General features: G+C 42.6%; 4 protein-coding genes across 12 annotated transcripts; 2 read left to right on the top strand and 2 right to left on the bottom strand.

Moving 5' to 3' along the window:
* Nucleotides 1–16,850: 16,850 nt before the first annotated feature.
* On the bottom strand, nt 16,851–23,372 carry LOC139557421 (transcription factor E2F1-like). Of its 4 annotated transcripts, none has more exons than XM_071372211.1 (8): nt 23,258–23,372; nt 21,905–22,257; nt 21,629–21,731; nt 21,290–21,509; nt 20,945–21,097; nt 20,716–20,830; nt 20,329–20,560; nt 16,851–18,244 (listed from the first exon to the last, which is right to left on the bottom strand). In XM_071372211.1, exons 2-8 carry the CDS (start codon nt 22,148–22,150, stop codon nt 17,979–17,981), a joined length of 1,335 nt encoding a protein of 444 aa, XP_071228312.1. In that variant the 5' UTR covers nt 22,151–22,257; nt 23,258–23,372; the 3' UTR covers nt 16,851–17,978. The 4 variants fall into 4 exon arrangements, with proteins under 4 accessions (XP_071228312.1, XP_071228311.1, XP_071228314.1 ...); XM_071372210.1 differs by having other exon boundaries at nt 23,116–23,355; XM_071372213.1 differs by having other exon boundaries at nt 21,905–21,995; nt 23,258–23,343.
* Nucleotides 23,373–23,762: 390 nt separating this feature from the next.
* On the top strand, nt 23,763–32,232 carry LOC139557420 (zinc finger protein 341-like). 4 transcript variants are annotated; one of them, XM_071372206.1, is made up of 15 exons: nt 23,763–23,845; nt 24,308–24,418; nt 26,189–26,379; nt 26,625–26,774; nt 27,022–27,237; nt 27,380–27,563; nt 27,700–27,790; nt 27,911–28,128; nt 28,287–28,495; nt 28,715–28,923; nt 29,088–29,184; nt 29,265–29,397; nt 29,490–29,601; nt 29,775–29,845; nt 29,992–32,232. In XM_071372206.1, the coding sequence occupies exons 1-15, from the start codon at nt 23,815–23,817 to the stop codon at nt 30,339–30,341; spliced, it is 2,373 nt and encodes a 790-aa protein (XP_071228307.1). In that variant the 5' UTR covers nt 23,763–23,814; the 3' UTR covers nt 30,342–32,232. The 4 variants fall into 4 exon arrangements, with proteins under 4 accessions (XP_071228307.1, XP_071228306.1, XP_071228309.1 ...); XM_071372205.1 differs by having other exon boundaries at nt 27,697–27,790; XM_071372208.1 differs by having other exon boundaries at nt 23,817–23,963.
* A 1,890-nt stretch (nt 32,233–34,122) lies between these two features.
* On the bottom strand, nt 34,123–49,320 carry LOC139557419 (E3 ubiquitin-protein ligase Itchy-like). 2 transcript variants are annotated; one of them, XM_071372203.1, is made up of 24 exons: nt 49,175–49,320; nt 43,471–43,547; nt 42,987–43,128; nt 42,331–42,455; nt 41,177–41,314; nt 40,991–41,036; nt 40,723–40,913; nt 40,323–40,536; nt 39,903–39,998; nt 39,525–39,708; nt 38,964–39,033; nt 38,796–38,880; nt 38,441–38,569; nt 37,713–37,785; nt 37,453–37,524; nt 37,286–37,374; nt 36,902–37,061; nt 36,649–36,782; nt 36,351–36,491; nt 36,126–36,246; nt 35,902–36,006; nt 35,683–35,779; nt 35,472–35,544; nt 34,123–35,381 (listed from the first exon to the last, which is right to left on the bottom strand). In XM_071372203.1, exons 2-24 carry the CDS (start codon nt 43,538–43,540, stop codon nt 35,282–35,284), a joined length of 2,655 nt encoding a protein of 884 aa, XP_071228304.1. In that variant the 5' UTR covers nt 43,541–43,547; nt 49,175–49,320; the 3' UTR covers nt 34,123–35,281. The 2 variants fall into 2 exon arrangements, with proteins under 2 accessions (XP_071228304.1, XP_071228305.1); XM_071372204.1 differs by lacking the exon at nt 49,175–49,320 and adding an exon at nt 48,100–48,122.
* Nucleotides 49,321–64,905: 15,585 nt separating this feature from the next.
* LOC139557418 (calcitonin gene-related peptide type 1 receptor-like) lies at nt 64,906–93,322 on the top strand. 2 transcript variants are annotated; one of them, XM_071372200.1, is made up of 13 exons: nt 64,906–65,044; nt 81,364–81,418; nt 81,515–81,656; nt 86,922–87,029; nt 87,153–87,265; nt 87,427–87,518; nt 89,023–89,149; nt 89,317–89,470; nt 91,560–91,620; nt 91,808–91,874; nt 91,977–92,195; nt 92,321–92,362; nt 92,534–93,322. In XM_071372200.1, exons 2-13 carry the CDS (start codon nt 81,368–81,370, stop codon nt 92,795–92,797), a joined length of 1,440 nt encoding a protein of 479 aa, XP_071228301.1. In that variant the 5' UTR covers nt 64,906–65,044; nt 81,364–81,367; the 3' UTR covers nt 92,798–93,322. The 2 variants fall into 2 exon arrangements, with proteins under 2 accessions (XP_071228301.1, XP_071228302.1); XM_071372201.1 differs by lacking the exons at nt 64,906–65,044; nt 81,515–81,656.
* The last annotated feature ends 25,618 nt before the right edge of the window (nt 93,323–118,940 follow it).

The raw sequence follows: 118,940 nt of genomic DNA, 5'->3' as shown, positions 1-118,940 counted from the left end.
TTAACGGGTGACGACGGATGGGTCGCTACTAGATTCATTATCACAGTCATTAAAGTCTGATTACTCACATTTCTCAATCAGGGGGTGGGAGCTAGGGTTGCTAGGGGACTATTATTACCACCAATGCAATAGCTTGAATAATTTCCCTCTGAATTCCCCATTATATGTCCATATTTGCAATAGGTGACATAATTTGGCAGTGGAACTCTGTAAAGGCTTCATTGAACTGTTCTCTGGAAAGATAGGGCATACTTCAAAATCATACACGATATAGACTACAGAATAATGAAAAGTAAAGAGAAATCAGTCTTTTTTATCCCAAACTATGAAACCTAGCACCCTCTCTGCTTGTCCATAAGAGTTAGTGGACTGACACTTTACTTTGCAGCTTCGTCATTGTTCAGTTTAATACATCTACTTTATATCTGCTCTCTCACTTTGTTTCCCCCACTCCTCTGTGAAGTTCAGAAACTTTACCTCTCAACTCAAATCTCAGTGTGAAGCTCTTAGAAATGGCAGAAGAAGGGAGAGAAGAAGCTGTTAAAGGTCCAATGCAGCCATTTTTATCTCAATATCAAATCATTTCTGGGTAACATTTAAGTACCTTACTGTGATTGTTTTCAATTCAAATGGTCAAAAAGAAACAAAAATAGCCTGTTAGCAAATAGCAATTTCTCAAGTAAGAATTTTGTTAGAACGGTCTGTGAGTGGTCTTAATGGAGGGGAAAACTAGCTGTTATTGCCAGAGAGGTTTGGAACTCTCTTTCTTGTTGGTCTATTAACTCATTTATCGCCTGGTGTTGTCACCAGGCAGGCCAAAACTTCATCCCACCAAAACAGGCTAAAATTTCAGGCGGTCTTTTTAAACAGCTCTTACACTAAAAGGGCATTATCATAATTTCCCCAATTTCACAGGGAAATGCCGTTTTTGACTGCACTATGCCTTTAATAATTTATGGTTGCCTCAGCTTTTCAAACACTGGAGTGGTCCCACTCCCCGGTTTCCCCCTGACATTTAATTTGTCTGAAAATCAGCAACCGTGCAGTCTGATTATCGCACACATCTGCCAATATGACTGCGTGTGAAAGCTCCACGGCACCAGAAGAGAGAGTTCGCAAGGATGTTCAAAACATCAGCCTTCCCCCACCATTTCTGTTACACCTAGCCTAGGTTATAGACCTATCAAATTGACTTCAGCGAAAATCATGCTTATTATTTTCTATGCCACAGCAGAACATTTGTCAAAACAATGTTGACATTAGAAAGAATTTGAAATATGACACCTTGCCATATTCACACAGAAGGGATACAAAGGCAAACACACACAGAGACAAGAAGGTGACATTAATTTTGAGACTTCAATACTGCCATCTAGTGACGACTCAAGATCATAACAGGTAGGACTACTCCACGGTACACACACCTCAAGTCCTATAAGCTGATCCATACCCCTGGTCCTTATAGGCTTGTTTAAGAGCACTTTCAAAATGCACAATGCACTCATCCTCTATAGCAACATTCCAGTGAGTTCTTCCTGCTGGAGGGGTGAGAAGACCTATAGTACCAGTCAAAAATTTGGACACACCTACTCATTCCAGTTTTTTCCCCCGTTTTTTTCTAGAGATTGTAGAATAATAGTGAAGACATCAAAACTATGAAATAACACATATGGAATCATGTAGTAACCCAACAAGTGTTAAACAAATCAAAATATATTGTATATTTGAAATTATGTGTGTAAATCCATGATAACAATGAAGTATAAATTGAGGGACAATCAAGGCGGAGCAACATGGTTGTGGACGGAATTGCAGAATCTCCACGTGAGACCTGGACAGAGACAGGACAAAGTGAGGGAAATGATCTCTGAGAAATTGAAGATGGACCACAGGAAGATTGAGGTGGAGCGCGGCCACAGGACTGGAAAACCCCCCACCGGCCCAGGTGATAGGCCCAGGCCGATAGTGGACGTTCCTTACATTCAAGGACAAGGTAGCTGTTCTGGAAAGAGCCAAGAACTTGAGAGGAACATATATCTTCTTCAACAAGGACTATCCTGAAGCTGTGCGCCAGAAGAGGAAAGAACTGATCCCAGCCATGAAAGCTGCCAGTGTGCGTGGGGGCATTGCTTACATCCGCTATGACAGGATCATTGTCCACCCTCCCTCTCAGAAGCCTGGAAGGGATGAGAGAGCCAAGGCTATGGGCTCGTAGCTTCAACCTCACAGCACACACACACCAAGTGATTAATGGACTGGTGTATGTATATTATTTTCTCTTGCTTTATTTTCTATTTTCAGTATTATGTCTATCTCTGATAATCTACCCAGGAAAGGGCTGAAAATAGCCAATATTAATATACAGTATGTAGCCTTAGAAATAAGGTTAATGAAATCAATAACTTGCTAACATCAGATAACATTCATATATTAGCCATTTCTGAGATTCACTTAGGTCATTCATTTGATGATACAGCAGTAGCAATACAAGGATAGAACATCTATAGAAGAGACAGAAATGCTTATGGGGGAGGTGTTGCTGTATATATTTAGAGCCATATCCCTGTAATGCTTAGAGAAGATCTTATGTCAAGTGTTAATGAAGTGTTGTGGTTGCAGGTTCACTTGGCACATCTACAGCCTTTTCTTTTGGGGTGTTGATATAGGCCACCAAGTGCTAACAGTCAGTATCTAAATAATATGTGTGAAATGCTTGATAGTGTATGTGATGTAAACAGAGAGGTCTACTTTAAATATATAATAAGAAGATTGTGGGAGCTATACTGTTAGATTTCAGCGCAGCCTTTGATAATATTGACCATAACCTGTTGTTGAAAAACATACGTGTTATGGCTTTTAAAACTCTGCCATATCATGGATTCAGAGCTATCTATCTAATAGAACTAAAATGGTTTTCTTTAATGGAAGCTTCTGTAATGTCAAACCATGTAAAGTGTGGTGTACCGCAGGGCAGCTCTCTAGGCCCTCTACTCTTTTCTATTTTTACCAAGCTGCCCACTCAAGAAAAAGCTTCACACTGTAACCAGTGCCTGCAACATGGTTCAGGTTATCAGTCAACCTATCATGGTAGTTACAAACAGCACAGGAATGAAATCATCAACATGTATTGATCTCATCTTTACTAATGTTGCAGAAATTTGCTTGAAAGCAGTATCCAGATCCATCAGATGAAGTGATCACAATATAGCAGCCATATCTAGGAAAACCAAAGTTCCAAAGGCTGGGCCTAATATAGTGTATAAGAGGTCATACAAGAAGTTGCGTAGTGATTCCTATGTTGTTGATGTAAATCATTTTTGTTGGTCTGTGGTGTGTAATGAAGAGCAAACACTTAACATTTTTATGAAATTGCTTATTCCAGTTACTAATAAGCATGCTGCTATTAAGAAATTGACTGTACAAACGGTTAAATTCCTGTGGCTTGATGAGGAATTGAAAAATGGTGTGGTTGAGAGGGATGAGTCAAAAGGAATGGCAAATAAGTCTGGCTGCACAGGTAATGTATTGCAAATTGAGAAATCATGTGACTAAACTGAATAAAAAGAAGAAGAAACTACACTATGAAACAAAGATACATGACAAAGAATGATAGTAAAATGCTTTGAATAACCTTAAATGACATTTTGGGGAAAAAAGCAAACTCAGCTCCACCATTCATTGAATCAGATGGCTCATTCATCACAAAACCAACTCATATTGCCAACTACTTGAATGATTTTTTTATTGGCAAGATTAGCAAACTTAGGCATGATATGCCAGCAACAAACGCTGACACTACACATCCAAGTATATCTGAATATATTAGAGAAAGACAAGCACTGTCATTTTGAATTCCGTAAAGTATATCACTGGGGCCAAACTTCCTGCCATCCAGGACATCTATACCAGGCAGTGTCAGAAGAAGGCCCTAAAAATTGCCAAAGACTCTAGCCACCGTAGTCATAGACTGTTCTCTCTGCTACCGCACGGCAAGCAGTACCAGAGAGCCAAGTATAGATCCAAAAGGCTTCTTAAAAGTTTCTTCCCCCAAGCCGTAACTCATGAACAACTTTTCAAATGGCTACTCGGACTATTTGCATTGATTAAAACTGCATTGTTGGTTAAGGGCTTGTATGTAAGCATTTCACGGTAAGGTCTACATCTGCTGTATTCTGTGCATGTGACAAATAAGATTTGATTTGAGATTGACTTCATCACTACTTGTATTTATGAGAGGTATTGACATGTTGAATGCACAAGCTGTCTGTTGGCGCATAGCTCGGACACACATGCATACCCCACAAGACATGGCACAAGAGGTCTCTTCACAGTCCCCAAGTCCAGCACAGACTATTGGGGGGGGGGGGGGGGGGTGCACAGTACTACATAGAGCCATGACTGGACTCTATTCCACATCAAGTAACTAATGCAAGCAGTAAAATCTGATTTAAAAAACAGATAAAAATACACCTTATGGAACAGCGGGACTATGAAGCCACACGATAACATATGCACTATACACACGTACACATGGATTTTGTACTGTAGATATGTGGTAGTGGTGGAGTAGGGGCCTTGAGGGCACACAGTGTGTTGTGAATTCTGTGAATCTATTGTAATGTTTTTAAAATTGTATAAAATGCCTTAATTTTGCTGGACCCCAGTAAGAGTAGCTGCTGTCTTGGCAGCAGCTAATGGGGATCCATAATAAATACAAATGACCTGCTACTGGCATTAAACAAAACATGTGTGGCCATGTATGCTGATGATTCAACCATATAAGCATCAGCAACCACAGCTAATGAAGTCACTGAAACCCTTAAAAAAGTTGGTCTGTTTTGGAATGGGTGGCCAGTAATAAACTCGTCCTGAACATCTCTAAAACTAAGAGCATTGTATTTGGTACAAATCTTTCCCTAAGTTCTAGACCTCAACTAAATCTAGTAATGATTGGTGTGGCTGTTGAACAAGTTGAGGAGACTAAATTACTTGACGTTACCTTAGAATATAAACTGTCATTGTCAAAACATATTGATTCAATGATTGTAAAGACGGGGAGAGGTCTGGCCGTAATAAATAGCCGCTCTGCTTTTTTGACACCATACTCCAAAAAGCAAGTTCTGCAGGCTCTAGTTTTTTCTTATCTTGATTATTGTCCTGTCGTGTGGTCGAATGCTGCAAGGAAAGACCTAGTTAAGCTGCAGCTGGCCCAGAACAAAGCGGCACGTCTTGCTCTTCATTGTAATCAGAGGGCTGATATTCAGTGCATTCGGAAAGTATTCAGACCCCTTGACTTTTTCCACATTTTGTTACGTTACTGTCTTATTCTAAAATCGATTAAATATTTTTTTTCCCTCATCAATCTACACACAATCCCCCATAATTACAAAGCACATCTTTTCAAATGTATTACAAATAAAAAACTTAAATATCACATTTACGTTAGTATTCAGACCCTTTACTCAGTACTTTGTTGAAGCACCTTTGAAAGCGATTACAGCCTCGAGTCTTCTTGGGTATGACGCTACAAGCTTGGCACACCTGTATTCGTCAGGTTGGATGGGGAGCGTCGCTGCACAGCTATTGTCAGGTCTCTCCAGAGATGTTTGATTGGGTTCAAGTCCGAGCTCTGGCTGGGCCACTCAAGGATATTCAGAGACTTTTACACCAATGCCACTCCTGTGTTGTCTTGGTTGTGTGTTTAGGGTCGTTGTACTGTTGGAAGGTGAACCTTCGCCCCAGTCTGAGGTCCTGAGCACTCTGGAGCAAGGATCGCTCTGTAATTTGCTCTGTTCATCTTTCCCTTAATCCTTACTAGTCTCCCAATCCCTGCCTCTGAAAAACATCTCCACAGCATGATGCTGCCACCACCATGATTCACCGCAGGGATGGTATTGGCCAGGTGATGAGTGGTGCTTGGTTTCCTCCAGATGTGACGCTAGGCATTCAGTCCAAAGAGTTCAATCTTGGTTTCATCAGACTAGAAAATCTTGTTTCTCATGGTCTAAGAGTCTTTAGGTGCCTTTTGGCAAACTCCAAGAGGGCTGTCATGTGCCTTTTACTGAGGAGTGGCTTCTATCTGGCCACTCTACCATAAAGGCTTGATTGGTGGAGTGCTGCAGAGATGGTTGTCCTGGAAGGTGCTCCCATCTCCACAGAGGAACTCTGGAGCTCTGTCAGAGTGACCATTGGGTTCTTGGTCACCTCCCTGACCAAGACCCTTCACCCCCGATTGCTTAGTTTGGCCGGGTGGCCAGCTCTAGGAAGAGTCTTGGTGGTTCCAAACTTCTTCCATTTAAGAATGATGGAGACCACTGTTTTCGGTGCTGCAGACATTTTTTGCTCCCTTCCCCAGATCTGTGCCTCAGCACAATCCTATCTCAGAGCTCCACGAACAATTCCTTCGACCTCATGGCTTGGTTTTTGCTCTGAAATGCACTGTCAACGGTGGGACCTTATATAGACAGGTGTGTGCCTTTCCAAATAATGTCCAACCAATTGAATTTACCACAAGTGGACTGAAATCAAGTTGTAGAAACATCTCAAGGATGATCAATGGAAACAGGATGCACCTGAGCTCAATTTCGTGTCTCATAGCAAATGGCCTGAATACTTATGTAAATAAGGTATTTCTGTTTACACTTTGTCATTATGGGGTATTATGTGTAGATTGCTGAGGAATTTTTTTCATTCAATCCATTTTAGAATAAGGTTGTAATGTAAAAAAATAGGAAAAATTCAAGGGGTCTGAATACTTTCCGAAGGCACTGTAAATAATATGCATGTCAGTCTCTGTTGGCAAAGAGTTGAGAGAGTGACTTCTTCACTTCTTCTTTTTGTAAGAAACATTAATGTGTTGAAAATCCACAATGGTTTGCATAGTCAACTTATACACAGCTCTGACACACACACTTACCCCACCAGACATGCCACCAGGGGTCTTTTCACAGTCCCCAAGTCCAGAAGAAATTCAAGAAAATGTACAGTGTTTTATAGAGTCATTATTGCATGGAACTAGGTTCCATCTTATATTGCCCAAATAAACAGCAAAACTGCTTTCAAAAAACAAATAAGGCAACACCTCACGGCCCGATGCCTCTCCCCTATTTGACCTAGATAGTTTGTGTGTATGTATTGATATGTAGGCTACATGTGCCTTTAAAAATGTTTTTATGTAGTTCTGTCCTTGAGCTGTTCTTGTCTAATAATGTTTTGTATTATGTCATGTTTTGTGTGGAACCCAGGAAGAGTAGTTGCTGCTTTTGCAACAGCTAATAGTTCTCTCAATAAAATAACAAATAACAAACAGCTACTTGAAACGGTACCTGAGGAAGTCCCACAGCATCATCAAGGACCCCACACACCCCAGCCACAAGCTGTTTACTCCCTTTCCGTCAGGCAGACGGTATCGGAGCAGGAGACAGGTTTCTACAGTGCCTTGCAAAAGTATTCACCCCCTTGGCATTTTTCATATTTTGTTGCATTACAACCTGTAATTTAAATTGATTTTAATTTGGATTTCATGTAATGGACATACACAAAATAGTCCAAATTGGTTCAAAAAATTATTTAAAAAATTAAAAACAGAAAAGTGGTGTGTGCATATGTATTCACCCCCTTTGCTATGAAGCCCCTAACTAAGATCTGGTGCAACCAATTACCTTCAGAAGTCACAATTAGTTAAATAAAGTCCACCTGTGTGCAATCTAAGTGTCACATGATCTGTCACATGATCTCAGTATATATATACAGCTGTATATAAAAGGCCACAGAGTCTGCAACACCACCAAGCAAGTGGCACCATGAAGACAAAGGACCTCGCCAAACAGGTCAGGGACAAAGTTATGGTGAAGTACAGATCAGGGTTGGGTTATAAAAAAATATCAGAAACTTTGAACATCCCACGGAGCACCATTAAATCCGTTATTAAAAAAATGGAAAGAATATGGTACCACAACAAACCTGCCAAGAGAGGGCCGCCGACCAAAACTCATGGACCAGACGAGGGCATTAATCAGAGAGGCCAAAGAAAACCCTGAAGCTCCTGTTTTTCCATCAGCAGGGACTAGGACTGGTCAGAATTGAAGTAATGATCGATGGCGTTAAATAAAGGGAAATCCTTGAGGGAAACCTGTTTCGGTCTTCAAGAGATTTGAGACTGGGAGGGAGGTTCACCTTCCAGCAGGACAATGACCCTAAGCATACTGCTAAAGCAACACTTGAGTGGTTAAAGGGGAAACATTTAAATGTCTTGGAATGGCCTAGTCAACGCCCAGACCTCAATCCAATTGAGAATCTGTGGTATGACTTAAAGATTTCTGTACACCAGCGGAACCCATCCAACTTGAAGGAGCTGGAGCAGTTTTGCCTTGAAGAATGGGCAAAAATCCCAGTGGCTAGATGTGCCAATCTTATAGAGACATACACCAAGAGACTTGCAGCTGTAATTGCTGCAAAAGGTGGCTCTACAAAGTATTGACTTTGGGGGGGTGAATAGTTATGGTCTTTTTTTGTTGTCTTGTTTCACAATAAAAAAGATATTTTGCATCTTCAAAGGCATGTTGTGTAAATCAAATTGATACAACCCCCCCAAAAAATCTATTTTAATTCTAGGTTGTAAGGCAACAAAATAGGCAAAATGCAAAGGGGTGAATCCTTTCGCAAGCCACTGTATCTACAAGCCACCTGACTGCTTAACACTCTAACTGGACTTCCCACCAATTTACTATTGCTAATACTGCACAATTTAAACACTTGCCCCTGAATACCCCCTTCCCTGGTACTTGTAAATATTGGACTATAAATGGTGCCTTCATGTATTATATACTGATGCTAAAATGTCTATATTCTACTAAGCCATGTTTGTTTTCTTAACTTTTATTTCCAATTGTTGCATTGTCGAGAAGGAACCTGTAAGCATTTCGTTGGACAGTACAAACCATGTGTATCCTATACATATATCTAATAAAACTTCAATGTTGTCATTTAAAAATTGGGACAGCACTATATCTGAGAGCTAAACTTCACTGTAAATGTTGTTCATTCTATCATGTCCCATGTTTATTCATGTGCCTCTTATCTCTGTAAAACGTTTCCCTCACACTGTCTGTCGAGGAAACACTCCCTACCAGTGAGTGGTATGATAGCCCCTTATCATCCAATAGGAGTTCATCATACTACAGTCACTGGACAACACAATGTCTGTCAGAGGGATACATGTACTAATGGAGGACATACACTCCCATTAATCAACAAAGAGCTGAATTAACATACAAAACCCTGTCAAGAGGTATATAACAATAATGCCATGCTCGCTCCACATTGCATTGATTGATTATTTCACAATGCATTCAGGGAAGAAGGCGGGACTTGCTTGATTTTTATGAAACGTAGACAAAACATTTTCAATATGTTGACAAATCTTTCTTGAAACAAATCAATAATAGGAATAACACATTTTAACATTAACTTAGCAAAAGCAAAGTGAAGACATTACACACACTCACATCCTTCGGTGTGCTCAGGAGAAAGCAATCATGCTTTATGCAGAAACAGAGACTTTGTGGAAGTTTTTGATGGCTGTGGAACTGTTGTTGTAAACCAGGCTTGCCTGCAACAGTTTTGTGCCAGTTGTTTTGTGCCAGTGGGGGGTGAAATATTTTTTTTTTCTGCATGGTCTGTCCTGGTTGCACTAGGTACACCTTAAGAGGAGAAAAATATTTGTAGAGAATGGCTGGAGTAAATAATGTCAAAATAATGTCAATACAATGCCTGTATTAAGTTAATCTAGGATGTCACTATAAGATCCATGAATGCCCCTATTCCTTCTACTGTTGCTAAAACCATATACAGTATATAAAACACAGGAATATACTGTGTATATAGCGTTTGTATGTTATTGTTTCATCTTATTGTCTGAGTCAGGCATTATACAACCTGTGTGACCTTTTTAGTTTGAGGTCAAAGTCTTATGATGCAACCACATGCATTAGTTCCATGAAACTGACAACCAAACGCATACCTGGTGACATACCAATACTACGTTTCTACAATACTTCCTCAAGAACAGGTGTTTTCGTTGTCATTAAAACAGAGAAAGTGTTAAACTTAGAATATGTTCCATAGAGACAGAGTACTTTGTCAGAATACTTTAGAATATAATCAGTTTCTAGGTCTTCTTCACGATCACTTACTTTGTCTGGTCTTTGCCCTCGATCAATCCTGAGCCTTCCACTGTCAGCACAGCACCGCTCAAAGGATTAGCGAAACCATCAGTGAAAGAAACCAGGCCACTGTGCTCCTTCTTCAGCTGAATGTTACCTCCACCGATGACCTGTGGAATAAAAGCACTTCAGAAACTGGGACTCTGCCTTGGAGGTACGTCAGTTAAAGACTAGATAAGTTGTTAGAGAGCATACTATAGAGATCTGTGTTGGGATGATGTTTAACTCTTCTGACACTGGGACTCGCTCTTTGGTCCGCTCATCCTTTATGACCATCGCCAAGTTAAGCAAACCCTCACCCACAAGCATGTTCTCATACTCAGAGTGTGGGATCTGGTGATGAACTGTCAGAACCGGAAGAAACACAGTAACAACGTAAACACAGTAGTAATGAAAAGAACAACAAACTATTTTATTATGGGAGACTACTGGATTTGGTGTCGAGCATAGAGGGTGTCTAAATTAAAACAGATGAAATATTTTTTCTTAAATCAGGATTGGAATGATTTTAGTAGGCTATTTAAAATTGTTGGTGTTGAGTTAGGGTATGACGACTGCCATACCCAATTGAAACCCCTGGTTGTGACTTGTTACCTGCACATGTGCCATATGAAACTGCTTGTGTGCCTCCCAGAACAGTTCCGTGGGCTGCCATTGTATTCTTTTGTTTGAGCATTGAGATTTTCTTTCAGAACCTTGGGGTCTTTCGCCCTGTTGGTGACAGTGACGCACAAGCAGTGGTGGAAAAAGTACCCAATTGTCATACTTGAGTAAAAGTAAAGATACCTTAATATAAAGTTACTCAAGTGAAAGTGAAAGTCACCCAGTAAAATACTACTTGAGTAAAAGTCTAAAAGTATTTGGTTCTAAATATACTTAAGTATCAAAAGTAAATGTAATTGCTCAAATATACTTAAGCATCAAATGGTAAAAGTATGAATCATTTCAAGCAACATTTTCTTGTTTTGTAAACGCATGGATAGTCAGGGACACACTCCAACACTCAGACATAATTTACAAACGATGCATGTGTTTAGTGAGTCAGCCAGATCAGAAGCAGTAGGAATGACCACGTGTTCTCTTGATAAGTGCCTGAATTGGACCATTTCACTTTTGGGTGTCAAGGTACTTTTGGGAGTCAAGAAAAATGTATGGAGGAAAAAGTACATCATTTTCTTTAGGAATGGAGTGAAGTAAAAGTACACCACTGTACACCACTGTGCACAAGTAAATGTTCTCCCCCAACCTTGCCGCTGTCTCAATCTTCAAGGAAACCTACAAACTCTGAACTGTCGCTACGGAGAGAAATGGACAGAGGATGAGGTGTGATAAACAACAAAATACATAATGAAAAACTAAAACCAAAATGTTTCACTTTTACAGGTACGTTGCATGGGTAACTGAAAAAAGTATACGGTAAGTATGTCAGACTTTTATATCTTGACAGCAGAATAATTTTTGTATAGTTGTGATTTAGTTGTATGGTATTTCCTGATGTTAGCACTGTCTTACTTTCAGTACACTTGTAAGCACAGGTGAGGCTCTGAGGTCTCTCCGAGTCCACGTTCTTAGTGAGAACCGACCCTCTGTTTGTACACACTCGTCCCCAACACCATTCCTCACTATCACCATGACAATGTCCACATTGACCGAAGCATAGATGAATGGAGTATTGTACAAAAAGTCATAACATCGCTTTCTGAGGCCTTTCACTGGACACGGACTACAGCTGAATATTCCTGTAGATGTTGCCGATGTTATCATTCTATTCACTTGAAGAATTGTATGATCATAGGCTATCTATTGAAAGGGCAAACATTTGACGATCAGATATTTCAGACAATCAAAGGTCAAAATGAGATTAAAACAGCATAGTCTTAATTAGCTTTCAATCTGTCATCTTCATGATTTAATTAACAGAAAGTGATTATCAAATAGTATAAGGTATTTGACCTGGATCCAAATACCTGCCAACCGCCAAAACCTTGGCACAGGTTAGTTTGGCGACGAGTATGAACGAGAACCAACGAGAACGTACAGGTCGCAGTGGTGGGTAGTGTATGAGGCTTTGGTGACAAAACGGATGGCACTGTGATAGACTGCATCCAATTTGTTGAGTAGAGTGTTGGAGGCTATTTTATAGTTGACAACAACTATAGTAAACAACCTCCCCTAACCTCTCAAGGATGCTGCAGGGCCCCACCCAGTGACTGTCCAACTTGGGGCATCTGCCTTTCTTTCTCAGAGGATTATAGACCCAGACCAGCTCCCCAGCCACAAAGTGCCTTCCCCGGGTGTGCACGTCATAGTTCCTTTTCTGCCTCACACCTGCATTCACCAGCTGCTCTCTGGCGAAGGTGTGGGCTGTCTCCAGGCGGTCCTGGAGTCTCCGGGCATACTCTGGCCCTGGGGGAACAGGAGGGCTATCCAGGGGCCGACCAAACGCCATCTCCGCAGTGGTGCGGATCTCTCTCCCCAGCATGAGGAGGGCAGGCGTGCAGGAGGTGGAGTCTTGGACAGCGGAGCGGCATGCCATGAGGACCATAGGCAGGTGCTTGTCTCAGTCACGCTGGTGTTTGGCCGGGATTGACAGCCAGCTGCTGTCCAAGCGTTTTGTTGAAGCGCTCCACAAGGCCATCACTTTGAGGATGGAGAGGAGTAGTGCGGGTCTTGTGCATACCCAGCCTCTCACACATGGTGGCGAACAGACGGGACTCAAAGTTTCTGCCTTGGTCGCTGTGAATGGACTCCACAAGGCAGGCTGCCTTATATACAGGAGGAAGAGGAGACAAACAGAGAGAGGTAACAGTTGTTCCCAAACTTGGTGCTGTATGTGATGAGCATGTTGTTGGCTTGGCACAAACATTACACCTTAGAAGTCAAGCCGCTCAACAATGGAGAATCCACCAATACATGACATATACACTGACTGCACAAACCATTCGGAACACTGGCTCATTCCATGATATAGAGAAACCAGGTGAATCCAGGTGAAAGCTATGATCCCTTTTTGATGTCACTTGTTAAATCCACTTCAATCAGTGTAGATAAAGACGAGGAGACAGGTTAAGGAAGGATTTTTAAGCCTTGAGACAATTGGGACACGGATTGTGTATGTGTGCCATTCAGAGGGTGAATGGGTAAGACAAAATATTTAAGTGCGGGGTATGGTAGTAGGTGCCAGGCGCACCGGTTTGAGTGTGTCAAGAACAGGAATGGTGCTGCCTTTTTCACACTCAACAGTTTCCCGTGTGTGTCAAGAATGGTCCACCACCCAAAGGACATCCAGGCAACTTGACACAACTGTGGGAAGCATTGGACTCAACATGGACTCAACATTGGACTCAACATGGGCCAGCATCCCTTTGGAACGCTTTTGACACCTTGTAGTCCATGTTGACATGGACTTGAGACCATGCCCGACAAATTTAGGCTGTGCAACTCAAGGGAGTGCAACTTAAATTAGGAAGCTGTTCCTAATGTTTTGTACACTCAGTGAAGTAAAAGAACACATTAAAACTCAGTGACATTTCAATTATTTATGTCTTGAACCAGGGATTGAGATTAAATTCTGAAAGGCACTTGCCGATCAGGCAAATCGGGAGTATTTTTTTGCTTGCCTGATTTTAATGATAATTTACTCAAAAATGTAAATTAGTTATGTACACGCAGAAGTGCCATATATTGCCATATACAGTGAGGTCCAGAATTATTGGCACCCTTGATAAAGATGAGCAGAAAAGACTGTATAAAATAATACAAATACTGAGATACAAGAGATTTTGTTTAACAAGTAATATTTTTTTCTCTCAAAAAGAGGGGTAAAAATGATTGCCACCTATTTTCAATACCTTTCAATAACTCACCTTGAGAGAATAACTGCACTGAGCCTTTTTCTAAAAATGTATACATTTAGAGAACACATTTGGAAGGATCTTACACCATTCCTCAATGCAGAATCTTTCCAGATCCTTGATATCCTTCGTCTGCTCTTATGGACTTCCCACTTCAATTCAAACCACAGGTTTTCAATGGGGTTCGAGTCTGGAGACTGAGATGACCATTGCAAGAGGTTGATTTTGTGGTAAAAAAAACATGTTTTTGTGGATTTTGATGTGTTCTTGGGGTTATCATATTGCTGGAAGATCCACTTGCGGCGAAGTTTCAGACTCCTGGCAGAAGCTACCAGAATTTTGGATAAAATGTCCTGGTACAGGGTAAAGTTAATGATGTTTGTTGACCTTAAGGGCCCCATGACCAATGGAAGGAAATTAAGCTTCCACTGGTCCTGGGGCCCTGGATCTTCCACCAAAACAATAACCCAAGCCTAAAATTATCCGCTGCAATTGTTGCAACCCCTATTACTAGCCTGTTCAACCTCTCTTTCGTATCATCTGAGATCCCTAAAGATTGGAAAGCTGCCGCGGTCGTCCCCTTCTTCATAGGGGGAGACACTCTAGACCCAAACTGTTACAGATCCATATTTATCCTGCCCTGCCTTTCTAAAATCTTCGAAAGCCAAGTTAACAAACAGATCACCAACCATTTTGAATCCCACCATACCTTCTCCGCTACGCAATCTGGTTTCCGAGCTGCTCATGGGTGCACGTCAGCCACGCTCAAGGTCCGAATCGATATCATAACCGCCATCGATAAGACAGTATTGTGCAGCCGTCTTCATCGACCTGGCAAAGGCTTTCGACTCTGTCAATCACCACATTCTTATCGGCAGACTCAATAGCCTTGGTTTCTCAAATGACTGCCTCGCCTGGTTCACCAACTACTTCTCAGACAGAGTTCAGTGTGTCAAATCGGAGGGCCTGTTGTCCGGACCTCTGGCAGTCTCTGGGGGTGCCACAGGGTTCAATTCTCGGGCCGACTCTTTTCTCTGTATATATCAATGATGTCGCTCTTGCTGCTGGTGATTCTCTGATCCACCTCTACGCAGATGACACCATTCTGTATACTTCTGGCCCCTCTTTGGACACTGTGTTAACAAACCTCCAAACAAGCTTCAATGCCAAACAACACTCCTTCCGTGGCCTCCAACTGCTCTTAAATGCTAGTAAAACTAAATGCATGCTCTTCAACCGATCGCTGCCCGCCCGACCAGCATCACTACTCTGGACGGTTCTGACTTAGAATATTTGGACAACTACAAATACCTAGGTGTCTGGTTAGACTGTAAACTCTCCTTCCAGACTCACATTAAGCATATCCAATCCAAAATTAAATCTAGAATCGGCTTCCTATTTCGCAACAAAGCCTCCACCTATGCTGCTAAACATATCCTCGTAAAACTGACTATCCTACCGATCCTTGACTTCGTAATTTAAAAAATAGCCTCCAACACTCTACTCAGCAAATTGGATGTAGTCTATCACAGTGCCATCCATTTTATCACCAAAGCCCCATATACTACCCAACACTGCGACCTGTATGCTCTCGTTGGCTGGCCCTCGCTTCATATTCGTCACCAAACCCACTGGCTCCAGTTCATCTATAAGTCTTTGCTAGGTAAAGCCCCGTCTTATCTCAGCTCACTGGTCACCATAGCAACCCCCACCCGTATATTTCACTGGTCATCCCCAAAGGCTGCCTTTCCTTCCAGTTCTCTGCTGCCAATGACTGGAACAAATTGCAAAAATCAGTGAAGCTGGAGACATATCTCCCTCATTAACTTGAAGCATCAGCTGTCAGAGCAGATTGCCGATCACTGCACCTGTACACAGCCCATCTGTAAATAGCCCACCCAACTACCTCAACCCCATTTGTTATTTATTTTTGCTCTTTTGCACCCCATCATCTGCACATCTATCACTCCAGTGTTAATGCCAAATTGTAATTATTTTGCCACTATGGCCTATTTATTGCCTTACCTTCCTAATCTTACTACATTTGCACACACTGTATATATATTTTTCTATTGTGTTATTGACCTTACGTTTGTTCATCCCATGTGTAACTCAGTGTTGTTTGTGTCACACTGCTTTCCTTTATCTTGGCCAGGTCACAGTTGTAAATGAGAACTTGTTCTCAACTGCCCTACCTGGTTAAATAAAGAATATATATATATATATATATTTTAAAATCCTGCCTGTCATCTACAGGGGAGGAATCAGACAGTTCAGTATTGGAATTCTTTGTATTTTGTTTGTAAAAATATACGCAGGTTCAACTTGCCCGACAGTCATACATTGTCTGTCTTTCACTTAAACAACGGGATGGAACTAGAAATATCTGTTTTACGCTAATGGAACTCTTTGCAGTTTGTTTTCACTTTATTTTTTATCATCAACTACCCCATATAGCAATGTTTTTATTCTTCAAAAAACAAATTTGATACAAAAGACATGCTTGATAAACCACTCGGATTGGTACAAGTAATTATTTGTGAATTTGTGAAAAAAAAATGTTTTTGTAATTGTTGTTATAAAACAAAGCGCTGAACAATGTGAAATTGACTGCAGAGTTAAATTCCCTTAAGCATTTTTAACACAGTGGCTGAATTCTCAAGTACAGTAGCCTGACAGCCCCAAATAGTAGTAATCCACAATTTGCTGTTAAGAAATGCAAATCTAACACTTTCATTCAAACACCTCAATTAGACACAGAATAACACTTGAATTGAATCCATCCAACATTTATTTTTTATTTTTTATAAGGCACTGCATAAGACCTGCAGAAAACGAGCTGTGATAAGGTTCATGATAATGACAAACTGTGATATAATGTATGACTAACAATCAACCAAATGTAAGGCCTAGTAAAACAATATATTCAAACTGTAGACCAATATGGACAGGTTTTAAAAGAGATCATATTTTCTTATTGGTAATTAGATTACCAAACAGATCTCATCAATGTTAAAAGGAAAGGTTTGCCCATTTTGAATGTAAGCGTTTTTGTGCATCTCAAGATTGAAAAGACAATAGCTTAGATAAACATGAAAGGACCCCGGGAATCGATAGAACATCGCTCAGAGATGCACAAAAACGATATAACATTCAAAACGGGTGAATCATTCCTTTAAGGTACTGGTTCTCAATCCTGGTCCTGGGGACCCAAAGGGGTACACATTTTATTTTTGCCCTAGCACTACACACCTGATTCAAATGATCAACTCATCAAAAGGCTTTGATGATTTGAATCAGGTGTGTAGTGCTAGGGCAAAAACAAAAATGTGTACCCCTTTGGGTCCCCAGGACCAGGATTGAGAACCACTGCTTTAAGGCATGACATCCCAACCCCCATCCCAAACTTCATCTATAAAAGGTCTCTTAACCTACATAGGCTATATCCTGCCATTACCATTGGCCAACATACTGTAAGACTTCTTAAAATGCATCTGAAACCCAACTCTTAGCAGAAAAGTCTGACTCTTCCTTACACCTGAGACTATGGCAAAAATGCCTACTTAATATAACAAATTCAGTATTAGCTTCCAAGCTGATAAGTCCATTTCCCACAAGTACACCTTCTCAAGCCACTTAAGGGGGAAAAAAACAAAAAAAACATTATTGGTACAAAAACATTATCTGTATAGAAATAAATTAAATAGCCATCTAAAGCTAACCTCTTTTGCTAGACGACTTAAGTGCCATTACTGTCTGTGCTGTACATGGTCCATTACTGTCTGTGCTGTACATGGTCCATTACTGTCTGTGCTGTACAATTCTGTATTTTAGCCACATGGGAATACTTTTCTGAGAGGGGAAATGGGTGTGTATTGGGTGTTTCCATAGAGATACAACCTCATTCTTGTTCTGTGGGTGTTTCTCTCCACCCCAACTCTAGTGGGGTGAAGTCTCCAAAGTCAGAGTCAAACAGTTCAGTGATGCCCTCATGCTCCTCTAGACCAAAGTGGTAGCTGTGGCTTTGTGGCGGGGACAGGTTGATGAACCCATCCAGTGGGTTACCAAGGCCCTCCACACTGAGGAAGTCAGAGGATGACAAGGGTGAAAGGTCAAATTCTGGCAGCACTCCCAAGTTGGGGAACGGGTCACATTCCAGGACTGCTCCTGTAAAAAATAAATAAATGGAAATGCAGTTTTAGTGACCACGGCAAATAGCCATTTAGGAATGTTAAAGAGCGACTGAACGCACCGATTCTGTATGGGTTTCTCTGTTGCTCATTACGAAAAACAAGATTTCAGTCTTTGGGGGTGTGGTTCGATGTGGCAGTTACTAATGTTTGTCCCCCATGAGACACCATAGGAAGCCAGGATCACGTCCTCAAAATAGTCAGAATGAATCGACAGCGCATTCGGAAAGTATTCAGATACCTTGACTTTTTCCACATTTTGTTACAGCCCTATTCTAAAGTTGATTCAATAGTCACCCCCCCTCAAATCTACAGAAAATACCCCATAAAGACTAAACAAAATGTATTAAAAAATAAAACAGGAAAATCACATTTACATAAGTATTCAGACACTTTACTCAGTTCTTTGTTGAAGCACCTTTGGCAGAGATTACAGCCTTGAGTCTTCTTGGGTATGACGCTACAAGCTTGGCACACCTGTATTTGGGGAGTTTCTCCCATTCTTCTCTGCAGATCCTCTCAAGCTCTGTCAGGTTGGATAGGGAGCGTCGCTGCACAGCTATTTTCAGGGCTCTCCAAAGATGTTCGATCGGGTTCAAGTACAGGCTCTGGCTGGACCACTCAAGGACATTCAGAGACTTGCCCCGAAGCCACTCCTGTGTCATCTTGGCTGTGTGCTTAGGGTCGTGGTCCTGTTGGAAGGTGAACCTTTGCCCCGGTCTAAGGTCCTGAGCACTCTGGAACGGGTTGTCATCAAGGATCTCTCTGTACTTTGCTCTGTTCATCTTTCCCTCGATCCCAACTAGTCTCCCAGCATCTGCCGCTGAAAAACATCGCCACACCATGATGCTGCCACCACCATGCTTCACCGTAGGGATCGTGTCAGGTTTCTTCCAGACGTGACGCTTGGCATTCAGGCCAAATAGTTTAATCTTGGTTTCATCAGACCAGAGAATCTTGTTTCTCATGGTCTGAGAGTACTTTAGGTGCCTTTTGGCAAACTCCAAGCGGGCCGTCATGTGCCTTTTACTGAAGAGTGGCTTCTGTCTGGCCACTCTACCAGAAAGGCCTGATTGGTGGAGTGCTACAGAGATGGTTGTCCATCTGAAAGGTTGTCCTATCTCCACAGAGGAATTCTGGGGCTCTGTCAGAGTGACCATTGGGTTCTTGGTCACCTCCCTGACCAAGGCCCTTTTCCCCCGATTGCTCAGTTTTGCTGGGCGGCCAGCTCTAGGAAGAGTCATTTAATAATGATGGAGGCCACTGTTCTTGGGAACCTTCAATGCTGCAGATGTTTTTTGGTAACCTTTCCCCAGAATTGTGAGTCGACACAATCCTGTCTCTGAGCTCTACGAACAATTCCTTCAACCTCATGGCTTGGTTTTTGCTCTGACATGCACTGTCAACTGTGGGATCATAGACAGGTGTGTGCCTTTCCAAGTCATGTCCAATCAATTGAATTTACCACAGGTGAACTCCAATCAAGTTGTAGAAACATCTCATGGATGATCAATGGAAACAGAATGCAACTGAGCTCAATTTTGAGTCTCATAGCAAAGGTCTGAATGCTTATGTAAATAAGGTATTTCAGTTTATCATTTTTTATACATTTGCAAAAATGTCTAAAATCCTGTTTTTGCTTTGTCATTTTGGGGCATTGATGAGGGGGAAAGAAATCATATGACATTTTAGGAATGGTAACGGGAAATAGGCTGTAACGTAACAAAATGCACTGTAAGACAACTCAAGAAATCTGTAATTAACTGACATTATTGCATAGGTTTTGGTCGGGCAATTTAAATCTACCTAAGGTGTTTGGTGCAGTATTTCTCAAGTAAAAAAATGTGTGACGTGTTGTCTTATGTAAACAAAGTACAATACGCTACGCTGCTGGGTAGTCTGTCTCACCTTGTGTTTCTGACCAATATTGATTCCCATAAGCTGTTTTCTATCAGATAGGTTGTTTATTGCCTTCAGTTGTGCTTTAATGGATTTCTTGGAAGAAATCCCTGACATTCTTGAACCTATCAGGGTGACAGTGTGACACTGAGAGCAGCTTACCCGCTTCACGAAACAATGGCAGTGGAGAGGAGTTCTGTTGGGACGCAGCTGTTGACGATGTCATTTCCTGTGTGGAACTGCACTGTGGTTGTTCTGCAGGCTGGGGCATTATCTGGTATGTGGCTTTAGAAGGGCTGATGCCTGTCACTGGGCTGCAGACACCAGAAATGTCCTCTGGACACAGGAAGACATCAATGGGACCCTGGGTGCTCTTCAGGGAGACCTGATAGCCCTGCCAGAAGACAACAAAGGAATAATTTATTGAAACAGAGAGGATACAATTCAATAGTTGTGGTTGGTATGTAAACCACATTAGCTGGAATACAGTATTTGGTCCAGAAGAGAGTCTTGAGCAAGCGTCCATTGGTCTATTATCCTCCCACATACCTCACTGGGCTCTGAGACTTGCATCTGGGTCTCTGGAGGGGCTCTGATGACCATCACCAGCTGGTCAGGAGAGTCAAAAGACTTCCGTAGATCCTGGCACATCAAATAACCCAGCGTGCAATTATGTTAAAGAAAAAATACTGACCTATAATGCATATTCAAATACATACAGTAGATACAAAAAGCACAGACACACAAACAGAAAGACAGACAAGACACAAAAGGATATTTCTTGTTCTGGGTATCCTCAGTGAGGAGTCTGAGCTGGAGGTTACACTTGGTAATGAGCTCATCCAGTTTCTCCTCCGCCTGTGTCAAATCAGAGACCTCTTTCTGTAGGTCCTGGTAACGGGAAACAGATGCTCCATCAATGCGGTTCCCCCTGTGACAAACAGAATGTTAGGATAATGTTTTTTTTTAGCTAATACACATATCCTGTGGAATCACTGATGATGGTGTATTGTATGTATTGAATAATATCTGTAGAGGCCTGCACAATAAGGATTGTAAGCCAGAAAGGCCAGAACACACTTTTGATATTGTCATACTGTACAGTACGTGAGTCCAGACTTACAGCCATTGTATGTTGTTCTTTGATTTCTTGGAGATGAGCTGGATACCCTCCAAAACATTGGTGATGTCATAGATGCGTCTCTTCTGCACTTCCAGGACCTGTGAGGCCCAGTTGAGGTCCACCACCCCGTCAGGAGACTGGGCTAGCAGGTCCAAGAAGCGCTTGGTGGTCAGGTTCAAAGATGTGTCATAGCGAGACTTCTCTGTCGAAGGCTTTGGAACTGATAGCGGGACACAATAATGAAAAAACTTGTATTTATTGTCTTTGGCCAAAATTATAATAGTTACAACTGAATTTAAATGAATAGTTATATTCGAATTGTGAACAGGGGGTCTGTACCTCTGGGTGGTGCTGGTGTGGACGTTGGGGCCCTCCCAAGAGAAGGTGGGCGAGAGGTGCTGACATACTGGTGATCACTGTCCAAGTCCAGCTTCCTCTTCACCTGAAACAAGTTATGGGGGGGGGGGGGAAACAAAGGTCAAAAGTTAGTGTGGATGCTACAGATCATTCTTTCTCACACAGACACACTTTCTGTAGTCATTGTACAGGGATAACTTCACATCACATTCCCACCCCGGCCAACACCCATATCAAAATGGTCAGTTAGCTACCTACCGGAGGTCGTCCCAGAGTTGGCCGTCGCTGGTCCTGGACCACATCCGCAGGGCCTTGGGGGGTAGCGAACAGGAGGATCTCTCCAGTGTTGCTGGGGACAACTGAGTTTAAGCCCACATTGCTGGGGGTGGAAATTATGACTATCTGGTGGTTCTCTGATAGGTCAATACTCCCAGCATTCAAAAGAGACTCAAAGTCTGCCAAAAGATCCTCCGACGTCTGACCTGATATGAGTGCCTCTGACATGGCACACACAACCGGGGTGCTCTAGTCCCCTAAATTGTCTTTTGTGGCAGAATTCAAGTCCAATGGCTTGATATGCTACTATCAGCACCTTCTGACACAAGTCATCTCTAATTTGGGAGAATAATAGTGCAAACGTATTAGAAGAGTTGGTTTACAAATACTGAGGTTAAGCATGTCTAATATTAACATTAGCTTACTGACAGTCAAGCTTCAACAACTAAAACTCACAAAATCAAAAATGCATGGTAATGCTTCCTCACAATTAGCCAGCTATAAAATAACCTTAGAGACAGTTGTTGCGCTTTCGGACAGCTGCAGTCTAGCAGACTGTAGTTACAGTCCGTAGCTATACAAGATAAATTGTTATATTGAATAATTTATCTATAGTTTACAAAAGTGAAATAAACATGCATCATTGTTAGCTAGCGTGCTAACTCGCTGCTAGCTTTTCTATGCAATCTATTGTTTTCATCTTTACAATGAGAGTGCGGTGAGGCCTGGCCACATCTATCAACTACTTTCCCTTTGTCAATTCGCTACCTAACGTTGGTTGACATCAAAAATAACGTTCGTTTGGTACAGTTTGTAAACACAACTCATCATTTGCTTACTGTGTTGCTAGCAAGCAGACTTCCTTGAATACTGCAACGACCTAGAAAAACTTAGCTACTCTAGTTAGCTACCTAGCTGGTATTGTTAGCCAAGAAAAGTGGTTGTGTTGGCTTCAGGGTTAGGATGGGACAGAAGACACAAGCCAATTCAGTTTCAGACTAAATGTACCAGCAACATATTAGCTACAAACAAATCAGGAACCTAAATAGTTTGTATTCTTCCTAACGCAATATTGCACTAACCTGAACTTTTAGTTCAGCTACCTTGGACGAATAACTGGATTTATTACGCATCCTTTCAAATGACAATTAGGGCACCTTAGAATGCTAGCTAGCTTGCTGCAGTAACGTTACCAGCCAACTCAGTTCTTCACCCTCTCGTTTGGTCAGCATACCCAGGAACCAATCCGACAAAACCGAAATAATGGCAAATATTCCCCCCCAAAAAATCTACATTATCCTATAAACAAATTATATGGATCATCTTGTTGATCACCTTGACTGAAATCCATCCATAAAAGTTATAATCTGAGCGCCAAACCGACTGTGTTATTGTTGTTATTGTTCCAGCTGATCAGAACAAGTGTTGAGGTTTACGCGCCAAATATTTTTGCCGCGAAACATGCACGTGCATGAAAATCACGATTTCAATTGGTTGGGCGAATGCACCCCTCAAACGTCAGAATTTCCCAGATTTGTCATTGGCTCCCGTGAAATGCCACTCTCTGTGATGCCACGCTTTTCATTGTTATGAATGGGAAAACATGTTTTTGGCTAATAAACTGTGGAAAAGTGTACCTTTGAATATGTCATGAGTGATTTGATTAGCTTATTCTTTGTTAACTATTTTGTGAGGCAAATCGAGAGTGGTGATGAATGAGTTAATGTCTGACTTGGGATCAGCCTTTCCTACCCAAATCCAAAACTCAAAATAACACAAAAACTGTTGAAACTGGCCCTGGACCAGCTGTTGAGCAGAGATAATCCGCCTACATAACGTTATCGGCTACGCAGTCGTATTCATCGAAAGCCTACACACAGAAGAACTACAAGATGGCGCAAGCTATATTTGAAGTCCTGGAAGGTATCGATACGTTGATCATATACGACGTTTTTAATTTAACAACATATGAATGTGTTGTAAGACAACGTTTTTTCGAAAAAGTTAGGTTATTTTGGGTTATCTAGGAGGTGTAATTATGGTAATGTAATATTGGTAAAGCACAATTTGTATTATAATAATCGATGCCAGAGAGCTAGCTAGTTATCATTTCGTTGAGTACATTTGGATAATTTTGCATGTGTTCTTGAAATGTGCTTATGGTAATGTATAGCTATTTCCTTTGTTTGGGGATTTTTTGAGAAGAGGGAGTATGTCGCATTGAAACAACAGCCACTTGCGCTAGCTACAACCCACGGAGCGGCTGCTTGTTGTCAAAATAGCAGTGGCGCACCAATCCTATTTTGATTTGTTCCTGTCGTACTATGGTATATCATCACCATGATCTGCACCGTTCTGACCTCCAGATCTATTATTCTCTTCTAGGGATGGACAACCAGACAGTCCTGGCTGTCCAGTCTCTGTTGGATGGCCAGGGAGGTGTCCCTGACCCAAACAACCAGAACATCTCAGGCTCATCTACCATTCAGGCAATGGGTGTGTACTTCCCTTTTATCCACAATTTTTTTTTCTCACTGCAATTTCTATTGTGTTGATCAGAGAACTAGGTACTACAGTAACTCAAAACAAGGATGCATTCTGTATCTCCACTGATTGCAGTTTAAATATGGAAGGGTTGATACAGTGCCTTCAGAAAGTATTCATACCCTTGATTCCACATTGTGTTGTGTTAAAGCTTAAATTCAAAATATATGTTTTGTCTCACTCATCTACACACAATACCCCATAATGACAAAGTGAAAACATGTTTTTAGAAAATGAAATACAGATCTAATTTTACATAAGTATTCAGATCCCTGAGTCAATACATTTGGCAGTGATTACAGCTGAGTCTTTCCGGGTAAGTCTTTAAGAGCTTTGCACACCTGGATTGTACAATATTTGCACATTATTCTTTTAAAAATTCTTCAAGCTCTGCCAAATTGGTTGCTAGACATCCATTTTCTATTCTTGCCATAGATTTTCAAGAAGATTTAAGTCAAAACTGTAACTAGGCTCCTCTGGAACATTTAGTGTCATCTCCAGTTTATAATTAGCCTTGTATTTTAGGTTATTGTCTACCAGTGTCTGTTGGAAAGTAAATTGAACCAGGTTTTCCTCTAGGATTTTGCCTGTGCTTAGCTCTTCTGTTTCTTTTTATCCTAAAAAAATCCCTAGTTCTTGCCGATAACAAGCATACATACCTATTACATGATGCAGCCACCACCATGAAAATATGGAGATTGGTACTCGTGTTGTGTTGGATTTGCCACAAACATAATGCTTTGTATTCAGGACAAAGTTAATTTCTTGGCCAAGTTTTTCCCAGTTTTACTTTAGTGCCCTATTGCAAACAGGATGCATGTCCCTCTCCTCGAACCAGGGACCCTCTGCACACATCAACAACAGCCACCCTCAAAGCATTGTTACCCATCGCTCCACAAAAGCCACGGCCCTTGCAGAGCAAGGGGAACAACTACTTCAAGGTCTCAGAGCGAGTGACGTCACCGATTGAAACGCTATTAGCGCGCACCACCGCTAACTAGATAGCCATTTCGCATCGGTTACATGTACACACTTCCATATTTTCACTCTGTCATTTAGGTTAGTATTGTGGAGTAACTACAATGTTGACCATTCCTCAGTTTTATCTTATTACAGCCATTAAACTCTGTAACTGTTTTATAGTCACCATTTGCCTCATGGTGAAATCCCTGAGCGGTTTCCTTTCTCTCCAGCAACTGAGTTAGGAAGGACACCTGCATCTTTGTAGTGACTGGTTGTATTGATACAACACCCAAAGTCAAATTAATAACTTCATCATGCTCAAAGGGATATTCAATGTCGGGTTTATTTTTTTTAATTTTTTTACACATCTACCAATAGGTGCGTTTCTTTGTGAGGCTTTGGCAAACCGCCCTGGTCTTTGTGGTTGAATCTGTGTTTGAAATGCACTGCTTGACTGAGGGACCTTACAGATAGTTGTATGTGTGGGGTACAGAGATACGGTAGTCATTCAAAAATCATGTTAAACAATATTATTGCACACAGTGAGTCCATGCAACTTGTTATGTGACTTGTTTAGCATATTTTTACTCCTGGACATAATTCCACTTTGACATTATGGGGTATAGTGTGTAGGCTAGTGTCTTAACATCTAAATTTAATACATTTTAAATTCAGGCTGTAATGCATCAAAATATGGAAAAAGTCAAGGGGTGTGAATACTTTCTGAAGGTACTGTATATTCCCAATTGTTCTTTACAGATGATGAAGATGTCTTTCTTTGTGGGAAGTGCAAGAAACAGTTCAACTCATTGCCTGCCTTTATGACCCACAAGCGAGAGCAGTGCCAGTCCAATGCCCCTTCCCTGTCTACAGTATCACTGGCATCTAGTAACGCCTACACCCCTGTGCCCTCCATTAGCTCTGTGCCACAGACCCCCGCCAACAGACAGGTGGGTACAGCACTACTGGCTTATGACGTACGGTTTTGATTGTTAGCTAAGATGTTTTGTTTTTTATTACTTAGTCTTTTCCCACAGCGGCACACCATGAGTCTGGCAAGAAACTAGTTACCTATCGCCTGTACTTACTGTATGGGCTGGGGAGTATCATAGCATGCTCCAGAACAATAATTCACTTGCAATGTAAATGCAATAATGCAGTCTTCCTTTTTTCTTTGTTTTGCTATCCACATCAGGTATCCACATACATCACAGTGCCTTCATCTCCTCTTACTCACACACTGGTCCAAGGCAATGTTTTAGTGAGCGATGATGTTCTGATGTCTGCCATCTCCGCCTTCACATCCATTGACCAACCCATGGCAGCAATGCAGCCACCTATTCAGGTAAGTTGTTTACATTCAATTAAGTATAGGGTTGCACAATTCCAGTAACTTTCCCAAGATTCCCTGGTTTTCCAGAAATCCCGTTTTGGAGGATTCTGGATTTCCTTGCTTATTGCCTAACTTGGGTGGGAAGCTTTCCGGAATTGTTAACGGAACTTTGCATCCTGAATTAAGCTATTTTTCTCAATAAGAAGTATATTCCTTTAGCCTTTATTCACTGCATATCGTGTTTACCTTTCCTTCTCAGAGTAACCTGAGTATGCACACAGGTGCATCCTACCTTCAGCACGATCAGCAATCCTCCCACTCTCTCCCACCCGGACAGTCTCAGCCTCTGTCCTCCCAGGTGCCGTCCAGTATCAGCAACTCAGTGGTCCAGGTCTACAGCACAATGCCTCAAATGTCTGGGAGTGGTAGTGCAGAGATTCACACCTTGGGCTTGCAGCTGTTCCAATCTGTACAGGTGAGCTTTAACTAATGCAATCTGTGATTTGCAGAGAATGAGGAGGATGACAAACTTGTACTCTGCAGTCTTTGGGCAACTTCCTAAAGAGTTTGGCTCAGTAGGTCACTAACACTATACATGTATTTTTTTCTGCCCACAGGTCCCAAGTCAGTGTGTGGAGAGCCAGTCATTCAACACTCCTCCAGTATACAGCCCTGGGAAGCAAGGCACCAAAACCAAAACCTGCAGCATCACTGCAAACCTAACTGGGCTTGAGGAGTTTGACAAAGTGATTATTCCTAAACGACCCAAAAATGGAAAGAAAGGCCAGGATGGAGCAGTGGGTATGATTTTGAAAACAAATGTCAATATACAGTACATATTGGTCTGACCCTAACAAATATATTTTTACATTGTTTCTCATCATTGGCTAAATAAAATAATGTTGTCCATTGTTAATATCCATTGGCTCTTCAGCAGAACAAATTAAAGGAAAGTCGCAGAAGCTGAAGTGCAATTTCTGTGACAAAGTCTTCTCCAAAAACTTTGATCTCCAGCAACATATCAGAAGGTGAGCTTAACAAACCAAATGTACCATTCAGCCCAAACAGAAAAGCAATATCCATATGCATTGAATCTACCCAGGATAAGAAAATCTGTTTTACATTTATAATCTTTGATGTCTCTACAGTCATACAGGGGAGAAGCCTTTCCAGTGCATTGTATGCGGCCGGGCCTTTGCCCAGAAGTCTAATGTGAAGAAGCACATGCAGACACACAAAGTGTGGCCCTCGGGCGTGGCCAGTACAGTGTCCAGACTGCCCATCACAGTCAAGGTGGTCCCACTGTGTGCAGAGGAGGTCATGGAGCAACAGGAGGAACAACAGCATGAGGAGGAGGAGCAGCCAGGTAACCATCTCACTGTGGAATCTTTATTTCTCTATAGGCCATTGAGACCTTTTGTGGATGACATAGTGGTAATAATAACCAAAATCAATGAAGTATGTCATAATGAATGTATTATTAAGGGCCTAAGTATGTATTATAAATGTAGATTGTGTGTTCAGAAGCCCCAGGTAAGCCTGAGGAGAGAGACTGTGACTCCCAGACTGATGTAGACAGCCTGGGTGATGGTGATGGCAAGCACAACGGCCAGCAGACTCAGACCAAGCAGATCATCCTGATCGACAGCTCTTACCAGTGCCAGTTCTGTGCTGGCAAGTTCAGCACCTACTTCCAGCTCAAATCTCACATGACTCAGCACAAAGGAGAGCAGGTGAGTCCACATGGCCAGAGGGAAGGATCTACCCAGAACAATAATGAAGCACAAGCATTATTAAGCACAGGGGGCAATCGGTGTTCATATTGTTTGGAAAACTTCTTTGTTCTCCTTTGAACAGGTATTCAAATAGAAATGTTATTGTGTCAGATGTCTTCCTTAAGAGCTCTGTCCTCACCACTCATCCTTCTAATGTTCCTTCCTGCTGTGTTTCAGGTATATAAGTGTGTGGTGAAGACCTGTTCCCAGACGTTCCAGAAGCTGGATCTGTTCCTGGAGCACACCCGGATGCACCAGGAGCAGCTCACCTACCGCTGCCACCTGTGTGGCAAGGTGTTCCCCTCGCTGTTTGAGCTGGGGGTGCATCAGTACTCCCACTGCTTCTGTCCCCAGCAGAACCCACGCAAGGAGACCACTTTCTATAGGTCAGCTTTACTATCTCCAGTCTCCTAATTAGGCCATACTAATGCTTACAAAGTTCAGTCAGTTTCTTTCTTTTCAGTGTGATCACTGCTTCCCTCTGTGTTTTATATGGCCTTTAGTTTGACCCCATGGTTACGGGTTTCACCAGTGTTTCTGTCACACTCAGGTGCATGAAATGCCAAAGCCGGTACTCCACGCAAGAGGCCTTGGAGCAGCATTTGTTAACCGCCTCACATAACTTCCCCTGCCCACATTGCCAAAAGGTATGCTCTAGAAAAAATGGATGTCACTCACTGCTATGTTAGAATTAAGTCACTCTAAATAATGCATTTATTTTTAACAGGTTTTTCCTTGTGAGAGGTATTTCCGGCGGCACCTGCCCACACATGGTATCGGAGGAAGGTTCAAATGTCAGATATGTACAAAGTTCTTCAAAACAGACCACTACCTCAAACTGCACACTCGTATCCACTCAGGTGAGGCATGCAGACACATTACCCCATGGTGCAAATAACTTTCACTTGATTCTCTCTGCTGTGCTTATGGCAACACTGTCATTTCATTGCAGGAGAAAAGCCATACCAATGTTCTGTTTGTGAGGCCATGTTCAACAGGAAGGACAAGGTGAAGAGGCACATGCTCATTCATGAGCCCTTTAAGAAATACAAATGTCCATTTAGGTAAGTGAGGTGTCTATTTTTCTAACAGATCATATGTGAGCCTATTTGGAAACCTGAGCCACAAAAGATTCGATAAAAACCTGGGGATACCTTCGACTTCAATCTTCGACGTCAATGTAACAGAAAGTTGCGTTTTTTATTGGTGTATTCAAAGCATTGTTTTGTGCTTTCAGGACACATGTTGGCTGCATTAAAGAGTTTAACAGACCAGACAAGCTGAAGGCACACATACTGTCTCATTCTGGTGAGTATTTCCTGTCTATTGTAGTAAATTATTAATACACCAGTCACAACTGTAAACATAATTTACCTTGTTGCAGCTCTTGACGGCCATTTAAAGTGATGATTCAAAACTATTTAGAGCCATACTTTTGTTTCTGTTGTCCCAAGGTATTAAGCCCTATAAATGTGGGTACTGCCAGAAAGCTTTCAGCAGAAGAGCCCACATGCTTGAGCACCAACGCTCCCACACAAACAACTATCGTTTCCGATGTGCCACCTGCAAAAAGGGCTTCACCCGACAGAAGTATTACAGAGACCACAAGTGCCCCATGGCAGGGGCTGCGGTGGACAAGGACAGGGCGGAGAAAAGAGTGACGAGGCAGGGACACGGAACAGAGGGGAACGAGGAGTCAGAGATGGAACAGAGCAGGGAAGAGGTGGATGAAAAGGAGGGCGATGAGGATGATGATGAAGAGGAGAGGATCGAGGACCCTCAGGCGGTCAGTTGTCCCAGTTGAGGATCTGTCGGCGGGAGGAGAGGCAGAGCTAGAGGAACACTTTGGAGACTGCTGAGTGAGACTGGCTGGTTACAGCAGAGCACCTATGTTCATAGAGACAGTGGATTGAGGCCTGAGTTAGCCTAGGTACCAGTCTGTTTAGCTAACATTCCACACCTTGTCTCCTTGTCAAATGCCAAAGTTTTGCATGACAGGAGTAGAATGATAGCTAAACAGACTGGTGCCAAGACTAGGCCTGAGTTATTCAAGCAGAATCTTGAAAAGATTGTCCTGAGACTACCTTTGCATATGGAAGGGATTTGAATCTCACTATATCCCTCCAATTAAATTAAAGGGGGTTCTATATTTGTTTTATATTAAAACGTTGAAGCTTGGCACTTTTTCTTTCAGTGATGATTGTTATTCAGAACAGTGAGTTAGTGTCTTCAGAAAGTATACACACCCCTTGACTTTTTCCATATTTTGTGTTACAGCTTGAGTTTAAAATTGTCAACAATTTTTTTGGGGGGGACTGGCCTACACACAATACCCCATGTTGTCAAAGTGGAATTTTTTAATTAAAGAAATATTTAAATGAAAAGCTAAAATGTCTTGAGTCAATAAGTATTCAACCCCTTTGTATGGCAAGTCTAAATAAGTTCAGGAGGAAAAATGTGCTTAAGTCAATTTCCATGGACTCACTGTGCAATAAGTGTTTAACATTATTTATTTTGTATGACTACCTCATCTCTTTACCCCACACATACAGATAATTGTAAGGTCGCTCAGTCGAGCAGTGAATTTCAATCACAGATTGAACCACAAAGACCAGGGAGGTTTGCCATTGCTTCGCAAAGAATGGCACCTATTGGTAGATGTGTAAAAAAAACAATGAATATCCCTTTGAACACGGTGAACTTATTAATTACACTTTGGATGGAGTATCAATCCACCCAGTCACTACAATGATACAGGCGTCCTTCCTAACTCTGCCGGAGAAGATGGAAACTGCTCAGGGATTTCACCAAGAGGCCAATGGTGACTTAAACAAAAAAATGTAATGGCTGTGATAGAAAACTGAGGATGGATCAACATTGTTGTTACTCCACAATACTAACCTATTGACAGTGAAAAGGAAGCCTGTACAGAATACAAATATTCCAAAACATGAACGCTTCTTGCAACAAGGCACTAAAGTAATACCGCAAAAAAAATGGCTGAGTAATTCATTTGTCTTGAATATAAAGTGGTATGTTTGGTGTAAATCCAATAAGATTACTGAGTATCACTCCATATTTTCAACCACAGTGGTGGCTGCATGTTATGTGGTAAATGCATGAAGGTGGTAAATTACCTTTTAATGGCGTCAGACCGAGGCTCTGCATCTGTCCTCGTGCTACTAGACCTTAGTGCTGCCTTTGATACCACCGATCACCACATTCTTTTGGAGAGATTGGAAACCCAAATTGGTCTACACGGACAAGTTCTGGCCTGGTTTAGATCTTATCTGTCGGAAAGATATCAGTTTGTCTCTGAATGGTTTGTCCTCTGACAAATCAACTGTACATTTCTGTGTTCAAGGTTCCGTTTTGGGACCACTATTGTTTTCACTATATATTTTACCTCTTGGGGATGTCATTCGAAAACATAATGTTAACTTTCACTGCTATGCGGATGACACACAGCTGTACATTTCAATGAAACATGGTGAAGCCCCAAAATTGCCCTCGCTAGAAGCCTGTGTTTCAGACATAAGGAAGTGGATGGCTGAAAACGTTCTACTTTTAAACTCGGACAAAACAGAGATGCTTGTTCTAGGTCCCAAGAAACGAAGAGATCTTCTGTTGAATCTGACAATTAATCTTGATGGTTGTAAAGTCGTCTCAAATAAAACTGAAGGACCTCGGCGTTACTCTGGACCCTGATCTCTCTTTTGACGAACATATCAAGACTGTTTCAAGGACAGCTTTTTTTCCATCTACGTAACATTGCAAAAACCAGACATTTTCTGTCCAAAAATGATGCAGAGAAATTGGTCCATGCTTTCGTTACTTCTAGGTTGGACTACTGCAATGCTCTACTTTCCGGCAACCCGGATAAAGCACTAAATAAACTTAAGTTAGTGCTAAATACGGCTACTAGAATCCTGACTAGAACCAAAAAATTTGATCATATTACTCCAGTGCTAGCCTCCCTACACTGGCTTCCTGTTAAGGCAAGGGCTGATTTCAAGGTTTTACTGTTAACCTACAAAGCGTTACATGGGCTTGCTCCTACCTATCTTTCCGAGTTGGTCCTGCCGTACATACCTACACGTACGCTACGGTCACAAGACGCAGGCCTCCTAATTGTCCCTAGAATTTCTAAGCAAAACAGCTGGAGGCAGGGCTTTCTCCTATAGATCTCCATTTTTATGGAATGGTCTGCCTACCCATGTGAGAGACACAGACTCGGTCTCAACTTTTAAGTCTTTACTGAAGACTCATCTCTTCAGTGGGTCATATGATTGAGTGTAGTCTGGCCCAGGAGTGTGAAGGTGAACGGAAAAGCTCTGGAGCAACGAACCGCCCTTGCTGTCTCTGCCTGGCCGGTTCCCCTCTCTCCACTGGGATTCTCTGCCTCTAACCCTACCCTATTGTTTATGAACATTTGAACATCTTGGCTATGTTCTGTTATAATCTCCACCCGGCACAGCCAGAAGAGGACTGGCCACCCCTCATAGCCTGGTTCCTCTCTAGGTTTCTTCCTAGGTTTTGGCCTTTCTAGGGAGTTTTTCCTAGCCACCTGCACCTGCATTGCTTGCTGTTTGGGGTTTTAGGCTGGGTTTCTGTACAGCACTTCGAGATATCAGCTGATGTACAAAGGGCTATATAAATACATTTGATTTGATTTATGTGTTTGCTTGTAAATAGTTAAGGACTGGGAAGTTTTTCAGGATTAAAAAGACAGAATGGAGCTTAGCACTGGCAAAATCCTAGAGGAAAACCTGGTTGTCTGCTTTCCAAGACACTGGAAGATGAATTCACCTTTCAGCAGGATAACCTAAAACACAAAGGCCAAATCTACACTTGAGTTGCTTACCAAGAAGACAGTGAATGTTGAGTGGCCGAGTTACAATTGACTTAAATCTACGGCAAGACCTGGAAATGGTTGTATAGCAATGATCAATAACCAATTTGACAGAGCTTGAAGTATGTTGAAAAGAATAATGGGCAAATGCTGCACAATCCATGTGTGAAAAGCTCTTAAAGACTTACCCAGAAAGACTCCGCTGTAATCACTGCTAAAGGTGCTTCTACAAAGTAATGACTCAGTGGTCTGAATACTTAGGTAATTTCGATTTTTCTGCATTTCATTTTTAATAAATTAGGAAAAATCTATAAAAACATGTTTTTACTTTCATGGGGTATTGTATGTAGATGGGTGAGAAAAACATTTGATCCATATTGAATTCAGGCTGTAACACAAAATGTGGTAAAGTCAAGGGCTATAAATACTTTCTGCAGGCACTGTATCTCATCCATTCGCAGATGTCAATTTTTTCACCTGCCGCATGTACAGTAAATCTATCGTGCAGATTCCTGACTTCCTTTGGAGGTACCAATTCTATTTTTGTATATAACATTCTATGAATGAATCTTAAGGCATGCACTCTATGTATAATACGCTGCATTTAGCTCAAATGAAAATATTCAAAATGGATAGCCATGATTTGAAGCCGTTTCACTCGTTTAACTAGATTGAAAACTAAACAGACGTCACTACCACAGTAACACCACAAAAGGAAAACACTAAACCCATAGAATTTGATATTTTTTTATATATTTTCTTTTACACAAATTCATAATGTACATATAAATCAAAACAGGGGGATTTTTTTTTTTCAAATGGCGTTTCACAATACACCCCTTATTACTAACGCCATTTTTATTTTACAAAATGAAATTAATTTGTTATTAACACAATTTACATGGTTTCATATACAGGGAGAGCAGTTTAAGTTGCATTAAGGATAAATCTGGAGACAAAAATAGGAGCTGACTTTTTATTTGCAATGCACCATAAATGATCATTATTTACACATCAACTTCCCTAGGATTTCCATTCAAAATCAACCCAGAAAAACAAACAAAATGTATTCTCACCGACGTTCCCATGCCTTTGCCACGGCCAGATAAACATCTCCCATTAATATAAAATGGATAAATCAGTTTGTTAAAAATCTCTTTTAAAAGCTACCTGTTTTAGTCTTCACAGGCACAACCTTAGCACACAACTTGGTTAAATCTCAAATCAGCCAAGACATCAAGGCAATATTCTGGACACAAACATTTCACACTTCCTATTCCCCAGAATACTTAAAGAGATTACATTTTATCATGTCACAATGCCCTATAAAACTAGGGTCATAGTAGAGCCACATCCATGTACCTTTATAAATGTAGGCGCCAATATTGTCCCGTGCAATATTTTATTGATTCACAGATAAATGCTAAGGAGCCTTGAACGGAAGAACTGTTCTATTTTAAAGCATGTGCAGTGCACCTTCTGGATCTGGCCATTGTCTTATCAGACAAGATTTTTTTATTTTATTTATTAAATTTTTTTTATGATGAAATTACAACATTTTCCTCAAAGTCAGTGTTGGGCTAGTCAGAAAGTGGTGGGACCGATGCTGCTGATAACCCTGTCCCATATATGATATGATGTTATTAAGGGTGAGTTTCCAGCATTAATACATGATGAGGGGAGGGGCACACATTCTATGAGACGGGAGCAGTTTACTCTTGTGGATCAATAACCACCTCTAATATGCTTCCAATATTTTAGAGCAAGGTCTCTCCCTTCAACAGCACGCACGCACAAACACGCTTACACAGACGCCAGTCTTCGAGAGGCTCCCTGGCTTAAACACTGACAAACGAAGACCACACTCCTGTGTCTATCGATCGGTTGCTAGATCACTCCTGCCCAAAGCCCTCAGTCTCTTCAATCGCAAACATCAATTTCTCCTTCAGCTGCTCATAGCTTTTGTAAGGAGGCAGATCCAATCGATTGAAGCTAGAAAAGGGGGAAAGAGGGGCAGGTTCTTTATCTGTCGAATGAAGCCTTTACTCTGTTTTAACCTTGACTCTTCCATACAGTACTCACCAGGTGTGACTTCTGGGCAGCCAGTTCTCCTTTCCCACCTTCTCAATGCAGAACTTCTGCGGGCCATTGCTCCCTACGAAACCAAATATGTAAGTCACTAACCCATCTATTTACAGGTAAAAAGGGAACAATGTTATGTTTCATTATCTTTTACCTCTGCAGATTGTATTTGTCATCCGCCCATGAGGGGAAGGAACAGCCTCAAACTTACCCAATAGGTCAGCAAAGCCTCCAACAGGAAGGCGACAGGTGCCTGTGACGAACTGGAGGAGCCTCATCCGCTTCTCGTTGTCCATCTCTTTGATGAGCTGGAAGGAAAGTACAGGAGGGTACAGCATGTCCAGGCATGTTCTTTCGCGCGTGATCTGAATGTAATGATACTGAGGAGATGTGGCATCTGACTGTAGCACAGGTGAGGAGTAACACTGACCTGCCAGAACCAGAGGACCTGCTTGCTGCTGCGTGCGTAGTGTCTGTAGATGGTGTTCCTCTGCCAGTCTGTCAGGTCGATCTCCTGCATCCCACACAGCATCACCTGCAGGAAGTGGACACGTCACAATTGGTTCAATGGAACATGCGTTGGAACAACTGATCTTTACCAGAGTGAATATTGGGAACCTGGTGTAAATAAGTAGGCCAAACTAAGACCCATACCTCCAGTTCTTTGGCGTCAAAGTACTGCAGGTACTGCTGTGGGAGGACCTCGTTGAAACCCTCAAAGAAGGCCTGGGTCTGCTCCTCCACACCTCTGGACAACCTCCACTCTGCTACAAGCCTGGGGGAGAAACGCAGACCATCAAGGCACCACACACCAGGACAGTAGTGAAAAGGGGTCAGAGGTACCAAGAGGGGAGAAGGCGGCCATACGCTGAGACCGACCTAATATACTCCCCCTTGTTCTCCTCAGTGACCAGGACCTCGCCACCGTCCGGCTTGAGCTCATGAGTGGTAATTTCACCCAGAATCTCTTTGTCCACAGAGAAGTACATCTCCAGGCCACACTCCTCGATGTCATTCTCCCTAAAGTACACAAAAAGATGACAAAGACATGTGTCAGCGACTTAATGAAAGAGTTGTTGTTTTCTGTGTTAAGAAAAATGGGACCAAAACATTGAACAAACATTAACATCCGTTACAACCAAAGTTAATATCAGTACAGCTTCCGCAGAAGACTCACTTAATCCAGATAAGAGAATTGTAGAATTCTGTGTCAATGGACTCAAGATCTTTCAGTGCCCATGGCTTGTTCAGCATGCGCTTGTAGAACGGCAGCGAGAAGCCTGTGTCAATGAACTTCCCATGAAAAAGAGCCTGGGAAAAGAGATCAGGAAGTTAACATCTAAAAATATAGAACTGCATCAGATCTTTGCACTTGCAAACAGATCACATTGCATTAGAAAAAGTTGAACTTAGTAACTCAAAATAGTTACCATAGCGATGAAGCGTCCAATGAATTTAAAGTATTTGAGGTGGTCAGGGTTGATGTATGAGGCAGGGTTGATCTGCAGGCAGTAGTTGTCCTTCCCAGCATATTCAAATAGGCAGTACATGGGGTTCAGCACCTCGTGAGACAGCAGGAAAAACCACTCCCTACAGAGGAAGAAATTGATAATCATCACAATACCTCTCTGCAAGCATCCAGCTAACACCATACTTTATAACGTGGTCAAATAACTGGTAGACAACCACTGATCTAGGATATTTTACAAGGCAATTCAAATAGCTGAAACTTTGACCAAAGGCAACTTCATCACTACAACGACATATTATTTATTGGAGTGCAATGACTGTACAAGAGCACATTAGAGCTTTACCTTGCCACCCCACCATAATCGAGGCCTTCTTCCCCAGGGAATATGATCCATAGTCTCCTGCGGAGGTCCTGCGCATTGAAGCTCATTATCTACAACAGAAAGAGTCAAATTAATATGGACAACATATGTCAGTGTCAGCATGATCATTTGGGAGGATGTTTACTCACTTGTTGGAACGAGTCCTCAAACAGGGTTTTGCGGGTGACAGTGATCTTGATGTGCTGAGGCATTGACAATTGCTGGACAAGAAGAAGAGGAAATCATAAGTGATTTTGAAGCATGTGACTTTTTTCAGAACGGGCCAACAGAAATAACAGGTCATCATTTTCATTTAATTGGGTCACTGTATTAGAATTCATGTGGTTCTGTTGATCATAAAAACAATGACAATGTTCAACCACTCAAACTCAGAAGGCATGACACCTACCTGGCACCAGAATCTGAAGTACTGGACTTTGGCTTTAAAGTCTCGAACGTAAGTAATCTGGGGCCCGTTTTCACTGTTTTATAGTAAGAGGGAAGGAACAAGGCACACATTGTCACACATCATGGCCAAAACACAAATCAGCCTTGTCAGATTACCTGGCTTTTACTATAGTTTATGAGAACTATCCAATAATGTCAAATCATAGACCCCAGACAGACAATGGTATGTGTTCACTACTCTCTTCAGAAATAACAAATGGCTAGATAATGACAATTATTTCAGCCAAAACATGCTACATGTGAGCAGACTGAAACAGCTAGAGGGGAAATATCAATAACCTCAGTACTGTGAAAGGCACCAAACAGGTAATTCCTGTTAGTTGGAGAATAGAGCTAAGCAAAGTCACTGCTGCACAGAGAGCAGTCATGTTGACAGTACACCATCATCCCTCAGGTGTGGCTCATTACAATACTAAAAGATACAGACAGTACAGTATCGGTTCAGCCCATTTTAGTCATCCTTATTTGACATTTGTAGAACACAAAGGGTTGTTATTAGTAGCAACACTTCCATCACCAGTCTAGTTTAGACCTAAAACAGTCTCAAACAGAACCGTGTTTGCTACATACAGCTTAGTTTTAGTCTAAAATATGGCCTCAAGAAAAATGGTTTAGTTAGAGTGGTAGCCCAATGCTTTTATATCAAGTGAATGGAATCTTGTGACGTACAGTGAGGATGTTCCAGTGCGAGGGTCGATGTATGTAGTGGCTCTCCTGTTATGGTCCACAAAGTATGGGATGCCGTCGACAGTGAACCTCATCTCCCAGCCCTCTGGAAGAGGCTTTTCATTCAGCAGCCTGAGAGAGAGGGAGAGCGAGAGAGAGAGTCTGTCATCACTAGGACCAAGAGTCAGACACAGATCTGCACAATGTCTGAATTAACACTTCAGTTCCAGCACATGGGCATGTGGAGAGTACTAGAACCAGGGGCTGAGCTAATCTTACCAGGATAGCCCCCACTGAGGTTAAAAGTAGCTGTTAGAATACATATCTGCACTAAGAGTAGCACAGATGAACTTCTCACCCCTGAGTGCGAGGGTCCTCCCACTGTGTAGTCCGTGTGGTGTGTTGGACAAAGTACACTCTCTCGTTGCTGTCAGTTCTTTTCTCTGAGGACGTAAATCAGTTCATGAAAAATTCTAGAAAACATTTAATTAATCTGTGCGATGTGAGGTAGTGAGTGAGATCTTACCCCATCCATGTGGCAGCGGGCCCAGGGGATCAAACTGCTTATTCTCAGTGGCTGGAACCTGGTCCTGGAGCTTCAGTGCACCAGAGAAAATAAGGAATAATATTTGAACAAAGTTTAAAAATTAAACTGTCAACTGATCAAGATTGGTCAAATATCACCAACTGAAAAAGGGGAAACTGTTTACAGCACAATATGTAAAGAATTAAGAGAAGCAGACAATCTGATAAGGCTGACACAAACACTAATAGATTGTCTGAACACTACAGCAAGGCCCAATTAATTACATTTCGCAGTTATAGGAAGATAATATGTCTGGCTTGCCAGCTAGCTCATTTGGCTAAAAAAAGCAAGGGGTGAGGTAGCATCCCCCTTTAGTTCTTTTGTTCCTAATAAACTTCCTGTAAATTACCCAATCCATTTGATGGCATTATCATTTCACAGTGCAAATAGCAGCTTGCCCCATTTATTAAAAATCTTCATCTGTTGAGTGTTTCACAACTGTTCAGTACTGTTATTGAAGGAACTGAGCACTTGATTTGACCAGTCAGAGTTCCCACTTACCCCATTCACTCCAAATATGAAGCGCTGGTTGAACTGCTGCATGGCACCCTGTAGCTGGTTGCGTTGGTGCTGCCACTGTTCATAGTTCCGTACCGTCTCCATAGTGGGCCGTTGCCAGGTGGTAGTTCTGGTGATGTGGTCTACAAAGTAGACCCTGCCCATGGGGTCCACTCGCCGCTCCCACCTACACACAGGGCAAAGAGGAACAGGGGAGACTGTATAAGAGCTTTGGCATTTACTATCCTCTAGTAACAAAGACACTATTCTCTGTGTTAGTATGGGGGTAGGAAAAATGCATTTGAATACTGCATGTAGAACATATATTGTAGTTTGAGTATCAGTTGAGTATGAAGACACAGGATATGTAAGGGGAGTTACCCAGAAGGTAGAGGCTCAGGCCGCTCCCACGTTGTCCTCTTTTCCACATGATCTACAAAATACAGCCTTCCGTTCTGATCCACCCTCTGCTCCCATCTTCACAGCAACACGCGATTCAAAGAAAATGTTAACACTTATAAAACAGTCTACCGGTTAAAAAAGCTAGAATCCAAATCACGTCAGGTAGTTTAGAGTTAAAGTATAAAAATGATGAGACTAAGTAAGCCTAGAGCAATAATAACAGGTAATTGCAGTTGGTAAGCAGTCGCAGCAGACATATTTCAAACAGCTCTCTTGCTCACATCTTCAGTTTAACAGAACATAACAGTCAGATGAACTCCTGAGAGTTGTATTGACACCACTAACTGACTGACTGAGTGTTACTGCCAGACCGATCAACATGGATGGCTTGACCCTTACCCAGGAAGCAGTGGGCCTGCAGCGACAGTGGGGACTCTGGGGGTGCCTGGGGCAACACTGGCTGCTTGTCTGGCTGCTATTGCTTGGCTCTGGTCGTGTGTAGGGGGTGGGGCATTGGGGTCTGCGGCTGGTACTGCAGGTGCAGGCATACGGACTGGGGTTTCTGAGCTGGGGCCATCGCTTCCTTCAGTTGGTATGGAACTATTAGAGGATGCTGCCAAAAACCATTGAATGAGAAAAAAGATTGAGTGAGTTTGAGAAAACGACACTAAATGGTTGTTTTCTGCCACATTATCTTACAAATGCACACAAAACGAAGCATAAAGCAAAATACCATGTCATAAAATCCCCAGGAGCATTAGTGTTGGTTTAAAATGGGCTAAGAGGTTGACCCACTCACCTGGAGAGGAGGTTGGTCTGCGTGGGGTGGGTGGTGGGGGTCGGGAGGGCCTGGGGGGCCGTAGAGGGTTCCCCTTGGAGCCCCCTGCTGACAGAGCGGGAGACCCTGTGCCGTTCACTGCGACCGCACGCCCAGTTGGGGAAGCTCTGTGCTCCAAACCATCCACAGAAGGAGAGCAGTCTCTACTCCGCCTGCCACAAGGTCAACTATTAACTCTGTCCATAAGCAAGACCATCATTACCACAGTAACCAGGAATAATAGGCTTACCTCACATCATGATCCCCGTTGTGTTGCGATTCCCCATTTGACGTACCTGAGATCAGAAACACAAACATAAAGTTGTGAACTGAACATACTGGAACTTATTTTCTGGGCAGGTTGGGAAAACCATAACTCTCTCCCATAAATCAATACAGATAACAGTGCGGATAACATTGCACAGAGCAGACGCACTTCGGCTGTTGGCCTCGGCAGCAGAGGCAAACATCTCTGGGTCGACTTGCATGCCGTCCAGACAGACAGACAGGTCCCCCACCACATCTGTCTGGTCTTTGTCTGCACTCAGCTGCAGGGTCTGCACCACCTCAGAGACTGAAGGAAAAACACCATGGAACAAAATCATTGGTTATCAGAGATGGGGGAAAGAATCTAGTTACAAATCGGGATATTATTTTTGACAAAATATCGTATTGTCAAGCTGAATATTATGTTTGCGCTAGTTGGCTGTATCTGCACCAAAACTATAGTATTTTTCCTTCATAGCTTGTTCATCTTCTTTTTAAATAGGGAGCCAATTTGTTTTCTGCACTTTCATTTCCATGACTGATGAAAACTTATTTTCTCATGGCTCCCTCTTGTCCCTCTGCAGCAGACATATATATGGTGAGCAATATGTTTGGAATATCGAGTTGCAATAAAATCACAATATCCAATCACAATACATATCATATCAGCACCTAAGTATCATGATAATGTCGTATCGTGAGGTCCCTGGCAATCCCCAGCACTATTGGTTATGTAATAAAAAGCCTCCTTCCACTCAGCTCCTTGTCTGTCAAAAGCCTTTATCAGCACTTTGAGTCATCCTGCCACTTTGCACCAGGATGATAACCTTGAGTTTGGGACACAAGAGGGACATTAAAGAACTGCTTGGAATATATACCACATAGGCTATGACCAATGATTATCTCTGTTGTCACCTTATGAAATATATATTCAACAAACTAGTGGAAAAAAGTAATGGAGAGATAATTCCCGTAAAAGGAATACAAGGAGAGTCAAACAAATATACAGCCATAAGAAACAGAGTAATTACCCTACTGCAAAACTAAGCGGTCATTGTTTACTGCTTTGTCAAAATAGGAGACTGGTGTGATATGTTCAATCTGGTTTGTCGTAAATGCATTTAGAAAATTGGCAGGGGACTGAATGAACTCTTTATGAAGGGGAAGTAATCTCATCTGCCTCTGATCTGTGACATCACACAGTCAAATCAGAGGGAGGTGCTTGTGGCTGTGTTATGTAAGAGAGAGAGCACAGACACAGTACAGGCCCTTATCACACAGCCAAGCAAGGTATGCATAACATGATACAAGGAAGGCACTCACTATTCATGTCGTTGGATTTGAGTGTTTCGCTGACCTCCAGAGTTGCCATTCCTAACAATACGTCCGACTTCAATGTCTGGTGACTCCATACCCGGAAGATGAGCTTGCTGAAAGGAGTGACAATTCTATTGCCGAGATAAAAGAAAAACATACAATGAAGATCACATTGGTTAATTCACTGGGAATATAGCATACATTTTAGGTGAGAGTTTATCAGACACGAAATAGTCAAAGATAATTATTTTCAAATATCTGAAGACAATACAAACAGCGTTAGCATGGAGACAAATAGAAGCAAGTATCCATGCCCACTATAACAGCTGCCTACTTAAACCCTGAATAGTTGCAGGAAAAGACAGTTATGGAAGCGCATCAGCTTACTCAACCATAGTATAACTGCTCTGAATTCTACACACCAAGACATACTGAAATTGGAGAGGGACTTTAAATTAAGAAGGGACTGCAGAGTAAGACTCCAGAGCTATATAAAGAAGGGATTGATTGTGTGGATGTGTTGGCACTTGGCACTACTAAATCATGAGTGGATCCTCAGTCAACCCTGTACACTTGCGAGAGAATTTGTACTCGTTAAATTAATAGGCGGCTGTTCCTTGTTCTCAACACTGACTGTCAACAATAACACGATGACAACTTACACTGTGAGCGGCTGCTTCCATTTGGGATTGTGGGTGTTGTTGCATTTTTCGGTCTTTTTGGACTGGCCGTCAACTGCAACTTCAACATATGGACTGGGGCCAAACCAGTTTTTCTTGTTCTCTTTCAGTTTTGCTGATAGCACTGAGGAGATGAAGAGTGTTGTGAATTAGGGCAGAGATAGAAGGAAAACTGTCTGTTAGAAGTTTGTTTGACAGCAGCTCAGTTAGTAGTCGCAGTGCTTGCAACGCCTGGGTAGTGGGTTCGATTTCGCCACCCATACATAAAAATGTATGCACACATGACTAAGTCGCTTTTGATAAAAGCATCTGCCAAATGACATATATTACTATATTATAGGGCACTTCGGGTCAATTCTGTTTTATGAACATCGCCCACACCCTGAGAGAGCATTTCCTATGTTTGGTATGGACTAAGCCCTTCAACACCCAAAATAAATGACAAGGATCAGGATTAAGAACCTACCCATAATTTGCAGTTGTGCCTTCATGGGGTAGCCATTCCCAGGGCCTGGTTTAGCAATGCTGGAGGCCATGACATACCTGCAACAAACACCACACTCAGTCAACCATTCAATGGCCCAACGCACATTCCATGCAATGCAAGTTCCAGCCTTTCTATCCTCTCTCTAGACATAATATTTGTGTTCACTGCATTGTGAGAGATGCTTTATGATATTACAGTGAGCTTATCTGATTGTAATGGAACAACAAAATATCATGGTCAGCATTCTGTTAGTTACACTATTACCACCCAGCAACTAACACAGACCTCTTTTGAATGGTAATGAAATGATATTGCTATTAGTTAAAAGGTGTAATACGGTTATGCTTGTACCTACCCTTCTCTGACTAGGCTAGTCTTCTCTATAAGTACATGGAAGTCGGCGTCAAACTTACCGAGCACAGATGTATAGTTATAAGATTCCTAAGAGTCATTTAGGTAATTCTACAGTAACAAAGTGACAGATTCAGATGTGTCACTTTAAAATGAATGTCAAACAAAAACAATTGCAAAGTTAAAGAAACCATACAACTCTATGCACAAGGACTACTTTGAAGAACATTGCAGATGCAAAGTTTGATAACAGAATGACGGTTTGTGCTGTTTGTGTCCTCATTCTATTACCCAACTTTGCATCTGCACTGTTCTTGAAGTGAATGTGGTTTTGTAAAAATCTCAGTGGAAATTGTTGAAGGTAGTCCTTATGCATAGTATGGTTTGTTTAACTTGGCAATCATTGGTTTGTTTGAAATGTATTTTAAAGTGAAAAAGTCCCAGTGTCCGTCTGTTACTGTGGAATTGCCCATTTACAAATAACTGTTCTCTGGAAAATGCCTCGAGTGTGATACCACCCCACAACTAACTTTCTAGGGAAAATCAAACTGGCGAAAGTAGCACCAGGAATCATAGGCTAGTCCTCATTCCTGGTTTGTGGTTACCTCACTGTGCATAATGTACACTACAGTGCATTCAGACCCCTTGGCTTTTTCCATATATTGCTACGTTACAGCCTTATTCTTAAAGTGAAAAAAATATTTTATTTCCTCTTCAATCTACACACAATACCCCATAATGACAAAGCAAAAACAGTTTTTTTGAAATTGTTGCAGATGAACTAAAATTAAAAACAGAAATACCTTATTTACATAAGTATTCAGACCCTTTGCTATGAGACTCGAAATTGAGCTCAGGTGCATCCTGTTTCCATTGATCATCCTTGAGATGTTTCTACAACTTGATTGGAGTCCACCTGTGGTAAATTCAATTGATTGGACATGATTTGGAAAGGCACACCTGTCAATATAGAAAGGTCCAGCTGTTGACAGGATTGTGTTGAGGCACAGATTTGGGGAAGGGTACCAAAACATTTCCGCAGCATTGAAGGTCCCCAAGAACACAGTGGCCTCCATCATTCTGAAATGGAAGAGGTTTGGAACCACCAAGACTCATCCTTGACCTGGCCGCTCCAGCCAAACTGAGCAATCGGGGGAGAAGGGCCTTGGTCAGGGAGGTGACCAAGAACTGTCCCTCTGACAGAGCTCTAGAGTTCCTCTGTGGAGATGGGAGAACCTTCCATCTCTGCAGCACTCCACCAATCAGTTCTTTAGGGTAGAGCGGCCGGACGGAAGCCACTCCACGGTAAAAGGCACATGACAGCCCTCTTGAAGTTTGCCAAAACAAACCAGGAGAAAACAAGATTCTCTGGTCTGATGAAACCAAGATTGAACTATTTGGCCTGAATACCTAGAGTCACGTCTGGAGGAAACCTGGCTCCATCCCTACGGTGAAGCATGGAGGCAGCATCATGCTGTGGGGATGTTTTCAGTGGCAGGGATTGGGAGACTAGTCACGATTGAGGGAAAGATGAACACTCCAGAGCGCTCAGGACAGTAGACCGGGGCAAAGGTTCACCTTCCAACAGGACAACGACCCTAAGTACACCGCCAAGACAATGCAGGAGTGGCTCTGGGACAAGTCTCTGAATGTCCTTGAGTGCCTGAGCCAGAGCCCAGACTTGAACACGATCCAACATCTCTGGAGAGACCTGAAAATAGCTGTGCAGTGACGCTCCTCATCCAACCTGACAGAGCTTGACAGGATCTGCAGAGAAGCATGGGAGAAACTCCCCAAATACAGGTGTGCCAATCTTGTAGCGTCATATCTAAAAAGACTTGGGGTGTAATTGCTGCCAAAGGTGCTTCAACAAAGTACTGAGTACTTATGTAAATGTTTTATTTCAAAATGTTGAAAAAGTCGAGGGGTCTGAATACTTTCCAAATGCACAGTACATGACCAAAAGAATGTGGACAGCTGCTCGAACATATCATTCCAAAATCATGGGCGATTAGACCTGGCTCGCAGTCGGCGTACCAATTCATCCCAAAGGTGTTTGGTGGGGTTGAGATCAAGGCTCTGTGCAGGCCATTCCAAGTTTTTCCACACCGATCTCAACAAACCATTTCTGTATGGAACTTGTGTTGTGTACAGGGGCATTGTCATGCTGAAACAGGAAAGGGCCTTCCCCAAACTGTTGCCACAAAGTTGGAAGCACAGAATAGTCTAGAATGTCATTGTATGCTTTAGCGTTAAGATTTCCCTTAATTGGAACTAAGGGGCCTAGCCCGAACCATGAAAAACAGCCCCAGACCATTATTCCTCATCCACCAAACTTTACAGTTGGCACTATGCATTGGGGCAGGTAGCATCCGCCAAACCCAGATTTGTCCATCGGACTGCCAGATGGTGAAGCGTGATTCATCACTCCAGAGAACGAGATTCCACTGCTCCAGAGTTTAATGGCGGCAAGCTTTACATCACTCCAGCCGGCGCTTGGCATTGCTCATGGTGATCTTAGGCTCACGTGCGGCTGCTCGGCCATGGAAACCCAATTCATAAAGCTCCTGACAAAACAGTTATTATGCTGACATTGCTTCCAGGGGCAGTTTGGAACTTGGTAGTGAGTGTTGTAAACGAGTACAGCCGATTTTTACGCGCATCATCACTCGCAGTTCCCGTTCTGTGAGCTTCTGTGGCCTAACACTTCGCGGCTGAGCCGATGTTGCTCGTGGACGTTTTCGCGTCACAATAACAGCACTTACAGTTGACCAGGGCAGAAATTTGACAAACCGATGAAAGGTGGCATCCTATGACGGTGCCACGTTGAAAGTCACTGAGCTCTTCAGTAAGGCCATTCTACTATCAATGTTTGTATATGGAGATTGCATGGCTGTGTGCTCGATTTTATACACCTGTCATGCAGCTGAAATAGCAGAATCCACTCATTTGAAGCAGTGTCTACATACACTATATTCCATAAAAGTATGTTCCTTGCCTTTCTCCCTTGTGCAAATGAGAGGAAAAAGCTCTTGACAAACAAACTTTGGCTGTACCCGGAGTTAATCATTTATTACTACTGATCCTGGGCCTACAGTGAGCGACTGCTTTGTGTGCCAGGTAACTCACTAGTCAGAAACTCATCAGCTACGACCAGGATCAGACTCACCATAAGCCAATGATTACCTCCCTCAGCTAAATATCAGATAATGCACAAATGAATAAAAAAGTGGAAACACAGCCTAGGCTATTAGAGTTGATTACAGGTGGTTGTGAATTTGGCTCTGGGAGGTGGTTGTGAATTTTGGAATGCCTGAATGCCTACACTACAGGATAGGCCTATTTGTAATGTTTCAACCTAGTCCTGCTTCAGGGCTAAAAGTAGGGTAGTGGATGGCAGTAGTCAAGTCAATAAACCATGAATCCTAATCAAGTATCAAGTCCCTAGGTTTGGAGTACGAGTCAGTCCTTTATACTCGAGTCACAAGTCCCTTGTCAGTGTTAAAAGCTGCAGTTCAACCATTTTTGCATCTACCCTATGTTACATTGTTACACAATGCAAGGCTAACTAGATAATACAGCTATGTAACATTTGCTTTTGTAGCTGGTATGTTGAATTATTCAAAAGAGAGATTTTCTAACAACAAGTCTTCTAAACTCCCATGGCTAGTTGCAGGGGGAAAGTTGGAAATTAGAAAATGCTCCTTAATTAAATTAAAATACATTTTTCTCCATGAAATAATCCGACAAGGTATACACCACCATCTAGTCTTGTTGGATTACTTCATGCAGCAAAAACATATTTAATAACAGAGCATAAATAAATTCCAACTTTCCCCCTAAAACTAGCCTTGGGAGTTTAGATACCGGTGACGTCCAAATCGAGAACGAATTAAGTATTTTCCAAGGTTAGACGAAAAGATCCTGATTAAAGGCTAAATAGCAGCTTAAGCAACTGTACACGACCTCAGGAAAGCTCTGCCGCTGAGGTTCTTATTGACAAGGCTAGTAGGCTACTACTATCTTTCCACATAAACTACTGTTTGGGTTAGGTTATGTCTTTGGGTTTAGCTAACGCACTACCAAGTTAATAGTTAACATAAGAACTGACAAAATCAACTATACTGTACACAAATATAATTGTCGGTTCCATGTTTCATGGGCTAAAATAAAAAAAATGTTTTAGAGAATTTGGCAGTACATCCAACTAGCCTCACAACCGCAGACCACTTGTAACCATGCCAGCCCAGGACCTACCGATATGGCTTCTTCACTTGCGGGATCGTCTGTCTGAGTATTTCTGTCTGTAATAAAAGCCCTTTTGTGGGGGGGAAAAACTCATTCTGATTGGCTGGGCTTAGATCGCCAGTGAGTGGGCCTATGCCCTCTCAGGCCCACCCATGGCCTCACCCCTGCCCAGTCATGTGAAATCCATAGATGGGGTCCTAATGAATTTATTTCAATTGAATGACTTCCATATATGAACTTTAACTCAGTAAAATCTTTGGAATTGTTGAATGTATATTGTTGTTCAGTATAATATACACACAGGCATGTTTTACTTGTTTTTAAAGTATTGGTTAGAGTGCAACATTCCAAGAAGAGCTTTGTTTCTTGAAGAATACAACTTATAAATGCCAAACAACTTCCTTACCAATCATTACCCACAATGCATTGTGAAAGGTTAGCTACATTTACCCAGCCCCACCCCTCAGTTCAAACAAATTGGAAGGGTGGGGTTGTTGAAATTATAGTATGCTTTATGAACACATGTGACTGGATGACAGCAAGAGAACCCCAACGTCATTTTACGCAATAACAATATGTCTGGAGAACATAAACATAGCTAACTATGATAGCATTTTGTTTGCCATCGCTAGGATTTGATGTTAACCATCAGTCGCATGACATTAGCAAAAGGCAAAGTGTAGGTATCTCCGACATGTTTGACAAGGAAGAAGGCTAACGCGTTTAGCCTAGTTAACTGAGTGGCTAAATTAGATGTAGTCTAACTCAAAACGAGTGAAATTACAACCTTGAAACTCCGCTATCTGCTAGCTAGCGAAATGTTATTTACGTTCTGCTCCGGGATACAGAGCTTGGATGCAATATTTGTGTTGTTTACGTGTTACATATCAGCTGGCAACTTATGAATAGTTATACCATTTATGAATGGGTTACTCACAACTAATCGTGACAACACAAGAGCACGAAATACAAAAAAATAAATTAAATAAAAAGCTGGCAGGTTAGCCTGTGTCGTGGCTGGCTGACCCAGTGTTTAGGCTAAATATTGTGGTTGAGGACTTTCCACCTCGGATGTTATGCTTACCCGAATCCAAGGGTAGAAGAAGTTCAAGACGTGACAGGCAACTTTCCTTAATATCCCGGTCTGTTTTGGTTCTTTTGCGGCTTCACTTCAAGAAATACACTTCCACCATATTCGTAATCGTCTCACGTGACGGAAACAAGGTGGTGCGCACGCATACTATTTCTGTGGTGTTTATCTGCGGTTGGCATCCAACTTTATGGTATATTACCGCCACCTACTGTACTGGAGTGTGGGCCAGAGACAGGGAGGAAGTAAATCCTACCTGCCAGTTCCGTTTTTCTTAAAAATGTTGAGACACTCTTAAAATGTTTTACTCCACATCCTTTCTCCTAAAGGCCTGTTTAGCTAGCACATCTACTTCCTCATTTCCTTTCACCCCCACATGGGCTGGAACCCAAGCAAAAACTTCTGGACACCCATCTGTCTCACCCGTGAATGAATTTGGAGTACCTCATATAGCTATATGAGCTAAGTGTTTGCATACTCATCAGCACAGTACATGAATCAAAGCATATATCTATTATGTTTGGCTTGACTTCCACCACTCATTACAAGGCCAACAGTACAGCCATCAGTTTTGCAATGCATACAGCCAGGTGGTCTGTAATACGTTTCCTTACTGCAAAACCACTTCCCTGTACAACAAAGGCGGACCCAGTGTGACATGTCCATGGATCTTTTGATCCATCTGTATATATGAGCATAAAATCCTGATATACAGTGCCTTCGGAAAGTATTCAGACCCCTTGACTTTTTCCACATTTGTTACGTTACAGCCGTATTCTAAAATGGATTAAAATCGATCTACACACAATACCCCATAATGATGAAGGGAAAACAGGTTTTTAGACATTTTTGCAAATGTATTAAAAAAATTATAACTGAAATACTTTATTTACATAAGTATTTAGACACTTTGCTATGAGTCTTGAAATTGAGCTACGGTGCATCCTGTTTCCATTGGTCATCCTTGAGATGTTTTCCATCTTGATTGGAGTCCACCTGTGGTAAATACAATTGATTGGACATGATTTGGAAAAGCAAACACCTGTCTATATAAGGTCCCACAGTTTATGTCAGAGCAAAAACCAAGCCATGAGGTTGAAGGAATTGTCTGTAGAGATCAGAGACAGGATTGTGTCAAGGCACAGATCTGGGGAAGGGTACCAAAAAGTGTCTGCAGCATTGAAGGTCCCCAAGAACACAGTGGCCTCCATTTTTCTTAAATGGAAGAAGTTTGAAACCACCAAGTCTTTTCCTAGAGCTGGCCGCCCCGGCCAAACTGAGCAATCGGGGAGAAGGGCCTTGGTCAAGGAGGTGACCAAGAACTTGATGGTCACTCAGACAGAGCTCTAGAGTTCCTCAGTGGAGATGGGAGAACCTTTCAGAAGGACAACCATCTATGTAGCACTCCAACAAATTAGGCCTTCATTGTAGAGTGGCCAGACGGAAGCCATTCCTCAGTAAAAGGCACATAACAGCCCGCTTGGTTTTTGCCAAAAAGGTAGCTAAAGACTCTCAGACCATGAGAAACAAGATTCTCTGGTCTGATGAAACCAAGATAGAACTCTTTGGCATGAATGCCAAGCGTCACGTCTGGAGGAAACCTGGCACCATCCCTATGGTGAATCATGGTGGTGGCAGCATCATGCAACTTGTCAGTATCTAGTCAAAGATGAACGGAGCAAAGTACAGAGAGATCCTTGATGAAAATCTGCTCCAGGTGACTCAGGACCTCAGACTGGGGCGAAGTTTCACCTTCCAACAGGACAACGACCCTAAGCACACAGCCAAGACAACGCAGGAGTAGCTTCTCTGAATGTCCTTGAGTGGCCCAGCCATAGAACGAACTTAAACCCGATCAAACATCTCTGGAGAGACCTGAAAAAAGATGTGCAGCGACGCTCCTCATCCAACCTGACAGAGATTGAGAGGATCTGCAGAGAAGAATGGGAGAAACTCCCCAAATCAAATTAAAATATGCCGACTACCTTACAATGAAATGCTTACTAACAAGCCCTAACCAACAAAGCAATTAAAAAAATACCTAAATACCTAAAAAAAAGTATAAGAAATAAAAAAGTTACGAATAATTAAAGAGCAGCAGTAAAATAACAATAGCGAGACTATATACAGGGGGTACCGATACAAAGTCAATGTGCAGGGGCACTTTTTAGTTGAAGTAATTGAGATCATCATTTAAAAGTAGAGCTTTTAAAGTGACTATGAATAGATAAGAGTAGCAGTGGTGTAAGCGGGGGGTAATGCAAATAGTCTGGGTAGCCATTTGATTAGATGTTCAGGAGTCTTATGGATTGGGGGTCGACGCTGTTTAGAAGCCTCTTGAACCTAGACTTGGCGCTCCGGTACCTCTTGCCATGCGGTAGCAGAGAGAACAGTCTATGACTAGGGTGGCTGGAGTCTTTGACAATTTTTAGGGCCTTCCTCTGGTGTTGGTACCTGCCTGGTATGGAGGTCCAGCATGGCAGGAAGCTTGGCCCCAGTGATGTACTGGGCCGTACGCACTACCCTCTGTAGTGCCTTGCGGTCAGAGGCCGAGCAGTTGCCATACCAGGCAGTGATGAAACCAGTCAGAATGCTCTCGATGGTGCAGCTGTAGAACCTTGTGAGGTTCTGAGGACCCAAATCTTTTCAGTCTCGTGCGGGGGAAAATGTTTTTTTGTGCCCTCTTCACGACTGTCTTGGTGTGCTTGGACCATATTAGTTTGTTGGTGATGTGGACACCAAGGAACTTGATGCTCTCAACCTGCTCCACTACAGCCCCGTCGTTGAGAATGGGGGCGTGCGCAGTCCTCTTTTTCCAGTAGTCCACGATCATCTCCTTTGTCTTGATCACGTTGAGGGAGAGGTTGTTGTCCTGGCACCACACGGCCAGAACTCTGACCTCCTACCTATAGGCTGTCTCCTCGTGTAAAGTGATCAGGCCTACGTTGTGTCATCGGCAAACTTAAAGGTGGTGTTGGAGTTGTGCCTGGCCGCACAGTCATGCGTGAACAGGGAGTACAAGAGGGGATTGAGCACGCACCCCTGAGGGGCCCCCATGTTGAGGATAATCGTGGCGGATGTGTTGGTACCTACCCTTACCACCTGGGGCGGCCATTCAGGAAGTCCAGGATCCAGTTGCAGAGGGATATGTTTAGTCCCAGGGTCCTTAGCTTATTGATGAGCTTTGAGGGCACTATGGTGCTGAATGCTGAGCTGTAGTCAATGAATAGCATTCTTACATACAGTTGAAGTCGGAAGTTTACACACACCTTAGCCAAACACATTCAAACTCAGTTTTTCACAATTCCTGACGTTAAATCCTAATAAAAATTCCCTGTTTTTTAGGTCAGTTAGCACTTTATTTTAAGAATGTGAAATGTCAGAATAACAGTAGAGTGAACGCTTGCCTTTAAATTGTTTAACTTGGGTCAAACGTTTCAGGTAGCCTTCCACAAGCTTCCCACAATAAGTTGGTGAATTTTGGCCCATTCTTCCTGACAGAGCTGGTGTAACTGAGTCAGGTTTGTAGGCCTCCTTGCTCACACACGCTTTTTCAGTTCTGCCTACACATTTTCTATGGGATTGAGGTCAAGGCTTTGTGATGGCCACTCCAATACCTTGACTTTGTTGTCCTTAATATATTTTCCCACGACTTTGGAAGTATGCTTGGGGTCATTGTCCATTTGGAAGAACCATATGCGACCAAGCTTTAAGTTCCTGACTGATGTCTTGAGATGTTGCTTCTATATATCCACAGAATTTCCCCCCCTCATGATGTCATCTATTTTGTGAAGTGCACCAGTCCCTCCTGCAGCAAAGCACTCCCACAACATGATGCTGCCACCCCCGTGTTTCACGGTTGGGATGGTGTTCTTCGGCTTGCATGCCTCCCCCTTTATCCTCCTAACATAACGATGGTCATTATGGCCAAACAGTTCTGTTTTTGTTTCATCAGACCAGAGGACATTTCTCAAAAAAGTACGATCTTTGTCCCCATGTGCAGTTGCAAACCGTAGTCTGGCTTTTTCATGGCAGTTTTGGAGCAGTGGCTTCTTCCTTGCTGAGCGGCCTTTCAGCTTGTGTCGATATAGGACTTGTTTTATTGTGGACATAGATACTTTTGTACCTGTTTCCTCCAGCATGTTCACACAGATTTTTGCTATTGCTCTGGGATTGATTTGCACTTTTCGCACCAAAGTACGTTCATCTCTAGGAGACAGAACGTGTCTCCTTCCTGAGCGGTATGACAGCTGTGTGATCCCATGGTGTTTATGCTTGCATACTATTGTTTGTACAGATGAACATGGTACCTTCAGGTGTTTGGAAATTGCTCCCAAGGGTGAACCAGACTTATGGAGGTCTACAATATTTTTTCTGTGGTCTTGGCTGATTTCTTTTGATTTACCCATGATGTCAAGCAAAGAGTTTGAACATAGGCCTTGAAATACATCCACAGGTACACCTCCAATTGACTAAAATTATGTTAATTAGCCTATCAGAAGCTTCTAAAGCCATGACATCATTTTCTGGAATTTTCCAAGCTGTTTAAAGGCACAGTCAACTTAGTCTATGTAAACTTTTGACCCACTGGAATTGTGATACAGTGAATCCAATTTGTAAGTCGCTCTGGATAAGAGCGTCTGCTAAATGACTTAAATGTAAATTATAAGTGAAATAATCTGTCTGTAAACAATTGTTGGAAAAATGACTTGTGTCATGCACAAAGTAGATGTCCTAACTGACATGCCAAAACTATAGTTAGTTACACAAGAAATGTGTGGAGTGTTTGAAAAACGAGTTTTAATGATACCAACCTAAGTGTATGTAAACTTCCGACTTCAACTGTAGGTGTTCCTTTGATCCAGGTGGGAAAGGGTGTTGTGAAGTGCAATAGAGATTGCATCATCTGTGGATCTGTTAGGGCGGTATGCAGATTGGAGTGGGTCTAGGGTTTCTGGGATAATGGTGTTGAAGTGTGCCATGACCAGACGTGAGTGCTACGGGTCAGTAGTCATTTAGGCAGGTTACCTTAGTGTTCTTGGGCACAGGGACTATGGTGGTCTGCTTGAAACATGTTGGTATTGCAGACTCAGACAGACAGAGGTTAAAAATGTCAGTGAAGTCACTTGCCAGTTGGTCAGCGCATGCTCGGAGTACACGTCTGGTAATCCGTCTGGCACTGCGGCCTTGTGAATTTTGACCTGTTTAAAGGTCTTACTCACATTGGCTGGGGAGAGCGTGACCACACAGTCGTCCAGAACAGCTGATTCTCTCATGCATGTTTCAGTGTTACTTGCCTCGAAGCGAGCATAGAAGTATTTTAGCTCGTCTGGTAGGCTTGTGTCACAGGGCAGCTCTTGGCTGTGCTTCCCTTTGTAGTCTATAATAGTTTGCAAGCCCTGCCACATCCAGCGAGAGTCGTAGCCGGTGGAGTACGATTCGATCTTAGTCCTGTTTTGATGCTTTGCCTGTTTGATGGTTCGTCGGAGGGCATGGCGGAATTTCTTATAAGCTTGCGGGTTAGAGTCCTGCTCCTTGAAAGAGTTATCTCTACCCATTAGCTCAGTGCAGATGTTGCCTGTAATACATGGCTTCTGGTTGGGGTATGTACGTACAGTCACTGTGGGGACGACGTCATCAATGTACTTATTGATGAAGCCAGTGACTGCCACCGGAAGAATCCCAGAACATATTCCAGTCTGTGCTAGCAAACCAGACCTGTAGCTTAGCATCTGCTTCATCTGATCACTTTTTTATTGACCGAGTCACTGGTGCTTCCCGCTGAAATTTTTGCTTGTAAGCAGGAATCAGGTGGATTACATTTTGGTCAGATTTGCCAAATGGAGGGCGAGGGAGAGCTTTGTACGCTTCTCTGTGTGGAGTAAAGGTGGTCTCAAGTTTTTTTCCCTCTGGTTGCACATTCTACATTCTGGTAGAAATGAGGTAAAACAGATTTAAGTTTCCCTGCATTAAAGTCCCCGGCTACTAGGAGCACCGTCTCCCGGTGAGCGTTTTCCTGTTTGCTTATGGCGGTATACAGCTCTTTGAGTGCGGTCTTTGTGCCAGGATTGGTCTGTGGTGGTATGTAGACAGCTACGAAAAATACAGATGAAAACTCTCGAGGTAGATAGTGTGGTCTACAGCTTATCATGAGATACTCTACCTCAGACGAACAAAACCTTGAGACTTCCTTAGATATCGTGCACCATCTGTTTACAAATATACATAGACCAACACCCCTTGACTTACCAGAGGCTGCTGTTCTATCCTGCCAATACAGTGTAAAACCTGCCAACTGTATGTTGTTCATGTCGTCGTTCAGCCACGACTCGGTGAAACATAAGATATTACCGTTTTTAATATCCCGTTGGTAGTTTAATCTTGCTCGAAGTTCATCGATTTTATTTTCCAATGATTGCATGTTTGCCAATAGAATTGGTACTCTAATTGGTACTCGCTCGCCTACGAATTCTCAGAAGGCAGCTCAACCTCCACCCCCTTTTTCTACGTCTTCTCTTCACACAAATGACGGAGAATTGGGCCTGTTCCCGTGAAAGCAGTATATCCTTCACGTCGGACTCGTCGGACTCGTTAAAGGAAAAAGCTTCTTCCAGTTCGTGGTTAATAATCGCTGTTCTGGTTTTTTTTCGGGCATAAGAGACGGTAGCAGCAACATTATGTACAAAATAAGTTACAAACAATGCAAAAACATTAACAAAATAAGTTGGTTAGGAGCACGTAAAACATTAGCCATCCTCTCCGGCGCCATTTCAGGTGAGCCAAGCTTGTAGCGTCATACTCCAAAAGTCTCAATGCTGTAATCACTGTCAAAGGTGCTTCAGAAAAGTACTGAGTAAAGGGTCTGAATAATGATGTAACACTTCAGTTTTTTATTTGTAATAAATTTGCAACATTTCTAAACCTGTTTTTGCTTTGTATTATGGGGTATTGTGTGTAGATTGAGGGGGGAAAACTATTTCATCAATTTTAGAGTAAGGCTTTAACTTAACATGTAGAAAAAGTCAAGGGGTCTGAATACTTTCCATATGTAATGTATGTAAAACATAAGTAATATTAATATATTGCCATATTACTTTTCTAAATGGGCACAGATGTTATCCACAAGTTTATCTGATTCTGGGGTAGTAGATAAAGGGCCTTGTTGCCAAAATCCGAAAGTATCCCTTGAAGACATCGGTTCGAATCTAATTAGTTTGTGCCATTACATTTTGAGAAAATGACCAAATAAGTATTTTTCACATGTCTCATTGACTTCTCAAACCCCAGCCTAGTCTGTTTGGTCTGTTTTGCAAGCGTTCCCGGAAGTTTCGTAATGTTGTTTCTTTGGGTTTAGAAACTGTGGTTTTAGCATGGGCAGTGCCATTGAGAGCTTCCAACATGCTTCTGCCATTATAAAGTTGTCAAAGTAGTCACCTGGTTTGGGATTCCTATGGGTTATAGCCTCAACAGTGCTAAGATTCTTCTTCTGTGGATATTTTATGGCGGTTGTCAACCAACTTTAAGGTGCATTACTACCACTTACTGGACTGGAGTGTGGACCAGTGACAGGAAAGGTCTGAATCCTACCCAAAATTCAAATACATAATGAAATAGTACATCCACTGAAGATATCCCCAGCAGTTCACTTCATCTAGGCTTTTCAACCCCATTTTTCCTTAAATCTATTAATAAATCGCTCCCTTTCCCTCCTAAATGTATATTGCTGGCACTAAAATAGAAATTGTTCCACTGTCTCCATCTCCTTCTGACAATGATCCCACCTCCCAGTCGAATGTTTTCCCACCAATTTCAATGTACTATTGAGCCTAGTGTGTCCCAGTCAGTCTCAGCCCTTCCTGCCCCCACCTTTTCCTGGATCTTATACAGATGTCTTTCCCTCCCTTTTCCACAACTCTTGCCATTTGGCTTCTGCTTTACTGATTGACAGTTCGATCTCAACATTAGAATGTTTAGGAGCCTGCTTCGCGAGAACATCCACCTCCTCATTCCCCTCTACTCCCATATGAGCTGGTATCGAGAGGAACATCACACATACCCCCATCTGTCTCACCATATACATGCACTGCAAAACCTCATACAATACATCTTGTCTGCTCCGAGACACAAATGAATTTAAGTTCCTCAGTGCTGCACAGGTAACAGAGAAGATGACTACCCTCTCTGGCCTCACCTCCTCCACCCACTCTGCAGCCAAGAGTATGGCCAGCAAATCCATTGTGTAAACAGATAAATCATCTGTTGCTCATTTTATCACTGTGACCTTAAACTCAGGAACACCAAAAGCTGCACCTGTCCTCCCTGTTTTAGGGTCCTTAGATCCATTTGTGAATATATTCAAGAAAGCATAGTACTGTGTTCTTAAATGGTCACTTACAACTGAATCTACTCCTTCCTCAACATCTCTTACCCTCTCAAGCAACCCTACATCTATCACTGGCTGAGGGAGCAACCAAGGTGGGATAGCAGGAAAAACCACAGAGGAGCTAAACTTCTTCCTTAACCTCTCGCCATGCCATTGCCTATCCACCCAAAACTGGTATTCAGATTTCGTTCATGTTCCCAGCACTCCATGAGTACCATTTTTGTGGGGTTGGGAAACCTTGTCTTTGTAGATTTTCCCAATGTGTCATGCTTAGTTGTTGTCTTTTTAACTTTAACAGCATCTCTCCCAACTCTACCTACAATGCTGTCACATACGCTATAATGGCACAGATATAAAGATGAGTGTAACGGTCTGGGTGTCGGGGGGTGTGAAGTCAGACGCAGGAACAGCAGAGAGTTCAATACGGTGCTTTTAATGCACAACCGGCAAACAAATGTCCACACGGAATTACTGGGTGTACCAAACAAATGTCCCATACACGGAGGACAAGACCCAGTCCAAAATACACTTGATGCATGAACCAACCAATACGTACATCTACTCCCGAAATCCAAAACTACAACTGAATAATCGCACAAAGAAGCGTACGGGCTGGCTGACTAATAAAGCCCAACTAATTAGAATCACCTAAACACAGGTGTAACAAATAAACACATAAGGAGGTGGAGGAAAAAGAGTCAGTGGCAGCTAGTAGGCCGGTGACGACGACCGCCGAGCGCCACACGAACGAGAAGGGGAGTCACCTTCGGTCGGAGTCGTGACAGTACCCCCCCTCTGACGCGCGGCTCCCGCAGCGCGCCGACACCGGCCTCGAGGTCGACCCGGAGGGCGAGGCGCAGGGCGATCCGGATGGAGGCGATGGAAATCCCTCAACATTGATGGATCCAAAATGTCCCCCACCGGTACCCAGCACCTCTCCTCCGGACCGTACCCCTCCCAGTCCACGAGGTACTGCAGGCCCCTCACCCGGCGTCTCGAGTCCAGAATGGCCCGTATCGTATACGCCGGGGACCCCTCGATGTCCAGAGGGGGAGGAGGGACCTCCGGCACCTCACCGTCCTGCAGGGGACCAGCTACCACCGGCCTGAGGAGAGACACATGAAACGAGGGGTTAATACGATAATAGGAAGGGAGTTGTAATCGATAACACACCTTGTTTATTCTCCTCAGGACTTTGAAGGGCCCTACACACTGCGGCCCCAGCTTCCGGCAGGGCAAGCGGAGGGGCAGGTTTCGGGTCGAGAGCCAGACCCTTTCCCCCGGTACAAACACGGGGGCCTCACTGCGGTGGCGGTCAGCGCTCCTCTTCTGCCTTCTAGTAGCTTGTTGGAGGGACTCCTGGACGGCCCTCCAGGTCTCCTGGGAGCGCTGTACCCACTCCTCCACCGCAGGAGCCTCGGTCTGGCTCGGATGCCATGGTGCCAGGACCGGCTGGTACCCCAACACACACTGAAAGGGGGACACGTTAGTAGAGGAGTGGCGTAGTGAGTTCTGGGCCATCTCGGCCCAGGGAATGTATCTCGCCCACTCCCCCGGCCGGTCCTGGCAATACGACCGCAGAAACCTACCCACCTCCTGGTTCACTCTTTCCACCTGCCCATTACTCTCGGGGTGATACCCGGAAGTCAGGCTGACCGAGACCCCCAGACGCTCCATGAACGCCCTCCATACTCGGGACATGAACTGGGGGCCCCGATCAGAAACGATGTCCTCCGGCACCCCGTAGTGCCGGAAGACGTGGGTGAATAAGGCCTCCGCAGTCTGTAGGGCTGTAGGGATACCGGGCAACGGGAGGAGACGGCAGGACTTAGAAAACCGATCCACAATCACCAGAACTGTAGTGTTTCCCTGAGACGGGGGAAGATCGGTCAGGAAGTCTACGGACAGATGAGACCATGGCCGTTGTGGAACGGGGAGGGGTTGCAACTTCCCTCTAGGAAGGTGCCTAGGAGCCTTACTCTGGGCGCATACCGAACAGGAGGAGACATAAACCCTAACGTCCCGAGCTAAGGTAGGCCACCAATACCTCCCCCGAAGGCTCCCCACTGTCCTCGCCACCCCAGGGTGACCCGAGGAGGGTAGGACGTGAGCCCACCGAATCAGTTGGTCCCGAACACCAAGCGGCACGTACTTCCGCCCCGCCGGACACTGAGGAGGCGCGGGTTCCGCCCTTGGCGCCCGCTCGATGTCCGAGTCCACCTCCCATACCACTGGCGCTATCAGCCTCGAGGCGGGGAGGATGGGAGTGGGTTCGGTGGACCTATCCTCCGTGTCGTAAAGGCGGGACAGTGCGTCAGCCTTTACGTTTTGGGAGCCTGGTCTATAGGATAACGTAAACCGGAACCGGGTGAAAAACATGGCCCACCTTGCCTGGCGTGGGTTCAGTCTCCTAGCTGCCCGAATATACTCCAGATTCTGGTGGTCGGTCCAGATGAGAAAGGGGTGCTTAGCCCCCTCAAGCCAGTGTCTCCACACCTTCAGAGCCCTGACCACCGCTAACAACTCCCGGTCCCCCACATCATAGTTACGCTCCGCTGGGCTGAGCTTCCTAGAGAAGAAAGCGCAGGGGCGGAGTTTGGGTGGCGTACCCGAGCGCTGTGATAGCACGGCACCCACCCCAGCCTCGGACGCGTCCACCTCCACTATGAATGCTAAAGAGGGGTCCGGATGCGCCAACACGGGTGCATCCGTGAACAGAGCCTTCAACCTGTTGAAAGCTCCGTCCGCCGCTGCTGACCACCGCAACCGCACCGGGCCCCCCTTTAGCAGTGAGGTAATGGGAGCCGCTACCTGGCCAAAACCCCGGATAAATCTCCGGTAGTAGTTGGCAAAACCCAAAAACCGCTGCACCTCTTTTACCGTGGTCGGAGTCGGCCAATTACGCACGGCCTTAATGCGGTCACTCTCCACCACCACCCCCAAGGTGGAAATGCGATAACCCAGGAAGGAGACGGCTCGTTTGGAGAACACACACTTCTCAGCCTTGACGTATAGGTCATGCTCCAGCAGTCTGCCAAGCACTTTGCGTACCAGAGATACATGCGCGGCGTGAGTAGCTGAGTAGATCAGAATGTCATCGATATACACAACCACCCCCTGCACGTGCAGGTCCCTGAGAATCTCGTCTACAAAGGATTTGAAAACGGCTGGAGCATTCTTTAACCCATACGGCATGACGCAGTACTCATAGTGGCCCGATGTGGTACTAAATGCGGTTTTCCACTCGTCTCCTTTCCGAATACGCACCAGACTGTACGCGCTCCTGAGGTCCAGTTTTGTAAAGAACTGCGCTCCGAGAAATGATTCCACCGCCGAAGCGATGAGAGGTAGTGGGTAACTAAACCCCACTGTGATGGCATTTAGACCTCTATAATCAATACACGGACGCAAACCTCCCTCCTTTTTCTTCACAAAAAAAAAACTCGAGGAGACGGGTGAGATGGAGGGCCGAATGTACCCCTGTCCCAGAGACTCCGCGACATATGTCTCCATAGCCAACGTCTCCTCTTGGGACAAAGGGTACACGTGACTCTTGGGAAGCGCAGCGTTTACCTGGAGATCTATCGCACAATCCCTTCCCGGTCGATGGGGTGGTAATTTCGTTGCTTTCTTTTTACAGAAAGCGATTGCCAAATCGGCATACTCGGGGGGAATGCACACCGTGGAACCCTGGTCTGGACTCTCCACCGACGTGGCACCGATGGAAACTCCCAGACACCTTCCAGAATATTCCTCTGACCACCCCTGGAGAACCCCCTGTCTCCACGAAATACTGGGATTGTGCCGGGCCAGCCAGGGAATCCCCAGCACCACTGGAAACGCAGGCGAATCAATAATATAGAGACTGATACGTTCCCTATGATTCCCCTGCGTCACCATGTCCAGGGGAACTGTGGCCTCCCTGACCACCCCTGACCCTAATGGCCGGCTATCTAGGGAGTGCACGGGAAAAGGAGAATCTATCGGCACAAGCGGGACGCCCAACTTACGGGTGAGTCCGCAATCCATAAAGTTCCCAGCTGCACCTGAATCGACTAGTGCCCTATGCTGGGAAGAGGGGAAAAATTTAAGGAAAAAAATCAAGACATGTGACCAACAGGGGGTTCTGGGTGAGTTTGGTGCTGACTCACCTGGGGTGATCGAGAAGTGTTCAGCCTGCCATCTCGACTGCCAGACGGACCCCCCCAGCACCGATCGGCCGTGTGTCCTCTCCGACCACAGTTGGTGCAGGGGGGGCCTCCTCCTCCGATACCCCTAGGCGCGGCCCCTCCCAACTCCATCGGGATGGGAGCCGGGGTGCTGGGTGGTGGAACGCACAGGACCCTCTCCGAACGCCCGCGGGCAGCCAGCAGATTGTCCAGTCGGATGGACATGTCAATTAGCTCATCAAGGGAAAGAGCGGTGTCCCGACACGCTAGCTCCCTGCTCCCTGCGGACGTCCTCCCGGAGACTACACCGGTAGTGGTCAATAAGGGCCCTGTCGTTCCACCCTGATCCCGCGGCCAAGGTCCGGAACTCCAGCGCGTAATCCTGTGCGCTCCTCTTCTCCTGCCTGAGATGGAATAGTCTTTCACCCGCCGCTCGGCCCTCTGGGGGGTGGTCAAACACGGCACGAAAACGGCGGGTAAACTCTGAGTAGTGCTCCTTCGCTGAGTCCGGGCCATTCCAGACTGCGTTGGCCCACTCCAGAGCACGACCCATTAGGCAGGAGACGAGGACACTCACCCTCTCCGCTCCCGAGGGAGTGGGGCGAACGGTGGCCAGGTATAGTTCCAGTTGGAGTAAGAACTCCTGACACCCCGCCGCCGCTCCATCATAATCCCTCGGGAGCATAAGACGGAGCGCGCTGGAGCCGGGGGATGGAGAGTCCTGAGGGGGGGGAGCCGAAGGTGGAGAGAGGAGCCCACTCCTCTCCCATCGGTCCATTCTCTCCATCACTTGGTCCATGGCTGATCCGATCCGATGGAGGACGGTGGTGTGGTGGAGAACCCGTTCCTCCATCGATGGGAGAGGGTTGGCTGCTGCTCCTGCTGACTCCATTTCAATAGGTGCGGGATTCTGTAACGGTCTGGGTGTCGGGGGGTGTGAAGTCAGACGCAGGAACAGCAGAGAGTTCAATACGGTGCTTTTAATGCACAACCGGCAAACAAATGTCCACACGGAATTACTGGGTGTACCAAACAAATGTCCCATACACGGAGGACAAAACCCAGTCCAAAATACACTTGATGTACGAACCAAACAATACGTACATCTACTCCCGAAATCCCAAACTACAACTGAATAATCCCGCACAAAGAAGCGTACTAATAAAGCCCAACTAATTAGAATCACCTAAACACAGGTGTAACAAATAAACACATAAGGAGGGGGAGGAAAAAGAGTCAGTGGCAGCTAGTAGGCCGGTGACGACGACCGCCGAGCGCCACCCGAACGAGAAGGGGAGTCACCTTCGGTCGGAGTCGTAACAATGAGTCCTATATCTATTTATATGTGTGATGGAGCCTGCCCCCACCGCTGGAAAAGGATACAGATAAAACATTATAGCTAAAAATGTAACACACTAGCTAGGTTTCCATCCAATTGGCGACAGATTTTCTTGCGAATATCCCCATAAAGAAAATATATGCATTTTCCCACCAGTGTTTCCACCAAACGGACTTGTTGCAGATAACAGTCAGTGCATGATGACATAGTGCACACAAAATGTCTTTTTTTCCCGCTTACATTTTCATGTTTCCATCTTATTTTCAACTCTACTGTAGTTTGTCACAAAAACTGCTGCTTTAAATAGCAAATGTGCCAACGGCTCTAGCCAACAGCTCGCAGATACAGTGCTGATAGGTTCTACATGATGAGATTATTATGGATAAAAGCTAGAATATTTTAATTTGTCAAAAGGCAGTCAAGCATCGATCATCATGTCACCAGAATAACACCCTCAATATTTATTGTAAGGAGCATCAATATGACCATGCATTTTCACAACTCTGTGAAGTTCATCATCATTTATTTAATCTGTAGACTAATTAACGGCATGGTTTCCCGAGTCATATACATATAAAGGATGTGTAACCTTATGTCCTACGTTTCTTGCATAACTCATTTTAGACAAAAAGATCCCCCCCCCCCCATGTCGAACTAACAAATTATCTGTCGGCATTCATAACATTTTACCGAAACTTCCTATTTCCATCACAGCTGTTGTGCTTTTTTTCATACTTTATGATAAAAATTGTGGATGGAAATGTGGTTACTGACAATTATTTGTGGTTCTAGATTTCAGGTTCCAAATATAACATTCAATGTATTCGTTTTTATCTGTAGGCTTAATGACATGATTACTTTTACTTGTTCATCATAATTTGTATAATTTTGTTGATCTGGTAACATTCATGCAAAAGACTGTACAGAATATATTCAGCAAAAGAAGAAAATGAATAAATAGACATCAGAGGGCAGCATTACTCAGTAGCTACTGAGTGTGTACGTGTAATGTCTTCTCTATGTCAGAGGGTGGAAATCCTTATGTCTGTGCTCAGTACTCTTGAATATTAACTAGAATGTTAGATCATGAGAAATTTAGTGAGTTACCAAAATTCGGGTTGTGCAGAGATTCCTTTTTTTTTGACCATGCCAGGTCGATGTTTATAAATGTAACTGTGACTTCAATAAATTGAAACAACAACAAAAATCACACATCAGCCAATTAATTCAGGCATTTTCTGTTTAATGTGAGTGAAGCAGCAGCTTGCTATAGTCTAAAAGCCTCAGACAGTTGACCTGCCATTAATGTCAACAGTCATGTGCAGTGGAAGGAGTAGTAGGTTGACTACATCACATAATAGTGACTATAAAATATGTCTGAGCATTACTTCAACAACTGAAACACTAAATCAATCATGGAAATAACCAATTAAGCTCAGAAATTAAATGTAAAGCTGCAATATGTAACTTTTTGGGCTAGACCGAATTCACATAGAAATATGAGTTATAGATCTGTCATTCTCATTGAAAGCAAGTCTAAGAAGTGGTATATCTGTTCTTTGTGCACGATGCTTCCAGTTCTGAAGTTTCGTATTTGCTTCTTTTACTTTCGGTTTTGTACACCAGCTTCAAAAAGTAGAAAATACTATATTTATGGTTATTGAAAATATATTTCACATCGGTTGAGATGGTACAATGAATATCTGCATTGCTTGTTTTGTCACATAAATTGAAACTAGTAGAACTTTTCGAATTTTAGCAACCAGGAAATGGTGGTGTGATTTATGCATATTACACCTTTAATGTTGATAATAAAATAGCCTCATGCGGGTGAGATGGACCGCCCTCAATATCCGCTGTTATCAATTCAATGCGTTGGTGCGGGCTGGACGCAGTGCCTGACACATTTACACTGGAACATGTGAAGGTGGGAAGATTTGGAAAGTAGTTAGAGCATCCAGCAAATTCTGAAGGTATTTTTGCATATTTTCCAAGAGTATGTCCATGTTAGATTTAAATGTTTTTGCTTGTAACATAAATAGCTTTATTTTTTATTTTTTACCAGCTACAGAATGTTACTGTGATTGTCTCACGATTTCAAATCATAGATATGCTACGCGCCTATCAGTAGCTTACTGTATGTATGCCCAGCGAAACTTCAAGAATTTAGTGTCCTTTTTAAGTAAATGGAAAATGTTTGTTTTTAAACAAAATGTCAATTAGTAAAAACAATTAAAACACATTTGGTTATATTGGCACATTTGGGCATTAATGCACGGATAACTCCACCCAAACATGTTGATTGATAAACAAGCCCAGACCAGTTAGTTGGTTGCCTTGTTTGGGAATTGGAGTGCATGAATTTTAAGTTGCAAAATCCAATTGTGTGTACGTGTTTGTGCGCGTGCGTGTGGACGTACGTGGTTATTGCAACAAATTAGCTTTTTAAGAACAAGTAATGTACGTGAAATGAAATTAATTTCCTTGACTGTTGTGCCTTCATATAACTACACGTGGCTGTTTTATGACACTCAAATTATGAATAGGGGTTCACATCAAAAGCTGGCAATAAGTAACTTGAGGTGTTTCCAGATCTGTTCTATTTATGCCTATTGTTTTAAAGGGATAGTTCGCCCAAATTACAAAATTGTATTTGGGTTTCCTTACCCTGTAAGCACTCTATGGACAAGGAATGACTGCAGCCCGTGCTTTGATTTAGTTTCCCTGTCACGGTTTCCACATGCTAACGTTTTATCATTTGTGGCACAAATCCCATTCAAGTCGTGCAATATTAGACATTTTCGTGCATCATATTTAAAACATATATAAGTGACTTTGTTGAGCTTCACAAATACATGTTAAATACTTTAGGATGGTTTGAACATGATGCGTGAAAGTACCATTACTTGAATGGGGCTTGTGCCACAAATGCTAAAATGTTAGCATGTGGAAACAGACCATGGAAACTAACAGTAAAAATACGTTGAAGTACTACTTAAGTCGCTTTTTTGGTTCTGTACTTTACTATTTATATTTTTGATTACTTCTACTTTTCGTCCACTACATTCATAAAGAAAATAAGTACTTTTTACTCTTGTACATTTTCTCTGACACCCAAAAGTATTCTTCACATTTCGATTGCTTAGCAGGACAGGAAAATGGTCCAATTCACGTGGTCACCTCTAGTGCCTCTGATTTGGCGGACTCACTAAACACAAATGCTTCATTTGTAGATGACGTCTGAGTGTTGGAATGTGGCCCTGGCTATCTGAAAAATTTTAAACAAGAAATCGTGCTATCTTGTTTGCTTAATATAATACATTTGAAATGATTTATAACATTTACTTAAGTATATTTTAGCCTTTTTTTTGTTGTTGCATGTAAGCAATCAATTTTTCAAGATGTATAACTTTCAAAATACATAAATACAGACAATATGATGCATTCATACCAGCTGTATTTATGTATTTTGAAAGTTGTAACTTAAACTTGATTGCTTATATTCAAAACCTTTTGGGACTATATCAACAATGGACTAATGAAACAAATACCAAAATATAGTGTGTGGGTGGATTTTTCCTTGTAGGTATATTTAAAACCAAATACTTTTAAACTTAAGTATTATTTTACTCTGTGACTTTCACTTTTACTTGAGTAATTTTCTATGAAGGAATCTTTACTTTTATTCAACTATGACAATTGGGTACTTTTTCCACCACTGGAAACTAAACCAAAGCATGTGTAACGGATGTGAAATGGCTATCTAGTTAGCGGTGGTGCACGCTAATAGCCTTTCAATCGGTGACGTCACTTGCTCTGAGACCTTGAAGTAGTGGTTCTCCTTGCTCTGCAAGGGCCGCGGCCTTTGTGGAGCGATGGGCAACAATGCTTCGTGGGTGTCAGTTGTTGATGTGTGCAGAGGGTCCCTGGTTCGCGCCCGGGTCGGGGCGAGGGAACGGACTAAAGTTAAACTGTTACACATGATTGTGGTCATGTCTTATCTATAGACAGGTTAAGGAAACCAATGTGTCATTTTTTTATTTGGGTGAACTGTCGATTTTAATGGTGCTGTTCAGAAGTCCCCGCCCCCCAACATGTCTTTGCCCCAGAACATGCTGGACCTGCCAGGCAGCTGTTGAGTGGTATAAATAGGTTTTGTGTGCCTTCTACTTTAGTCCAAAACCCTTTTGCAATCATGCCAAGACACTGTGCCTAACTAACCTCTGCTTTTTTGGGGTAGTGAAAGGAAATGGGGGCCAGGGTATCATGTTACCTATGGATAATTTTTTATTTTGAGGAACTGGATGGCATATAAACTGGGGGGGGGGGTGCTAGAGTGCATCCTCCCAGTCTTACTGGCACCAGAGTGTATTTGTTTGGGGGTATCACAGTGATAAGTTATGGGAGTCGGAACAGTGTGTTGGAGAGCTGTTCTGGACAGTCTGTGCTGTCTTTCTTTCTCTCCATCGCTCTTTCTCTCTTTGCCTCCAGGAAAAAGTGTGGCATGGCTCCAAGCTTGGAAAACTATTTTTGGATCCAGCTATGGGAAAATAAGCAAGTCCATAATCACTCACAAATAGACAGCTTTTTGAAAATCCCTAGAAAACAAAACAGTGATTTATGGAATCAGTAAGTAAAAGTAAAGAATCTTTTCCATGAAATACTCCATTTGTCAGATTAGACTTTTCACTGTGGTCCATACAGGTAGGTTTACACATTATGTACAGTATGCACTGACCCTATCTTGCACTGACTATGCACACTCACAAGACTATATACACTGAGTGTTGAGAAACTTTAAGAACACCTACTCTTTCCATGACATAGACTGACCAGGGGGATTCAGGTGAAAGCTATGATCCCTTATTGATGTCACTTGTTAAATACATTTCAATCAGTGTAGATGAAGGTAAGGAGTCAGGTTAAATACAGATTTTTAAGCCTTGAGACAATTGAGACATGGATTGTGTATGTGTGCCTTTCAGAGGATGAATGGGCAAGACAAAAAATTTACGTTTCTTTAAACGGGGTATGGTAGTAGGTGCCAGGCAGACTGGTTTGTGTCAAGAACTGCCACACTGGTGGGCTTTTCACACTAACAGATTCCCATGTATCAAGAATGGTCCACCAAAGGACATGCAGCCAACTTGACACAACTGTGGAAAGCATTGGAGTCAACATGGGCCAGCATCGCTGTGGAATGCTTTGGACACCTTGTAGCGTCCATGTCCTGATGAATTGAGGCTGTTCTGGGGGCAAAAGGGTGGGTGGAACTCAATATTAGGAAGGTGTTCTTAATGTTTTGTACACTAAGTGTATACACACTCACTCCACACACTACACTTCCACTCTCACACAAAACTTCCACACGCGTACAGACACAAGACAAACACACATACAAACACACACACACCTCTTATCTATCCTGACACCTAGTGACTTTACCCTGCCTTCATGTACATAAGTTTCTACCTCAAATACAGCATACAATGCTGTTAAAGGTAAAGCTCACAAGTGAATATTGGTATTATATTGGGAAGATGATTAGTTGTTAGACTATCACTATTGATATAATTAGTTATTATCATTAGTATTATGTTCCACACTTTGCTGCTATCTGGGTATCTTAAGGTCTTTTTGTCCTCAGTGCTATTGCATTTATTGTTCTCTTTCTCTCGGTCCCTTTTTCTTTTTCCATTAATTCCAAAAGAGGATGTACTTCTCATGGTCATGCCATAGGCTTACAAGGTTTTGGCTGGGCGCTTGAGGGGTGGCAGCATTGAAACAGGTTTCACGGGACAGTACCAATTCTTTACTTTGGCCATGCCAATCGGTGGTTGAAGGTGTGCATTAAGACACTAAAGGTGCGTTACGGGTACAGAGGTGGTATGATAGTATCAGGGACAACAGCCCCATCTGGGATCGGGGAGACTTTCACAGGAAGGATATTGGAAGACAGCTGGAGGTCTACTTAGAGTCAGTTGCAGCTACAGTATGTTTAGCAGTGCATACATTATAGTACAGCTACATGGATAGAGGTCATGTATTGATTCTTGTAATATTGGTAAGTATGATACATTCAGGGTGTTTAGCAGGTTGATCATCATGGTACAATGTAAAGTGGTTGTTCCACTGGATATCATAAGGTGAATGCACCAATTTGTAAGTCGCTCTGGATAAGAGCGTCTGCTAAATGATTTAAATGTAAATGTACATTTTGTTAGTAAGTTTACAGGCATGTATAATTGAAACTTGTATCTCATTATGAGTATAGCTAGTTATAATTGTAGTGGTTTAGCAGATTATAAAAAAAGATGATGAATCTTTCCTGTAAACAATAGATATTACTTATCTTTCAGCCAGGTAAACTCACTCTACAATTACAGATGAGGTTGTGTGGGAAAAGGACTGGGAGAGAGCAATACATTTCTGTCATGGGCAAAGAAACTCAAAAGTGGTGATGATATTAAATTCTACCTCATGGCTTGGAATTCTACCTCATGGCTTGGTTTTTGCTCTGACATGCGCTGTCAACTGTGGGACCTCATATAGACAGGTGTGTGCCTTTCCAAATCAGTTCCAATCAATTTCATTTACAAAAAGGTGAACTCCAATGAAGTTGTAGAAACATCTCAAGAATGATCAATGGAAACAGGATGCACTTGAGCTCAATTTTGAGATCTCATAGCAAAGGTTCTGAATAGTTATGTAATGTTTCTGTTTTTTATTTTTTATAAATTAGCAAACATTTCAAAAACTTGTTTTTGCTTTGCCATTATGAAATTGATGAGGGGGGGAAAAAACAATTTAATCCATTTTAGAATAAGGCTGTAACGTAACAATGTGGAAAAAGTCAAGGGGTCTGAATACTTTCCGAATGCACTGTACCAATAGCTGCCCTTCTTTGCAAAGCATTGGAAAACCTCCCTGGTCTTTGATTGAATCTGTTTGAAATGCACTGTTCGACTGAGGGACTTTACAATTATCTGTATGTGTGGGGTACAGAGACTAGGTAGTCATTCAAAAATCATGTTAAACACTATTATTGCACACAGTGAGTCCATGCAACTTATGTCACTTGTTAAGCTAATTGTTACTCCTGAACTTATTGAGGTTTGCCATAACAAAGGGGTTTAATACTAATTGACTCGATACATTTCAGCCTTTCATTTGTAACAAAATAATAATACAAATATACAGTGGGGCAAAAAAGTATTTAGTCAGCCACCAATTGTGCAAGTTCTCCCACTTAAAAAGATGAGAGGCCTGTAATTTTCATCATAGGTACACTTCAACTATGACAGACAAAATGAGAGAGAGAAAATCCAGAAAATCACATTGTAGGATTTTTTATGAATTTATTTGCAAATTATGGTGGAAAATAAGTATTTGGTCACCTACAAACAAGCAAGATTTCTGGCTCTCACAGACCTGTAACTTCTTCTTTAAGAGGCTCCTCTGTCCTCCACTTGTTACCTGTATTAATGGCACCTGTTTGAACTTGTTATCAGTATAAAAGACTCCTGTCCACAACCTCAAACAGTCACACTCCAAACTCCACTATGGCCAAGACCAAAGAGCTGTCAAAGGACACCAGAAACAAAATTGTAGACCTGCACCAGGCTGGGAAGACTGAATCTGCAATAGGTAAGCAGCTTGGTTTGAAGAAATCAACTGTGGGAGCAATTATTAGGAAATGGAAGACATACAAGACCACTGATAATCTCCCTCGATCTGGGGCTCCACGCAAGATCTCACCCCGTGGGGTCAAAATGATCACAAGAACGGTGAGCAAAAATCCCAGAACCACACGGGGGGACCTAGTGAATGACCTGCAGAGAGCTGGGACCAAAGTAACAAAGCCTACCATCAGTAACACACTACGCCGCCAGGGACTCAAATCCTGCAGTGCCAGACGTGTCCCCCTGCTTAAGCCAGTACATGTCCAGGCCCGTCTGAAGTTTGCTAGAGAGCATTTGGATGATCCAGAAGAAGATTGGGAGAATGTCATATGGTCAGATGAAACCAAAATATAACTTTTTGGTAAAAACTCAACTCGTTGTGTTTGGAGGACAAAGAATGCTGAGTTGCATCCAAAGAACACCATACCTACTGTGGAGCATGGGGGTGGAAACATCATGCTTTGGGGCTATTTTTCTGCAAAGGGACCAGGACGACTGATCCGTGTAAAGGACAGAATGAATGGGGCCATGTATCGTGAGATTTTGAGTGAAAACCTCCTTCCATCAGCAAGGGCATTGAAGATGAAACGTGGCTGGGTCTTTCAGCATGATAATGATCCCAAACACACCGCCCGGGCAACGGAGTGGCTTCGTAAGAAGCATTTCAAGGTCCTGGAGTGGCCTAGCCAGTCTCCAGATCTCAACCCCATAGAAAATCTTTGGAGGGAGTTGAAAGTCCGTGTTGCCCAGCAACAGCCCCAAAACATCACTGCTCTAGAGGAGATCTGCATGGAGGAATGGGCCAAAATACCAGCAACGGTGTGTGAACCTTGTGAAGACTTATTGAAAACGTTTGACCTCTGTCATTGCCAACAAAGGGTATATAACAAAGTATTGAGAAACTTTTGTTATTGACCAAATACTTATTTTCCACCATAATTTGCAAATAAATCCTACAATGTGATTTTCTGGATTTTTTTTCTTCTCATTTTGTCTGTCATAGTTGAAGTGTACCTATGATGAAAATTACAGGCCTCATCTTTTTAAGCGGGAGAACTTGCACAATTGGTGGCTGACTAAATACTTTTTTGCCCCGCTGTGTATATATATATATATATATATATATATAAACATAATTCCAGTTTGACATTATGGGGTATTGTGTGTAGGCAAGTGACAACTCAATGTTTAATAAATTTTAAATTCAGGCTGTAACACAGCAAAATGTGGAAAAGGTCAAGGTGTGTGAGTACTTTCTGAAGGCAATGTAAATAATGGTTACTTCTCAAAGTATTGAACTGTCAAGGAGTTAAACAAGGTTGTCCATTGTCTTATCTTTGTTTTGGCCATCTAAATTTTAACTATGAAAATCAGTTCCAACAATGTCAAGCGGTTACAAATCCAGTGTTAAACAACCAACGTGTCAATGTATGCTGACGACTTAAGTTCTCTTAAGTCTGCAATTTGGATCACTGCACAGTCTCGTTGAGGATCTAGATATTTTCCTCTGACCTTTCTGGACTAAAACCTAATTATGATAAGTGTACCATATTACATATTGAATTGTTAAAAGACAACTTTAACATTACCCTATAGTTTACCAATAAAATGGTCTGATGGTGAAGTAGACATACTTGGTATTCATATGCCCCCAAAAATAAATGAACTCGATACAACAAATTTCAATAGAAAGTTAGCAAAAATTAACAGGATCTTGCAACCAGGGAGAGTGCCATACCTCTCCATTTATGGAAAAAAAAATCACACTGATTTAACTCTAGTCATATCACAGTTTACATAATGACTTATGATGCTGCTTACTCCAGACAAATAGTTTTTCAAATTATGAGCAAAAAATTCTTTTATTTGAAACGGAAAGACAGACAAAATTAAATATCCCTATTTATATAATAAGAGTGAGTCTAAAGTGATTACACATTAAAGCATTAAACCTCTCACTAAAAGCTAGAGTAATACAAAAGTTATACTCAAACAAGCCATACAAAGCTGGTTGCAATTCCAGTTATCCCCCAGAAAAGGCAGAATAATTATTATGGTTAAACGCAAATATACTGATTGATATAAAAAAATAAAAAAAAACATTCTTTATTAATAAAAAGGTATTCTTTACCATTCCTATTCATAATATCGTGAACAGAGTTGTCACAAGTGCAGTGAACAAAAATATGGAAAATCAAAATTACACCCAACTGATTGCAGCATTAACCAACTGATTGCAGCATTACTGCAAAAATTAAGGAGGCAGGTGGAAGGGGGAGAAGGTTCTTGTGTGTCTGCCTTTTATTAAAATACCAAAATTAGCAATTTAAGGGGGGCATAAAATAAACAAATATACCAGTTTCATTTGAGGACAAATGTTGACAGCGGCGGCGCAATACAGGTTGCAAAATAGCTGGGAAAAGATTTAGGATGTTCCGATTCCATGGCACATGGTTTATTAACTGATACACAAAACAACGCTTTATTCAAAACTTAGTTTTTCAATTAAAATGATTATTCAAAATTCTTGCCACCAATAGAATGTTATGTGTATGGGGCATACAACCATCTCATCTCGGCAGATTTTGCTGAGAAGAAACAGAATCATTAGGTCACGTATTCTGGTATTACCCCTATGTAGCTTATTTCTGATCACAGGTTCAGCAGTGTCTGAAAAATCACATTTACCTAAAACTAGCCCTGCAAAAAGCACTGTTGGGAGATTTGGAAAGCCATAGTCAATCAACAATATAATAACTTATGTAAAAATATTCATCTTTAATTTACAATCTGTAGATACTATGTGATTAGAAAGGTTCAGAATGTATGTGAATTATCCCAGCACAGTTGAAAATCATAAGGGGGTGGTTTACGGAGATACTGTAGGTGGGATTGGCTGAGAGCAGCTGAGGGGTGGTTTTAAAAGCCCTTGATCTATAATATTTATGACTGCACAAACACTATATATAATGTACAGTTTACCGGATGTGTTTAAGTACCATCTATCCAGATGTACACTGAACAAAAATCTCTTAAAGTCGTATTAGAAAATTTGGTAGTATGTCCAACCGGCCTCACAACCGCAGACTATGTGTAACCACGCCAGCCCAGGACCTCTACATCTGGCTTCTTCACCTGCGGGATCGTCTGAGACCAGCCACCTGGACAGCTGATGAAACTGTGGGTTTGCACAACCGAACAATTTCTGCACAGACTGTCTCAGGGAAGCTCATCTGCGTGCTTGTCATCCTCACCAGGGTCTACACCTGACTGCAGTTTGGTGTAGTAACAGACTTCAGTGGGCAAATTCTCACCTTAGTTGGCCACTGGCATGCTGGAGAAGTGTGCTCTTCACGGATTAATCCCGATTAACTGTACCGGGCAGATGGCGTCGTGTGGGCGAGCGGTTTGCTGATGTCAAAGTTGTGAACAGAGTGGCCTATGGTGGTGGTGGGATTACGGTATGGGCAGGCATAAACTACGGACAATGAACACAATTGCATTTTATTGATGTCAATTTGAATGCACAGAGATGCTGTGATGAGATCCTGAGGCCCATTGTCATGCCTTTCATCTGCTGCCATCACCTCATGTTTCAGTATGATAATGCACAGCCCCATGGTCGCAAGGCTATGTACACAATTCCTGGAAGCTGAAAATATTTTTTTACTCTGCATCATTGGTAAGGGCTCATAAGCAAGCATTTTACGGTAAATTCTATATCCGTTGTATTCGCCGTATATGACAAATACATTTGATTTGACAGAACTGTTTTAGTTCAAATAAAACATTTCGGGAATCATTTTCAGGCAGTTAAATGTAAAAAATAAAAAATAAAAGTATTACTGACACCAACACCCAATGTTGAAAGTTCAAAATTTTCTTCCTTCTAAAACCCTCTGCCTTTGTAGGTGTAACAATGGCATATTTTTAACCTGTGGCTGTTGGGAGAGGGGAACGGAAGTGCCAGGACAACTAAGGAAGAGAGGCCTCCTCATACTTTATCCTTCCTGGGATTTGGAGAGGCTCTCCACAGCCCCTTTTGAAATACAAATAGACAGGCATCTCCCCAGTGAGTAACAGTCAGTGAGCTATGACTGCCTGACCTACAATTAGCAAAAGAGAGGGGGAAGTTGTGTAGAGGTCGTCCCTAAACTCAACAAATGGTTTACCATTATTGCATGGAACGCCGTTCCATCTCAGATTGCTCAAATAAACAGCAAATCTGGTTTTAAAAAACAGATGAAGCAACACCTCACGGCACAACGTCTCTCCCCTATTTGACCTAGATAGTTTGTGTGTATGCACTGATATGTAGGCTGTGTGCCTTTAAACATTTTTTATGTAGTTCTGTCCTTGAGCTGTTCTTGTCTATTAATGTTCTGTATTATGTCATGTTTTGTGTGGACCCAGGAAGAGTAGCTTTTGCAACAGCTAATGGGAATCATAATAAAATACCAAAACTACCACCATCATGTGGCAAGAAACAACTAATTGGCACCAGAGAGCCACCATTAGAATGTAACCCCTAAAGGACAGAAATAGATGAATTGCTCTCGGGGGTCATGGGATCATCAAAAAGGAGCTGGGAAATCCAAATATTTTTCATAAAAACATGGAATGCATGATTAGCATCTCTCCTAGTCAAATGGGTTACAGATGCTTCTAACGCGTGGGTGGAAATTTAGAGCCCAGACGTCATTAAGGTCTGTCTCAGAGGAATTTATAAAACTGACTGGATGAAAGTTTATCTTTTTTTTAATGGTGAAATAAAATGGTTAACAGCTTAGGGTTAGGGAGCATGGTGCTTGGTGGAGACAAAAAAACATGAGAAAAGCTTTTCTGAGAGACCTTGGTTTTAGAATCACACCATAAGATGATATCGTATTGTCCGGTCAAAGACAGACAGGTTAGACAAATCATAAAGAAGGGTTCTTCTTGCCACATGACGGGGGTAGTTGAGCCTTGGGATGATTCTGCACATCATAACACAAAAAGGTTTCAGGATCTGGGTTGAAAATAAAATTCATGGCAATCCATTTCACAAACGCGTCAGCCACTTTAGAGTCCTATGGAAATCGTGGGAAACGTGTTGCTTCCCCTCCATCCCTTCGAGTTCCCTCGTAAAAGTCCAACACAATATAAACAGCTCCTCTTGCTGCTGTCGGGAAATACTCAAGATGTTCAATATACGGTGCGACCCACATAAAAAAAATACTATGGTATAAAAACTATATTTCCCGTAGTGTTTTTGTGGACCTTACTGAAGTGTTTTTGCAGACTTTAGTCTGCAAAAACACTACATTGAAATACTGTAGTATTTAATGTAGTATTTACAGTTAACGCAACTAAATACTGTAGTAAATATACTTGTTTCTAATTAATTCATGTAGTGTTTTTGCAGAATTTAGTATTTACTGTATTGTTTTTGCAGACTAGTATACTGTAATTTTTACTGTAGTGTTTTTGTGGACATTACTGCAGTGTTTTCTATAGTGTTTTATTATATTTGACATAAATGGAGGCTTTCTCCTTCAGGAAACATACTGGAGAAAAGCGCACATTTTCCATAACTTGTAGATGGGTAAAACTGGGGTCCGAACAGAGCAGAAGCGCTGAACTATAACCTGTAGGGAACACAATATATGGTCTACACTTGGCATTTAGGTTACTCACTAATGGGTGGCACAAATTGCAATACAAAGGGAGGGGAATGGGCAGGGTATATGCAAATTAAAAACTGTAGTTTTTACTATAGTTAAAAAACATTACTTTTATTTGCTACAAAAAGTGTGTTTTTGCGGATAATACTGTAGTATTTACTATATTATTCTATAGTATACTACAACATTCTATAGTGCTACACATGATCGAGGGATACTAATTTTTACAAGCATTTTGCTACATTATAAGCATTGCTACACCCCCAATAACATCTGCTAAATATGTGTATGCAACCATTACAGTTTGATTTGACTTGATTACTGCAGTGTGTCGTATTGTATACTACATTTTACTATAGAAAACGGTAGTATTTTTTTCATGTGGGAAGACACTGCAGCCACATCTGTATTTTTCCAGTGGCAGGACTCTTTGGTAGAACATAATGTAAGGAAGAGTGAACATGAGAAAGGCTTGTCTGAACCTACCCATACACTCCATGGTACATGGAGACATTTATGAAAGTGTAAATGGACATTTTCATTTATCTATGGAAGTGCACATGTGTTATATGTAACCCAAGAAGATAATCAAAACAAGTAAAAGTGCTTTGAAAGATTAGAACACAGAATACATTCCTGTGAGTCAGACTTAAAAGACTTGGACTGGAATGAAAGAATTATTTGAGTGGTTATGAAGAGCCTCCTGAGTGGTTGTCAAGGGACAGTTTCTAGCAGTAATTACACTTTTTAAATAGTCATACCTGTAAATATGTCAGTGTGCAAACCAGTGAATAAATCAATGTAAATAGTGTAAATCAAAATTTTGCATCAACTATTAATATAAGTACCAATTTGATCTTTAAATATGTTGATTACCTAGGATGCTGAACCAGGGATGTGAGTTTCTTAACGCCACCTCTTGTGCATTTTGTTTTGAGTTGAAATTCTGTTGAACCTAGATTAGGACTCAGAGTATGTGACCACTTGTCACGCCCTGACCTTAGAGAGCCTTTTTTTATTCTCTATTTGGTTAGGTCAGAGTGTGACTTGGGTGGGAAAATCTATGTGTTCTATTTCTTTGTTGGCCGGGTATGGTTCCCAATCAGAGGCAGCTGTCTATCGTTGTCTCTGATTGGGGATCATACTTAGGTAGCCTGTTTTCCACCTGAGTTTATGGGATCTTGTTTTTGTACAGTTACTGTGTAGCCTGCAGAACGTTCTGTTCATATATATATTTGTTGGTGTTCATCTAAATAAAGAAAGATGTACGCTTACCACGCTGCACCTTGGTCTCATTCATCTAACGACGGACGTAACACCACTAGTGTTGGCCACAGACACATATCCAAACAGACTACTCTTTCCTTCCATGTCAGGGTAATGATAGGAGGCAGTGGCCTCTGGTAATGTCTTTCTCGTCCTTATACAAGTCAAGGGTGTTCACAATCACAGCATGGCCTCTATCTTTTGTTTTCCGTTCTTCCTCGATTCTCTACATCAAAGCAACAAACACATAGAACAGTACAATAACAATAGACAAATGGGTCTCTGCCCAAAGCTGTTGTAGCTCATGGGTCATGGCTTTGTTTCTGGCAACAAATGCAACAGCTTGATTAAGGCTTTCTTTTGCCGTTTCTTTCTTGGTCTTGATATTTTTCATAGCCTAATTAGGCCTCTTTGTCTAGTCTACAGGAATTCAAATGTTTTGATAGCAAACACTGCATGTGTTTGAATCAATACTTGTTAATTGGGGTAATTAAATGTGGCAACGCATGGTACCAATTGAAAATTTAAAAAATCCCAGACTTGTTAGACACTAATATTCAATGACACAATATCAGCTTTGTTCAGACAAACTACAGTGGCGTTAACATTAAGCATTGTATTTCCTACTTAAAACTGTAGTTGGCAGAAAATCCACTGACATTTACATTTTAGCAGACGCTCTTATCCAGAGCAACTTACAGTGAGTGCATCCATTTCCATACCTTTTTCATACTGGTCCACCGTGGGAATCAAACCCAGAACCCTGGCGTTGCAAGCACCATGCTCTACCAACTGAGCTACACGGGATGTGTAAAAGGGTTCTTCGGCTATCCCCATAGGATAACCCTTTTGGGTTACATGTAGAAAGGGTTCTTCCTGGAACCCTAAAGGGTTCCTCTTGGAAAAAACTGTTGTTGGCAGAAAATCTACTGACCACTATGCTAGAGCTATAGTGCATCAAAAGGACAGTTGGAGGGACTATTTTCAGGTTGTTCTCTATCATCTAGGGTTGTGTGATCATGATGTTTGCTGATGACCATTATCCTTCATAAAAGGAGAAAGTGAAGGGTGTCACTTACATGATAGACTGATCTAGGTCTCTCCATGGAAACACAACCCTAGATGATGGAGAACAACCTGAAAATAGTCCCTCCATGGAAACATTTTCTGTTGGACATTCTTCCGCGCTGGCCTAGCAGTCTCTCTCTCTCTCATCTGATGAATTGATGTCCTCAGAATGTAGACTGTTATTACAGTTCTCATTACAGTTTGTTTTCCTTGGCATAGGAGGCAAATAGTAGTTTTACAGATGTAAAGGGCTTGGGAACGTGGCTTGATTGTGAAAGGGTGTTGTATAGTCTTGGATGAGAACACGTGTGACACCATGTCCCTGTGTCTCCCTTTGGGACTTTGGTCAGGTGACAAGCCATTGAAGAGAGGACCCTACAGTGCATTCGGAAAGTATTCAGACCCTTTGACTTTTTCCACATTTTATTACGTTACAGCCTTATTCTAAAATGGATTTCATTGTTTTTTCCCCCCCCTCACCAATCTACACACAATACACCATAATGATTTTTTTTTTGTTGCAAATGTATTACAAATAAAAAACTTTATCATGTAAGTATTTAGACCCTTTATTCAGTACTTTGTTGAAGCACCTTTGGCAGCTGTTTACAGCCTCAAGTTGGATGAGGAGCGTCGCTGCAAAGCTATTTTCATGTCTCTCCAGAGGATGTTCGATCGGGTTCATGTCCGGGCTCTGGCTGGGCCACTCAAGGACATTCAGAGACTTGTCCTAAAGCCACTCCTGCGTTGTCTTGGCTGTGTGCGTAGGGTCATTGTCCTGTTGGAAGGTGAACCTTGACCCCAGTCTGAGGTCCTGAGCGCTCTGGATCAGGATTTCGTTAAGGATCTCTCTCTGTACTTTGCTCTTTTCATATTTCCGTCGATCCTGACTAGTCTCCCAGTACCTGCTGCTGAAAATGGTGCCAGGTTTCCTCCAGACGTGACGCTTGGCAATCAGGCCAAAGAGGTCAATCTTGGTTTCATCAGACCAGAGAATCTTGTTTCTCATGTTCTTTAGGTGTCCCTTGGCAAACTCCAAATGGGCTGTCATGCCTTTTACTGAGGAGTTGCTTCCATCCGGCCACTCTACCATAAAGGCCTGATTGGTGGAGTGCTGCAGAGATGGTTGTCCTTCTGGAAGTTCTCCCATCTCCACAGAGGAACTCTAGAGCTCTGTCAGAGGGACAGTTCTTGGTCACCTCCCTGACCAAGGCCCTTCTCCCCCGATTGCTTAGTTTGGCCGGGCGGCCAGCTCTAGGAAGAGTCTTGGTGGTTCCAAACTTCTTCCATTTAAGAATGATGGAGGCCACTGTGTTCTTAGGGACTTTCAATGCTGCAGAAAATGTTTGGTACCCTTCCCCAAATCTGTGCCTCGACACATCTGTCTCGGAGCTCTAGGACAAATCCTTTGACCTCATGGCTTGGTTTTTGCTCTGACATGCACTCTCAACTGTGGGACCTTATATAGTGTGCCTTTCCAAATCATGTCCAATCAATTGAATTTACCACAGGTGGACTCCAATCAATTTGTAGAAACATCTCGAGGATGATCAATGGAAACAGGATGCACCTGAGCTCAATTTTGAATATCCTATCAAATAGTCTGAATAAGGTTTTGTTTTGTTGCTTTGTTATTATGGGGTATCTTGTGTAGCTTGATGAGGAAAAACATTCATCAATTTTAGAATAAGGCTGTAACGTAACAAAATGTGGAAAAAGTCGAGGCGTCTGAATACTTTCCGAATGCACTGTATATACACACTTAGAAAAAAGGGTTATTTGGCTTTCCCTATAGAAAGGGTTCTACATGGAACCCAAAAGGGTTCTACCTACAATCAAAAAGGGTTCTCCAATGAAGACAGCTGAGGAACCATTTATTGTTCTAGATAGCACTTTTTTTTTTAAGAGTGTATAGACTACACCAGTGTATTGTATTTCTGGGCCAACCATAAGCCTCTGTGGATTGTCCTTGGTCTTCACCCAAAGCTCCACAGTGTTCCATATTCTATCCTCTCTTTTCCTCCTGTCTTTCTCTCCCTTTGCTCATGTTTTACACTCATCATTTTCATGTCTAATACTACTAAAACAATCTATATACTTATATGTTCTTGTTCTAACAGGAAGTTTACTGTGCTTTTAAACTGGGTTAGTCAATTAAAATGTGGATTTCATGATGGGACACTAGTGTTATACTTCACGTTTTTCCAGTTTCAAATTTCAACCATAATCAAATAAACATCCTGCTTGGTATTGTAAATATGCATGTCCTTGAGTGGAATGACTGCGGTGCTGTGACCTCCTATTGAGAGTGGACATCCTGTTCTGAGACACTTGTACACGCTGCGTGTTCAGCGGGTGCAAAGACAGACAGTAGAATCATGAACAAACAAGTATTTTTGTTGTTTCCTCATAGTATGGCCAATTACTGTTGAGTGGTCCATTCAAAAGAGAGCCATTGCTGCAATTAATCCCCACCGTGAACCAAACCACATGAAGTATATCCCAAAGTTAGAAATACAGCCACTCGCTCCTCTATATTATTTCCATGCTTGTGATTCCTCTTGCCATAGTTCACTGATACTCACTGGCAACACCTCTCTTTGTCCCATATAGAACCATGTGGAGGATTCTAGCACTATGGCTTCCGGTGCTACTCCTGGGAGTTGAGGTGAGAGAGCGCGACTACTCTGTGTGTGTGTGTGTGTGTGTGTGATGTCTTTGTCATATTAGAAACTCAAAAGGGGCCCTTAAACATATCCAATAGGTGTACCACTGTGAAGATGTGCTGGAATCAGAAGAGGTGCCTATCAACCCTGTGTCAACCACAGTGACCCGCAGCCAGATCCTCTCAGCTCAGTTTGAGTGCTACCTAAAGATTCTCCATGACCCACCACACAATGAAGATGGTGAGGCACTATACACATGCACCCCCACACACACATGCACCTGTGGAGGCTCTAATAAAAACTATGATAAAAATATATTCACAAGTCACCAAATAGCTGATTAAAACACACTGTTTTGCAATGAAGGTCTACAGTAGCCTCAACAGCACTCTGTAGGGTAGCACCATGGTGTAGCTGGAGGACAGCTAGCCTCCATCCTCATCTGGGTACATTGACTTCAATACTAAACCTTGTAGGCGCATTGTTCTCACCCCCTTCCATAGACTTACACAGTAATTATGATGACTTCCGTAGGACGGCCTCCAACCTATCAGAGCTCTTGCAGCATGAACTGACATGTTGTCCATCCAATCAAAAGATCAGATAATTCATCCAGTACTGAAAGCATAAGCTGCAACTAGCTAGCACTGCAGGGCACAATGTGTGGTGAGTAGTTGACTCAAAGAGAGCGAAAGACAATAGTTGAACAGTTTTGAACAAATTATTCCTTTATTCAAAAATGAAGGAAAAGCAGTAGAGAGAGATCTAGTTAAATTTTTTGTTCTTCTTAGTTTACCTTTCACTTACTTAGCTAGCTAATGTAGCAAATTTAGCCTACTCAACAACCTGACTTAAACAGAGAGGAATGCTATTAAAATGTTAGCTAGCTGGCCAAGGCTATCAAACACTGCAACGCAGTGGCAATTTTGTATTAATTTATTGCCACTGGGCCCCAACGGTGTAACTGCTGAACTGCTTGCTGTACACTGTACTGCGTGATCGTACACATGGATTGGGTTGTAGGTTTACTAACGCGTTAGTTCCGCTGTTGACTATGATGTTAGCTAATATGGTGACAACGATGTAGGTTGTGTAGAGGCAGGGTTGGGGAGTAACTGATTGCATGTCATCAGTTATTAAAAAGAAACTGTAATCGGTTACATTACCCTCAAAAATATTGTAATCAGATTGCATTACTTTTGAAAAACCTAGATTACTTTTAAATTCAGAAAGGATGTTAGTGAAAAAAGAAAAATACATTATGATACCTTTGTTCTCTCAATAACATTCAATTCAGCATTGAAAAAAGGCACAAGTTTAAGTTTGTTCCACCTGAGCGAGTCTAACCACAAGTGAGAGACCAATGTGATGACACACTAAGTGCGTTTGATGGATCCTTTTTACTTTACAGTAATCCAAAAGGAAAAAGGAAAAAATGTGAGTAATCACATTACTGAGTTTGGGTAATCCAAAAGCTATGTTACTGATTACAATTTTGGACTGGTATCTAGTAACTAATGGATTACATTTAGAAATGATTATAATTATTTTTAATCCCAGCCCCCATCCCCTCAGGTCTTTTGCCTTTTGGTATGCCGTCATTGTAAATAAGAATTTGTTCTTAACGGACTTGCCTTGTTAAATAAATAAAGAATGCAACCCTTCCCAACCCTGTGTAGCAGTTACGGTTTGAAAGTAATCCGTTAGCATTCAGAACATTCCTAGTAATCCTATTTTATTTATGTAAAACAAATCCACTGGGACAGACATGCTTGACCCATGCTGGATTCTGGAGCAATTGACATGTTTTTAATCTAGCCATTCTCTTGGGTATTATTCCTAAGGTGTGGAAGTTGGCTCTTTTTGTTCTCCCGCTCCACAAAGGTGGTGATCCCTGTGATCTTAATAATTATTGCCCGACCTCAAACCGTTCACGTCTAGCGACAATATTAGAACTCTTGGTAAATTCTCAAATGCGGTCCTTTTTAGAAAATGTATTCTGAATGCTCACCAGTCAGGCTTTAGGCCAGGTCACAGCACCATCTCCCTGCTTCTCAAGTCTTAAATTACATAAACACACAAGACAGGAAAGAGCACTGCGCTGCCCTTTTTATTGATCTGTCGAAAGTATCCAATATAGTTTATCATGCACTCCTGCTACGGAGGCTATCCGAAGTTGGTCTAGACCAAGAGACCTGCGGCTAGTTAAAAAATGACCTGCACGACGGAAGTCAGTGTATATCTGTTGATGGAGTTCAGTCTAATTTTCTTAACATAACCAAAGGAGTGCCACAAGGCTCAGTACTAGGCCCTTACTGTTCACTATTTAATTCATCATTTTGGTTTGTCCCCCAACAACAACAACTGGGGTTTACATCTCTGTGGATGACAGTTTCTTATTCCCGTCCCCTCAGTGCAGCAGGCCATTCACAACTTTCAGCTTGGCTTTGATTAAATTCAATCTTTAAATTAGTGCTAAAATGTTGATATAACAAAGTTTATATTTTTCTCCAGGTATCCTAAAGATCTGTATGTGTGTGTGTGTGTGTGTATATACTGTGTATGTATATACTGTGTATGTACATTAAAAGGAGTCCAAATTGAGCTAGGCCCCCATTATATAGGTATTTGATTGACGATAAGCCAGCCTTTTATAAATCACACATTGATAAGCTGACAAAGTTGTGAGTATAGAAATAAATCCTGTCTCACTTTTGAAAATAGGAGGAAGACACTCCTCTCAGTAATTGACTATGGCGACACAATCTACATGCACCCGGCAGCCTGTTAAAACCTCTGGATTCAGTCTACCACTCAGCCTTGCGTTTTATCACTGGTGAGAATTCCGTACGCATCATGTCTCTTATATATTTCTGTTGGCTCGGAGTCTCTGACTAACAGAACACCACAACATTGGCTATTATTCGTATATAAAGCACTTCTCCAGGAACTCCCTTATTACCTCACCTCACTTCTAAATTGGAAATCTAGTAACTATAAAACTCGCTCTCAAGAATGGTTGGTACTAAAGGTTCCAGTGTCTCCTTTGAGTTAGGGAAGACAGCTTTCAGTTACTATGCTTCTCCGTCCTGGAATGACCTACAGGTCACTCTAAAACCTCATTATTTGGTCCCAAAAGGTGAATTCAGGGCTCTGATAAAAGAAATCTGACCAATGAAAACTGTACTTATTTTGATTGACTGTATATAAATTCAGCAAAAAAAGAAATGTCCTCACTGTCAACTGTGCTTATTTTCAGCAAACTTAAAGTGTAAATATTTGTATGAACATAAGATTCAACAACTGAGACGTAAACTGAACAAGTTCCAGAGACATGTGACTAACAGAAATGGAATAATGTGTCCCTGAACAAATCAAAAGTAACAGTCAGTATCTGGTGTTGCCACCAGCTGCATTAAGTACTGCAGTGCATCTCCTCCTCATGGACTGCACCAGATTTGCCAGTTCTTGCTGTGAGATGTTACCCCACTCTTCCACCAAGGCACCTGCAAGTTCCCGCACATTTCTTGGGGGAATGGCCCTAGCCCTCACCCTCCGATCCAACAGGTCCCAGACGTGCTCAATGGGATTGAGATCCAGGCTCTTCGCTGGCCATGGCAGAACACTGACATGCCTGTCTTGCAGGAAATCACACACAGAACAAGCAGTATGGCTGGTGGCATTGTCATGCTGGAGGGTCATGTCAGGATGAGCCTGCAGGAAGGGTACCACATGAGGGAGGAGGATGTCTTCCCTGTAACGGACAGCGTTGAGATTGCCTATAATGACAAGCTCAGTCCGATGATGCTGTGACACACTGCCCCAGACCATGACGGACCCTCTACCTCCAAATCGATCCCGCTCCAGAGTACAGGCCTCGGTGTAACGCTCATTCCATCGACGATAAACTAAAATTCGACCATCACCCCTGGTGAGACAAAACCGCGACTCGTCAGTGAAGAGCACTTTTTGCCAGTCCTGTCTGGTCCAGACAAGGTGGGTTTGTGCCCATAGGCGATGTCTGGTCAGGACCTGCCACGACCTACAACAGGCCTACAAGCCCTCAGTCCAGCCTCTCTCAGCCTATTGCGGACAGTCTGAGCAGTGATGGAGGGATTGTGCGTTCCTGGTGTAACTCGGGCAGTTGTTGTTGCCATCCTGTACCTGTCCCACAGGTGTGATGTTCAGATGTACCGATCCTGTGCAGGTGTTGTTGCACGTGGTCTGCCACTGCGAGGACGATCAGCTGTCCGCCCTGTCTCCCTGTAGCGCCGTCTTAGGTGTCTCACAGTACGGACATTGCAATTTATTGCCCTGGCCACTACTGCAGTCCTCATGCCTTCTTGCAGCATGCCTAAGGCACGTTCACGAAGATGAGCAGGGACCCTGGGCATCTTTCTTTTGGTGTTTTTCAGAGACAGTAGAAAGGCCTCTTTAGTGTCCTAAGTTTTCATAACTGTGACCTTAATTGCCTACCGTCTGTAAGCTGTTAGTGTCTTAACGACTGTTCCACAGGTGCATGTTCATTAATTGTTTACGGTTCATTGAACATGCATGGGAAACAGTGTTTAAACCCTTTACAATGAAGATATGTGAAGTTATTTGTTTTTTAATGAATTATCTTTGAAAGACAGGGTCCTGAGTTTATTTGTTTCTACTGCCCTTTTGAAAGGAACGTAGTTTATTTGAAATGTTTTAACTGTAATTTTGTAGTGATCATGCTTGAATTGTTGCTCACTGTTGTTCTCAGGGCACCATTGGAAATGAGACCCTGGTCTCAATGGGTTCTCCTGGTTAAATACAGTCTAATAATCAAAATAAATGGCACTGACCGCCACTGACATGCAGCCACATACACACTCATCATAATAAGAGTGGAGGAGTAGTGCAGGTCAGGAGAGAAATAGGGAGAAGGGAAGTGACTACCCTCAGGTCTGAAAGGAGGGAAGTGTTCTTTGTCTCTAAGCTGCCCCTGTTACTGGAGCTCAGTAAATAACAGCCTTTGAAATGCTATTTTGCGCTCTATTTCCCTACATGCAACAACCTGGACACAGACTTCCTTGTATTGTTTACTAGGAATGTATTTAAAGTGATATGTGTGTTTGCATATGTAGCTGTTTCTCTCAGCTGTTTTAATGTACAGTATTGATACAATATTCAATGTTTTATATCAATAATTTTTAAGGGACATTTTAGGTGTTTCGTTTCTCTGTTGGCTTTTTAAAGTCACATTCCCAGGAAATAAGAGACTGTTGTTTTCAGTTTGTCTTAGAAAACGACCCAACACAGTATTTTAAAATGAGTGTGAAAGATTTATACCTAGATTATTAGTGTTCTTTGATCACTAATATGACTATCAGATGTCACTCTACCTGTATATGTTCATGATATAATACACAGTTCAGAGTTCACTAATGCAATGAACCTAAACTTTTTGAAACATGAAATGGTTGCAGTACTATAATACACTGCAAACAGCTGCTCCTCCCTCTTTGCCCCCTACAGGCACATTCTGTAACCGCACATGGGACGGCTGGCTGTGTTGGAGTGACTCTGCCCCTGGCACGGCCATGCAGCTCTGCCCTGATTACTTCCAGGACTTTGACCCCTCAGGTGAGCCAGCCAGTCAGCCACACATCTCATTCAATCACAATTCAACTGACTTGATCTTTACTGATGATGCCCTACCTGAAATGTTTTGTGACATCCATACTCTCCCTGTGTCCATTCAAACAGAGAAAGCGACCAAAGTGTGCAACTTGGATGGACAGTGGTTTCGTCACCCTGAGAGCAACCGTATTTGGTCCAATTACACCCAGTGTCAGATGTACACCAAGGATAAACTGATGGTATACTTTTAAGCCAAGTAGTTTATCAATTCTGACAGTGGCTAAACCATTTTTATTAGAGTCAATTTAGTGATTGTTGTTGTCAACGTCTCTATTGTGTCCACTTAGTTAAAGAAGTGAATTAATGCTTCCTGTTGCGTCCTCGTTCCCTTCTTGCCCAGTTTGCTTTCAGCTTGTACTACTTGGCCATTGTGGGACATGGATTGTCTGTGGTATCCCTCATCATCTCACTCTGCATCTTCTCCTACTTCAAGTAAGTCATTCATGGTTTCCTCCATGGACCAATTGAGGCAGATATTCAGAGCACAACAGTAGACTGTCACATTAGTGTACTTTTTCACTTTACATCCTTGAATCAAAGTGATTCTGTTGGTGTTGCTCTTCCTGCACACTGAGCCCTCTATTCTAAAACAGAGGTATTTGGTTCTAACTACACACAGAGCCCTTTATTCTAAAACAGAGGTATTTGGTTCTAACTACACACAGAGCCCTTTATTCTAAAACAGAGGTATTTGGTTCTAACTACACACAGAGCCCTTTATTCTAAAACAGAGGTATTTGGTTCTAACTACACACAGAGCCCTTTATTCTAAAACAGAGGTATTTGGTTCTAACTACACACAGAGCCCTTTATTCTAAAACAGAGGTATTTGGTTCTAACTACACACAGAGCCCTTTATTCTAAAACAGAGGTATTTGGTTCTAACTACACACAGAGCCCTCTATTCTAAAACAGAGGTATTTGGTTCTAACGACACACAGAGCCCTTTATTCTAAAACAGAGGTATTTGGTTCTAACTACACACAGAGCCCTCTATTCTAAAACAGAGATATTTGGTTCTAACTACACACTGAGCCCTTTATTCTAAAACAGAGGTATTTGGTTCTAACTACACACAGAGCCCTCTATTCTAAAACAGAGATATTTGGTTCTAACTACACACTGAGCCCTTTATTCTAAAACAGAGGTATTTGGTTCTAACTACACACAGAGCCCTTTATTCTAAAACAGAGGTATTTGGTTCTAACTACACACAGAGCCCTCTATTCTAAAACAGAGGTATTTGGTTCTAACTAAACACAGAGCCCTTTATTCTAAAACAGAGGTATTTGGTTCTAACTACACACAGAGCCCTTTATTCTAAAACAGAGGTATTTGGTTCTAACTACACACAGAGCCCTCTATTCTAAAACAGAGGTATTTGGTTCTAACTACACACAGAGCCCTCTATTCTAAAACAGAGGTATTTGGTTCTAACTACACACAGAGCCCTCTATTCTAAAACAGAGGTATTTGGTTCTAACTACACACAGAGCCCTCTATTCTAAAACAGAGGTATTTGGTTCTAACTACACACAGAGCCCTCTATTCTAAAACAGAGGTATTTGGTTCTAACTACACACAGAGCCCTCTATTCTAAAACAGAGGTATTTGGTTCTAACTACACACAGAGCCCTCTATTCTAAAACAGAGGTATTTGGTTCTAACTACACACAGAGCCCTCTATTCTAAAACAGAGGTATTTGGTTCTAACTACACACAGAGCCCTCTGTTTTAGAATAGAGGTATTTGGTTCTTCCTACATTGCCAACTTGAATTCACAACATTTGACTACTAGTGCTACACCATGAAGTGGAAAAGTGAAAAATAAGAAAGTTATCCTATGACCTACAATTTTTTTTACAAATAAAAGTAATTACCATACCACACCACTTGTTTCTTGAGTTGTGTCCCTCTGTTCTAATCCTCCCATTAGGAGTCTGAGCTGCCAGAGGATCTCCCTCCATAAGAACATGTTCCTGTCCTTTATCTTCAACTCCATCTGCACCGTCATCTGGATCTCTGCTGTAGCCAAAAACCAGCAGCTGGGGGCCAGCTACCCTGTAAGTAATGTACACCTCTGTCATCAGGGGGATTACTCTGAACATGAATAGCTACTGGTTGAACTCATGAAGTTGGTGAAGATGCAATTTTGAGGTGCTACACTCCACAATGTGTGGCAATGAGTGACAGTGACAACTTCAGAAAGTTGTCCCTGTGCTGTTCTCAGATTGGATGCAAGATCCTGACAGTCCTGAACCAGTATACATTTGGCTCCAACTACTTCTGGATGCTGTGTGAGGGGATCTACCTGCACACTCTCATCGTCGTTTCTGTGTTTGTGGGAGAGCAGCAGCTGGGCTGGTATTATGTCCTTGGTTGGGGTGAGTGACTGACTGCATCTTTGTCACACTGCTGTTCCCCTAGCACAATGTTGAATATGTCTTCTATGCTTTCATATCTCTATATTATGCATCATGTCATCTAAGAAGGCCTTATGGAAGCTCATGACAGTCTTGGGCTGCAGTCCAAACACTTTCATTTTACCACCTCAGCCCTTGCGCTTGCCACTTTCCCTTCGGAGAATCCCCGTCGAAACCAGATGCAGTTTGATTGCCGACATAAGTGGAGGTTAAATTCACAAACGTTGCCCCCTCGGCCCTCGATTTAGCTTGAGGGAGCGAGTGCAGGACTTTAATCACTTGTGGGGTTGACATGTGACTACAAAATGTAGCTACCGTATGTGTCAAACTCCGGTGCCCACGAAGTGTCAAATTTAATCAACAAAATTATTAAGCTCGGTTGCTAAAAATATATATACAGATGATATTGTGACCTGTAGCACTCACTTCTGTAGCCTTGAAGTGCTTTGAAAGGCTGGTCATGGCTCACATCGACACCATTATCCCAGAAACCCTAGACCCATTCCAATTTGCATACCGCCCCAACAGATCCACAGATGACGCAATCTCTATTGCACTGTCCTTTCCCACCTGGACAAAAGGAACACCTATGTGAGAATGCTATTTATAGTACCCTCAAAGCTCATCACTAAGCTAAGGACCCTGGGACTAAACGCCTCCCTCTGCAACTGGATCCTGGGCTTCCTGACGGGCCAGCCCCAGGTGGTTAGGGTAGGCAACAACAAATCTGACGCGCTGATCCTCAACACGGGGGCCCCTCAGGGGTGTGTGCTAAGTCCACTCCTGTACTCCCTGTTCGCCAAGCACGACTTCAACACCATCAAGTTTGCCGATGACACAACAGTGGTAGTCCTGATCACCGACAGCCTATAGGGAGGAGGTCAGAGACCTGGCAGTGTGGTGCCAGGATAACAACCTCTCCCTCAATGTGATCAAGACAAAGGAGATGATCATGGACTACATCGACAGGGCTGTAGTGGAGCAGGTTGAGAGCTTGAAGTTACTTGGTGTCCACATCACCAACAAACTATCATGGTCCAAACGCTCCAAGACAGTCGTGTAGAGGGCACGACAATGCCAGGAGACTGAAAAGATTTTGCATGGGTCCTCAGATCCTCAAATTCTACAGCTGCACCATTGATAGCATCCGGACTAGTTGCGTCACTGCCTGGTATGGCAACTGCTGTATACCTGTTGTATTCGGGCATGTGACAAATACAATTTGATTTGATTTTAGCATTGGCAAATGGGAATAACGCTCAAATTGGCTTAGGCTCCTCACTATGAGACTATAAAATGTAGCTAGCTTCATAAACATTTTTGGGAATTCTGAAAATTATTTGGAATAAATTACCAAACTATAAACCTAGCTAGCCAGCTATGGGTAACTGTAGCTAGCTACCTGACATGTGCTAGCTAGTTATGTTAGCTTGCTAGCTACATTTATTTATTTTATTTCACCGTTATTTAACCAGGTAGGCTAGTTGAGAACAAGTTCTCATTTGCAACTGTGACCTGGCCAAGATAAAGCATAGCAATTCGACACATACAACAACACATAGTCAATAATACAGTAGAACAAAAGAAAACATAAAGTCTATATACAGTGAGTGCAAATGAGGTAAGATAAGGGAGGTAAGGCAATACATAGGCCATGGTGGCGAAGTAATTACATTATAGCAATTAAAACACTGGAATGGTAGATGTGCAGAAGATGAATGTGCAGGTAGAGATACTGGGGTGCAAAGGAGCAAGATAAATAAATAAATACAGTATGGGGATGAGGTAGGTAGATAGATGGGCTGTTTACAGATGGGCTATGTACAGGTGCAGTGATCTGTGATTAATAGCTTTAGGTTGGTTGTTTTTAAGCTCAACTTCAGGATTTTCACCAAGGACATTGCCTCTCTCCCTCGCTTGGGAAAGGGACATTTAAGGTACACTCCGATGTGACGATGTAAAACGTCATTCAAGGGCTGAGGGTTTAGGGCTGAGGGCTGTCTACTTTGCGTTTGAACTGCAGCCATGGACTCCTCTGTCTCTCTCCCAGGCTTCCCCATCATTCCTGCCATTACACATGCTGTGGCCCGCGGGGTCTTCTATGATGACAGGTAATGTGTCAGCTCCTCCCTCTGAATAATATGCTACTGTGCACAATAGTAGCAGAGGTTGACAGTGCACTGCATGCTGCATTAGTACGCTGCATCCTGTCAGTTACAATACTTATATCCCAGTAAAGCTCAGGATCTTATTTTACTGTCTCAGTTGAGTTTAGCCTCGTCTCTCCTTGTCTCCCAGATGCTGGATCAGTTCCGACACACACCTGCTCTACATCATCCATGGTCCTTTCCAAGCTGCCCTGCTTGTGAGTCTGCACTACCAAAACAAAAATATCTAACAAAAATAGAAACCAAAGTGGACAGTGTGCTCAAACTCGACCCCTCTGCTTCCCTCTGGCTGTTTCCAGGTGAACCTGTTCTTCCTACTCAACATAGTGCGTGTGCTGATCACCAAGCTGCAGGTGACCCACAGTGCACAGTCCAATGCCTATATGAAGGCTGTGCGAGCCACTCTAATCCTGATACCTCTGCTGGGAGCCCAGTTCATCCTGGTTCCTTGGAGGCCAGAGGGACATAAGGCCAGGGCCATCTATGAGTTCATCATGAACATCTTCACACATTTCCAGGTATGGGTGGTTTTTTATTAAAAGCAAATCTGATAACCTTTCAACACAATATCCACAAGCGATATAAGGCCATTACAGAATGTTTAATCTGGAGGAATATTCACTGAATAATTATTCCTTTATAGGGACTCCTGGTTGCAATTATATTCTGCTTTTGCAATGCAGAGGTAAGTGTCAGTATTTCTTAAATAGCTGATGATTACCCTCAGTCTCTTTTCATTTAGAAGTAGAATCATTGTCATTCAGGAATTCTCTATATTTGTTTGCCAGTATTTACTGATAAGGTTCAAGGTCGCATTTTATGTTGCTCTTAAACCACTCTGTCTTTGGTTCCACAGGTGCAGGCATGTCTTAGAAGGAAATGGGCCCAGACCAAGCTGGTGTGGAAATGGACAGATTCCTACTCCCACTACAACACCAACTCCTCTGTGACCGAGACGAGTCGCGCTACAGTCAGCCTGGAGCTCACTGCTTCTGAGGAGGACACCATCATTAAGCCAGGTGGCAGTGTGCACTACCGAGCCAATGGACAGAGCAACGGCAAGCGCTGCACCAATAGGGAGATGGATACGCCAAGGATCCTGGAGACCACTGACATCTGAGAGCATTGCATTGTCCCTTCCCATAGGCGTCATCACATAATGCTGGTCACAAACAGGCTCACTTAGCTCACAGCGTGGCCACAGACAATTGGTCAGAGCAGAAAAAGAGGATCACACACACACACACACACACACGGTAAGAATATACGCACAAATGTGTACAAGATACACATGCAAGCACAAACAGACAGACACATACACACACATTTGATAATGAATGAGTAGTTTACAGGGTCCAGTTGAAACCTTGCAGACAAGTATTTGCCCCAGATGTATATACATTTTACTGTAGCTTCTCACTGTTGCTCATGTTGGCCCTATGGAACAAATCCAGTGATACAAGGACCCAATGAAGGTGGCTATGTCTGGTCATGTTTGATCTTGGCCTTCAATGCGAATTAGTGTCTGATGTAATAATTTTCTGTAGGCCTATTGTACCATTTGTACAGTATATAAGCACTCTTATATTTGATGAGTTTATTAAACTCTGACACTACTTTTATATTATTAAAATTAGGATCTGTCTTTTTGATGTCACTTTTTAATGATGTGGAACTTATTATTTAATTGTGTGTTGCATAAGCTTGCCTTTTTAGAACCATGAAATGACTTGGCATAGTTCTGACTGCTGAATGTTGAGTTCTCAGAGGCAAGGAAGATGACTGACAGTGAATAAGGCATACAACACAATGAGGAAAAGTGTGTCTGTGTGCTTTGACACTCTAATGGGAGAACCTATGATTCAGTGATGTGGGGTTGCCCTATGTCTGACAACACCCAAAAGTCACTTTTTTATCCAGTGTTCTTTTCTTACGGTTTTACAGTCTTGTTTATTGAGTTGCTTTTCACAATATGAAAAATCTAAGGATACATGTATTATACCACTGAGCTGCAGTTTAACTATTTATACATACATACATACATACATACATACAGTGGGGAGAACAAGTATTTGATACACTGCCGATTTTGCAGGTTTTCCTACTTACAAAGCATGTAGATGTCTGTCATTTTTATCATAGGTACACTTCAACTGTGAGAGACGGAATCTAAAACAAAAATCCAGAAAATCACATTGTATGATTTTTAAGTAATTAATTAGCATTTTATTGCATGACATAAGTATTTGATACATCAGAAAAGCAGAACTTAATATTTAGTACAGAAACCTTTGTTTGCAATTACAGAGATCATACGTTTCCTGTAGTTCTTGACCAGGTTTGCACACACTGCAGCAGGGATTTTGGCCCACTCCTCCATACAGACCTTCTCCAGATCCTTCAGGTTTCGGGGCTGTCGCTGGGCAATACGGACTTTCAGCTCCCTCCAAAGATTTTCTATTGGGTTCAGGTCTGGAGACTGGCTAGGCCATTCCGGGACCTTGAGATGCTTCTTACGGAGCCACTCCTTAGTTGCCCTGGCTGTGTGTTGCGGGTCGTTGTCATGCTGGAAGACCCAGCCACGACCCATATTCAATGCTCTTACTGAGGGAAGGAGGTTGTTGGCCAAGATCTCGCGATACATGGCCCCATCCATCCTCCCCTCAATACGGTGCAGTCGTCCTGTCCCCTTTGCAGAAAAGCATCCCCAAAGAATGATGTTTCCACCTCCATGCTTCACGATTGGGATGGTGTTCTTGGGGCTGTACTCATCCTTCTTCTTCCTCCAAACACGGCAAGTGGAGTTTAGACCAAAAAGCTCTATTTTTGTCTCATCAGACCACATGACCTTCTCCCATTCCTCCTCTGGATCATCCAGATGGTCATTGGCAAACTTCAGACGGGCCTGGACATTCGCTGGCCTGAGCAGGGGGACCTTGCGTGCGCTGCAGTATTTTAATCCATGACGGCGTAATGTGTTACTAATGGTTTTCTTTGAGACTGTGGTCCCAGCTCTCTTCAGGTCATTGACCAGGTCCTGTCGTGTAGTTCTGGGCTGATCCCTCACCTTCCTCATGATCATTGATGCCCCACGAGGTGAGATCTTGCATGGAGCCCCAGACCGAGGGTGATTGACCGTCATCTTGAACTTCTTCCATTTTCTAATAATTGCGCCAAAAGTTGTTGCCTTCTCACCAAGCTGCTTGCCTATTGTCCTGTAGCCCATCCCAGCCTTGTGCAGGTCTACAATTTTATCCCTGATGTCCTTACACAGCTTTCTGGTCTTGGCCATTGTGGAGAGGTTGGAGTCTGTTTGATTGAGTGTGTGGACAGGTGTCTTTTATACAGGTAATGAGTTCAAACAGGTGCAGTTAATACAGGTAATGAGTGGAGAACAGGAGGGCTTCTTAAAGTAAAACTAACAGGTCTGTGAGAGCCGGAATTCTTACTGGTTGGTAGGTGATCAAATACTTATGTCATGCAATAAAATGCAAATTAATTACTTAAAAATCATACAATGTGATTTTCTGGATTTTTGTTTTAGATTCCGCCTCTCACAGTTGAAGTGTACCTATGATAAAAATGACAGACCTCTACATGCTTTGTAAGTAGGAAAACCTGCAAAATCGGCAGTGTATCAAATACTTGTTCTCCCCACTGTACATACGTGTGTAGTGGGGAGAATTTGCAATGCTGCAGTTTATGAAAAACATTCCACTTTGACTTCAGAATAAATGCCTAACTGAATAACACTACTTTATAAACCTGTTTAATTGTGTAACAATGGTATTAAAATAAACGTTTATAATTTAGGTTTTTGCTTGTTCTTTTCTATTTAACTATTACTTTTTTGTAATGTAGATCTGACTCACTCAGAATGTGATATCTTCAAAGGCAGAGGTATTAAAAGAAAGACCACCAGGAGGGAAAAGCTTTTGTTAAACTGACTCACTCACTCACTCTACTTAATCTTACAAATCGGAAGAGGGAATTTATTGCAAACCATTAAGATCACTATTAAAAAAGGGGGATGGTATTTTTTTCCCAGACTCTTTTCATCGTATGTGCCGGTGGACAGGGCCTGTTTCAATCCTGTCTTGCTGGAAATGAAAATTACCTTTTATGGGCTGATGGTGTTACTGCTCGGTGGCCTAGTTTAATTAGATGTAATTTTTTTTATTATTGCGAGAAGCCTTATGTGTATACGTGATCACATGAACCTAACAAATAATGCTGACCTAAATTGAATGTAGGCCTAATGGCGAATTCCTTTGGTATGCCATTGGCACAGGTTCATGAGGCGTCCACATATATATGGCTAATTGGCTTTCCCAACAGGTCTTTAGTTGGGGGATGTTACTATTTAATGCAGATAGACAATTAAAGTGCAACTTTGCATAATAAATAGGCCTACCGTAGATTCCAACATGAAGATGGTGCTCTACACAAGCATTTTCCTGTGAGAAGTGTATGCTCTCTCCTCCCACCTGTGTTGCGTTCAGAACGACAGAACGGTGTGCAACATTGAATTCAACATAAATGGTACTGTAGTGAACAACCAGTTGAAAAACATTGTAATTACGGTGGCTAAGGTTGCAAACTTTTGAAGTTTACCAGTAAGCTACCAGAATTGTGGTCTCTTTCAAGGATTTTATGTAATCACAAGACATCTAGTGCCCTTTTTGGGTACTTCAAATTATTACAGGTGTCTAATCATGTCTGGCCTACTGTGTGGCCTTATCACATGTAAAAGCATTAAATAGTACCCTCAAAACACCAGTCTCAACGTCAACAGTGAAGAGGCGACTCCGGGATGCTGGCCTTCTAAGCAGAGTTCCTCTGTCCAGTGTCTCTATTCTATTGCCCATCTTAATCTTTTATTTTTATTGGCCAGTCTGAGATATGGCTTTTTCTTTGCCCCTCTGCGTAGAAGGCCAGCATCCCGGTGTCGCCTCTTCACTGTTGACGTTGAGACTGGTGTTTTGTGGGTACTATTTAATGAAGCTGCCAGTTGAGGACTTGTGATGCGTCTCTTTCTCAAACTAGACACTCTAATGTAGTTGACCTCTTGCTCAGTTGTGCCCACCACTCCTCTTTCTATTCTGGTTAGAGCCCGTTTGCGCTGTTCTGTGAAGGGAGTAGTACACAGCGTTGTACGAGATCTTCAGTTTCTTGGCAATTTCTCACAAGGAATAACCTTAATTTATCAGAACAAGAATAGACTGACAAGTTTCAGAAGAAAGTTCTTTGTTTCTGGCCATTTTGAGCCTGTAATCGAACCCACAAATGCTGATGCTCTAGATACTCAACTAGTCTAAAGAAGGCCAGTTTTATTGCTTCTTTAATCATCACAACAGTTTTCAGCTGTGCTAACATAATTGCAAAATAGTTTTCTAATGATCAATTAGCCTTTTAAAATGCTAAACTTGGATTAGCTAACACAATGTGCCATTGGAACACAGGAGTGATGGTTGCTGATAATGGGCCTTTGTATGCCTATGAAGATATCCTTTTTTTTTTCTTTATCTGCCGTTTCCAGCTACAATAGTCATTTACAACATGAACGTCTACACTGTATTTCTGATCAATTTGATATTTTAATGGACAAAAAAAATAAGCTTTTCTTTCAAAAACAAGTACATTTCTAAGTGACCCCAACATTTGAAGGGCAGTGTGTGTATATATATATTCTTTTTGACACCAAAGTCCCATATACTACACACCACTGCGACCTGTATGCTCTCGTTGGCTGGCCCTCGCTTCATATTCGTCGCCAAACCCACTGGCTCCAGGTCATCTATAAGTCTCTGCTAGGTAAAGCCCTGCCTTATCTCAGCTCACTGGTCACCATAGCAGCACCCACCCGTAGCACGCGCTCCAGCAGGTGGTCACCCCCAAAGCCAATTCCTCCTTTGGCTGCCTTTCCTTCCAGTTCTCTGCTGCCAATGACTGGAACGAACTGCAAAAATCACTGAAGCTCGAGACTCATATCTCCCTCACTAACTTGAAGCACCAGCTGTCAGAGCAGCTCACAGATCACTGCACCTGTACATAGCCCATCTGTAAATAGCCCATCCAACTACCTCATCCCCCTACTGTTATTTATTTATTTTGCTCCTTTGCACCCCAGTATCTTATCTCTACTTGCACACTCATCTTCTGCACATCTATCACTCCAGTGTTTTATTGCTAAATTGTAATTATTTTGCCACTATGGCCTATTTATTGCCTTACCTTCCTTATCCTACCTCATTTGCACACACTGTATATATCTTTTTTCGATTGTATTATTGACTGTATGTTTGTTTTTTCCATGTGTAATTCTGTGTTGTTTGTGTCGCACTGCTTTGCTTTGTCTTGGCCAGGTCGCAGTTGTAAATGAGAACTTGTTCTCAACTAGCCTACCTAGTTAAATAAAAGTGAAATAAAATAAAAAATATATAATTGTTATTTATTTTATGTCAACAAATGTATTTGTTGTCAATGTTTTGGAGTCAAACTGGTGGCAGTTGTGAAGAAAGTAAATAGTTGGAAAAGTTGCAGAGTTAATTGAATGTTTATGCTATTGTTGATTAGACAGTTTTTTAAATTAATTTGGCTATTTTCTCTCGAACCATATGGTATCTGATAGAAACTCAGGGACAATATTGACACATAAATTAATACTATATATGAATACATACAGCTTGGGTGAAGGCCTTGTCTGCGTTAGCATTGGACACAACACAGAACCTTCGACATTGGAAACAAAATGTCGCATCTGCAGCAACCGAGCATTGCAGCCACTCTCTTCCTATGACCAGTTGTTATTAAATTAATGTTTTTGGACAGAAAATCTGCAGCTAGAGTAGGATTCTAAACTAACCTGGGCTGGATTCTCTGTTCCAAGATCATCAGGAACAGTCGGAGGTGGAGGGGGCTGTGGAGCTATTATCGTGGTGGCGCTTGTGGAAGGGTAGGCTCTGCATGCGGGGCTAACTGGAGCCTCATTCTTTTACTCTTAATGTAACTGGCCTAAATATAGATTGTGTTGTTTACTAGGGCCCACTTGGTATCGCTGTTTTGTTCTGTTTGCATTAATTTGTTCGTATTCACGGTTGTGTCAGTTTTCTAAGCCAAACTGCTATTCAGGATTTTTGTTTGCATCCGATTGTTCCTGACAATCTTGGAACAGAGATGCCAGCCCAGGTTAGCTTAGGAGCCTACCCTAGCCACAGGTTTTCTGTCTAAAAATGTTCAAGTAATAACAACTGGTCATAGGAAGAGAGTGGCTGGAATACTTGGTTGCTGCAGATGCAAAAAAAACATTTCCCATGTCGAAAGTTCTGTGTTGGGTCCAATGTTAACGCAGACAAGGCCTTCACCCAAGCTGGGTATTCTAACTGGAAGCATGCGATTGATTGTACCAAAGGATTCGCTAGGCACGCATCAAGCAAGGAGCATTTGAAAGACAAGGAACTAGCCAAGGTGTTTAGCGCCATACCCTACAATGCAACATACAAGTCACACGATATTCAAAATGAAATCATAGGGCTCATGAGTGGGGCGTCCACAGCTACATGTGAGAACTCATTTTCCACCTTAACACCCCCACACCATTACACCTCCTCCTCCATGATTCACGGTGAGAACCACACATGCGGAGATCATCCATTCACCTACTATGCGTCTCACAAAGACACAGAGGTTGGAAGAAAAAAATCTCAAATTTGGACTCATAAGACCAAAAGGACAGATTTCCACCGGTTTAATGTCCATTACTCGTGTTTCTTGGCCCAAGCAAGTCTCTTCTTATTATTGGTGTCCTTTAGTAGTGGATTCTTTGCAGCAATTCGACCATGAAGGCCTGATTCACGCAATCTCCTCTGAACAGTTGATGTTGAGGTGTGTCTGTTACTTGAACTCAGTGAAGCATTTATTTGGGCTGCAATCTGAGGTGCAGTTAACTCTTATTAACTTATCCTCTGCAGCAGAGGTAACTCTGGGTCTTCCTTTCCTATGGCGGTCCTCATGAGAGCTGGTTTCATCATAGCGCTTGATGGTTTTTGCGACTGCACTTCAAGAAATCTTCTGTATTGACTGACCTTCATGTCTTAAAGTAATGATGGACTGTCGTTTCTCTTTGCTTATTTGAGCTGTTCTTGCCCTAATATGGACTTGGTCTTTAAACAAATAGTATACCCCCCCTACCTTGTCACAACAAAACAGACTGGCTCAAATGCATTATGGAAAGAAATTCCACAAATTAACTTTTAACAAGGCACACCTGTTAATTGAAATGCATTCCAGGTGACTAGCTCATGAAGCTGGTTGAGAGAATGCCAAGAGTGTGCAAAGCTGTTGTAACGGCAGCCTTCCTCCTCTTCGTCTGAAGAGGAGGTGTAGCAGGGATCGGACCAAGACGCAGCGTAGTTCGTGTTTAACATGTTTAATAAAAGACGAAACGTGAACACTACACAAATACAAAATAACGTGGCAAAACCGAAACAGTCCTATCTGGTGCAGAGAACACAGAGACAGAAGACAACCACCCACAAACCCCAACACAAAACAAGCTACCTAAATATGGTTCCCAATCAGAGACAATGACTAACACCTGCCTCTGATTGAGAACCATATCAGACCATACATAGAAACGGACAAACTAGACACACAACATAGAATGCCCACCCAGCTCACGTCCTGACCAACACTAAAACAAGGAAAACACAAAAGAACTATGGTCAGAACATGACAGCTGTCATCAAGGCAAACGGTGGCTACTTTGAAGAATCTGAAATATAAAATATATTTTGATTTGTTTAACACTTTTTTAGTTACTACATGATTCCATATGTGTTATTTCATAGTTTTGATGTCTTCAGTATTATTTTACAATGTAGAAAATAGCAAAAATAAAGAAAAATCCTTGAATGTGTAGGTGTGTCCAAACGTTTGACTGGTACTGTATATTTATTTTACTAAGTTTCACTACCCAAAAAGCTGTTGAAGATCAGTGCACACTATTTTGGGGAAATGTATCATTCAGTACAAACCGTCACGCAATGTAGTGTAGTGACCTTAATCAAACACCTAGCAACCTCATCAAGAGGTTCTGTCCTCTTGGGGGTTGGCTTCACAGTCGCTGGACACGGAAATGTGTTCAGTATAAATAAATATACACAATATGTAGAAACCAGCTCCTCCTTCACCAGGGACCGACTAGCCAGCAGATCTGACCCACTGCTTAACGCTTTACTAGGGTCGGACAGGCTTCCTGTGTAGATTATGAGACAATTTATGCTTAATCCGGAAATGTGGACGTAGACTCCATATGGAGGGTGTGACGCAATTCCTGAGCCTCCGGAGGCACGCAGAGGCCAAATTGAGCCCCGTACCGCATCGCTGTGGGCCTCGGAAATGTTGTAACAATGTGGAGGGCTCAGTATAGGTTGGTTGACAGTAGATGGGGGCGGGAGGTCCTGTATAAACACAAACTCACTTCCTTGGCAACTCCCTTCACAACAGTTCTGCTAACAGCTCTGTGCTGCTCCTCGAAGCACAATAAGTTTGAATGTCCTGACTTCTGCAGAGGTCGTATCACTGTAAATGCTGCACGTCCAATGCAGACAATGGATAGACCATGCAGCGCCTTTAAGACATGTGGAGCCAGCGCAAGATATGTCTCGGAAAACATTCCTCAATCCAGGGATGGGAAATGCATTGTACTCTGAATTGTCTGATTATCCAAACTGTTGCACTGAGAAGATTGAACAAATGTGCTGTCATTCAATCTTCTTGGTGTAACAATTGGAATAATGGGACAATTCAAAGGTATCAAATCAAATCAAATGTATTTATATAGCCCTTCTTACATCAGCTGATATCTCAAAGTGCTGTACAGAAACCCAGCCTAAAACCCCAAACAGCAAGCAATGCAGGTGTAGAAGCACGGTGGCTAGGAAAAACTCCCTAGAAAGGCCAAACCTAGGAAGAAACCTAGAGAGGAACCAGGCTATGAGGGGTGGCCAGTCCTCTTCTGGCTGTGCCGGGTGGAGATTATAACAGAACATGGCCAAGATGTTCAAATGTTCATAAATAACCAGCATGGTCAAATAATAATAATCACAGTAGTTGTCGAGGGTGCAGCAAGTCAGCACCTCAGGAGTAAATGTCAGTTAGCTTTTCATAGCCGATCATTAAGAGTATCTCTACCGCTCCCGCAGTCTCTAGAGAGTTGAAAACAGCAGGTCTGGGACAGGTAGCACGTCCGGTGAACAGGTCAGGTTTCCATAGCCGCAGGCAGAACAGTTGAAACTGGAGCAGCAGCACGGCCAGGTGGACTGGAGACAGCAAGGAGTCATCATGCCAGGTAGTCCTGAGGCATGGTCCTAGGGCTCAGGTCCTCCGAGAGAGAGAAAGAAAGAGAGAAAGAGAGAATTAGAGAGAGCATACTTAAATTCACACAGGACACCGGATAAGACAGGAGAAGTACTCCAGATATAACAAACTGACCCTAGCCCCACGACACATAAACTACTGCAGCATAAATACTGGAGGCTGAGACAGTACAATGCATTTCTCATCCCTGGATTGAGGTACTTTTTCCGAGACATATTCCACGCCAGCTCCGTGGTGTCTTAATCTACACAGGAAGCTTGTCCAACCCTAATGCAGCTGTAAGCAAGCGGGTTGCATCTGTTGACTAGGGACTGATCTAGAGCAGATAAGATGCTTCGGCCCACCACCGGTAATATCAGAACTCTGGGTGACATTATAAGGTCCTACCGAGATTTGAACTCGGATCACTGGATTCAAAGTCCAAAGTTCTATCCATTACACACTAGGAATGGATGACAACATGGCAGCTGAATTTAAGTTAATAAAAGATGGTCACAGCAACATTCTATTTCCTGTATTCAGAACAAAACTACTCTACTGTTTGACATTTTGATTCACCTGAGTAGTATTAAGTTCAAAGCAATGATGTGCAGTAGCTCAACAGCGGTTAGCCATCAGAACCCGCTTGGTTACAGCTGCACTCGGGTCGGACAGTCGTTTAATCTTCTTGGTGTAACAGTTGGGTTAATGGGACAATTTGGAGTTCCATGCCTTTCTCATCCCTGGATTGAGGTACATTTTCCAAGACATATCTCTCGCCGCATCCGAGGTCTCTTAATCTACACAGGAATGCTGTTCGACCCTAGTGCAGCTGTAAGCAAGGGGGTCAGATCTGCTGGCTAAATAGTAGTAAACCATATCAAAGATTATGCATGCGCATGCGAACAACCTAGATAGCTAGTTTAGCTCTTCCATGCTAAATTTGCACTGCAAATGTGAATAGATGCACAATAGAGTTGCTATACAAATTAAAATTAGTCTGAACTAAAATATTGTTAGCCTGTTTCTATACAAAATATTAATATCATGATGCCAGTGTTTGTGTGAGGTGTGAAAGTGATTGAATCCATTATTCATCATCCTAGTCCCTCTCCATGGCACTGTAGCAGGCTAGACCTTTAGGCCATTGCAAAACATATACACCAAGAACTATTCGAAATAGGCCTGCCAGTGATGGTAAGTGCTGTCCCTTTACAACACACCTAAGTGCCATTGCTGCTATATCTGGCAAGTGTTGCCATTGATAATATAAATATTATATCAGCTTTGAAGTGAATGTTAGCAATGGAAGACTAGTCAAACAAATTCAGAGAAGACGCTATTTCACAGTTAGTTGAGCTCCAAGATGTTTATGAGTGCACACACTCTCTGGCTGTCGGAGAGACAATGGAAAACAAGGCACCTCACTCAATGTTTTTGTCATGACCATAATAGGTAACACAACCTGCAAACCTGCCCTTACACCACCATCACCATGGGATCACTCTCTGCAGGGTTGGGTAAAAGCGGATGTTTCCGTTTTTTAGGGATACAGTACTTTCAAACTAACTTCCGTTTCCCCTAAAAAACAGATATGGGGACTCCGCTCAGGTGTCTTTTTATGCATGCTACCATGGGATTGACCAGTACTCAAGGACAACATTTGATGAGTCCCATTTGGGTAGCTTTAGATTAGCTGGGTTGACCAGACAGATAGTGATGCAATTGCAGCAAGAGCCTATCTGTCTGGTCAACCAGGCTAGGGCAGCTTATCATAGGGCCCATGCTTCAGCTTTTACGGGACCCCAACTGAAAATATTGTCTGGATGCTCATCAGTCAGCATTAAGAAAGTAGGTACACAGAACCCTTTCAAAATCTATGTTGCCCTAGATCAGCGTTTCCCAAACTCTGTCCTCAGGACCTCAAGGGGTGCACATTTTGTTTTTTGTCCTAACACTACCCAGCTGAATCAAATGATCAAAGCTTGATGATAAGTTGATTCATTGAATCAGCTGTGTGGTGCTAGAGCAAACACTAAAACGTGCACCCCTTGGGGTCCCGAGGACAGAGTTTGGGAAACGCTGCCCTAGATAATCAGGTTGGTGTTACTTAGTCCATAGACCCATGCTCATCTTCTAGTCTCGGGCCAATTTTTCCATAAGACAAAATGTTCCTCTTCTAATTTATGTGGATTGAGTGACATAAGATTATGCTATTATAACCCTCTAAACTGACAAAACTGTTAGTGTTTTCTAGTATGACACAAGACAGAGATGAAGATCATCATGTCAAAACAAGAATATGCCGGATGGACGCTGAGTAAATCTGTAGGCTCTAGCGCTCTCTGGTGGTAGTAACCTAGACTCAGACTTATATTTATAGTCATAGCGAAACCAGCTGCTATGATTGAGATATTTCTAAACAAGACACTTACTAAGACTAAGGATACATTACATTGATCGCCGAAGGCTTACCATGTACACCGTCATGACAATCCTCCTATACTAGTGTGCGTTTGGTGTGCGTGTCCATACCACCCAAATGCATTTGACCTCTTCACAATTCACCATTAAGGTCAACCACATGGGCTGCGTTTACACAGGCAGCCCAATTCTGATCTTTTTTTTTCACAAATTATTCTTTTGACCAATCAGATCAGCGCTGAAAAACATCTGATGTGAAAAGATCTGATGTGATTGGTCAAAAGTCAAATAAGTGGAAAAATATCAGAATTGGGCTGCCTATGTAAACACAGCCATGGCAGTAGCAACATGTGGCCAGAAATCAATTACTGCATGTCCCTGTCAATTAGAATCTTTACAGGGGACATCTACAGTCTTCAAAACGTGTAGTTCTTTACTATCTCCTGTGCATCAGAGGCAGGGGCGCAACTTTGGTTTTAGACATAACTATTTCTTATAAAAAAAATATTTATCCTGTAGGATAAACACTCCAAACAGCCTACCCTACCGCTCGGCGGCGTCTGCATGGTCCTAAAGCACACCGTTGCCTCGTTTTGTATCACATTCCAATATATTTTTAACATTTTATCTTATAAAAATGTTTTACCCCTTTTCCTCCACAATTTCATGGTATCCAATTGGTAGTTACAGTCTTGTCCCATCGCTGCAACTCCTGTACATGTCCTCCGTAACACAACCGTGCCAAGCCGCACTGCTTCTCGACACACTGCTTGCTTAACCCGGAAGCCAGCCGCACAAATTTGTCGGAGGAAACACCATCCAACTGGCGACCGTGTCAGCTTGCATGCGCCTGGCCCGCCACAGGAGTTGCAACAACACGATGGGACAAGAACATCCCGGCAGGCCAGACCCTCCCCTAACCCAGATGACGCTGGACCAATTGTGCGCCGCCTCATGTGTCTCCCGGTCGCGGCCAACTACGACACAGCCCAGGATCAAACCCAGATTTGTAGTGACGCCTCTAGCCCTGCGATGCAGTGCCTTAGACCACTGCGCCACTTGGGAGGTTCTCATAAAACTGGGGGGGACAAAAATGCAATTTCAGAATGTGGGGGGGACAGAATGTATCTGAGACAATCCTTAATCTGATTTGAGCTAAGACCCTGATGAGTGTTAATCAACATTTTTGCCTAATTGGCACCTCCTACTAGACCCTTTGCTAATCTGCATTTCCAACCTGTCACCGGGATGCTGGACATGTTAAGTGTGTATTGTTACTGTCTCCTCTCATCCATTTGATTAACCAGAACAGAGCTGTCTTGATCTGCCTCCACAGCCGACACCTTGGAATCCCAGGGCTCTTACAAAGCCCTCAGACTCACAATAAGACATTCAGACAAGGGCAAACCAATTCCACAATGGACCATAAGCAGACGACATAGGCTGCGTTTAGACAGGAAGACCAATTCTGATATTTTCTCCACTAATTGGTATTTTGACCAATCACATCAGGTCTTTTCACATCAGCACTTTTTCAGAGCTGATCTGGTTGATCAAAAGACCAATTATTGAAAAAAGATCCGAATTAGGCTGCCTGTCTAAATGCAGCTACAGAAACACAATGTTTACATTTGCAGGATGAACGGCTTTCTGTCAGAAACCTTCAGGTCTATTCCCAATGTATACATTTACTTGTAGTGAAGACTTCTATATCTATTGAATGTACTTAGACATACACTTACTATAGATTAATCACACGTCAGTGAACTGCCAGCGACTAAAAATGTTCTTAGAAAAAGCCATGGAACTGTAATTGCTGTCCAGAGAATCTCAAATTGGGATGGAGCTACATAAAGAGTTCATATTCAAATTGTGGATGGTAATGAATGATGGACTTTCTCATTCTCCCTCCCTCCCTCCCTCCCTCCCTCCCTCCCTCCCTCCATCCATCTCTCTCTCTCTCTCTCTCTCTCTCTCTCTCTGGACACACCTCAATAGAGCAAACAAAAACAATCCTTTTTGTGGGATTTTGGTACAGGGAACAGTTTGTGGACTTAGAATGTTAGCTGTGTCAAGTCAGGTCGAGAGCAAACACAACAGCTTTAGAGATTTATTGCAAGCCGGGCTTCAGTAATGAATGAGGAGTATTTGTGTTGCATAGTCTCAATAGTGCTCTTGTCAAATGTACCATGCCTATGTGGCCAGCGGGGTGTGAGGATGCATATCTATTTTCATCATGGGTGAATCGGTCATGCCGATGTATACTGTATCTGGAGGACTTCATAGGCCTGTGAGCCCATTCTTGCTTCTTAGGATCAGAGGTGGAGATAATATGGTATCTGATTCAGCTGGATTTATTGTTTGTTTGTAGTTGACATTGTAATCTCATCCTTTGAGTAAGTGGCCATTGTGAATTTGGCTCTTGTTTCATCTAGTCTGTAAATAGTGAATTGTAACAAGAGACAGACCAGTCTCTATTGAGAATCAAAGGTGTAGTACAAGAAAGAACGAGACAACCATTTCACACTCATTTGAACGATTTAAGAGAATTTGCAAACACGATCATGTTTGACAGATATGTCTACCAAGGAACTCAACTATTTAAAAAAAATATTATTTCACCTTTATTTAACCAGGTAGGCTAGTTGAGAACACGTTCTCATTTACAACTGCGACCTGGCCAAGATAAAGCAGAGCAGTTCGACAAAAACAACAACACAGAGTTCACCAAACGTAAAGTCAATAACACAATAGAAAAATCTATATACAGCGTGTGCAAATGTAGTAATAACTATCACAAAACATTGCTACAGTAGCAATAAGTGTAAAGGGGAGGTTGTCAGAAGATGAGAAAGATAGACATAGACACAGGGAAAAAGAAAGGCCAGTGGCCTCCAGGGGGAGGAAGGGGGAGGGAAAAGGGACAGCTAATCTGTGACGTCTGTTACATAAGACCTACTACTTGGGCACTGCAAATTATGCCAGAACTCTGGTAGGTCGCAGTCATAAGGAGGCCACCTCCAAAGGGCCCCTGTGACATAAATAGCAACGATGGACACACAGTTAGTCAAACATTTACTCATCTCGGGCAAGAAGCTAATAGCGTTGCCTGGAGAGTTTCACAAGGCCTGTTTACTTATTTTACGAACCGCCATTTAAAGATTGGACGAGTCCACATTGCATCACTGGTTTGGCAAAGAGGCCATCTCTCTACTGCGCTGTAAACAACCAGGGTAAATAAGACAGCAGAGTGCTGTTTTATTTACTTGTGTTCGGTCAAGTTGTGATGGGAGCCCTCTTATTTTACCTCTCTGTCTCATCTTCCCTTGTACTTTTCAAGGGCAGTGTCAGCAGGGTTTGGCAGGGAAGTGTGTAATTTTCTAAGTATAACCCTGGCTAAGGGGGTAGTTGGACATGGGTTGCCAGTTTATGTTTGCTTTTTTAAATTGGATCCAAACACAGGCTCAGACGTACAACCCAAAGTCCTCCTGTAGCAGCTCAACTCTTCCTTCCCACCTCTGTCTATTCTCTCTTTCTCTGCAGGAAGGAAGTCTCAGGAGAAATGTGAAGCTGACTACAGTGTTGGGAGGAGTAGGTGACGTCTGAAGGTCCAGCAGGATGACATGCTGTGATGCCTCATCATAAGTCAACCCTAAGGAGAACATGTCTGACTATACCATATAATCTCATCTGCATAAATCAGGGCCGTTCAAAGAGCCGACCATCTACAATAACAAACATAATGGTCTGCATCTAGCTTGGATACCAACTTTGTGTTATTCCACCTGAAGCCTTGATAACTACTGTTTAAACGTTGTTCTGTTCAACTGAGCTATATTAAACCACCTATTCAGAACATATTTAGATGTTCCATGATCACAGTTATGAGAGGCTATGGTGCCATGTTAACTAGAGACCATTCTTCTCAGCTGTTGCAATGTTTCTGAAAGTGCATCTGACAGGGTAATGATATCCCACTTTATTGTTTCTGTGTCACAAATCTCACTCTGTACTATAAGGGATAAAGGTATTTGGTTTACTAAACATTTGAACATGCACAGAGTATGCACCTGTTGTTTTTAGAAGAAAATTAGACATAACTGCGGTTTGAGTTACAAGGGTGCCCTAGCAGGCCGGGCAATCCCATAACAAATCAGGGCACCCCCATGAGATAATGTATGCCCATTTCTTTCCACACGCCCATTAGTCTGTGTGGCAGAGGTCAAATGATTGGGAAATATTAAAAGTTGGTCAAACGTTTTACGCACACCGTCTAGACTCAATGTGCAACAAATATCCTGCATAAAATAAATGTAAGTCTTTATTTATTAACATTTAAACATATCCTGATTACTCCTCATTTCATCTTTCACTCAACAATTTATTTTATTTTATTTTAAAAGCTAGTACAAAATTACAGTATATCAACAATGCATGCCAATGCATGTTAATATGAACATGTTAATATGAACATGTGCAAACAGAGTATATATCAACCTCCACACCCAAGTGACAACCCACTGGGCACAAACTGGTTGAATCAACGTTGTTTCCACGTCATTTCAACAAACAAATTCAATTTGATGGATGTTAAATCAATATGGAAAATTTATTGGATTTGCAAAAAATCATCACTATAAAGACCTTTTTGGGAATGTTTGTCTATTTTTCACCCACTTTTTTTACCTTCATCCAATGACATTGTTAAATGTTTTGTTGATTTCACATTGAATTCACATTAGTTGACATCTCAATTAAATGTAAATCAAAACTAGACGTTGAACGGATGTCTGTGTCCAGTGGAAAGCGCTAATCAATTCAAAACAGAAAAAACTTACACACTAGGGTCTATGATTGACATGTCTCTTTCATTTCCACTCTCTCTTTTGTTCTCTTCGCTATATGTTTTTCCAGGGACGGTCACATGTTCTGTGTGCTCCTTAACCTCTGATCTGGGGTAGTTCTCACATGCATGGTGCTGTGCTGTGTGTCCAACCCCTCCCTTATCTCCACACAGAGCCAAGTGGGGCAGAGGTGGAGGAACAGCCAGGGCAATAGGGGTCGGGGACGTGTTTTTTCCCAGGGTCAGTTGTTGTGCAACACTTGACATTGATCTGGGGCTGATGAGCAATGACACTGCAGTTTACTGGTGTTAAACAGCCGTACAACATGCCTCCTTCCTTTTCACTCTCTGCTGTGCCTCGATTCTCTAGTAATACACACATTGTTGTTGTTTTCCTTTTGCTCTGGTGCATTATGAGTCGTCCCACCTCCTCTCTCTCCTCTTTTCCTTTCCTCCTGCTGCTCCTCTTTTCGTCTCTCTCACTTCTCTGTATGTCTTTCACCCAACCAATCATTTTACTGCAGTTAATAAGGAACCTGCATGTAGTATGTTGCATCATTGTACATTCCAGTGTTCTACAAAACAATTACAGAATATTACAGTTTCTCTGTTGATATGGCCCAATGTGTAGTGGGTTAACAGTTGGAACAAAATATGAATCAACACTCATGAAATGGGCTTTATGTAGCGGCTGGCTAGATATAGACTTAAGTCGGAAGTGTACGTACACTTAGGTTGGAGTCATTAAAACTCGTTTTTCAACCACTCCACAAATGTATTGTTAACAAACTATAGTTCTGGCAATTTGGTTAGGACATCTACTTTGTGCATGACACAAGTAATTTTTCCAACATTTGTTTACAGACAGATTATTTCACATAATTCACTGTATCACAATTCCAGTGGGTCAAAAGTTTACATAGACTAAGTTGACTGTTCCTTTAAACAGCTTGGAGAATTCCAGAAAATGTCATGGCTTTAGAAGCTTCTAATAGGCTAATTGACATCATTTGAGTCAATTGGAGGCTTACCAGTGGATGTATTTCAAGGTCTACCTTCAAACTCTTTGCTTGACATCATGGGGAAATCAAATGAAATCAGCCAAGACCTCAGAAAAAAATATTGTAGACCACCACAAGTCTGGTTCATGCTTGGGAGCAATTTCCAAACGCCTGAAGGTACCGCGTTCATCTGTACAAACAATAGTACGCAAGTATAAACACCATGGGACCACGCAGCTGTCATACCGCTCAGGAAGGAGACGCCTTCTGTCTCCAAGAGATGAACGTACTTTGGTGCGAAAAGCAAATCAATCCCAGAACAACAGCAAAGGACCTTGTGAAGATGCTGGAGGAAACAGGTACAAAGTATCTATATCCACAGTAAAACGAGTCCTATATCGACATAACCTGAAAGGCCGCTCAGCAAGGAAGAAGCCACTGCTCCAAAATCGCCATAATAAAGCCAGACTACGGTGTGCAACTGCACATGGGGACAAAGATCGTACTTTTGGAGAAATGTCCTCTGGTCTGATGAAACAAAAATAGAACCGTTTGGCCATAATGACCATTGTTATGTTTGGAGGAAAAAGGGGGAGGCTTGCAAGCCGAAGAACACCATCCCAACCGTGAAGCACGGGGGTGGCAGCATCATGTTGTGGGGGTGCTTTGCTGCAGGAGGGACTGGTGCACTTCACAAAATAGATGTCATCATCGGGGGGGGGGGGGGGAATTATGTGGATATATTGAAGCAACATCTCAAGATATCAGTCAGGAAGTTAGAGCTTGGTCGCAAATGGGTCTTCCAAATGGACAATGACCCCAAGCATACTTCCAGAGTTGTGGCAAAATGGCTTAAGGACAACAAAGTCAAGGTATTGGAGTGGCCATCACAAAGCCTTGACCTCAATCCTATAGAAAATGTGTGGGCAGAACTGAAAAAGCGTGTGCGAGCAAGGAGGCCTATAAACCTGACTCAGTTACACCAGCTCTGTCAGGAGGAATGGGCCAAAATTCACCCAATTTATTGTGGGAAGCTTGTGGAAGGCTACCCAAAATGTTTGACCCAAGTTAAACAATTTAAATGCAATGCTACCAAATACTAATTGAGTGTATGTAAACTTCTGACCAACTGGGAATGTGATGAAAGAAATAAAAGCTTAAATAAATAATTCTCTCTGCTATAATTCTGACATTTCACATTCTTAAAATAAAGTGGTGATCCTAACTGACCTAAGACAGGGAATTTTAACTCCGATTAAATGTCAGGAATTGTGAAAAACTGAGTTTAAATGTATTTGGCTAAGGTGTATGTAAACTTCTGACTTCAGCTGTATAGGCCTAAATGTCAATTATAACTGTCAAAATAAAGGAAACACTTTTATTTATTTTTATTTCACCTTTATTTAACCAGGTAGGCTAGTTGAGAACAAGTTCTCATTTACAACTGCGACCTGGCCAAGATAAAGCAAAGCAGTGCGACACAAACAACAACACAGAGTTACACATAGAAAAAACAAACATACAGTCAATAATACAATAGAACAAGTCTATATACAGTGTGTGCAAATGAGGTAGGATAAGGGAGGTAAGGCAATAAATAGGCCATAGTGGCGAAATAATTACAATTTAGCAATAAAATACTGGAGTGATAGATGTGCAGAAGATGGATGTGCAAGTAGAGATACTGGAGTGCAAAGGAGCAAAATAAATAAATAAATAACAGTATGGGGATGAGGTAGTTGGATGGGCTATGTACAGGTGCAGTGATCTGTGAGCTGCTCTGACAGCTGGTGCTTAAAGTTAGTGAGGGAGATATGAGTCTCCAGCTTCAGGGATTTTTGCAGTTCGTTCCAGTCATTGGCAGCAGAGAACTGGATGGAAAGGCGGCCAAAGTAGGAATTGGCTTTATGGGTGACCAGTGAAATATACCTGCTGGAGTGCGTGATACGGGTGGGTGCTGCTATGGTGACCAGTGCGCTGAGATAAGGCGGGGCTTTACCTAGCAGAGACTTATAGATGACCTGGAGCTAGTGGGTTTGGCAATGAATATGAAGCGAGGGCCAACCAAAGAGAGCATACAGGTCGCAGTGGTGAGTAGTATTTGGGGCTTTGGTGACAAAACGGATGGCACTGTGATAGACTGCATCCAATTTGCTGAGTAGAGTGTTGGAGGCTATTTTGTAAATGACATCGCCGAAGTCAAGAATCGGTAGGATAGTCAGTTTTACGAGGGTAAGTTTGGCAGCATGAATGAAGGATGCTTTGTTGCAAAATAGGAAGCCGATTCTAGATTTTATTTTGGATTGAAGATGCTTAATTTGAGTCAGGAAGGAGAGTTTATAGTCTAACCAGACACCTAGGTATTTGTAGTTGCCCACATATTCTAAGTCAGAACCGTCCAGAGTAGGACGGGCGGGCAGGTGAGGGCAGCGATCGGTTGAAGAGCATGCATTTAGTTTTACTTGCATTTAAGAGCAGTTGGAGGCCACGGAAGGAGAATTGTATGGCATTGAAGTTCGTCTGGAGGTTAGTTAACACAGTGTCCAAAGAAGGGCCAGAAGTATACAGAATGGTGTCGTCTGCGTAGAGGTGGATCAGAGAATCACCAGCAGCAGGAGCGACATCATTGATGTATACAGAGAAGAGAGTCGGCCCGAGAATTGAACCCTGTGGCACCCCCATAGAGACTGCCAGAGGTCCGGACAACAGGCCCTCCGATTTGACACACTGAACTCTGTCTGAGAAGTAGTTGGTGAACCAGGCGAGTCAGTCATTTGAGAAACAAGCCTGTTGAGTCTGCCGAGAAGAATGTGGTGATTGACAGAGTCGAAAGCCTTGGCAAGGTCGATGAATACAGCTGCACAGTATTGTCTCTTATCGATGGCGGTTATGATATCATTTAGGACCTTGAGTGTGGCTGAGGTGCACCCATGACCAGCTCGGAAACCAGATTGCATTGCGAAGAAGGTACGGTGGGATTCGAAATGGTCGGTGATCTGTTTGTTAACTTGGCTTTCGAAGACCTTAGAAAGGCAGGGTAGGATAGATATAGGTCTGTAGCAGTTTGGGTCTAGAGTGTCTCCCTCTTTGAAGAGGGGGATGACCGCAGCACCTTTCCAATCTTTGGGGATCTCAGATGATACAAAAGAGAGGTTGAACAGGCTAGTAATAGAGGTTGCAACAATTTCGGCGGATCATTTTAGAAAGAGAGAGTCCAGATTGTCTAGCCCAGCTGATTTGTAGGGGTCCAGATTTTGCAGCTCTTTCAGAACATCAGCTGTCTGGATTTGGGTGAAGGAGAAATGGGGGAAGCTTGGGAAGTTGCTGTGGGGGTGCAGGGCTGTTGACCAGGGTAGGGGTAGCCAGGTGGAAAGCATAGCCAGCCGTAGAAAAACGCTTATTGAAATTCTCAATTATCGTGGATTTATCGGTGGTGACAGTGTTTCCTAGCCTCAGTGCAGTGGGCAGCTGGGAGGAGGTGCTCTTATTCTCCATGGACTTTACAGTGTCCCAGAACGTTTTGGAGTTTGTGCTACAGGATGCAAATTTCTGTTTGAAAAAGCTAGCCTTTGCTTTCCTAACTGCCTGTGTATATTGGTTCCTGACTTCCCTGAAAAGTTGCATATCGCGGGGGCTATTCGATACTAATGCAGTATGCCACAGGATGTTTTTGTGCTGGTCAAGGGCAGTCAGGTCTGGAGTAAACCAAGAGCTATATCTGTTCCTGGTTCTAAATTTTTTGAATGGGGCATGCTTATTTAAGATGGTGAGGAAAGCACTTTTAAAGAATAACCAGGCATCCTCTACTGACGGAATGAGGTCAATATCCTTCCAGGATACCCGGGCCAGGTTGATTAGAAAGGCCTACTCGCTGAAGTGTTTTAGGGAGCGTTTGACAGTGATGAGGGGTGATCGTATGACCGCAGACCCATTACGGACGCAGGCAATGAGGCAGTTATCGCTGAGATCCTGGTTGAAGACAGCAGAGGTGTATTTGGAGGGCAGGTTGGTTAGGATGATATCTATGAGGGTTCCCGTGTTTACAGATTTGTGGTTGTACCTGGTAGGTTCATTGATAATTTGTGTGAGATTGAGGGCATCAAGCTTAGATTGTAGGATGACCGGGGTGTTAAGCATGTCCCAGTTAGATCACCTAACAGCACGAGCTCTGAAAATAGATGGGGGGCAATCAATTCACATATGGTGTCCAGGGCACAGCTGGGGGCAGAAGGTGGTCTATAGCAAGTGGCAACGGTGAGAGACTTGTTTCTGGAAAAGTGGATTTTTAAAAGTAGAAGCTCAAATTGTTTGGGCACAGACCTGGATAGTAAAACAGAACTCTGCAGGCTATCTCTGCAATAGATTGCAACTCCGCCCCCTTTGGCAGTTCTATCTTGTCGGAAAATGTTATAGTTAGGGATGGAAATTTCAGGGTTTTTGGTGGTCTTCCTTAGCCAGGATTCAGACACGGCTAGGACATCCGGGTTGGCAGAGTGTGCTAAAGCAGTGAATAAAACAAACTTATGGAGGAGGCTTCTAATGTTAACATGCATGAAACCAAGGCTTTTACGGTTACAAAAGTCAGAAAATGAGAGCACCTGGGGAGTGGGAGTGGAGCTGTGAGCTGCAGGGCCTGGATTAACCTCTACATCACCAGAGGAACAGAGGAGTAGGATAAGGGTACGGCTAAAGGCTATAAGAACTGGTCGTCTAGTACATTCGGAACAGAGTAAAAGGAACAGGTTTCTGGGCACGGTAGAATAGATTCAAGGCATAATGTACAGACAAAGGTATGGTAGAATGTGAATACAGTGGAGGTAAACCTATGCATTGAGTGACGATGAAAGAGATATTGTCTCTAGAAACATAATTTAAACCAGGTGAGGTCACCGCATGTGTGGGAGGTGGAACTAAAGGGTTAGCTAGGTGTATTGAGCAGGGCTAGAGGCTCTACAGTGAAATAAGGCAATAATCACTAACCAAAACAGCAATGGACAAGGCATATTGACATTAGGGAGAGGCATGCGTAGCCGAGTGATCATAGGGGTCCAGTGAGTTGCTTGGATGGCTCGAGACACGGCGATTCAGACAGCTAGCCGAGCCGGGGCTAGCAGGCTAGAAGAAGGGCCTTAGAGGGACGTCGCGACAGAAGAAGTCTATTGTAGCCCCCTCGTGCGGTTACGTCGGCAGACCAGTCGTGATGGATCAGCATCACTTGAGTGACTGAGGGATACAAAGTACATTGAAAGCAGGTGCTTCCACATAGGTGTGGTTCCTGAGCAATTCCTGAGCAATTAATATCCCATCATGCTTAGGGTCATGAATAAAAATGGCTATGCCCCCATTTGATGACAATGCCCCCATCCACAGTTCACAAGGGGTCACTGAATGGTTTGATGAGCATGACAACGATATAAACCATATGCCATGGCCATCTCAGTCACCAGATCTTAAACCAATTGAACACTTATGTGAGATTCTGGAGAGGCGCCTGAGCATTTTCCACCACCATCAACAAAACACCAAATTATTGAATTTCTCATGGAAGAATGGTGTCGCATCCCTCCAATAGAGTTCCAGACACTTGTAAAATGTATGCAAAAGTGCATTGAAGCTGTCCTGGCTCGTGGTGGACCAACGCCCTATTAAGATACTTGGGGGCGGTTTCTTGGACAGAGATTAATTTAAATCAGGACCAAGCTAATTCTACTTCAATTAATCCAGATTTAAAAAATGGCGTTCTGAGACTTTTCTTAACTTCAGACTAATTAGTTCTAGACTAGGGAGTCTCAGGCAAAGGTAAATAAGGACTACCCAGTTCATTTTTGTGAAGCCTAATTAGATAAAAAATGTGGACCTTGTGCTAACCTAAGGATGCTTCTAAAACCAGGGATGGGACATTAATACATAATCTTACTGACACTTGTGGCTGCTTTGCGTGATGTATTTGTGGTCTCTACCTTTTTGCCCTTTGTGCTGTTGTCTGTGCCTAACAATGTTTGTACCATGTTTGTGGTGCTACTATGTTGCGTTGCTGCTTTGTTGTTGTCATGCTGTGTTGCTACTATGCTGTGTTATCATGTGTTGTTGCCATGTTGTGTTGTTGTCTTAGGTCTCTATTTTATGTAGTGTTGTGGTGTCTTGTCGTGATGTGTGTTTTGTCCCAGCCCCCCTCCCCCAGGAGGCCTTTTTCTCCTTGGTAGGCCATCATTGTAAATAAGAATTTGATTATTAACTGGAATTGGAGCAAGTCATCTAAACCAAACAATGGACGGAGGTAAAAGAAAACTTTGAAAAAACCCTCAAAGTGAATTGTCCCAATTATCGAGAACAAACAGAATGATTCATCAACAGAAAATAAGAAAAAGAATGCCTGGACTACCATTTGTAATGAATTGAACTCTAATAAAGTTTTTAAAAAATTACAAAAGGATGCTACAATAACTTCAGACAAAATGCTATATTTATTGTTGCCTGACTTTTACAAATCACTTTGAAATGTTAGTTTTCTTGCGTAATAACACAGTGGGGCCTAAATGTATTTGTGACAGTAACAAACTCCTGAGTGGCGCAGCGGTGTAAGGCACGCCTATGGCATTGCAGTGCCATAGGCGTCACTACAGACCCGGGTTCGATCCCAGGCTGTGTCGCAGCCAACCGGGAGACCCATGAAGTGTCGCACAATTGGCCCAGTGTTGTCCGGGTTAGGGGAGGGTTTGACTGGCCGGGATGTCCTTGTCCCATCGTGCTCTAGCGACTTCTTGTGACGGGCGACTTTGGTCGCCAGCTGTACTATGTTTCTTTGCACATTGGTGCGGCTGGCTTCCGGGTTAAGCAAGCAGTGTGTCAAAAAGCAGTGCGGCTTGGAGGGGTCGTGTTTTGGAGGACGCATGGCTCTCGACCTTTGCCTCTCCCGAGTCCGTACGGGAGTTGGGACAATTACCAATTAGATATCACTAAAAAGTCACTAAAAAGTCATACAAAAAAAATGTATATTATTTTTTAAATGTAACAAAACAATATAATACATAATTATGAATCATTTCTATATTATCTTGTATTTCTAAGGTCCTGTGGAAAAACATAAAAATAAACTAAAAGAAGACAAATGCTGTTGCTCATAGGGAGTGTTTCAAGACTGGTGGCTGACCCCCTAGTAAGACCACAGACAGGTCAGATTGGGGACCATTCCAATCCTCATTTGGTAAGAAAAATTAATTCAACATGTGCCATCCCCGGACTGCAGGGAATACGTAATGTTGTAAGTCATCTCTTGCACTCCCATAATAAAACATAATGTAAGGAACTCAACTCTTGAAGAAATAATGTCCTCTAATGCAGCAATGTAATCATTTTCTAGAGGCAGATGATCACCTTAGATTGTAGGGGACAAGACAGGATGAAGGGCAAATCATTACATCTGCAGCAGCCAGGAGGGAAGATTTTGTCACTATCCCGCGCTGGAGGACAAAGACAGAAGCTGAGCATGCATGAGAAACTGACCATGGAATTTCATGAGTGCAAACTAATGTATTTAAAAGAAGAGCATGGCATGAAGATGCACATCCTTCATGTTGAGTTGGCTATGAAGGAGGAGAGAAACATGAAGCAGCAGTAGTACCAATCTTCTTCTCAAATCAGCACCAGTTCGGGGTCCCGATATTTCCATTTGTGAATAAAAATGTTTTGGATATTACTTGTTTCAATCACCTGAGCTATCTTTGTTGGGAGAAGTGCTGCATAGCAAAAGCATCTCTGCAGGCGAGTCCATTTCTGTCATTCTCTGCCTCAACCATGAGAACATGGGGGTCATCCTCATCTTCAATGCGAGGATCTGGGCAGCCATGCTGTTTGAGGTAATTGTGAAGCACTGCTGTTGGAATTATGACAATGCAGCATCTTCTTGGTAGAAAGCGCAATGTGTTTCTGAGACACTGGAAATTACTCTTCCATACACCAAACGTGCGCTCCACTACACCCCAGGTGCCGATATGAGCTTGGTTGTAACGTTGTTGCTCAGGTCCTATTACATGAAGATGAGCCTTCCCCTAAGAGTCAGATGAAAGCCTTGGCTCAAGCAAACAAATTATGTCAGCAGCATTTTCTTTGTACATATGGAAATTGTCACAGAAATTGATTTCATCAGAATCATTAAGTGGGTTGCTCCTGTCTATAACTGCCTTTCTGCCTGGCCTTGGTGGTGCTCTGTGATCATCATTGAAAGTCCAGGTAGTCAATTTTCCTCCATTGCCAAGGTCAACCTGGGGACCAACATCCATTCATCTGAAGTTTAACCTGCCTCTGGCCAGGTTTCATTTAAGGCTTCACTTAAATCTAGATTAAGGCCATTTCAGTTAGTCCAGTTTAAAAGTGCAATTTAGTCTATGATTAGGCTTAATCTGTGTCTGCAAAACCGCCCCTTTATGTTGGTCTTTCCTTTATTTTGGCAGTTACCAGTATTTTTTCACATGGTTGATTATGTGTTTATTACCAGGATGATTTGTGTTGTATTGTTTTTCTCTGTACTTTATCTCAGATGAAGGGTTATACGTAGATAGGTGAGAATCCTTTTCAGACAAAGCTGCTGCTTGTTAATGTTCCTCAAATAAGTGGAAATTGTCTATCAAACATTTCCC

This window comes from Salvelinus alpinus, chromosome 28, assembly GCF_045679555.1.
Source record: "Salvelinus alpinus chromosome 28, SLU_Salpinus.1, whole genome shotgun sequence".
NCBI lineage: Eukaryota > Metazoa > Chordata > Actinopteri > Salmoniformes > Salmonidae > Salvelinus > Salvelinus alpinus.
The sequence above is the reverse complement of the archived record's forward strand: the minus strand, read 5'-3'. Positions and strand labels throughout refer to the sequence as shown.

What these genes read in the sequence shown, in the direction of transcription:
- LOC139557421 (XM_071372211.1), bottom strand. Translation starts at nt 22,150, where the DNA reads ATGTCAGAGGCACTCATATCAGGTCAGACGTCGGAGGATCTTTTGGCA. An exon ending in CAACTCTGGGACGACCTCCG is followed by an intron (nt 21,732 to 21,904) that starts GTAGGTAGCTAA and finishes AACTTGTTTCAG; the next exon opens with GTGAAGAGGAAGCTGGACTT. An exon ending in CACACCAGCACCACCCAGAG is followed by an intron (nt 21,510 to 21,628) that starts GTACAGACCCCC and finishes TCCCGCTATCAG; the next exon opens with TTCCAAAGCCTTCGACAGAG.
- LOC139557420 (XM_071372205.1), top strand. Translation starts at nt 23,815, where the DNA reads ATGGCGCAAGCTATATTTGAAGTCCTGGAAG. An exon ending in AAGGAGACCACTTTCTATAG is followed by an intron (nt 28,924 to 29,087) that starts GTCAGCTTTACT and finishes TGTCACACTCAG; the next exon opens with GTGCATGAAATGCCAAAGCC. An exon ending in AAATACAAATGTCCATTTAG is followed by an intron (nt 29,602 to 29,774) that starts GTAAGTGAGGTG and finishes TTGTGCTTTCAG; the next exon opens with GACACATGTTGGCTGCATTA.
- LOC139557419 (XM_071372203.1), bottom strand. Translation starts at nt 43,540, where the DNA reads ATGGCCTCCAGCATTGCTAAACCAGGCCCTGGGAATGGCTACCCCATG. An exon ending in GGCACAACTGCAAATTATGG is followed by an intron (nt 43,129 to 43,470) that starts GTAGGTTCTTAA and finishes TCATCTCCTCAG; the next exon opens with TGCTATCAGCAAAACTGAAA. An exon ending in CAGACCAACCTCCTCTCCAG is followed by an intron (nt 40,537 to 40,722) that starts GTGAGTGGGTCA and finishes GGTTTTTGGCAG; the next exon opens with CATCCTCTAATAGTTCCATA.
- LOC139557418 (XM_071372200.1), top strand. Translation starts at nt 81,368, where the DNA reads ATGTGGAGGATTCTAGCACTATGGCTTCCGGTGCTACTCCTGGGAGTT. An exon ending in AGCTGGGGGCCAGCTACCCT is followed by an intron (nt 89,150 to 89,316) that starts GTAAGTAATGTA and finishes TGCTGTTCTCAG; the next exon opens with ATTGGATGCAAGATCCTGAC. An exon ending in GTATTATGTCCTTGGTTGGG is followed by an intron (nt 89,471 to 91,559) that starts GTGAGTGACTGA and finishes TCTCTCTCCCAG; the next exon opens with GCTTCCCCATCATTCCTGCC.